Raw genomic sequence first — 137,676 nt, forward strand, 5'->3', positions numbered from 1 at the left:
TTTGAGATGAAGTCTCACTCTTGTCACCCAGGCTGGAGTGCAGTGGTGTGATTTCTGCTCATTGCAACTTCTGTCTCCCAGGTTCAAGCGATTCTCCTGCCTCAGCCTCCCAAGTAGCTGGGACTACAGGCCCCCAGCCACCATGCCCGGCTAATTTTTGTACATATATATATATATATATATATATATATTTTTTTTTTTTTTTTGAGACGGAGTCTCGCTCTTGTTACCCAGGCTGGAGTGCATTGGCGCGATCTCGGCTCACCGCAACCTCCGCCTCCTGGGTTCAGGCAATTCTCCTGCCTCAGCCTCCCGAGTAGCTGGGATTACAGGCACGCGCCACCATGCCCAGCTAATTTTTTGTATTTTTAGTAGAGACGGGGTTTCACCATGTTGACCAGGATGGTCTCGATCTCTTGACCTCGTGATCCACCCGCCTCAGCCTCCCAAAGTGCTGGGATTACAGGCTTGAGCCACCGTGCCCGGCCTTTTTTTTTTTTTTTGAGACGGAGTCTCGCTCTTGTTACCCAGGCTGGAGTGCAATGGCGCGATCTCGGCTCACCGCAACCTCCGCCTCCTGGGGTCAGGCAATTCTCCTGCTTCAGCCTCCTGAGTAGCTGGGATTACAGGCACGCGCCACCACGCCCAGCTAGTTTTATTGTATTTTTAGTAGAGACGGGGTTTCACCATGTTGACCAGGATGGTCTTGATCTTTCGACCTCGTGATCCACCCGCCTCGGCCTCCCAAAGTGCTGGGATTACAGGCTTGAGCCACCGCGCCCGGCCGAATTTTTGTATTTTTAGTAGAGATGGGGTTTCACCATGTTGGCCAGGCTATCTGGAACTCCTGAACTCAGGTGATCCACCCTCCCTTGGCCTCCCAAAATTCTGGGACTACAGTTGTGAGCCACCGCGCCCTGCCCCCCTGTCCTCTATCTTCACCTCTCTCATCTGAGGCCCAGCACAGCCCTCCTTTCCCCATCTGTTCGGCAGGTATTTCACTGAGCACCTACTATGTGCCTGGCCCTGGGCTCTCAGGATTCAAAGCTGAACCCCTTCCAGTCCCCACTCCAAAGAACTCATGGTTGGGGTGGAATCTGACCATGACCGCGTTAAGCAGATGATGATGGCTCTAAGGGAAGCCATGAGAAAGCGCTGTGGAGGGCTGGCAACTAGTTGTATGAGTAAATGAGGTGGGTCGTGAAGGGTAGGCAGAGAATCACCTGGCTTTCCAGCATGGGCGGAAGCTCTGGAATGAGAAGGCCGGGGCTGGGGAATCATGTTCAGGGAATGTGGGGGGAAAGATGGGGATGAGGCTAGGAAGCCCACAGGACCTGGATCACGGCGGGTCTCCCTGGGCCGAGCACAGGGCTTGGACATCGTTGTATGGGAGGAGGCTGGGGAGCCAGGGTTAGAGGGAGGGCGAGTACTGAGGCCAGATTTGGGCTGTAGAGAAGATCACTGTGGCAGAGAATTGAGGGTGGGTTGGAGGGGTGCTCACCTTTCACTCAGGAACATGGTGGAGGAAGGGGTGAGGGGCGTGCTGGGTGTTTGTCACAGGGACCTCCTTCTCTACCTGGCCATCCGCCTTCTGAAACTGCTGGCACCAAAGAGGGAGGAAGATTTGGACCAGGAGTGACTCACATCTGGAGGCCAGGCCAGCAAATCCACCCTGCCCAACCCTGCCTTCCCACCCCCAGGAGCACCTTCCTCCAGATGCTCAAAGCCCACCCTGGGCCGGGCGTGGTGGCTCAAGCTTGTAATCCCAGCACTTTGGGAAGCCAAGGCGGGTGGATCACGAGGTCAAGAGATTGAGACCATCCTGGTCAACATGGTGAAACCCCGTCTCTACTAAAAAAATACAAAAAATTAGCTCGGCATGGTGGCGCGTGCCTGTAATCCCAGCTACTTAGGAGGCTGAGGCAGGAGAATTGCCTGAACCCAGGAGGCGGAGGTTGCGGTGAGCTGAGATCGCGCCATTGCACTCCAGCCTGGGTAACAAGAGCGAAACTCTGTCTCAAAAAAAAAAAAAAAAAAAAAAAAAAAAAAAAAAAAGCCCACCCTGGTACAGGATGAGAGGGGAGTTCGTAGGGCCACAAGGTGGACCCAGAGAGGGGATGGGGTGTACCCCCCTGAGTGCCTTGCCCTTCCTTCCAGACCAAGTGGCTGCCTAGAAACCAACCACAGCAGCTTCATTTTTTCCTCCAGGCCTCCCTAAAACCTCAACCATAGGAAGAGCTGGGTGAAGCCCGGCCCAGCTCCACTGCCCCTCTCCCGTGCCTCCCCTCTCTGCCAGATCAAGGAATGGAGCATCTCAGGTAGAGTCCTAGAACGAGGGCCAGAGGTGCTTCAGGTGTGGTCCTCGCAGGGCTGGGGGCAGGTGGGTGTGGCCGCTTTTCCAGCCCAGTAGTTGGGTTCTGGTGGCCTCAGGAGCTGCTCCTAAGGCCTCCTCCGCCCTGGAAAATGAGCCCAGCGCCGGGAAGTGTTTGCTGTTGGATGGAGGGACTGTTCACTTCTCTACAGGGTCTGACATGAGTAGGGAGGCAGTGTGGCATGGTGAAGAGGTCCCCAGAGAGGCCTATTTGGGAGTGTAGAGACTCGGGTGCTGGCCCTGCTTGCTATATCCCCCGAGAGCCTCCTGGCAAGCTGCTTCTCCCCAGCTGCCTCTGTTAAAACGCACGCTCTGAATGAAGAGACCCCCAGCAGGCTTTGTGTGAGCAACATGGCTATTTATTCATCAGGGTGCAGGCAGGCTGGGGCTGAAAATGGAGTCAGCAAAGGGAGGTGGGATATGAGTTGGTTTTATAGGTTTGGGGTGAACGGTGGAAAAAGTTACAGAATTTACAGTTGGCAGTCTCTTGCAAGCTGGGAGGGGGTCCTAGTGGGTGGAGTCACGAGGTTGGCCAAGGTCAGTTACAAGGTCCAATGGCCTTGTCAGCTGAGGCCGAAACAAGAAACAATAGAAGGTCTCAGGTTAGTTAGGTGCTGCAGGGGTTGATCCTTCTTCCTTCCAGCTACTTGAGGTTTTCTAATTCTGGAAGGCCCTCCAGAGATGTACGAGTGATTCATGGGGTCGCCATACCTTACAGCCTCAGTCTCCCTGTCTGTAAACTGGGGAGATGAAATCCTGCTTTCCCTGCACAAGGTGAATACAGGCTGGAACTGAGGCCTGTTGTACTAAACAGATGATTCATTGCTTCATGGAGGCTCAGAATGTTTTCACTTCCTTCTTGTCTCTTTTCTCAGGCTCTTACCTTCCCCGGGTCTTTGCAGCATCTCTGGGAGGTCCACCTGTCACCCCCGCTCCCCCGACTGGTCCCCAACGGTCTCCTCTTGCCTAGGTTGGGGCAAGAAGTCTCTCCAGATTCCAGCGTCCTCTGTGATGGGAGCTGTGGTTTTCCTGGCCAGGAGGGAAGGCAGGGACACAGGGGCATTGTGGGCCTCTTCCCCCAAGTCCTCAGGGCCTCCTAGTGGCAGTGCCCACTTATCTGGCCAGGCCCTGTGCCTGGCGCCTTGGTTTCATTATCTCCCCTCTCCCTTACTTTGCGTCTGCCAACTCGGTTGAATTTCTGCACAGTGAAGTGAAGCTGCAGTTAGAATCAGAAGAGCCAGGCACAGTGGCTCACACCTGTAATCCCAGCACTTTAGGAGGCTGAGCTGGGTGGATCAGGAGTTCGAGGTCAGGAGTTCGAAACCAGCCTGGCCAACATGGCGAAACCCCGTCTCTACTAAAAATACAAAAATTAGCCAAGCGCAGTAGTGGGTGCCTGTAATCCCAGCTACTCAGGAGGCTGAGGCAGGGAGAATTTCTTGAACAAAGGAGGTGAAGGTTGCAGTGAGCCAAGATCGAGCCGCTGCACTCCAGCCTGGGCGACATGGCAAGACTCCATCTCAAAAAAAAAAAAAAAAAAAAAAGAGAGAGAAGTGAGTTCTGATTTGGGGACTGAATGGCTGCGACTGTACCTGAGGTCCTGGGCTTCTCTGAACCTGTTTCTAGGCCTGATAGGTGGGAATAAGGCTGCTGTTTGGAAGATTATAGGAGTGATATGTAAGGAGGGGCTGGATGTTAGTGCTCCCTCCTATGCCCCCCAAGGCCAAGGCCACCACTCCAGGGATTCTCCTCCCTACTAACTGTCCTGAAATAGAGACAGCCAGTTCTCCGGAATTCCTTCGTCCTAGGCTGGATCTTGGCTGTTGCATGAGAGATGAGCTCAGCTTGGTCCAGACAGGTCATCCAGGCCAGCGCGGCCCTTCCCGCCCTGCCAGGAACATGGGGTGGAGATGGGGAAAGGGAGGCCGTACCTCCTTCAGCCCGCGGTGTTGAGAAGGGCAGCCCACAGAGGCACCATCCACACCCACAGCCAACCTAGCTGCTGCAGCCAGGGAAGGTGGGGGGGGGGTCAGAGCCAGCTCCTGAGTTCTAGAAGTCAGAGCGGGGAGGAACCCTGAGACACCGTGCCTGACCTGCTCCTCATCTAATGATGCAGTGTAATGTCGGGGAAACCACCTAGACAGGGTGGCCACTGGACCAAGGTCACACAGGGAGCTAGGGCCAACCCACTTTCATCTGCCGAGCCAACGATACCTGGGCTTGAAAAGCTGTTATTTTCCCTCCTGCTCTATGAAGGTGGGGGATGTCCCTGGCAACCTAGGCCATTTTCCAGCCAAGCGGCACTGCAGCCCACCCCTTCAACCCTGCTCATCCATCCTTGCCTCCCAGCCTTTGTCTGGACAGCCCCTTCCACACCTGCCTTTGGCCTTCCCACTCCTTGTCTGTACCTCTTCTGGCTGCAGGCCCCAACCCTCCGTTAGGGCTCCGCCCTCCTCTCAGGTAAGGTTTAGGTGGGGGCCAGTCCCTTTCATTAGCCCACCCCCCCGCAGGCTCAGGCCTGAACTGTCACAATGCTTTTAGGATCTTATTTTATATTTATTTTATGATTTTACTTTTGATACAGGGTCTCACTCTGTCACCCAGGCTGGAGTGGATTATAGCTCACTGTAACCTCATATTCCTGGGCTCAAGCAATCCTCCTGACTCAGCCTCCTGAGGAGTTTGGACTGACTACAGGTACGCACCACTGCGCTTGACTAATTTATTTTTACTTTCGGAGACACAGGGTCTTGTTATGCTGCTCAGGCTGATCTTGAACTCCTGGCCTCAAGCAATCCTCCCATCTTGGCTTCCCAAAGTGCTGGGATTACAGGTTTGAGGCACTGTGCTCAGTGAGCATTTTCTTTTCAAAATAATTATAGACACACAGGAAACTTAAAAGCTTTTCAAGAGTTTAGAAAATATCTGGCCAGGCGTGGTGGCTCAGGCCTGTAATCCCAGTACTCTGGGAGGCCAAGGTGGGGAGACGATCACTTGAGGCCAGGGGTTCGTCTCGAACTGGTGGGCCCAACTGTAATCCCAGCTACTCCGAGGCTGAGGTGGGAGAATCACTTGAACCTGGGATGCGGAGGTTGCAGTGAGCTGAGATGTGAGCTGAGAAGTGAGCTGAGATGGCAGCACTGCACTCCAGCTGGGGTGACAGAGTGAGACTGAGACTGTCTCAAAGAAAAAAAAAAAAAAAAGCTTAGAAAATATTTGAGATCTGAAGAAAAAAATAGATTGGCTCCAAAATACTAAAACCGTCAAGCTGAACTTAATAAATGTTTTTTTTTTTTTTTTTTTTTTGAGACGGAGTTTAGCTCTTGTTACCCAGGCTGGAGTGCAATGGCACGATCTCGGCTCACCGCAACCTCCGCCTCCTGGGTTCAGGCAATTCTCCTGCCTCAGCCTCCTGAGTAGCTGGGATTACAGGCACGCGCCACCACGCCCAGCTAATTTTTGTATTTTTAGTAGAGACGGGGTTTCACCATGTTGACCAGGAGGGTCTCGATCTCTTGACCTCGTGATCCACCCGCCTCGGCCTCCCAAAGTGCTGGGATTACAGGCTTGAGCCACCGCGCCCGGCAATAAATTTTTATTGTACTCAAACAATATTAACTTGGGTAGTCAGAAAAATTTAATTACACTTGAAAACAACTTTGTGGCTTGGGTCTTCCTACTTCCAAAGCCTTTCCAAGTATTCCTAGAGGTTAGTCCATCCTAAATTAGGTCCTGGTTGCCAAATAATCCCTCAAAGAAAAGTATAAACATACTTCAAAAAATATATATTTAATGTGGGATGTGAGTGGATTTTAATGTTTTTGAATGATGTATCAGGAAAGTTTTTGGCTGCAAGTAACCGAAAAGTCAATAGAAATTGCTTTAAAATTAAGGAAAACCTTTTCATAAGAAGTCTAGGCCAGGCACAGTAGCTCATCCTGTAATCCCAGCACTTTGGGAGGCTGAGGTGGGCGGGCTGCTCACTTGAGCTCAGGAGTTTGAGACCAGTCTGGGCAACGTGGTGAAACCCCGTCTCTACTAAAAATACAAAAATTAGCCAGGCGTCATTGTGCATGCCTGTAGGCCCAGCTACTTGGGTGCTGAGATGGGAGGATTGCTTGAGCCTGGAAGGCACAGGTTGCAGTGAGCTGTGATCGCACCACTGCACTCTAGCTTGGGCAATGATGCAAAACCTTGTCTTTTTTTTTTTTTTTTTTTTGGAGACAGAGTTTCCCTCTTAATGCCCAGGCTGGAGTGCAATGGCACAATCTTGGCTCATCGTAACCTCTACCTTCCAGGTTCAAGCAATTCTCCTGCCTCAGCGTCCCAAGTAGCTAGGATTACAGGTATGTGCCACCATGCCAGGCTAATTTTGTATTTTTAGTAGAGACAGAGTTTCTCCATATTGGTCATGCTGGTCTCGAACTCCCGACCTCAAGTGATCTGCCTGCCTCCGCCTCCCAAAGTGCTGGGAGTACAGGCAGCAGCCACCCACCTGGCTAAGACCCTGTCTTAAAAACAAAACAAAAACAACAACAAAGAAGTCTGCAGTCGGGAGTTTCTATAGCAGATTTTATATAGCAGTAGTTCAATAAAATCATCAAACATCTAGGTTCTTGTGTAACCCTGGACTGTGGCTGTATAGGCCGTCCTTGTGCTTAGGTTATACAAGCTGAAGAATTTTCGGTGAACTGTGTTAGCATCTGTAACATACTCTCAAATGGTTCCGTAAACAAGCTGGGCACAGTGACTCATGCCTGTAATCTCAGTGCTTTGGAAGGTTGAGGCAGGAAGACTGCTGAGCCCGGGAGACGTGGGCTGTAGTGCGCTAAGATTGGCATCAATATGATGACCTCTTGGGGAAGGCAACCACTAGGTTGCCTGAGGAGGAGCGAACTGGCCCAGGCTGGAAACAGAGCATGTCAGAACTCCCACAATGATCAGTAGTGGGATCCTTCCTGTGAACAGCCAGTGAGCTTCAGCCTGGGCAACATAGTGAGACCCTGTCTCTATAACAAAACAAAACAAAACAAAACAAAACAAAAAGGAGACCCCATCTCTACGAAAAAAAAGTTTTAAAAATTAGCTGGGTGTGGTTGAATGTGCCTGTGCTAGCTACTCGGGAAGCTGAGGCAGGAGGATCACTTGAACCCAGCAGTTAGAGGCTGCAGCGAGCTGTGGCCACGCCACTACACTCTACACTCAGCGAGAGTGAGACCATCTCTAAAACAGCAACAAAAGGTAAACATATATAAAGCAATTAAGCAAACTGGGCAAATACTAACAACTGGTAAATTTAGGTGAAGGATGTAGGGGTATTCATTGTGTTATACTTGCACCTTTTCTATTAATTTTAAACTTTTCTAAATTACAAGTTGGGGAAAAACAAACCCAACAAGTTCTTCCAGTCTTTCTGCTCTGCTACGTGAAGCAGGGTCACCTGTAAATGCCTGGCCAGACCTCCTGATCACAGAAAGGCTGCAACAGCTCCCAGCACCACACCCAAAGCCAAGAGTGACTCCTTCCGCTATGTCCTTTACAAGTGAGGCAAACATTCCCAGAACTCCCTTCATGTTTCATTGGTCAGAAGAGTAGCCAATCACTGACCCAGAAGAATCAAATTACTGTGATTGGTTCACACTCAAGCTTTAAACTCATTAGGACTTAGTGCTCAGAGGCCAAGGACAGTGGCTTACACCTGTAATCCCAGCACTTTGGGAGGCCAAACACTTGAGGTCAGGAGTTTGAGACTAGCCTGGCCAACATGGTGAAACCCCACCTCTACTCAAAATACAAAAATTAACCAGGTGTGATGGCAGGTGCCTGTCATCCCACCTACTTGGGAGGCTGAGGCAGGAGAATCACTTGAACCCAGAGGTGGAGGTTACAGTGAGCCAAGATCGCACCACTATACTCTCTTGCTCTGTCTCAAAAAAAAGAAAGAAAAAAAAAAGGCCGGATGTGGTGGCTCACACCTGTAATCCCAGCACTTTGGGAGGCCAAGGCAGGTGGATCGATAGGTCAGGAGTTTGAGACCAGCCTGGCCAATATGGTGAAACCCTGTCTCTACTAAAAATACAAAAAATTAGCCAGGTATGGTGGCGCGTGCCTGTAATCCCAGGTACTCAGAACGCTGAGGCAGGAGAATCACCTCAGGAGGCGGAGGTTGCAGTGAGCGGAGATCATGCCATTGCACTCCAGCCTGGGCAACAGTGCAAGACTCAGTCTCAAAAAAAAAAAGGGAGCATCTCCCCTGAGCTTCCTGAGGTTGAGACCCCATCTTCCATCTTCCTGTCTCCCTCAGTGTCTCCAACGTCCTACAGTCAGCCAACACACGTTCAAATCCTGCAGAAGGCGAGCACCGTCCAGCTGTGCACTCTCTGTAAGTTAACATCGCACTTCCGACCCCCGATTTCCTGTTGTAAAGGAATTAATTCAAACATGCCAGGTTTTCCAAAGCACTGCAGTCAGTCAGTACGCAAAGACTCAACAACGTATAAAGCACTCTTGACTCAAGGTATCACCATACACAGAAGACACTCTGGAATGGGAATGGGTTGTTTGATGCAGGGAAGAATGTGGCCGGCGGGCTCCAGGGAGAGCAGGTTCCGGCAGGGGGTCTGCCTCCCTCCCTAAGCACAGACTCAAACGAATGTGAACGCTCCCACTCGCACTTTATTAAGTACGGGAGGACAGGTCACAACAGGGGCGGGGGTGGTGGGGAAGGCCCAGCCCCCACCCACCATCACTGGCACACAGTAATAAATAAATAGCCGGGAGGGGGCAGGGGAGAGAGGTGGTACTGCAAACACTGACCTCAAGAAGGGACACAAAAGCCCCTATTCCGAGCTGCGGCCATCAACACTGGACAGGTGCCATGACCAGGAAAGGGCGGGTCTCGGCCACAGAAGCCCCAGAGCATCAGTCTTTGTGGAGGAGGGGTGTCTTCAGGACGTGGACCACTCTTATTTACTGACTGAAACCTGGACCCCTGGCTGGTCCTGTCAGACCCAGATTATCAAGGGGCCACTGTCTCGCAGCCTTCTGGATTGTTCTGTTGAGGATCTAAAAGACCACTCACTGGATCACTATTATTTGGGGTCCCAATGGGTCCGCCCAGGGACCTAGGACGTGCGAGGGTCACTGTCACTTAGGCTTCAGATTGGTCCACTTGGGCTCCAGGACATGAAAGGGTCACGTTACTTAAGAGCCTAAATTGGTACCCTACAGGACCCAACATCAACGAGTCACTATCACTTCGCCTTTGGATTGGTCCACTCAGGACAATAAGGGTTGTCCCAGACCTAGACCTCTGGTTGACAAGGACCCAAGGCCAGGACCTGAGGGGCGGGGAGCGCTCTAGAAGCCCCCGGGAAGTGGGAGGAGACTAAATGCTCAGGGCTGGAGGAAATCTTCAGGGGGCACCAGAGCCCAGATTTCAAGGAGGGGAGGTGACAGGGCAGGAAATAAGGCCACCTGGCTGGATCAGGCCAAGATGAACCCATAGGGGACCAGCTTCTGGGACAGCAAAGAGTGCCCAGCCACTGCTGGGAGGGGACTGCAAGGGCTCTCAAACCTTCCCTGGGTCCCAGGCCCACCCTGGTGCAGAACTGGGTGAAGGAGCCGGTGGTGCCTGACATGGCTTGTGACCCATCGCCTCCACCTACAGGATCAGGGAGTGGGGAGAGGTGGGCCTGTGGCTGCAGGTGCAGTGGGCTCAGTCCTCCAACCCCTCCATCAAGTCTGCGATGCTCTCCACATAGTAATGGGGCACGAGGTCTTGCTGGCCGGCCGCCAGGTAGGCCTGGGCCTCTTCTAGGCGGGAGACTCCTGTGAGCGTGAGCACGGTGGTCATGCCGCAGCGGTGGCCGAAGAGGATGTCGGTCTCCAGGCGGTCACCCACCATGAGCGTGCGTGCGGGGTCCATGCTGAAGTTCTCCGTGATGCACTCGAACATGTAGGGGCTGGGCTTGCCCACCACCAGGGCCTGGCGTCCCGAGGCCGTCTCCACCGCAGCAGCCAGGCTCCCGGTGCCTGTAGGGAGATGGAGACGCAGTCAGCCGGAGAGCAGCAGGGGCAGCATCAGGCCCTGAAACTGAAGTCCAGGGAGGCAGATTGGCACCAGGGCAAAATCAGCTGCAGACATGAGCCAGAGAGCCCACTTCCAAGTCTTAATATAGTGGCTAAGGGTAGAGGCAGCAGCCAGATGCCTGTGTCTGGACTCCATCTCCACCTTTCTGGGCAGGCTAGTTCAATGCTCCGTGCCTCAGTTTCCCCATCTCTAACACGGCGATGTCCATGGCACTTATCTCATTCGGGTATTTGAGGACGGGTGGAGCTACTGCAGGTCAACAGGGCCTGGCTCGGTCAGTCCTGCCTGAGACTCTCGAGTTCACTCTACAGCTGTGGGCCTTTAGGCAAACCACTCAACCACCCACAGAGTTTCTCTGGACTCCTGTGAAAGCGGAATCCAAGGAGCCCCCAAAGGGGCACTGGGCATCACAGGGGCAAGTGCTTTGTAAATGGAACAGCACTGAAACAGCAGTTGTGGTTCCTGCTGCAAAATTCATGCGCCCGGCGTCAGAAACTGGCAGGGCCCCTCTGGAACACAGCAGGGCACAGAAATATTTGCACCTCTGACCCAGTCCGCCTCCCCTCGGGACAGTGATCACAAGAAGAGAATTCCAACTGGAGACAAAAAGCTGCAGGCTAGAAGATGTCTGGGGCCGAAGTAACTAATTTTCTTTCTTTCTTTTTTTTTCAGTAACTAATAAGCCAAACTGTGGAACACGCCCAAGCGTCAGACAATGGGAGGACTGTTGAGGACTAAAAGCAGTTCTGTCTCCCAGCCCAGTACCATCCTGCCTCACACTGTAAGTCCACTGTGCCTGCCTCACAGACGTGTCTTTGTGCCAGAACATTCTGCCTTCACGATAATGTCCCTGAACACATGATGATGATAATCACCATTTACTAAGCACATTCTAAACTGCCTGGCCTGTGCTGGGTGTTTATGGAAGCCCATTTTAGAGATAAGAACGCCAGCCGGGCGCGGTGGCTCAAGCCTGTAATTCCCAGCACTTTGGGAGGCCGAGGTGGGTGGATCACAAGGTCAAGAGATCGAGACCAACCTTGGTCAACAAGGTGAAACCCCGTCTCTACTAAAAATACAAAAAATTAGCTGGGCATGGTGGTGCGTGCCTGTAATCCCAGCTACTCGGGAGGCTGAGACAGGAGAATTGCCTGAACCCAGGAGGCGGAGGTTGCGGTGAGCCGAGATCGCGCCATTGCACTCCAGCCTGGGTAACAAGAGCAAAATTCCGTCTAAAAAAAAAAAAAAAAAAAAAAAAGAACGCCAAGGCTCAGGGACATTAAGTAAACTGCCTAGGGTTGCACAGCTTCCTAAGTGGTAGCAAAAAGATTTGCATTCAGGTGGGTCCAACCCAGCTCTGACCTGCGGGTAAGACTGTTTCGTTGCAGGACTTCTGTGAGTTGGCTGTCAAAGAAAGGTACTATTAAAAGTCAACTTCTGGCTGGGTACAGTGGCCCATGCCTGTAATCCCAACACTTTAGGAAGCACAAGTAGGAAGACTGCTTGAGCCCAGTTCAAGCAATTCAGGTTTCAAGACCAGCCTGGGCAACATAGAAAGACTCCATCTCTACTTAAATAAATATACATATACATATATATATATATATATATATATATATATATATATATATATTTTAAGTTGGTGGGGTGCAGTGGCTCACACCTGTAGTCCCAGCACTTTGGGAGGCTGAGGTGGGCAGACCAGCCTGACCAGCATGGTGAAACCCCATCTCTACTAAAAATACAAAATTAGCTGGGTGTGGTGGCACATGCTTGTAATCCCAGCTACTCCAAAGGCTGAGACAGGAGAATTGCTTGAACCTGGAAGGTGGAGGTTGCAGTGAGCTGTAACTGTGCCATGGTACTCCAGCCTGGGCCACACGAGTGAAACTCTGACTCAATAAAAACAAAAAATTAAAAAAAAAAAAAAGGGCTGGGGGGGTGGTAAAAAAAAAGTCAACGTACAAACTTACAAGTAAATGATAATGTTTATTTTTAATATTTATTTATTTATTTAGAGACGGAGTCTCGCTCTGTCACCCTGGCTAGAGCACAATGGAGCGATCTTGGCTCACTGCAATCTCCGCCTCCTGAGTTCAAGTGATTCTCTTGCTTCAGCATCCCAAGTAGCTGGGATTACCGGTACCTGCCACCATACCCGGTTAATTTTTGTATTTTTAGTACAGATGGAGTTTCAGCATGTTGGCCAGGCTAGTCTCGAACTCCTGATCTCAAGTGATCCTCCCGCCTCAGCCTCCCAAATGGCTGGGATTACAGGCATGAGCCACCGTGCGTGGCCTAAATGATAATGTTTAAAACTCCTAAGGTATTAAGTCCTCAACTCATCACTTTTTTTCTGTTTTTTTTTTTGAGACGGAGTTTCGCTCTTGTTCCCCAGGCTGGAGTGCAATGGCGCGATCTCGGCTCACCGCAACCTCCGCCTCCTGGGTTCAGGCAATTCTCCTGCCTCAGCCTCCTGAGTAGCTGGGATTACAGGCACGCGCCACCATGCCCAGCTGATTTTTTGTATTTTTAGTAGAGACGGGGTTTCACCATGTTGACCAGGATGGTCTCGATCTCTCGACCTCGTGATCCACCTGCCTCGGCCTCCCAAAGTGCTGGGATTACAGGCTTGAGCCACCGCGCCCGGCATCACTTCTTAATTACTGATCCACACTAGACTCTGCCCTCTGCTCCTGAGGTTCTACCATTCCTTGCGATGGTAAAAATCTCATGTGAAGGTGTGTGCTAATGCACATCTCTTGCAACCCCACGCTCAGGGACCGATTTCATGTTGGTAGCTCAAGATCGGCCATACTGAGAATATTTACAGCACAGAAGCCAGCAAATGGTATAATCAAGGCTTTCCCTGCTATTGAACATTTCTCTGTGCACCACGGGCATGACCCCAAATGCTCCAGGCCTCCTATCTCCCTTCCCACAGCCAAACTGCCCTCGGTTAAGCCAAAGGCAAAGACAGGGAAGGGATGGGGAAGGGGAACAAAGGGGAAAACACGTGGGGAGAGCAAGAATCCTCAGCCCTGCTGCCCCCAGCTGAGGAGGAGGAACTTCCCAGAGTCATAGGGTCAAGGCCAAGGTGGGCCAGAACTCATGCTTTCAGGCTGGCCCATGGCAACACCCCTGGGAGTTCTCCCTGCATCTCACATCTTGTGACCTGCCTGGCTTTTTGTTTTGTTTTTTAAGATGGGAGTTTTTTTGCAATAGCGAGATCTCGGCTCACTGCAACCTGTACCTCGTGGGTTCAAGTGGTTCTCCTGCCTCAGCCTCCCAAGTAGCTGGGATTGCAGGCATGCACCACCGCGCCCGGCTAATTTTATATTTTTAGGAGAGACAGGATTTCGCCATGTTAGGCAGGCTGGTCTTGAACTCCTTACTTCAGGAGATCCACCAGACTCGGCCTCCCAAAGTGCCAGGATTACAGGTGTGAGCCAATACACCCAGCCAGTGACCTGCCTGTTTTAAGAACTTGGTAGGGAATAAAAATTGGCTGGGTGTGGTGGTGTGCGCCTGTAATTCCAGCTACTTAGGCAGCTGAGGCAGGACACTCGCTTGAACCCAGGAGGCAGAGGTTGCAGTGAGCTGAGATAGAGATCACACCATTGTACTCCAGCCTGGGCAACAGTCTCAAAACAACAACAACAGAAACCTGCCGGGCGTAATCCCAGCACTTTGGAAGGGCAAGGCGGATGGATCACGAGGTCAGGAGATCAAGAACACCCTGGCTAACACGGTGAAACTAAAAATACAAAAAAATTAGCCGGGCATGGTGGCATGCGCCTATAGTCCCAGCTACTTAGGAGACTGAGGCAGGAGAATCACTTGAACCCTGGAGGCGGATGAAGGTTGCAGTAAGCTGAGATCGTGCCACTGCACTCCAGCCTGGCCGACAGAGAGAGACTCCGTCTTCAAAAAAAAAAAAAAAAAAAAAAAAAGGCTGGACGCGGTGGCTCACGCCTGTAATCCCAGCACTTTGGGAGGCCAAGGCAGGTGGATCACGAGGTCAAGAGATCGAGACCATCCTGGTCAACATGGTGAAACCCCGTCTCTACTAAAAATAAAAAAAATTAGCTGGGCATGGTGGCGCGTGCCTGTAATCCCAGCCACTGAGGAGGCTGAGGCAGGAGAAGTGCTTGAACCCAGGAGGCGGAGGTTGCGGTTAGCCGAGATCGCGCCATTTGCACTCCAGCCTGGGTAACAAGAGTGAAACTCCGTCTCAAAAAAAAAAAAAAAAAAAATCCTGAGATGTTTAATCGGTGTTAGAAGAAAAAAGAAAAATAAAAAAGAGAGAGAGAGAGAATAAAAGCTACGTGCTTCTCTGGTGAGCGATTCCTTCTGGGATGGAAAGGGCTTCCACTGAGTCATCCCAAAACGTTCTTCTGAGCTCAAGAATGGCCCCAACTCTGTCCTTCCCTACCAGGAGGCAGCTGATCACCTTTGGGCCCTGTGTCCCACTTCCTTCATTCAGCTAGTATTTACTAAGGTCCAATTACATGCAGATTCGGGTTAGAGCAGTCAACACTACAAAGACCCCTGACCCCAGGGGAGCGAGCCTCCCAGCAGGGGCGTCTGGGAACATCACAGGTCACCATCATCCCACTCCCCTCCACTCTGTAGTGCTGCCCGGCTGGCTGCACGCCATGCTGACGATATATTCCTAAGGCAGCAGGCTTTTCTATTTGTCAGCTCAAGTGGCTGCCATGACAAGATAAACACACGACTGAGAAGGTCCCTTGGGGGGATCGGGGGTGGGATATTTGCATTATTTCAGAGATATGCATAATGGAGGCTTAGGAATATTTTCACACCACACCGTTTCAAAGACGCATCAAGTTGTGCACAAACAAGACTGCAGCGCTGTATCTGTTAAGCCTCTGCCTCCCCCTCCAGGCTATAGGAGTGACGGCAGCCTGGGTGGGTGGGCACAGCCGGGTGGCTACTGAGACCGCAGGGGTCTGGATTCCACAGAGGCCGGAAAGGCAGGCAGGAGCAGGGTCCGGTTTCTCCCTAGCTCCCTGACAACCAGCCTTCCAGAGCCCTGCCCTGGGGAACCTGTTAACCCAACAGCCTTCACCTGAGCCTTAAGGCCTCCAGGGAAAAACTTTTCAGAGCCATGGCCTAGGGTAGGCAAGAGGTGCTGCAGCTGAGAGCCCTGACCAAAGAACCCTCAACACAGATTTATGGGGAAACTGAGGCTGAGGTGAGACCACATACCAGGAAGTGTGCAGCACAGCCAGGAGACTACAGAATCCCTCTCTGCCACACTGTAACACTGGGTTTACATCTCCTGGCATATTATCACTCTGCCTTGCATCATGCCTCCTCCAGGAAGTCTTCCCATATACCCTTGGCTCTAGGCCCTCCTCACCACCCCACCATAATCCTGACGGTCCGGGTCAGGGGCCAGCAAGCAGAGAGGGAGTGACAGAGATGTGTCCACGCCCCCAGTCTACTGACTGGGTTATTAACCTGTCCACACACACGCTGACCACTACCAATAGCCTCTGCTGCCACCTGCCCTTGTCTAACTGGAACCCTTCACAATACAATAGAGGGGCCTCCTTTTGCTTCTGCCTCCCCTGCAGGACTGAATTTGCAAGATGACAGCAGTAAAGTGTCCTGGACCGGGAGGTTGGTGTCACAAAGGCCAAACTCAGGTTCCCACACTCTATCACTCTACCAGGGAGTTGCTGACAGAATTCTGCCCCACCCATCATAGGGGTGATGTTGGAGGGGAAGCCTGGGAGGACTATTTCCATGTGTCAGAGCTAAAACACCAATTCCCAGAGGCAGGATGGAGGCAGGTATGTGGAGACACAGGAGTGGAGAGGCTCGCTATATATGTTCTTGAGCAGCTCACTTCCTTTCTTTCTTTTTTTTTTTTTTGAGACGGAGTTTCGCTCTTGTTACCCAGGCTGGAGTGCAATGGCGCGATCTCGGCTCACCGCAACCTCCGCCTCCTGGGTTCAGGCAATTCTCCTGCCTCAGCCTCCTGAGTAGCTGGGATTACAGGCACGCGCCACCATGCCCAGCTAATTTTTTTGTATTTTTAGTAGAGACGGGGTTTCACCATGTTGACCAGGATGGTCTCGATCTCTTGACCTCGTGATCCACCCGCCTCGGCCTCCCAAAGTGCTGGGATTACAGGCTTGAGCCACCGCGCCCGGCCTTCCTCTTTTGTTTTTTTTTTTTTAAGACGGAGTTCTTGTTGCCCAGGCTGGAGTGTTGTGGTGAGATCTCGGCTCATTGGAACCTCTTCCAAGCGATTCTCCTGCCTCACATTCCGAGTAGCTGGGATTACAGGCATGTGCCATGATGCCCAGCTAAATTTTATATTTTTAGTAGAGACAGGGTTTTGCCATGTTGGACAGGCTGGTCTCAAACTCCTGACCTCAGGTGATCTGCCTGCATCGGCCTCCCCAAATGCTGGGATTACAGGCATGAGCCACCACAGCCCGCTTTTCCTCTTCTTTTAGAGATGAGGTCTCATATGTTGCCCGTGCTGAAGTACAGTGGCTTTTCACAGATGCAATGATAGCACGCTACAGCCTTGACCTCCTGAGCGCCAGTGATCCTCCAGCCTCAGCCTCTTGAGTACTGGAACTACAGACCGTTGCCACTGCACCCGGCTGCCTCAGTTGCTTTAATTGAGAAAGCGGACAATAACTCCCATCTCCAGAGTAATTTGGAAATCAAAGAACACACACCAAGCGGTTTCATTAAGCTCTCTGTACCATGGGGAACTCTGGCTACAACTTACATCATCTGAACACCTACTACGTGCCAAGTACTCACCCTGATCATCGCCACCTGAATGAAACTGGCACAGTGGGCACTGCCATTTTTCACCCAGAGATGCTTGGAGGTTACGTAACTGAACATGATTACACAGCTGTGGAGCTGAAGATGGACCTGGAACTGAGATCGAACTTCATCGCCTTTGCTCCCCACACACCTGCCTACACCCTGCCTCTGGGAATGGTGTTTCAGCCTTCACACAGGGGACAATCCTCCCAGGCTCCATCTCCAACCCCACCCCGATGGTGGGTGGGGCAGAATTCCGCCCAACTCCCTGAGCTACGGTGGGTCTCAGTTTCCTCATCTGTCCAACAGAGACCCCACTGCGGCCCCTCACAGGATGGCAGATACAGGAATTACCCCCCCCCCGCCACACACACACACCAAAGCACCCTGGGCCTCCCTCGCACTCTCCGGTTCCCCACCTGCCACCTGGAGACGCTCCTTTCCCATCCCTCACTCCCAGGCGGGGAGACGAATGCGCAGGTGGTCCCATCTGTTTCCCCGCCAACCCCGTGCTCACCAGGGGTCCGGCTGCCGTCGCTCAGCGGGTGCCATGGGTCACGGTCGGTGGCCACGAGCAGGCAGTCGGGGTCGCGCAGGTGCGCGCACGCCTCGCTCAGCTTGGCGAAGGAGAAGTGCTCGTCGTAGCCCACGAGCACGGCGCGCACGCGCGGGGCCTCGCCGTCCCCAGCGCCCAGGTCGTCGCCGGTGTCCCCGGCCAGGCGCAGCCCCGCAGCGCGCAGTTCGGCGCGCAGCCCTTCGCCACCCAGCACGAACACGGCGCCCGGCGCGTCCGGAGGCCCAGGCAGGCGCTGCCGCAGCAGGCGCGCAGCGCACAGCGCGGAGCTGAAGAGCTGCTCGGCGCGCAGCCCCCCGAAGCCAAGGCGCGCGAAGCGCAGGGCCAGCTCGGGCCGCGCGCGCCGGCTGTTGTTGCTCACGAACAGCGCCGCCTTGCCGGCCCGCGCCAGCCGTTCCAGCAGCTCTGGGGCGCCCGGCACGGCGCGCTCACCGTTCCACAGCACCCCGTCACAGTCGAACAGGACCCCCTGCGCCCGGCCTAGCACGTCGCGCAAGGCCGCGCCGCGCAGCCTCTCGCAGCGCGCCATGCAGCCAGCTGGCCGCCAGCCTCCCGCGCGGCGCGCTCTCCGCGGGCACGGCGCGCTCGTCCTGGCACGTTCCCCTCAGCAGCCAATCGGCGCGCCGGAAGGACCTGGGGGGCGGGGCGACGGCCTGGCCTGCGGCCAATGGGGGCGGGAGTCTGGGAGAGGAGCGAGGCCGCGAGCTAACGGAACTTGGAGAAAGGGGCGGACTCTTGGCCACCACCGGGGGTAAGGGACCAATGAAGTGCTAGCTTGATCTTTCTCCCCGCCCCTGACTTTGCTGAGCCAGTCGCCGCCGAGTTTCAACATCGATTACTGCCTCATAGGGGGTGGGAGACGGACGCTCTTCTTAACCAATGAGAATCTACAAACAGAAAACGCGAGGCGAAAGGCTTCGCGCTCTCCAGCCAATCAGAAGCTTAGGAGAGCTGGTTGCTAGGAGAAAAACAGATGCCAAATAAACGGTCTTTGGGTCAATTTTCATTGTCCTCTGAATCGTGGACGCTCCAGTTCTGAGCGAAGTCCCAAGAAACGTGTGGGTATGATAAGGTAGGAGGCACATGGTGTCTTCTTGGGCGCTGGGACCCTTGGTCTAGACCAGTGGTTCCTCACACTGCATTACAGTCCCCTGGGAACTTATTTTCAGGTATCATTTACACACAGTAAAATGCATAGATCTGAAATGTACAGTTCAATGTCTTTTGACAAATGCTTTTAAAATCACCGATGTGTAGCAGGACAGATTCTCATGTAATTGTTCTGGGTGAGGACTGGGCATTTTTTGGTTGGTTGGTTGAATTATAGGGGTTCTCCTGTGAGGCTAGCTAGCGTAGGGAAGCGCTGGACTAGAGGCAGGGAGGCTGTTACCTGAGCACGCCTCGGGAGGGCCGGAGCCAGAGTGGCCGGGGTTGATTGCCCAGGATGGTGATGGGGCGACCCAGGCTGGCTGGGGTCCCATTTTAGGGAGTGGGGGGGCTTGTGATCTGGAGGCAACCGCAGGTCTTGGGGCCTTTGAGGAGCCACTGGTCTGCGGTGTGGGGATGAATGAATTGTGAGCCGTGGTGTCACAGTTTTGAAGTTGTCTGCCAACTTCAGAGGAGGCTGTGACCCCAAGGAGCACTGGAGCTCTAAAGATTTGGGAAAAATCGTACCTTGTAACCCAGCGTTTGAGGCTTAACTACCTCCTATTCCCCAATGCCCCCAGCCTTTTTGCTCCTGGCCTTTGGATAGGTAGTCTTCTTGGCCCGAACGTTCCTTTTTCCTTTAAAAATTTCACCTTCAGGTCAGTTCCTGAAAGACTTCCCTTAAATATCACCTCCTTCAAGAAGCCTTCCTTAACCACCCACCCCATACACACGAGTCTAGGTTATATGGCCAACCCCTCACTTGGCTAATATGGGCTCCCAGTGCAATGACACTTGATTTTTTTTTTTGAGATGGAGTTTTGCTTTTGTTGCCCAGGCTGGAGTGCAATGGCGCGATCTCAGCTCACCACAACCTCCACCTCCTGGGTTCAGGCAATTCTCCTGCCTCAGCCTCCTGAGTAGCTGGGATTACAGGCACACACCACCATGCCCAGCTGATTTTTTGTATTTTTAGTAGAGACGGGGTTTCACCGTGTTGACCAGGATGGTCTCCATCTCTTGACCTCGTGATCCACCCGCCTCAGCCTCCCAAAGTGCTGGGATTACAGGTGTGAGCCACCACACCCGGCCAAGACAGGGTCTTACATTGTCACCCAGGCTGGAGTGGAGTGACATGATCACTGCTCACTGCAGCCTCAAAACTCCTGGGCTCAAGCGATCGTCCTGCCTCAGCCCCTTCCTAGTTGCTGGGATTATAGGCACATGCCACTACACCCAGTTAATTTTATGAAAAAAAATTGTTTTTTTAGAGACAGGGGTCTCACTGTGTTGCCCAGGCTGGTGTAGAACTCCTGGACTCAAGCAATTTTCTTACCTTGGCCTTCCAAAGTGTTGGGATTACAGGCGTGAGCCACTGTGCCTGACCAGACACTTGATTCTAATTGTCACTCCTGCCTGTCTGTTCAGGAACTCCTTGGGTGCAGAGTTAAGTCTGGGAGCTAGCTCAGGGCCTGGCACAGACATTTAGGGAAAGTTTGAGGACAGATCCATCCCTGCTCCTTGGGGAGCCTTCCCAGCCTCCTCCCGGAAGGAGAGTGAGGGGTCCGGGAAACAGTGGGAACGGTAGGCACTTCTGTGGGCCAGGGGTGGTGCTTCGGTTTTCACAGGAGAGCAGTGCTTCTGTGGTGGGAATTTGGGATATTCCCAAATGAGGAAAAGGGATACCAGGAAGTTAAGTCAATTGCTCAGAATGTGAGGGACGAGCCAGGCTTTCAAGTCAGAGCTAGGTCCCGATCCCAGGCCCCTGCTGACCGCCGTGGGACCTTGGCGCGTCACTTCTGCCTGAGCCTTGGTGTCCTCACTGGAGACAGGTAACAGTGTTTACTGTACTAGGAGATCAGGTGGAAATCATCCACAGAAAAGCAGCGTGTAGCGCAGAGAAAGCTCTAAAAATGTTTGCTGTGATCTCATTTCAGACAGGGAAGAAAGGAGGCAAAGAATATGTAATTTTCCCCCTTTATAAAATTGGCTTCTTTATTTCGAGGACAGAAAGGAAAGCTATCATTTGGGCAGCTGTTCCGGTTTTGTCCAAAATAATTTATTTACCAGCCTTACAAAAAAATCTGTTGGCAAAGAATAAAAGTCCTGGAGGAGCCGGCAAGCCTCTCCTTCCTCCCGGTGGCTCCCCTAGGATCTGCCGGAGAGTGGAGAGTCCGGTTCGGGCCCCCAAGCCCAGGGTGGATGAGGAAAAGGTCAGGAAGCGGACTGTCCTGAGCCCTCCTGGCCATGGGGGCCGGCCCAATGGGCACAAAGGCACTTGCGGACAAAGGCTGGAGCCCCACACCCCTTGGGAGGCGTGAGAGATGTTTTGGGAGGGCCAGGTAGGGAGGGAGGGGATGCTGACGGTGGCTCAGGGGGAAACTGGCCACTCAGTTGGTCTCTGAGGCAAGACTCCTGGGGCGGGGCTGAGGGGGGATAACTGGGGGAGTGTGGACCCCACCCACAGCCTCAGGGGCTCCTCCCTCTGCTGTGGGAGCCCCCAAGTCTGCCTGTGCTGGGGTGGTCAGAGAGGCTGGGCTGGGGGAGGCTGGACCCGGGGAGGCTGAGCCGGGGGAGGCTGGTGAACGCCGGCTTTGGCGCCGGGCAGGCTGAGGAGGGGTGGGGGGCAACGGCGGTGGCACTGTGGGGGCCCGGAGGCTGCTGCCAACCAGACGTCGGGGCAGGGCTTGGGGGGTCCCAGGGCTTCCAGAGCCAGAGGGCAGGGGTGGAGCTGGAGGGGAGGAGCGGGTGCCGGAGACCTGGGGGGGTGGCATGGTGGGCCGGGCCGGTGCTGGGCGCTTGGCTGTGGAGAAAGGAAAGGGGGAGGGAGGTTGAGCGTCCAGGTGGCCTGTGGTGACGCCACCAAGCTCTGTGCCCCTCACAACCTTTGCATCGCCGTTCCCCCGGCCGGGAACACTGTTTCCGAGGCTGGCTCCTTATCTAGACCTCTCCTTATGCCCGTCGCCCCCTCGGAGGCCCCCCCGAGCACCCTAGCTACAGCAGCACCCCATGCCCACCCCAGCTGCTCCATCACATTTTCCAGTTTCATTTTCTATTTCTTTTTTTTTTTTTTTTTTGAGACGGAGTTTCGCTCTTGTTACCCAGGCTGGAGTGCAATGGCGCGATCTCAGCTCACCGCAACCTCCGCCTCCTGGGTTCAGGCAATTCTCCTGCCTCGGCCTCCTGAGTAGCTGGGATTACAGGCACGTGCCACCATGCCCAGCTAATTTTTTGTATTTTTAGTAGAGACGGGGTTTCACCATGTTGACCAGGATGGTCTCGATCTCTTGACCTCGTGATCCACCCGCCTCAGCCTCCCAAAGTGCTGGGATTACAGGCTTGAGCCACCGCGCCCGGCTCCAGTTTCATTTTCTTTGCGAGACTTTTTGTCCTCTGAAATTATCTTGTCCATTTAATTTTTATTTATTTTTTGGAAATGGAGACTCACTCTGTCACCCAGGCTGGAGTGCAGTGGCGCCATCTCGGCTCACTGTACCCTCCGCCTCCCAGGTTCAAGCAATTCTCCTGCCTCAGCCTCTTGAGTAGCTGGGGCTACAGGCATGTGCCACCACGCCCAGCTAATTTTTGTATTTTTAGTAGACACGTGGCTTCACTCCAGTGCCCCAGCGCTCACGCCGGCTCCCCTTTAGTGGGCACTTGCTATGTGCCAGGACCAGGCACTTTCTGTAGCACCACTGAAGGCTCCATGCAGCCCCATAAGATGAGTGCAGTTATTGTCCCATTACACAGAGGAGGAAGGTGAGGCTCAGACAGGTGAACTCACCTGCCCAAAGTCAAAGAGCTCAAATTTAAACTCAACTGGGGCTTTTTAATCACCTCGATTCCTGCCTCCCTGGCTGCCTAAAGAGGTCGGAGGACCTGGGACTGCCTGTCCCCTCTCCCTACCCACCCTCTGTCCCCTCCCACAGCCAACTCACTCCTCCGAGCCACGTCCTCCACTGGGGCAGCTGTCTCCGGGGGGCTCCTGGTGACCTTGGGGGAGGCTGGTCTGGGCGGCACCTCAGACTCTGTCCTGCAGAGGGAAGGACAGCATGGGGCAGACTTGGCCACCTCCCAGAAGCCTCATGGAATCCTGGTGAGGCTCCAGCTGCCAGGTGGAGTCTGGGTCCTCCCAGCACCCACCCTCTGCCACCTTGTGGCTGCTCCTGGGATCTGTCCCCAGGCCCCACACTCCTGCCAGAAGACGCTTCTGGCATTGGTTAGGGGTCTGTGTCCACTGAGCTCCCTGCTGCTCTGTGACCCTGTGATGGAGTCCATGTTCCTCCAGGGACTAGGAGGGAGCCCCACCTGCCTGGGTGGTAGGGCCAGGATGGGAGGTAGGACACAGGCCCTGACCTCTGCCTCAGCTCAGGGCCTCCACCTGCTTTTTCTGGGGGGGATGGAGTCTTGTACTGTCATCCAGGCTGGAGTGCAATGGCACAATCCTGGCTCACTGCAATCTCCGCCTCCCAGGTTCATGTGATTCTCCTGCCTCAGCCTCCCAAGTAGCTGGGATTATAGGTGTGCACCACCACCCCTGGCTATTTTTTGGTATTTTTAGTAGACACAAGGTTTCACTATGTTGGCCAGACTAGTCTGGAACTCCTGACCTCCTGATCTGCCCGCCTTGGGCTCCCAACGTGCTGGGATTACAGGCGTGAGCCACTGTGGCCGGCCAGTTGTTTTTTTGAGACAATTCTTGCTGTTGCCCAGGCTGGAGTGCAGTGGCATGAACCCACCCTCTCCAAGCTGGGAGATCTGGTCTTTGGGATGAAAATACTAATCAGGCGGGTGTGGTGGCCCACGCCTATAATCCCAGCACTTTGGGAGGCCAAGGTGGGTGGATCACCTGAGGTCAGGCATTCAAGACTAGCCTGGCCAACATGGTAAAACCCCGCCTCTACTAAAAATAAAAAAACTTAGCCAGGCATGCTGGCAGGTACCTGTAATGCCAGCTACTAAAGAGGCTGGGGCAGGAGAATTGCTTGAACCCGGGAGGTGGAGGTTGCAGTGAGCCTAGATTGTGCCACTGTACTCCAGCCCGAGCCACAGAGTAAGACCTTGTCTCAAAAAAAAAAAAAAAAAAAAAGACTAATCATTACATTTCAAAAATTCAGCTTCTGGTTCTGAGACATGGTGCCTCAGGCAGGCTGTCTGTGGGACTACCACAGGAGCCAGCCATTCATACTGCTCAGACCTCACCTTTCCTTGGTAGCCGCTGAGGCCAAGGCTGGGGCTGGACCCAGAGCTGGAGCCGGAGCCAGGGTGGTGGCTGAGGTGGGCACAGTGGTGGGCAGAAGCTCATCAGAGGTCAGCCTGTCACTGACTGTGTCCTGGAGGGTGACGGCTGAGAAGAGGCCTGACACGTTGAAGTTGATGTCTGGGGACAGGAGCAGATGGCTCTGAGAGACTGCGCCAGGCTCTGCCTCCACTGGCTGGGCCGTTTTTCCTTCCCCTGAACCCATCTGGACCATGGTCAGCTTCCCGGCTCCCATGCAGCCCCATCACAACCCCACAAAGCAGGCAGACCTTCTCCATTGTAGAAATGAGAAACTGAGGCTCAGAGAGGAGACGCAACTTCCTCCCAGCCTCAGGGTGAGTTTGTGGGGCTGCTGGGGAGGGAGCAGGGCAGAGGGAGGGCACCCAGCAGGGCATCCGCACAGACGGGAGCTTCACCTCCAGGGAAGAGGGTGTCTGCGCTCTGGATCAGCGCCTCGACCACGCCCACCACCTGGATGGAAGACACGGAGGCTGCATCCAGCTGGGCCTGGTCCCTGGGACAAAGAGATACATCCATTTAGCGAAGCATTTGTGACCCCAGCTCTCTGTCTGGCCCTGTGCTGGGCACTGGAGACATGAGGACCCATCATGTTAAGTCCTTGTCCTCAAAAAGCCCACAAACCACCAGTGTCACGCACATGCCAGATGTCCCCCTTCCTTCCCCCTGACAGACATGACTCATTAATCGAGGACCCCTCTTCCTCATGGTTGTGATCTAGGCTGCCTCCACCAAGCAAATGCGATCAGCATGTGGAAGGACATCTCCGTGGCCAGGTAAATAACGAAGACGCCTCGCAGAGCACTACCCTTTGCACTTGAATTTTATTATTTCTTTTTCTTTCATTTTTGAGACAGAGTCTTGCTCTGTTGCCCACGCTGGAGTGCAGTGGTGTGATCCTGGCTCACTGCAATCTCTGCCTCCCGGGTTCAAGCGATTCTCCTGCCTCAGCCTCCCAAGTAGCTGGGATTACAAGCGCTTGCCACCATGCCTCGCTAATTTTTTGTATTTTTAGTAGAGATGGGGTTTCACAGTGTTGGCCAGGTTGGTATTGAACTCCCGACCTCGGGTGATCGACCTGCCTTGGCCTCCCAAAGTGCTGGGATTACAGGCATGAGCCACTGCACCTAGCCTATTCATTTTTAGAGACAGGGTCTCCTTCTGTCACCCAGGCTGGAGTGCAGTGGCACCATCATGGGTCACTGCAGCCTTGACTCCCTGGGATCAAGCTGTCCTCCCACCTCAGCCTTCTCAGTAGCTGGGACTTGAGGTACAGGTGACCATGACTGGCTAATCTTTTTAATTTTTTTTATAGAGACAGGGTCTCATTAAGTTGCCCAGGCTGGCTTCAAACTTCTGGGCTCAAGTGATCTTCCCACCTTGGCCTCCCAAAGTGCTAGGCTGACAGGCATAAGCCACTGTACTTGGCTTACACTTTATAGTTCATAAAACATTTCCCAGCCGAGTGCGGTGGCTCACACCTGTAATCCCAGCACTTTGGGAGGCCAAGGCAGGCAGATATCACCTGAGGTCGGGAGTTTAAGACCAGCCTGACCAACATGGAGAAACCCCGTCTTTACTAAAAACATAAAATTAGCCAGCCAAGGCCGGGCGCGGTGGCTCAAGCCTGTAATCCCAGCACTTTGGGAGGCCGAGGTGGGTGGATCACAGGGTCAAGAGAACGAGACCATCCTGGTCAACATGGTGAAACCCCGTCTCTACTAAAAATACAAAAAAGTAGCTGGGCATGGTGGCACATGCCTGTAATCCGAGCTACTCAGGAGGCTGAGGCAGGAGAATTGCCTGAACCCAGGAGGCGGAGGTTGCGGTGAGCTGAGATCGCACCATTGCACTCCAGCCTGGGTAACAAGAGCGAAACTCCGTCTCAAAAAAAAAAAAAAATTAGCCAGCCATGGTGGTGCATGCCTGTAACTCCAACTACTCGGAAGGCTGAGGCAGGAGAATCGCTTGAACCTGGGAGGCGGAGGTTGTGGTGAGCCGAGATCTCGTCACTACACTCCAGCCTGGGCAACAAGAGCAAAATTCCATCTCAAACACATAAACACACACACACACACACACACACACACACACACACCCCATTTCCCAATTCATCATCTCACCCAATTCCCAAAGCAAAAGCCCTCAAAGTTTGTATAACATCCCCCTAATTTACAGGTGAGGAAACGGAGGTTCTGAGGGTGACTTCCTCAGGCCCATCTCTGGAAGGTGGAGGTGTGGAGCTATTCATAGAACCCGATCTCCCAGCTCCCACTGCCCAGAATCCCACTGCCCAGAATCCTATCTCCATAGCCCTGTGGCCCGCATGGCCCTTCAGCCTGTTGCTCCAGGCAGCCTCAGAAATGAGCTGCTCAACCCACTCGACAGTGGGGACATCAAGACCCAGGGGAAAAATGGGCAAAAAGATGGCTGGGGTGGGATCTGCCTTTCGCCTGCCGCCTCCCGCAACCCGAGGCCCCTCACCCTTCTTTCTCAGGTGGCCACAGCAGGTTGGGTCCCAGGACGATGGCGATGTTGCTGGGTGTCATCTTGTTCACCTCCTGCTCCTCAGCCAGCCGTGCCAGGAACTTCATCAAGTACCTAAGGGTGGAGGGGGGCTTGGGCCAGGGCAGAATGCACCCGGCCCTGCTAATTCTCCAGCCTACGGTTTCCAGAGTGTGTAAGACGATGCCCAGAATGGTCTAACATTGTCACAGTTAAATCAGCTCATCCACTGAGCGCCAAGCCTGTGGTGGGCACTGAGCCAAGTCTTTGCGGCCCAACTACAGGGTGGGGACTGTGACAATCTGCATTTTCCAGATGATGACACGGAGCTGCCTGCCCAGAGATGGCATGTGAAGCCAGGCAGTATGGTTTCAAAAGTTCAAGGTCTTATTTATTTCAATGCCTCGAATAAAAACATACAACTAATCCAGTTAGGCGCAGTGGCTCATGCCTTTAATTTGGCACTTTCAAAGGCCGAAGCAGGTAGATCATGAGGTCAGGAGTTTGAGACTAGCCTGGCCAACATAGTGAAACCACGTGTCCACTAAAAATAGAAAAATTAACTGCGTGTGGTGGTGGGCGCCTGTAGTACCAGCTACTTGGGAGGCTGAGGCACAAGAATTGCTTGAACCCGTGAGGTGGAGGTTGCAGTGAGCAGAGACTGAGTCATTGCATTCCAGCCTGGGTGACACAGTGAGACTCCGTCTCAAAAAAAAATATTAACAGGCATGAGCCACTCGGGCACAGTGGCACATGCCTGTAATCCCAGCATTTTGGGAGGCCAAGGCAGGTGGATCACCTGAGGTCAGGAGTTTGAGACCAGCCTGACCAACATGGTAAAACCCCGTCTCTACTAAAAATACAAAAATTAGCCAGGCATGGTGGCACGTGCCTGTAATCCCAACTACTTGGGAGGCTGAGGCAGAAGAATCGCTTGAACCTAGAAGGCGAAGGTTACAGTGAGTGAGATCATTACACTGCACTCCAGCTTAGGTGACAGTGAGATCCTGTCTCAAAAAAAAAAATTAAAGGTTGGGAGCAGTGGCTCACGCCTGTAATCCCAGCACTTTGGGAGGCCGAGGCGGGCGGATCACAAGGTCAAGAGATCGAGGCCATCCTGGCCAACATGGTGAAACCCCATCTCTATATTTTAATATTAAAAATACATATATAGGCCAGGCGCAGTGGCTCATGTCTGTAATCCTAGCACTCTGGGAGGCCGAGGTGGGCGGATCACCTGAGGTCGGGAGTTCAAGACCAGCCTGACCAACATGGTGAAAGCCCGTCTTTAAAAAAAAAAATTGGGCCGGGCGCGGTGGCTCCAGCCTGTAATCCCAGCACTTTGGGAGGCCGAGGCGGGTGGATCACAAGGTCGAGAGATCGAGACCATCCTGGTCAACGTGGTGAAACCCCGTCTCTACTAAAAATACAAAAAATTAGCTGGGCATGGTGGTGCGTGCCTGTAATCCCAGCTACTCGGGAGGCTGAGGCAGGAGAATTGCCTGAGCCCAGGAGGCGGAGGTTGCGGTGAGCCGAGATCGTGCCATTGCACTCCAGCCTGGGTAACAAGAGCGAAACTCCGTCTCAAAAAAAAAAAAAAAATTTAAAAAATTAAAAAAATATATATATATACCCATATATATGTATATATAAAAAATATATATGACTAATTCATCAAAGCTGCATTTTCAGAAATATTTCTTAGGATACAGCGGCAGGGCCAGGCTTAAGCCCAGGCCCCTGACCCAGGCTGGGCTGTGGCTCTGTGGCAGGTTGGGGAGGTGGGCTCGGGCTCACCTGAGGTTGCTGAGGTTCTCGGGGGGCAGGTGGCTGCACACTTCTTGGAGAGCCTGCAGCCGGGCCCCTGGCTCCTTCAGGCTGATGGGGGAGTGGAGAGAGCTGGTCAGCCGATGCAGGCCACACCTTTGTATCCTCCTCCCCCGCCACCCCAACATCCTCACCTGGCTGCTCTCATCCAGTCGTCATAGAGGTCGAAGGTCATCAAGGGCTCTGGCAGCTCCCGAAGGTAGGACTTGAGGGCGCCTGAAGCAGGAGCAGGGGAGGGTCACAGGCAGTCCGTACCCCACTCTCCCGCTCTCCCTGCAGAAGGAACCTCTGGCTCTTGTTCACACTAACACGTCTAGGTCTGATAGTTTCTTTGGGCTCCAAGCCCTTTTAAGAAATTGAAGGCTAGCGATCTTGTCCCCTGAAAAATGGACAAACATTTTGCGGGGTGGCTCACGATGGACCCTAAGTGTCCTCAGTCTCCTCAACAGAATATCAAGTCTTAAAGCCAGGCTATCTTGGGATCATTCAAGCAGCGGCACCCCTTCGCCCCAGCCTCCTGCCCAGGGCTCCCGGGATGAGGCACCTGCCACGGCGTGCGGGTCAGAGCAGAACTCCTCCAGGCTGTGAGGGTCCGAGGCCATCGTCTGCTTGAGGCGTTTCAGCACAGAGGCCCCAGCAGCCAGACGGAAGAGCCCCTGGGTTGGAGAGGGAGCAGGCGGGGGTCACAGAGGGGTGGGCAGGGCAGGACAGCCTGGCTCCCCTGTAGCTGGGCTGTGCCAGTGGCCCTCGTGGGGCCTGTGTTCCCACTGGTCTGGCCAGCAAAATGGGTACCACAGTGTCCATGGACTTCAACTCTCGAGGTCTAGAATTCTGAGCAAAGGGTGGGGCTGGGAAGTCTGGGAGGAGCTGGGAAAAGTCCTGGGGAAATCGGAGCCCAGTTAGAAGTGGAAGGGAGGTCACGCACGGTGGCTCACGCCTGTAATCCCAGCACTTTGAGAAGCCCAGGCAGGCAGATCACCTGAGGCCAGGAGTCTGAGACCAGCCTGGCCAACACGGTGAAATCCCATCTCTACTAAAAATACAAAAAAATTAGCTGGGCATGGGGGCGAGCACCTGTAATCTTAGCTAACGGGGATGCTGAGGCAGGAAAATCGCTTGAACCTGGGAGGTGGAGGTTGCAGTGAGCCAGGATTGCGCCACTGCACTACAGCCTGGGTGACAGAGCCAGATCCTGTCTCAAAAACAAACAAACAGACAAACAAAAGGGCTGGGCGCATGGCTCATGCCTGTAATCCCAACATTTTGGGAGGTCAAGGCGGGCAGATCACCTGAGGTTAGGAGTTCAAGACCAGTCTGGCTAACATATAGTGAAATCTCATCTCTACTAAAAAATAAAAACTTAGCTGGGCCTGGTGGCAGGGGCCTGTAGTCCCAGCTACTCAAGAAGCGGAGGCAGGAGAATTGCTTGAACCCAGGAGGCAGAGGTTGCAGTGAGCCAAGATTACGCCACTGCACTCCAGCCTGGGTGACAGAGCAAGACTCCATCTCTCTCTTAAAGAGATAGACGTGTAAGGGAGAAAGGAGGCCCCAGGGGGATTGCTGGGCAGCTCAAGCCTGTTTTGGGGTATCTGCCACCTCTACGGTATAGCTTCAGGACAGGGGACAATGTATTCACAGCAGATCCAGACCCAGCCACTGTGGGCAGTGGAGCATCTGGTTTCAGAAGCACCTTCTCTCATGACTCTGGGCATGGCTACCTTTCCACCTGTCTCCCTCTTGTGAAATGGAGCCAATAAGGGCTTCCTCCAAGTGTTACTGTGATAAGCAAATGAAGCAAGGCTTTTAGCACAGGGCCTGGTGCACGTGAGCATCGACACACAGGAGGAAGTGTGGATGCTGCAGGAGGCAGCCGTGCCTTCTTCCAGGGACCTGGGCTCAAATGCGGGAATCACAGGCACCGGGGCAGGGCAGCATGTGGGGGGTTTGGGACAGAATGAGGGCCCCAGTGTTGCTTCCCCACCTGTCCCAAGGGGCCCCACCTCTTCCTTCATGCCCTCAGAGAGCAGCATCATGACGCAGGCCTCGATGGGCAGGGCAATCTCCCGGCCCAGCTCTCGAAGGTGGGTTGCCAGCGACACCCCATACACCCTGGAGAAGGGGGCTGTCATCGAGGGGCAGTGGTCTGCAGGGATGAGACAGATCAGCGGCCCAGGGCCTTCCCACCCCGGGCAGTCAGGCAGGGCACCCCCAATGTCTTCAAGGTGGTACCACCTGCTACTGACTGTCCAGGCACACATCTGAAATCATCCATCACATCTGTGGACTTGGCCTGCCTCCACTGCCTCTGCCCTAGGCCTGACAGGCCTGGCTCTAGTCCTGTCCCCTTCATTCCACCCTCCACAGGGCACCCAGAGCAGCCTCTCCATCACAGACCAAATCCAGCTCTTGGAACCCATCCATAGCTCCCTGGTGCCTTTCAGACGAAGTGCCAGCTTCTCAATAAGCCCCGGGCAGGGCGGGGCCAGGGATGTGGCATCACCAGGGCTATGTCCCCACCTGCTTGGCCATGGTTCTCCCTCAGCTCAGCCAGGGCTGTGTCCAGTGAGCTCAGTGACCTGCGATGGTAATCGGCCTGAATCTCCAGGAGCTGTGGGGACGAAGGGACACCCTGAGTGGCAATGAGGGAAGCCGAGCCTTCCCCAGGGTCCTTGAGAGCAGGCGTCCTTTCCACCGTCTCACAGGGTCCCAATGGCCCCTAGCTCTGGCATTCAGCCCCCGAGTTCTGGATGGCGGGGGCCCCATCTTGGACTCACGTGAATGAAGTAGTTAGCATAGGAGTCCTCCTTGGTAACAAAGTGGTACAGGTCAGCCAAGTACTCGTCCTTGGGGACACAGAGAGGAGAGTTTATATCGAGTGAGGCTAGGGGGGGTCTAGAGGGGAAGCGGAGGCTTCCAGGCCACACAACTGCAGGTGGAAGGTCCCAGCCAGGCTCCTCTCTCTGCCGAGTTTGGTGCTTGGGGCCAGCCCATGGGAACCCCCTCAAACTCTTCTGGCTTCTCAGCCCCCTCTCTGTGTGCCCATTGCCTTAGCACAGTGGCCTGTTACTCCCCATCCAGCCATTCGTTCACTCACTCACTCACTCAGCAAACACATGGCGACTCAGGGAACAGACCAAGTCTCCGCCTCCCCGTGTTATGCTAGAGTGCAGACAGAAAAGGCTACCCGGGAATGACAGAGCTCTGCTGCCTCCTGGCCACGTGGCCGAGGCAAATCATGTCACCTCTCTGATCTTCAGCTTCCTGGCCTGTGAGATGGGGCCGGCACCCACCCCTGCCAGCCCTGCACATCCAGGGAACCCACGTGGCCCTCACCCTGCACTGCTCCACCTTCCTCTTCAGCTCCTCCTCCTCCTCCTTCAGCGTCTCCACCTTGTTGGCCATGGTCAGGTGGCTGTGACTACCCGGGCCACCTCCCAGGCCTTGACCGCTGCCTGAATTCTTGGCTGCCTGACTGAGCCTGGGGATGATCCCAAGGTGAGCTGTCACCTGCCCTGTTGCATGTCCAGAGCCAAGTGTGCCCTCCATAGAGCAGACCACAAGGGATTCTAGGATTTAGAAGCTGCAAATCTGAGAGCTCCACTGGCCCGGGCCTCTGCCCAGCCTGGGCCATGAGTGCTCTGGGTCGCCCCCTGGTGGCGAGTTTGGTGATCACAGACACCCAGCAGAGTGGAGAATGGGGGAGCCACATCAGCATCTTGCAGGACTGTTTATGGCCATCTGAGGCTTTGGGGTGACCCCAGCACCAGCTGTGAGATGCAGGGTTACACCCCCACAGATACCCTCACCGCCTGTGTTCCTAGGGACCAGGCATGCACAAGCACATACAATGTACTCAGCGGACCCCCTGGCATCCTGGTGCCGCCATCCCTGTGGGCTGACCCAGAGATGAGTCCCCTGAGTGGCTAGGGCTCCCACCTGCTCTTGAGCGTGTTCCAGTCGGATACGAGCTTCTGGAGGCTTTTCTTGTGCTTGAGGATGGCTGGCAGCTCCTCCTGGGGACAGGCATGGCAGGGGAGTCAGCGTGGTGGAGTGGAGGGAGCCGGAAGCTGGGGAAGCTGGGGGCTGGGAGCAGGGCACAGGCTCACCTCACTCAGCCTGCTGAGCGGCTGCAGGACGTCCCTCTCCAGGGTCATCTCAAACTCGGCCAGGATGCGGGCCAGCTGGTTCTGGATGGCACAGCTCATTTCCAAGGCTTTCCTGTGGACACAGTGGCCCATGGGCCCAGGCTCCCGCCGCCCTCACCTCCACTGCAAACTCTTGCCTCTCCTCCCTCACTTCTGGCCCCTCCTAGATACTCTCCCAGGCCTGGCCACCTTCACTGACCTGGGCACTGTCCCCAGCCTGGTCATTCTTCTGATGTGGATGCCCTCACCACCTGCACCCTCTCCTAGCCGAGATTGCATCTTGGTATCCCCAGGTGAGGGCTGGGCCCCGTCTGTGCTCACCCCATGCTGGAATCGGGGTCCAGCTCCTTGAAGCTCTCCGCCATTGTGGTAGACAGAGCCATGAGGGGAAGCTTCTTCTGCAGGGAGGGCGGGGCCATCGGTGAATGTCCATGCCTCCCTCCACCCTGCCTGAGCACCAGGCCAGCCCCTTGGGGCAGGGGAGGAGGGAACCCAGGAGGGCCATAGTCACAGATAGAGTGGAAATGAGATGACAAGGCATGGTGGGGGTGACTTTCCCTGAGACCATGTACACAGCCCCTACCCATCTGGGGGCTCCTTTGCCTCTTTCCAGAAGCCACTTGACCACGTCCCAGTGGAGACTGGGAAAGTAAGATACAGGGAGAGCAGGGAGCTTGCCCCAGGTCACACGGGCGGAGGGAGAACGGGAGGGGAGCTGGCCTGGGCGTGGGGGCTCTTTCCCCTGTCCCAGGACCTATGCGGCTGACCTGCTGAATTCAAACTCTCTATGCCTCCCCATTTCCTTGCCTTGGCCACACTGAATTGTCAACTGGTTCCAAAACATGCCCGCCCCCCACTCCCACTCCATCTGGAGAACACCAGCTCTGGGATCAGAGACCAGGGTTCAAACCTCAGTTCTGCCACTTACTAGCTATGTGACCTTAGGCAAGTGACTTTACCTGTAAGCCTCCAATTCCTGATCTATAAAACAGTGCCTTCCCCTAGGATGTTACCCGTGTTCCCTGAGACAATGTGCTAACATGTCAGCACAGGCTGGCAGTCATCAGCCACCTCTTGATTAATATATGAGTATCCCACAAAAGCCAGCTCAATTGCCACCTCCTTCAGGAAGCCCTCAGAGGCTGCCCAATGGAGAGCCTGCTCTGCGTGCTGACTGGACAGAAGTTCAGGGGCTGTCAGAGGCCTGGCCTTGGCTTACGTGGACTGGGCACAGGGAAGTGGGGTAGACGTGAAGAGAAAGGTACAGGGCCATTGGAGTGCAGTGCCAGAGGTGCCTTGGAACAGAGCAGCCTCCATGCCCTTGTGCCAGATACTCAGACTGGCAAGGAAAGCCCAGCCCCAGCCTTGCTTCCCCATTGGACAGGCCCCTCCTTCCTGGGACCCCCGCTCACCACCCGCTTGTCCATGTCTGCCCCGCTCTGGCCCTGCAGACAGGCCTGCAGGCGCTTGTGGACGTTGTGGGCTGCTCGCTTGGCTGGCTCCAGCCGCTGTTCCACCTGGGAAGGAGGTGTGATTAAGGATCAAGAGAGGCTGTCTCCCACTGAGCAGGAAAAACTCTCCTGTCCCCTGGGGACCCCATGGCCAACAGCTTAAGGAATGACTCAACGGGGCCCCTACCTGGTGTCCCCGCCCCAGCCCTCTGCTCCGGCAGCCTGCACAGGCCTGCCCTCCCATCCGCCGGGCCCGGGCACGTACCTGCAGCAGGTCCTCGCCCAGGAACTCAGCGGTCTCCGGGGTGCTGCGGGAGCGGGGAGAGCGCTTCTGCTGAGCCTGCCTGGGTTAGGATGCCCCCTGCTCCCCCAACCCCCGCAGCAGGCCACCTGGACCCCAGTCCTTCCAATGTCCCTCCCAGGTGCGGCCCGCCCTGGGTGGCCCAGTTGCTTCATCCCAGTCGGAGCACATTCCATGGGGGTGGGAATAGGATACTTGGGTTTTTCCTCCTCCACCCAAGGCCCCGTCCTGAGAGCGGGCGGGCAGACAAAACTGCAGAGGAGGCTGGGAGACCCGCCCAGGGCTCAGCTTTGGGACACAGAAGCCTCTCTTCTGCTCACCCCCAAATCGTCAGCCCACCCCGGGAAGAGGAGGATTAGCTGGCCCCAAGAACGGGAAGTCGGGGAGCTCAGACTCGTGGGCACAGTCAGTCACACAGCACTCTGGACTACGGCCGTGGGCAGGGGTGCACGGGGTCTTGGCCTCCCCACCTGGGGACACACGGGGCATGCCGAGGCCCACGGCAAGATGGCCTGACTGCCCAGGCTACATAGGGATCTGGGCCAGTGTGAGACTAGAACCAGGTCTCTGGACACTCAGCCCCCTCCCCGGGGCCCAGAGAATGGGGAACTCCTGAGGCTGGGGGAAGAGGAGCAGAGAAGACAGGCCCTCAGAGGCTCCCCAAACTTCCGGCCCCCGGGCCACCAGCTCAAAGGCTGGGTGGGGGTGGGAGTTGGGAGACCTGGGGACGTTTCCACCTGAGTCTGGGAAAAGCAGAAACGAGACAGAGAAGCAGGAGGCCCCAGGACTGGGGGGAGGGGAAGGGACGCGGCAGGCCGCGGGCCAGGACCCCACTCCTTCCCCCACCCCTGGTCTGCGGCCCCAATCGACCCTCCTCCCTCCCGAGCCCAGCAAGCAGAGATGGTGAACTGGCCCATTGTCCAGAGGGGACAAGTGAGGCCAGGAGGACCATCCACTCAGAGACTCATGGAGGGAGGCAGAGAAGTCCCAGCGTCCTAGGGCAGAGCGCATTCTTCCGCCTGAAGCCCCCATCCAATCCGATAAAGGGGGTGGGCACCCCTCCCCCCAGAGGCCACCCCTGCTCCTCCAGCTCTGCCCGAGACGGGGACGCCGTTCGGAAGGGAGGAAGAGAAGGCGGGACTCTGGCCGCTCACGGGGGGCTGCCCAGCTGTCCCCAGCCTCCCCCACCCCCGTCTCCCCCCACCCTTTTACGCCCCCTCAGGTCCTGCGGGGTAAGAGTGGGGGCTGGAAGGGGTGACACTCACCGTCCCAAGCTGCCCGTCTGGGCCAGCTGCCGCATGCGGTGCAGCTGCCTCTTCATCATCTTGGGGGCGGGCTGGGGGCCGCGGGGTCACGGCGGGGGGTCGCAGGCCCGGGCAGCCCCCGGCCCAGCCTGCCTCTCCCGCGCCGCGGCTCTCGCCCCGGATGGGTGGGCGGCGCTCTCGCTTCCTGGGCCGCCGCGCGGATCTCGCTGGCGGCCGGCTCTCTCCTCCCCCGCTCACGACTCCGCCCCCGGCCCCCAGGTCACTCCTCTCTCCAAGTTGGTTTCCGCGCTCTCCCCCGGCTTCCGGGCCCCCGGCGACCCCCGGCCGGGCCCCCGCCGCGGACTGTCCGCCGGCCGCGGGCAGTCCACAGGTGGCGCCCGGCTCCTCCTCCCCGCGGTGCCCCGCCCCGCCGCGGTGGCGGGAAGCAGGTAAGCCCGCTCCTGCCCCCGCGCCCGCAGCCCGCCCCAAGCGGGGTGCCTGCCCCGCCCGCAGCCAGCCGGCCCCGGGTATAAACAACCTTTGCACCCCTCGTAGAGAAAGACGGTGCCGCGCGAAGGAGGGGTAGGCCTTTCTGACCTGTCTAGTCCCTCTGGGCCTGCAGGGGATGCCGCCTGCCCTCCCTCCCGCACAGTTCTTCTGGCCCCCCAAGAACTAACCCCCCAGCCGCTGGATGACTGACTTGGAGCTTTGGCTTCCTGGGGCCACGGGCTGTTGTGTGGCCGCGGACAAGTCCCTGGAACTCCGGACTCGCTATCTGCAATAGTCTGATGGGCCAGCTGCCCTGGGCCTGCCCATCCAGCAGAATGGACAAGACACCTCTGCCTGCTCCCTTTAAGGGAGGTGCGTGCCACCGTCCAGCCACTAGGAACCGTCCCAGATCAGTTCCCTGACACCCTGTTCTCCACATCTGGCGGCAGTTCGCTCTGTTGGTGAAGCTCATCACCTCTCATTCCTCCTGGCAAACAGCCTCAGTGCCCCTTCCTTCTTGGAGGGCAATGATGTGGGTGCTGCTCTGACCCCCCCAAACTCACTAGTTCTCTTTGGTCAACACAGAGTTAGGCATACAATAGGTGCTCCATAACTGCTGGTTATACAAGACCTGAGAGCCTTTGGGAAACAGTAGGCTCTCCTTACCCTGCACCCCTGTGGCATCAGGAGCCGCAGGGGTGGGGAAGAGGGGAGGGTGTGCCGCAGACTCCCGCCACACCCGCTGCACTTTGCTTTGTTAGTTTCAGTTTAGTTTGCGACTACTTGAGCAACCACCGCGTGCTGACAGGGCGCCCGCAGACCTCAGAGGCAGGACCTTGGCCCCAGACATCTCCACACTCCCTGTGCCCAGCTCAGGGCCTGGCACACTCACTGGCTGCTTCTCTCCTCCCTAATGGGCAGGCCTCACTGAGGGTGGGAGGAGCCTCATAACAGCTGCCTGCTATGGCCAGAGCCTCCCAGCTGGGAGCCCACCTGAGCGTGGAATCCTGGTGGGAAGTTGGGAGGCTCCAGGATCCAAGTTCAGGCCAGGAGGAGATGCCAGGCAAGGTTCCCTCCCCCATCTCCCTTTTCCCAACATGGCCAGTGACTATGGGTGGCATGGTAAGGGAACCTCAGGTACCACCCTTTCAGTCCCTCAGAAAGTCTCTGGACTATGTGGTGCCCCTGCTCTGTTCCAGTCAAGCCTCCAGCCCAGAACACACTGGGCTCTGGGCTTGTCTGGTTCTCTAACTCGTCCAAAGGTCCTTGAGGGCAAGGCTTGGCTTGTACCTCTGTCCCTTCTAGATTTGCCCAGTCCTGAGGCCCAGCTCTGTCCTGGGGAGGGGTCAGTACATGTGGGTTGTAACAGCAGCTGTGGTGGAAACTACCAGAGCCTTATCATCAGGCTCAGCTGTTGTCCCCATCCCTGTCCTGGTCTCCAGAATCCCCTCCAGCCAGACCCAAGGGTCCTTCCTGGGCAAGAGGTGCCCAGTTTGAGTTGGATTCAGGCCGGGCTGCTGTGCCTCCTAGCTGGGTGATGGGTAGATTTTAGGCCCTCCCTTGACACACCTGGATGTTGAATCACAGAAGGATGGACTCTCCAAAGGCTCGGTTAGGGTTACGTACGGGCTGCTTCTTAGAAGGGTGTTGTAATCAGACTTACGGACTCAGAAGTGTTCATCCGTGGGTGTTGGAATCATGGCCTTTCTAAACTGCAGACACAGAAGGGGGATCGCAGAGGTCCCCAGCCAACCCCTCCTGGGGCCCTTCCCCAATACAGGGGCCTGTTGACCCGGGTGGTTATCAGGCTGGTTTTAGCTGGCTCCTGCTGAATCTTTGGTTTGGGGGTGGGGCGAGGGGGAGCGGGCAGCAGTGTGTCTGTCACAGGGTCTCAGACAGCAGGAAAAGAGACAGTTTGAGGGTGTGGAGGCAGCCAGCTGGCCAGGCTCTGGCTCTCACTAGCTGGGTGACCTCAGCTGGGACACTTCACCTCTCTGAGTCTCAGCATCCATCCTCGGTGAATTGGAAACAACAGTACCTACCTCATAGAAGGGTTAAGTGAATTAATATATGACAGATGCTTAGAAAAGTGCCTTGCGCTGTTTCTTGTCACCATCATTATTCGGCTTGCCAAGTCAAGAATGGAAAGACCCCCTACCCCCATTCCTGCCCCAGTGACCCCTGTATGTGTCTAGCTGCTCCGGGACAATGAGGCTTTTTGTCATGTGCTATAGCATATCCTCCAGAGAGGCTGGTATCACTGTCCCCATTTTACAGGTGAACAGCCTGAGGCTTCTGGCCCCAGGTCCCCAGCTGGGAAAGTAGTAGAGGCCAAGCCAGGAAGCGGATCTGCCAGTCTCCTAAGCCCACGTGGGCTCTCCTGGTGTGCCAGACCCAGACAGCATTGCATGGGAGCTCCAGAAATGCTTGGAGCAACCCTGCGGTTGCTTTGAGGGGTCTGGCAGCCTCTGAGCAGATTTGTCTGTGAAAGCTGTCCGGGCAGCTTGTGCTGGTGAGGCTTGAGCAGGATGTGGGCAGGGAGGTCAGCGGCTGGGTGGTGGTGGATAGCAGGGGTCAGTAGCAGGGGCTGCAGGAGCAAAACCATCCCATTTGAGACTGACAAATCGCTTCTCTAAAAGCATTCAGCAGTGCTGCTGTGTGTGTGGACTTCCACCCAGTCCACCCAGAGCACCCGGGGCCACAATGAGACCTCAGGGGCTCTAAAAACTAGCCGCCCCCCGCCCCCTCCCCGCCCCCCCCGCCCCCTCCCCGCCCCCCCCCACCCGCCAAGCCCAAAGGACTTTCCAGGAAATCCTGGGGTGGTGCCGAGGTCTGAGGATTCCATGTTAATCCTGATAGCCCTGGAGGAGTGTGGATTGAGCCCAGCCCCCAGAGGACAGCCTGACAGAGGCTGGGGGGAGGGCTTGGGAGGTACGGGCAATGTCCCTTCTGGTAGACATCTCAAGACTGCAGGCCCAGACTCGGCGCCTAATGTGCGACTTGAAGCCTCACTTCCCATTTCACAGGGCAGTTAAGAGGCTTAAGGGGGAGAATGCAGGCTTCAGGTCTACCGTGGTACCAAGTCTAGGGGCTCCTCTAGCCTGCCTTGCGGGGCTGGTGCCCCGGTTGGGAGGCCCAAAGAGACTCGGGGAGGGGGCGTGTTGAGAGACCAGGCAGGTGGATCGCTTGGGCCCAGGAGTTCCAGACCAGCCTGGGCAACCTGGCAAAACCCCGTCTCTATAAAAAATATTAGCTGGGCGTGGTGGCACATGCCTGTGGTCCCAGCTACTGAGGAGGCTGAGGGGTTAGGACTGCCTGAGCCCAGGACGTCCGGGGTGCAGGGAGCTGTGTTCACAACACTGCCCTCCAGCCTGGGTGACAGAGAGACCTTGCCTCCAACAGACAAAAACCAAAAACCCGACTAGGCAGGGGCAGGCTCCCAGGCTCTCGCCACTTCTCCTGGCTGCCCAAACAGATGAGCAGTGTGCTGCGGTTGCCGAAAACCAAAATTAACTGCTGCCTCAGCCGAAGCAACAGAAATGGAAGTGTGGCTTTGAGGGCTGGGAAGTCCCACTGCTCTTGGCATGGCACTGGGCGGGGGTCACCCTTCAAGACATCACTGAATGCGCCCCCCAGTGCACCGCAGCCCGAGACTGCAGAGTGCAGCGGTCCGGACTGTGTGCGGCAACACGGTATGTAGGGAAGGCCCCCGCAGGGAGTGAGGCCCAGGGGCCTCTCCTCTGGTTAGACCCGCACCCAGACTCTCAGGCAGACGTAGGGCTCCTGTGGTACCCCATGTCTTTGCTTTCAGCGTGCCACACTGGCTCACACGTCCTTGCCAGCTTGTGAACTCTTGGGATGGGGCTGCTCAAGAAGCACTGGCATGACTGAGGGGACGGGCGGGTTAAGGATAAGGCCAGGGAGGAGGCGCGGCCCGGAAGAGGGGCCCCTTGCTTGCGGATGAGTGTTAGAGGGCGCACAGGCTGGGGGGCAGGCGTGCCAGGCGATTCTCCAGCTGTGTCAACTGTATCTAAGGAGAAGGGTTCAGCTGCCAACTTCTTACTGGGAAACACTAGACAAAGTGAAAACGGCTTCTTAAATGAGGGACTTCCCAGGGTCTTTATGGGCTCATCAGCTCGCTCAGGAGAAACTGTGGGCAGCCTCCCCCCACTCAACTGAGCAAGGACTGCTTTTTGCAGGGCAGGCCTTGCACACAACGGGGCCCATCTGCCTGGACCAGTGCCCCCTTGCCAGAGGGCTCTCTCAGCTGTGTGGCCTCAAGGCCACACCCGAGCCTGGACCCCAGCCTCCTGGTTGGAGAAAACTCTGATAGTCCTACGTGGGGTGGTAGAGCTGCCGCTGGGAGGGGAAGGGGGCCCAGCTCCAGGTCCCTGGGTCTGCATGGAAAAACTCAGGGCTTCCTGGGACCATCTGGGGAGAGGGAGAAGCTGGGCTCTGACCTCCCTCCAGGGAGCTGCAGCGTCGAGCTTGTGTGGAGGGCTGAGCACAGCAGGAGGAAGTTGTAAGCAGCCAGGGGCCTCCCCCTCAGCATCTGCAGCAGCTGGGGCTCCTGCCAGGCCCTGGCGCTCCCTCGCTTCCAGCTGGGACGGCCCTGGCCCGCCACAGCCCAGGGCCCTCTGTGGTGACTCAGCACTGGCCACAGGCCCCTTTGCAGGGCCTCTTCCTGTGTAGGGCCCAGGGATGGTGGGGAGGGGGCCCACGGCCTGACCTCCAAAGACGGAAGCAGAGAGCTCTACAGGGCGGCCCCAGGGACCCTGAACTCGACCCCTCCTGACTCCCTTAACCTCTGAAGGGCCACGACAGCAGCTAGTCCAGGAAAAACAAAGTTTTATTTTCATAAATACTCCTGCTCTCACTCACATACTGCCCCTACTTCTGACCACGGACAGATGGATGGACAGATGTGAGACGCCCGTAGGGGGCCCCAGCAGAGGCCAATGAATGAATGAAGGAGACACACTGAGAACTCTAGGACCCAGATCCCCTTGCTGGGACCACGAGCCACTGGCATTACCCTTGGGCCCCCATAATCTTTTAGGGGGCCCAATGGCAAAGTGAGACCCCCAGGAGGAGTAGGGGCCGGGTGGGGATCCCCCAGCCTGGCCCCCTGAGGCTGTGCCACCGGGCCAACCTGGAAGAAAAGCAGAGTCAAACCACACACCAGAGTGCAAACAGCTGGGGGTGTAGGCGTCACCCCTGTCACCGGGTTCCGATGGAGGAGGCCTGAGCTGGTCCCCAGCTCCAGCATGGCCCCCGAATTATGGCTGGGCCTTCCCATAAGGCATAAGAGACAGGCGGGGAAGAACCCGCCCCAACTGAGGTCCTGGCCCTTCCCCGACGGCCGTGCTTCTTCCCCGTGACCCCAAGTTCTTCCAAGGCCACGTGGCCGCTCCCTCTCCAGGTCCCAGGGATGGAGACCCCAGCAGCGCAAACCCAGGCCCAGCCTCCTACTGGGTTTGGCTTAGCAGGGGTGGGGGGGCGGAACAGAAGGGGGAAGAGTCACTTGAGGGCTACAGAGGTGTGGGGAGAAGCACCAGGCCTGGGGGTGAATGACCATGGGCAGCAAAGGGTGGCCCTGGCCACCACTGCCTCCCTCCAGGCTGACAGTGACCGGTCCCTCTGCCTCTTCCTCTCCCCAGCCCCTCTCTGTTCTAGAGGCTCCCCCAGGTTTCGGGTGGGGGGAACTGGTCCACATCCCCCATCTCATTGTAGGTCTGGTCGCCCATGGTGAAGGTGAGCTTGTAGCGGAGGCGAACCTTCTCCTGGGGCAGAGATGTCGAGGCAGAGGGGTCAGAGCAGGAGGAGCGGCCACCCCCACCCTACAGCACCACCCTGGGGGTCCCTCACCTTCTGGGGGTTGGCAAGCAGCAGGACCTGGGTGATAGCTGAAGGGTGGACGATGGGGTTAAATGCCGGCAGCTCTGTGCCAGAGGGTGGCTGTAGCTTCACCTTCATAACCTGTGGGCAGAGGGCAGGATGGGCACAGCTAGCCCTGGCCACTTCTGCTGCTCTGAGGAACCAGCCCAGCCTGCCAGCTCCCCTCTGGGGGTCCTGGGGCTCAGTCCTTTGGGTCCCTTCCACCCCTGGACCACCCAGCAAGGGAGGGAGACCTGCCCCTGCCAGTGGCTCCCCACCCAGCCCCAAGTCAGCCTGCCTTGAGAGAAGGGAGGCATGCCCTGTCTGCCTGGCTTGTCACCTTGGGGACAGCTGACTGGAACACAATGTTTCGGATGGGTTGGGGTGCGGTGCTCAGCATGGAAACCACCACCACCAGCACATCGGACCGCCCTGGCAGTGGGTCGCGGGCGAAGTGGAAGAGGACACGGAAGCCGTGCTGGTCATATACAGTCACAGGCAGGATGCTGCCTGCGGGAGAAGGTGGGAGGGCAATGGGACAGCAAGCCGGAGCGCAGCCGCTCAGCCCCCACCCAGCTCGCCTCAGGCGCTGGCTGCCACCGTGCCTGCAAGAGCGAAGGCCTCCCTCAGGGCTTTACCTGGACCCTGGGTGGTGCTGCAGGCAGGGCACAGAGCGGTGCCCAGAGAGGGCAGATGAACCCCCAGTCTGACAGTGGAGGCAGGACACCCACCCCAGAGCTGAGTCACAGCCCACGTTCCCCTGGTGCTGTGTGGCTGCTTCCTGGACTGCTGGGGCAAGGGACTCTGGGTGAGGGTGAAGCTCACCCCCAGTCACTCGGCTTCTCTGAGCTCAGGTGAGAGGTAGAGCTCTACCCACTATTGGGGGATAGTCAGGGGGTGACAACTTTGGTCACAGGGAACTCAAAGAGGGCAATGCTGAGAGGACCACCAGACCTCATGTGTCTGCTCAGGCCGGGGGCTGGACCATGGTCTCCCTATCGCTCCTGGGCTGGAAAAGCCCAGCCTCGGATCTGGGTCTTTATTCTGTAATTTGGGAGAAACTCCAAACCCTGGGGAGGAAGAGGCCCAGGGTACACTCCCTAAGAGGTTGTCTTGCTTGTGTAAGCCTGGAGTTTATACAGCAGTCCTGGGATTGCTCCGGGGCAGATAAGGAGTGACTCCTGGGGAGGGGAGGGCCTTGCTCAGAGCTCCCCACGGATTGGCCTGTGGCAGAGCCAGGGGAGGCCCCACCTTCCCACCAGCTTCCCCAGGCAGAGCTCCAGACCGGCAGCGAGCTGACACGGCTGCCCCAGCCCTACTCACTGGGCTTGATGGACTCCAGGGGCACAGTGATGCTGGCCAGTGAGAGCTCGGTTGGTGTGGGCTGCTGCGTAGGCCCAGGGCGCTCTGGGGACACGGTGTGGAGAAGGCTGCTGGCACTGGAGCTGGGGGAGCTGCAGCTGGTGCTCTTATTCTGCAGGTCCCGGAGTGTGAGCCGGGGGGCTGGCTGCTGCTTCTCCCTTAATCGGGGGACACTGCATTAAGAAGGGATTCTTGGCCAGGTGTGGTGGCTCATGCCTGTCATCCCAGCACTTTAGGAGGCTGAGGTGGGCGGATCGCTTGCGCTCAGGAGGTTGAGACCAGCCTGGGCAACATGGCGAAACCCCGTCTCTATAAGAAAAAAAAAAAAAAAAATAGCTGGGCATGGTAGTGCACATCTCTGGTCCCAGCTATTCAGGAGGCTGAAGTTGAAGGATTGCTTGAGTTTGGGAGGTGGAGGTTGCAATGAGCCGGGATCACGCCACTGCACTCCAGCCTGGGTGACAGGGTGACAGGGTGACAGAGACTCCCTCTCAAAAAAAGAAAAAGAAGTGATTCTTTGGTGATTAAGAGATAGGGGCACAGGAAGGGCTGGGCTCCCTGGCTCCGTCCCTGACGCACGGCTGTCTCTCTGGCCTTGGGTCTTCTCACGTTTAGAAGGAGCAGCTCGTTCTCCCTCCACCCTGCACCCCGCCTGCTCACTCCAGCCCAGTGTCCTCCCTGCTGCTGGCCCTTTGGGCCTTTGGCCTTTCTCTAGGGAGTTGGGAATGCCTGGGCGAGGCCAGGCCAGTGGGCCCAGGTCTCTCTGTCTCATAAACTCTGTGCTCTGTGAGAGGGGCGCCGGGCTGCCTTGGGCACTGCTGTGTTTCCAGAGGCAGGTGTAGTGCTTGGAATCTGCTGCTTCTAGAACAAGCTAGCAACAAGCCTCTCCCTGCTGGGCCCGGACAAGCCCAGGAGAAGCTGCTGGTTTGTGGGAACAGGGAGTGCTCCCCACCCCATGCGGCCATGGTGGGCCCTCACCACCGCACTTGCTGGGACTCCGGGGGCAGAGACTGCTGCAGGAGGGTCTTCCCCAGGAGGTCTAGGTCATCCAGACCGCTGCTTGCTGGCAGGGATGTCTGCGCTGGGGGTCGGCTTTCCATGCTGGGGGCCTGGGCCAGAGCGGAGGCTGGGGGCTCAGCAGCATCCGACGACTGTGGGGCAAAGGATGCAGGTGGGCGGGGCTGTCTAGAGGCGTCGGGGCCACCTGAACCTGCCTTGAGGCTCAGTGTCCGCACTTGCAGATGACATCTGGGAAAGCAGCCACAGAGGCGGGGACCCCAGACCACCCGTGTCCATGATGCAGGGTGGCTGGGTCTGGTTGGGGGTTCTACATTCCAGGGACCTCTGTCACCCTCAAGAAGAGACGGATCACCCATCTCAATCCCAAAGGCTGGGCTGTAGCCCTGAGGCTGAGACTTGGAGAAGACACAGCTGGAAGTAAGGAGAGGCCCTCTTCCCTGGGTGGGTGTCTCCAGGCCCCTGGGCCACCTCCTGGCAGAGCCCATCCATGCTTTCAGTTTCCCCAGGCCGCCTGTCCCAGCTGCCCTGACCCTGGGACTTCAACAGACTAGCCAGGCTAGTTTGTGGTCCCCTACCTGGAAGCTGTTCCATCCGGTACCATCCAGGCTTGGGCCTGAAGCAGGTGTGGGATCACTGAGGCCTGTGGGGAAAGCAGGAGAGAGGTGAAGGAACTGGGCTGACCCTGCAGAGGCCAGAGTGCCAAGGGGCATGTGTGCTGGCGTGGGGCTCCCTGCCCCCTTTCTGAGGCTCCGCACGGAGGGGAGAAACCCACGACTTCAGAAGCAACCAGCAGTGGAGCAGAACTAGAAACCAAGATCCCGGCGGCCCCTGGAGCTGACCCCACACATGCTTCCCCTCTTCCCAACCAGGCCGCTTTGAAGCTGTGCACACAGACAACAGACATCAGGACTTTCATCTTCACTTGCTGGCTGGCAGCAGAGAGCAGCTCTGTGCCCGCCTGAGGCTAACTGGCCACTGGAGGGACGCTTGCTGCGTGACCGTGGGCTAGACACCATGCTGGCTGAGCCACAGTGTCCCCGAGTACAAGGACAGGGCTCAACTGGGTGCAATGCTAAAGGTCCTGTCGGCCTTGGCATGTGCCAACGAGGCTGACTGGTACCACAGAGGGCTGGGGGATCCTGTGGATGGCCCTGGAACTAGCTGCGGATGGGAAGGAGGCAGCAGGTCCCCAGCCAGCCTGACCTCTGCCTGCCCTGGAATACTGTCAGCCAAGTGCACCCCAGATCTGACCTAGAGAAGATAAGTGATCTTGTCTCTAGCAAATCCTGAAAAAGTGAGGTCCAAAATGAAGCGCTAACTGACAGGCAAAGGCAAAAGTACCAGGAAGCCGGGCAGCTGGGTCTCTTCCAGCTGTGCCTCTTAGAGGCCGGAGATCAAGTGCACTGATGACGCCCTGGATGTGTCAGGCCCTGTAGATGCTTTGAAGGTTGGTTGATTAATCCTCAAACAACCTTCAAAGGGAAGGGCAAGGTTCTCAGCCCTCTTTTAGGATAAGAAAATGGACTCAGAGGCGTTAAATAACCTGCTCAAGGTCACACAGCTGGAAAGTGGCAGAGTCTGGACTTGGACTGAACATGGCCCGACTGCCAGCATCTGCGCACAACTCTGACACTTGGTGTGTGATCTTGGCAGGGGGGTGGGGGGGAGTGACAGCCTCATCTGCAAAATGGAGACAGCAGCCAGGTGCAGTGGCGAACATCTGTAACCCCAGCTATTTGGGAGGCTGAAGCTGGAGTTTGAGATAAGCTCAGGCAACATTAGCCAGTGCCTGTGGCCCCATCTACTTGGGAGGCTGAGATGGGAGGATTAGTCAAAGACAGAAGTTTGAGATCAGCTTGAGCAATATAGTGAGACCCCATCTCAAAACCAAAGAGAGGTGGGTGGGCGCAGTGGTTCAAGCCTGTCATCCCAGCACTTTAGGAGGCCGAGGCGGCCAGATCACTTGAGGCCAGGAGTTCAATACCAACCCGGCCAACACGGGGGAAACCCTGTGTCTTTAAGAAACAAATTAACCGTATGTGGTGGCACACACCTGATTGCTTGAGATGGGGGAGGTCGAGGCTACGTGAACACCCTCTTTGACAGACAGGAACCCTGTCCCACCCCTGCCACGGAGAGCAGTGAGGACCAGCCCTCTCTGTGGCCCCAGGGTCTGCTCTACTCCCCAGGCCCAGGCTGCAGGCTGCCCTGGCACTTCTGGCTCCTGCGCCCCCACACTTTGCCTCTGAGAGGAAAAGGAAACCAGAAGGAAGCTGGTGGCTCAGGGCTCTGCCAACGCGACTCGGGGACAGGAAGAGCAGCGCGCACCTTGCTTCTCCCGTGGCGGTGGCACGGCAGCTGCCTGCGGGGGGTCTGCTGGTCCCGCAGCGCTTCCCTGCTCACCAACTGCAGCTCAGGCAGCTGCCGCCCACGGCTGGCTCCACAGGGGAGGGTAAACCTTGTGCAGGCGTTTGTTGCCCATCCTTTACCTCTGCAGAATGGGGTAAAGGTCTTCTCCCTGAGGCCACCCTCGGCTCTGAATGAAGAGGGCAGCTGTGTGGGGCTCGTAAGCGGCTTCAGGGAGGGTGCTGGCTGGTGCGTTCACAAGGGGGCTCACAAGCAGGCCTCCTTCCCTCAGCTCTCCCTCCACAGCCCAGGCCGCTTCCCTTTATCTGCTTATGGACAGTGAGTCAGAGCGGCAGAGCCTAGCTCAAGTCCTGGAGCCCTTTCCGCACAAGTCACACAGTCTTTTTCTTTTGAGATGGAGGCTTGCTCTGTGACCCAGGCTGGAGTGCAACGGCGTGATCTCGGCTCACTGCAACCTCTGCCTCCCCAGTTCAAGTGATTCTCCTGCCTCAGCCTCCCCAGGAGCTGGGACTACAGGCATGCCTGACCACGCCCAGCTGATTTTTGTACTTTTAGTAGAGACGGGGTTTCACCATGTTGGCCAGGCTGGTCTCAAACTCCTGACCTCAGGTGATCTGCCTGCCTCGGCCTCCCAAAGTGCTGGGATGACAGGCGTGAGCCACTGCGCCTTTCTACGCTGCCATCTCCTCATCGTACAGTGGGGCTATTCACGGCCTGTGCCCACTGGACAGAGTGCAGCAGTGGGCACTGCACCTAAGGAAGCCCTCCTGGAACCCAGGCAGACCCCGCCCAGGGCAGCCGGGGCTCCCATTGCTTCTTCAAGGCCTTCAGGCCTGGTTTTTGCTTCAGAACTGGCTCAGGAGACCACAGTCTGAATCCTGGCTTCCAGTACATCCCTGAGGAGTCCTTTGATCGGGCCTAACATCTCTACCCTTCATCCCTTCAGCGGCTCTGAGGAGGAGGCTCTTCTGCAGCTCAGCTAGCGAATGGGGCTGCTGCCCTGAAGCCAGCTGGGACCACTCTGCTTCTTCCCCGGGGTTAGCCTGGTCCCTGCTGAGCTCTGGAGCCTAAGCCTGCCAGGAGTAACAGCAGGCCTGGCCCTGGACCAGCTTGGATCACCGAGTCCCTTGTGCCTGGGCCTCAGCTCCTCTGGAGTCTCTGGGTGCTGTGGAGCCCAGAGCCTTTCTCTCTTCTTGGTGGATAAAGAAACTGCTGAACTTTTGCCCAGAAAGTTCCAAACTGTAGGCTCTAACCTGTTGCAGGGAAATCCCCTGGCTCCCCCCAGCTGCCAGAGCCTGAACACTGGCTTAGAGGCTGCCAGCCTCACCCTCTGGCCGTGTGGCCTTGCACAAGCTCCCTACCTTCCCCGAGCCTTAGTTGTGAAATGGGCCTAACGCCCATCCACGTGGCCCACAGGATTCAAGCCTGCGGTACATGGTGCTGGCGTTCCAGCTGTGAGTGCGTCCTGGGATCATGCCCCACTTGCTGCCGAGCCCGCCCTCCTCCAGGCCTGGCCCCTTCCTCACCCAGAGACATGAGCTCATCATCAAGCAGGGAAACTGAGGCACTGGGCTGCTCGGGGCTGGCCTGCTCGCCAGGGCGGGTGGGCATGGCTGGGTAGGTGGTGCCCGCAGGCAGGAGATCCAGACCTGAGAGATCCAGCAGGGCCGAGGTACTCCCTGGGGTGGGAAAGAAGAGGCTGGCAAGTCCTGGGTGTACACGTGTCTCTCGGAGTCCACACGGTTGTGGGGAGCAACACCCAACCCTCATGCTTTACCACTGGCCTCCTGCTTCCCCGTCCTTGGCCGCCCAGCCCCTGCCTGGAAGCTGCTCAACAGGACCTGTCTTTGGCATATGCTGGTACTTCTGTCCGGAGTGTACTTCCTTCTGAGCTCTACTGGGCACATTGCTCCCCATCCTTCATCCTAAAGGCCCTGCTCAAACTTGGCTGCTTGTGCGCGGCGCCTCCATCCCCACTTCTCCCCAACAGAACCAATTCTAAGTCCTTCCGTGGCCTCCAAGGCTGTCATCTTACCCTTATTAGAACTGGGTCTGTAATGAGTGCTCCCTACCCCCTCCCACTCTCAGCCTTGGGGCTGTTGCCCAGCACTATACAACAGGGGCCAGATTTGCTGAGTGAAAGAAAGCCTTCCTTCTACCCCTTCCACCGCCTGTCCTCACCAAACCCTCAGCTCCCCCGCTCTCCCACACCCAGACTGCTTCCCCACAGCTGCGTGCTTGGCACAGACTTCACCCAAGCTTCCTCCCTGGGGCCTTCCCCATCTTAAGGGGCCAGGGTCACCCTGGCAGTCAGTCCTGCAGCTCAGAGACCAGCACAACAACACCCTGCACTCTTGGTGCCCCTCCAGCCTGATGGGTGCCCTCCAAGCTCTTCTGCCGCCACCTCACCAGGGATGGAGCTGGCTGTGGCGTCACCGTTGACCTCCTCGCCCCGCACCAGCTGCTTATACAGGTTGATCACTTGGGTGAGGTTGTCATTGGCCTGCAGGATCTCAGCTGGAACAGACAGAAGGGGAGAGGCCAGGCTGAAGGACTGGGGGCCTCTGGGTGGCAGGAGATGAGCACCCCACATCCATCATGCCTGTGTGTGAGGGGAAGGGACGGGGCAGGGGAACATCCCATCTCTCCGCTGAGACTCTGGCCTTCCGCTACCTCCCTGGTCTCACCTCCCACCCGCCCCTCGTTCACTCCCTGCCATACTGCCTGGCTTGTCTCTGAATACGCGGGCTGCTCGGGCTGCTCGCGCCTCCAGGCCTCCGCTCCAGCTCTGTTCTCTGCCTGGCTTCATCCCTTACTGCCTTCAGGTCTTAACCCAAGGGTCATCTCAGGAGGCCTGTGCTAAACCCCTCCTGTGCTACCTCATCCTGTCCCTTATCTTCTTCCATGCCGCTTACCACAGTGACAAACTGTGATGATCATGGACTTGGTTACTGTCTGCCTCCTTGCACTAAACTACCATGAGGAAGCTTCTGTCAATCTTTTTTTTTTTTTTTTTTTTAAATATAAATATGTCTGTAATAGAGATGAGGCCTCACTATGTTGCCCAGGCTGGTCTTGAACTCCTGGCCTAAAGCAATCCTCCCACCTCTGCCTCCCAAAGTGCTGGGATTATAGGTGTGAACCACTGTGCCCAGCCTTCTGCCAACTTTGATCACTGCCAGATCCCTGAGGGCCTAGAACAGTGCCTGGTACCAATCAGGCCCTTGGCAACACTGCTTCTCCGGATGTCAGGACGTGGGGCAATCTGGGCAGCAAGCCTTGTGGGTGGATCTCCTGCTTAACGAGGGAGTGGAGGGTACCCAGACCGCGGCCCAAGTGGCCCGGACTCACATGTGGGCAGAGATCAAGGAAAAGAACCTGGTATGTGGTCTTGGCATAAGCCTTCAGGCTCAGGTCTGGAACTGCCCGGGCTGTGGGACGCACTCCTAACTTCCATTCTCCCTCACCAGGGAGGAAGGTCTGGGGCAGATGGCCCTCCGTCTCCCTAGCTTTGCCACGCTTCTGCTCTGTGATCTGGGCAAGTTATTTCCCTCCCTTATCCCCAGTTGTGAAAGGGGACGGTTCTGCCTCCTATGCAGCTGCTGGCAGTAAATGAGATGCTGTGAAGGGGCCTGGCCCACACGGCCTCTCAACAGCAGGCGGCCCCTGCTCTGTATCCTCAGAGTGGAGAAACCCAAGGTCGGTGCTGGAGAAGAGGGCCCCCTGGTGGTGGCTCCTTCCAACTGCAGCTACTTAGCGGGGCCTGGGGGAGGTGGGGGTAGGAGGGGGAGGGAGAGTAGGGGACCTGACCTCAGCATCTGTCCCGGGCTCACCTAAGGCCTCGTCATTGTCCTCTGTGTCGCTGGCCAGTCGAAAGAGTGTGGGCCGCATCCGCTCACAGCGCTGGTACAGTTCCTGAGGGCAGCAGGGCAGGTGGGTCAGGGCCCGAGTGGACTGTGGAGTGGACAGGGAGTGGGGGAGGCAGGCGCACCTTCATGAGGTCCTCGCTGCTACCGGCTGCTGCGCCGCCCTGGCTGTGGCTCATCACCATCTCTGTGAGCAGTTTCACGTTGTTGTTCACCTCCTCGATGGCATTCACCCGCTTCGAGATCTTCTCCATCCGCTTCTGGTCCTGGGGACACATCAGCCAAGGGCCCCTGAGAACCTGTGCCCTGCTCGGCCTAGACGAGGCACTGCCCCCGCCACTCTAGAGAGTGCGTGCTGGGATCCGGGGGATGGCTGGCTGACTGGGGGATGAGACTCTCGGTGGGGCTTCAGCAGGCCCTGCCAGCAGCCCCTCATGCCCAGGAAGGGCACACTCACATCCCAGGTGTCTGCACAGGCTCATCAGGATCTCCAGGGATGGCTCAGGAACCTGGCTTTCCAGCCCCCTCACCAGGTTCGTCTGAAGGCCCAGGGTCCTAGACCTCCACTGTGGTTCTCAGTGACTCTTGCCCTCCTTGTGTTTGCCCTTTCAAAGGTGGTTCCTGTATTGTATAGTGAAAGGGGACCTCTGTGGTCACCAGGTGCAGCCTAGAAATGAGCATGAAGACCCTTCGAGTGTCCGTTGGTGCCTGGCAGATGGGGGAGACTGTACCTTTAAAGGCTGCTGTTGGGAGCAGCCCCCCTCTCCCCTGCCCCTCCACTTACTGGGCATGCCCCTCCCTTGCAGAGTGAAAGGTGGCCTCACACAGTCCTCCCACTTTGGCCTCCAAAGTGCTGGGATTACAGGCATGAGCCACCACATCCGGCTTTGAAACTTTTTTTTTTCAGCACTTTGGGAGGCCGAGGTAGAAGGGTCATTGAGTCCAGGGGTTCAAGACCAGCCTGGGCAACAAAGGGAGACCCTGTCTCTACAAAAAATAAAATAGGTTGGGTGTTGTAGCATGTGCCTTTGGTCCCAGCTACTCAGGAGGCTGAAGGGGGAGGATCACTTGAGCCCAGGAGGTCGAGGTTGCAATGAGCCATGATCATGCCACTGCACTCCAGAATGAGACCTTGTCTCAATGGAAAAAAAAAAAAAAAAAAACACCACACACACAGTTTCAGCAGGCACCCACAAAACATATGCATATTTACTTTAAAATTAAACATTTGGCCAGGCAGTGGCTCCTGCCTGTAATTCCAGCACTTTGGGAGGCTGAGGTAGGCAGATCGCCTGAGTCCAGAAGTCCCAGACCAGCCTGGGCAACATGGCAAAACCCTTTCTCCACAGAAAACCCAAAAGTTAGGCGGTGGCTCACGCCTGTAATCCCAGCACTCTGGGAGGCTGAGGCAGGTGGATCACCTGAGGTTGGGAGTTCGAGACAGCCTGACCAACATGGAGAAACCCGGTCTCTACTAAAACTACAAAATTTGCTGGGCATGGTGGCACATGCCTGTAATCCCAGCTACTCAGGAGGCTGAGGCAGGAGAATTGCTTAAATCCAGGAGGCAGAGATTGCAGTGAGCTGAGACTGCGCTATTGCACTCCAGCCTGGAAAACGAGAGCAAAATTCCACCTCAAAAAAAAAAAACAAAAACAGAAACAAAAACAGAAACAATTAGATAGGTGTGGTGGCTCACATATCGAGTGCCAGTGGCCTGGGAGGTTGAGGGGGGAAGATGGCTTGAGAGGTCGAGGCTGCATGATCATGCCACTATACTCCTGCCTGGGCAAGAGGCTGAGTCCCTGTCTCAGGGTCTCAAAAAAAACCTCCTCATATACATACACATATACACAATTATGTTACTTAGATATTTTTAAACATATACTGAGGCCTAATTCATTTCTAACTTTTGAGGAAGAGGTAGCCAGCCTCCCAAAGGCCCATCCAGGGCAAGTCACCCAGGCTGCCGGGAGTTCTTCCCTGCACACGGCGGTCCCCAGCATCAGTCAGCTTCTCTCCTGTGACAGCCCTGGGTCAATGCGGGGCTCCCTGCATGTGCCGACACACACAGCCCCATGTCGGCGGCCCCGCTCAACACCCCCATCCTGCCTCCTCCCCGTACTGTGTGCTCAGTCGTTACCTCCTGCACCATCTCTTTGATGAGCTTATTGGCTGCGCGGAGGTCTTCGGGGTGGGAGCTCTTCAGCAGGCGGGCCAGCATCTGCAGAGACAGAGGGGTGTGACCGTGAGGGCAGCACCTGGGCCAGGGGTCAGAAGGCTGGAGTCACATTATGGCTCCCCACTTCCTGCCTGTGAGACCTGAGAAAGTTACTTAAGCTCTCTGTGAAATGGTGAGAATTTACTGACACCTGAGAGGGTGGCCACAGGCCAGCGGAGACGCTGCACATAATGTGCACACCACAGTCCCAGGCAGAAATAGGTAATCAACAAGTGGGACTTCTTCTATCCCCATGGTTTTCTGAGAATGAGAACCTTAACAGCAGGTGCCATCTGGGGCTAGGGCTGGGACTAGGGAGAGGGAAGCTTTTACTTTAACCTCTTTGTTTTAATCTTACCTCCCCCTGTGCTGTTTAAATTTTTCACCCACAAGTTTTATTAACCGTAACAAAAAATTCAGTAAAATTCTTATTGAAAAGGTCAAAATACATAGAGACATGTAAACTCCTGATCAACATATGAAATGCCCTCAGACGAACTCCAGGGACACCAGACACGCTCCTGCGTGTGGGGGTGCTGTATGGGACATACTCAGCACATATTAAGTACCTAGTAAACAGCACCAATCACCCACAACGGTGCCTGGGCTCAGTGTGCCCCGCTGTTCCAAAGGCTGAGGCCAGGGCAGCCAGGGCAGCCAGGGGTCAGAACCCTCGGACCCACACCTGGGCTCAGAGTCCCCATCTGTGCCTCCCTGGAGTCTCACCTTGGATTTCTCCTCATCTTCAAAGATCACATTCTTGGGCCGTGGAGGAGGAAGGGGAAAGGTGGTGTCATCTGGAAGCTTGGGGTCGGACTTCACAATCCCTGGATGAGATGAGTGTCAGAAAGGCTGTCAATATGTCCCGGGCCAGGAGGAGGAGGTGACATGGGATGGGGGCAGGCAAGGGTAGGACAGAAAAGGAAGGTCAGTCTTTCACCAGCATGCTGGCTCTGGACTCTGGGTGGCCTGGGCCTGCTCCTGACTGCATCAACTGGCCTGGGGGAGATGGTTTGGGGGACAGGTATTTTGAGGCCACTCCCTGGAAACCACTCTTTGAGGGTAAGCTTGATTCGAACCCACCTTCTTTCCACCCAATCTAGCCTCAGGCAGAGCACAGAAGGCCCCACTAGCTGTATGTTCTAGTTAAAGGAGTTAAAGGACAGACCCATGACCTTGCTGGCTCAGAAGACCCCGAAGCTGTTAGAGCCCCAGCTCATGGTGGCGGAGAGGGGGCAGGCCCTGATCACCCCCACCTTCTATGTGCCTGACTCACCCTGCTTTTTTAGCATCTGGTAAGCCTCTGCGATTTTCACCTCCTCGGGCAGGCCCACTGTCCAGCTGTAGAGGAGCTCCAAGATCTTGTTCTTCACCTTCTCTGATGTCCGAGAGCCCAGATACTTCAGGGACACAGTGGGGAGGCTCACTTCAGCCTCAAGCCCTGTCCACACCTTACTGCCTCCCCAGGACTCCCTGGGAAGCCCTCTGGCCTATGGGGTCCTCACTGCCCCACCCAAGCAGCCTGGGATAGACTGAGTTCACCTGCCACCCCTGCCACTTAGCTGTGTCAGCCCTCAGTATGTTTCCCCACCTGTTGGGTGGCACTCTGGCGAGGATGCAGAACTGACATGAGAGACAGGCCTGCTCGCAGTCAACTCTGGGGACTGAGCTTTGACATCCCAGGAAGGAGGAGCCAGAGGGCTCCAGGCTGCCCAGGGAGGGACAAGTGTGGGACTAGGAGGCCCTGGGCCCACTCCCCATCTCCCAGCAGCAAACTGAGCTGGGGAAAGTGGCTCTCACACCAGAGTCCCCTCTTGGGAGGAGAACGGGAGGCCATCTGGGTCATTCAGTAGCTCTGGTTAAAGGATGGGTCTGGGAAAGGAAGGGCTAAGGGCGTGGGCCGACACTCAAAGAGCTTAAGAAATCATGGTTGGCTGGGTGGGGTGGCTCATGCCTTTGGGAGGCTGCACTTAATCCCAGTACTCTGGGAGGCTGAGGTGGGCTGATCACCTGAGGTCAGGAGTTCGAGACCAGCCTGGCCAACATGGTGAAACTCCGTCTCTAAAAATACAAAAAATTAGCCGAGCATGGTGGTACATGCCTGTAATCCAAGCTACTCAGGAGGCTGAGGCAGGAGAATTGCTTGATCCCAGGAGGCAGAAGTTGCGGTCAGCAGAGATTATGCCATTGCACTCCAGCCTGAGTGACAGAGCAAGACTCTGGACTCTGTCTCAAAAAAAAAAAAAAAGTCCACAGTCTATAGAAAAACTCCTCAGGCCGAAGACCAGAGCTGGGGATGGGCCATCCGGAGCCAGCAGGCTCCATCACTCGGGTCTGTGGCCTTGGATGCCAAGGCCCAAAGAGGCTGCTCTTGCATGGTGGGAACAGGGAAACCTGCCAGAGACCTGGTAGGGTGCTGCGGCCAGGTCCACAGCGAATGATCTCAGGCCAGGGATCACTGACACATCCAGCCATCTGTCAGCTGCATGAATTCCCTGGAATCATTTTTCCCTAAGCACTGGGCAGTTCCACGGCTGCCCTACCCCTGGCCAGCCTGAAAACACTCCTCCCTGAGACCCCAGGCTGGCCCAGAATGGGTATGAGGGGACTGTGAGGAGGGAGCTGTTTGTGCTGGGTTTGAGTTCTAGTGGGGGGCTGAAGGGGCACCGCAGCAGGAGGTTCCCTAGAAAGCGGCAGTCGCTCCATGCCCTCTTTCCTCTCCCCATGTCCGACAAGGCAGGTCTGAGCTCGGACTGGGAGCACCAACCTTGGGAGACACGACCTTGATGAGCTCATTGAGAAAGCGGAACTTGCCCACTTCGTCGTGGAACCGCTTGCCACAGCTCTTCATGCAGGTCTCCAGCACCTGTGCAGGGAGGGGTGGGAGGGGACACCCAGGAAGCATCAGAGGCGGCGGCCTCCCTCCCACGCCTTGGCCAGGGCCCAGAAGCCCATGGTGGACATTTAGAAGGCAGAGAATGGCCTGTGAGGATGGAAGATTCCGAGTCACAGAGGCCTCTGGGGCTGGTCATCACTCCCTGGGGGACAGGGTCAGGCCCTACAGTGCACAGCAATGCCCAACCTGTAGGAATGCTCTAGGCCCCTCCATAGCTTAGGCCCCGCATCTGAGTACCAGCTGCACTTTATTTTCTTACTGTCTTTCCTTTTTTTTTTTAAAAAAAAAAAAAACATATATAGGCCAGGCACGGTGGCTCACACCTGTAATCCCAGCACTTTGGGAGGCTCAAGTGGGTGGAACATGAGGTCAGGAGATGGAGTTAGTTTAGTTTCACTAACTAACGTGGTGAAACCCGGTCTCTACTAAAAATACAAAAAAAAAAAAAACCCAAAAAACAAAACCATTAGCTGGGCATGGTGGTACTCGCCTGTAGTCCCAGCTACTTGGGAGGCTGAGGCAGAAGAATCGCTTGAACCCAGGAGGTAGAGGCTGCAGTGAGCCAAGATCGCACCACTGCAATCCAGCCTAGGCGACAGAGAGAGACTCTGTCTCAAAAAAAAGAAAAAAAAAATATATAGACAACATCTACCTTGGCCGTATCCTAAGCTGTATCTATGAAATCACAGACTCATTATACTCGAGAAAAAAATGTGAAAACAAATATATAATAATAGGCTGAGTGCAGTGGCTCATGCCTGTAATCCCAGTACTTTGGGAGGCTGAGGCAGGTGGATCACCTGAGGTCAGGAGTTCGAGACCAGCCTGGCCAATGTGGTGAAACTGTATCTCTACTAAAAATACAAAATTAGCTGGGCATGGAGGCAGGTGCCTGTAATCACAGCTACTTGGGAGGCTGAGGCAGGAAAATCACTTGAACCCGAGTGGCAGAGGTTGCAGTGGGCCAAGACTGTGCCATTGCACTCCAGTCTGGGTGACAGAGCGAAGACTCCATCTAATAAAACATGTAATAATAATAATGATGGGCCGGGCGCAGTGGCTCAAGCCTGTAATCTCAGCACTTTGGGAGGCCGAGGCGGGTGGATCACGAGGTCAAGAGATCGAGATCATCCTGGTCAACATGGTGAAACCCCGTCTCTACTTAAAAAAAATACAAAACATTATCTGGGCATGGTGGCGCGTGCCTGTAATCCCACCTACTCAGGAGGTTGAGGCAGGAGAATTGCCTGAACCCAGGAGGCGGAGGTTGCGGTGAGCCGAGATCGCGCCATTGCACTCCAGCCTGGGTAACAAGAGCGAAACTCCGTCTCAAAAAAATAAAAGACAGGGCTCACTCTTGTCTGGGCCAGAGTGCAGTGGCACAATCACAGCTCATGCAGCCTTGAACTCCTTGCCTCAAGTGAGCCTCCCCACCTTGGTCTCCCAAAGTGCTGAAATTACAGGTATAAGCCACTGCACCCAGCTAAATACCTAAATATTAAAAGAGAAACTGTTTCTCTGCCACTACTTAAAATCAGCTTTGCTCTTGGTGGGTTTGTATGTGGCCCATGTTGGGGCCACAGACAGTACACCCTTCTCCTCTGCTATTGAACAGATGCAAAGCCTCAGGCCTAAGCCCAGGCACCATCCCTCCGTTCTTTAAACATGCAGATCCTGCATGCGGTACTCCAGGAGTGTAGCCTCGGCAGGTCTGGGCAGGGCCCCGATTCAGTGTGTTGAACATGTTTCCTGCTCGCAGCCAATGTGCAGCTGGGGCAAGGACCCCCCTGGACCAGGACGACCCTGGGGCCTTCCCCCAGCAAGAGGCCTACGTGTATGGATGCTGGGGTGGGAGGCCAGCCCGCTGGCTGTGGTGGGACCCTTAGGGCAGGTCTGGACCTCCGTCCTGGGCCATCTTAGCACAGTTCTCTTGGGCTCTGAAGAGCCTTATGGACCCCAAGAACCTCCGTCTTGGGCTCCCTTGCTGTCATCACATGGCAGGGGACGGAGAGCAGCCTCTCCCCTTCTTACCGTCAGGGCCTGGATTGCCTCCCACTCCTGTGGGGACTGGATCTTGTGGGCCAACAGCCGGGTGGCGAGCGGAGGCCTGGGTGGGAGAACAACACGGAGTCACCGTGGAGTCCCAGTCACCCTAGGGGAGGGCCACCACCCCCAGCCCACAGAACTGCAGCCCTCCAAGGCTTCTGTGGGCATATGCAAAGGCCCAGCTCCCTCTCAAATCAGATGCGGCCTGGGATTGTGGCAGGGCAGGGCCAGGCAGCGAGTGCAGGCAGGGACCTTCAAAAGGTGTGAGCTCAGCCCCTGGGCTGGCTTGACTACAAACTCCGATGTGTCACGTCCTTGGCTTGGCATGCCATAGAGACAGCTACAATATGCCACGAGAGACGGGCAGACACAGTTCCCTGGAACTCAAGGTGGCAAAGAATGTTCTGCTGTGGCAAATCAGAGCAGCTTCATGGTGGAGATGGTGATATCATCTACCAAACTGTAAAAGGCCCGTCACCAGTGACAGTAACAGCTCACACATGCTGAACACTGGTCACGTGTGAGGAGCCGCCTGGGCACTTTCCTGCCCAAGCTGCATAAGGCAGGCAGCACCACCATTCCTGCTTCACCGTGGGAAGTTCCTTCAACTGAGAAGAATCTGAGGCTCAGAGCAACCACTTACCTAAGGTTACTCAGCTTAAGAGAGTGGATGGGACCCGCACCCAAGCAGCATGACTCCAAAGCACACACACCACTGTCTGTGGTTCCCAAACTTTAGTATCACCTGGGGAGCCCACTAAGAATGTCTACTCCTGGCTGGGTGCAGTGGCTCACACCTGTAATCCCAGCACTTTGGGAGGCTGTGGCGGGCGGATCGCCTGAGGTCAGGACCATGCCTCTAGTGAAAATACAAAAATGAGCCAGGTGTGGTGGTGGGTGCTTGTAATCCCAGCTATTTGGGAGGCTGAGGCAGGAGAATTGCTGTACCTGGGAGGTGGAGGTTGCAATGAGCCAAGATTGTGCCAATGTACTCCAGCCTGGGCAACAGAGTGAGACTACATCTCAAAAAACAAAAACCAAAACAGAATGTACATTCCTGACAAGCATTCTAGGTGATTCTTTGTTTTGTTTTGATGAAGTCTCACTCTGTTTCCCAGACTGAAGGGCAGTGGCCCAAATCTCGGCTCACTGCAATCTCTGCTTCTTGGGTTCAAGGAATTCTCCTGCCTCAGCCTCTCGAGTAGCTGGGACTACAGGCACATGCCATCATACCCAGCTAATTTTTTTTTTCTTTTCTGAGACAGAGTCTAGCTCTGTCGCCCAGGATGGAGTGCAGTGGCGCGATCTCAGCTCACCGCAACCTCCGCCTTCTGGGTTCAAGTGATTTTCCTGCCTCAGCCTCCCGAGTATCTGGGACTACAGGTGCCGCCATGCCTGCTGATTTTTTGTATTTGTAGTAGAGACATGGTTTCACTGTGTTGGCCAGGACGGTCTCCCATCTCCTGACCTCATGATCTGCCCTCCTCGGCCTCCCGAAGTGCTGGGATTACAGGCGTGAGCCACTGAGCCTGGTCTGTGCCCAGCTAATTTTTGCATTTTTAGTACAGGGTGTCACCACACTGGCCAGGCTGGTTTCAAACTCCTGACCTCTGGTAATCCGCCGCCTCAACCTCCCAAAGTGCTGGGATGACAGGCATGAGCCACTGTGCCCAGCCAACATTCTAGGTGATTCTAACACAGGTAGCTCTGGTTCTTCCTGGAGCAAAGGGCGCTAGCCTCCTCCCGGTTGGGGAACACGTGGGTCTCCCTCTGGGTGGTCCTTCCCCACAAGGCACTGGCTGCGGTCTGGCAGGTCTGGGTTTTATCAAGCTCAGGACTAGCATTTTCTCTCTGTGAGATTTGGGGGCAGATCTGAGTCCCCTGAGCCTTGACTTCTTTACCTGTTAAATGAATCCAGCAAGGCCCACCACGCCAGACAGCGACACACAAGCAGTATTCAGTACCAAGTCCCCAGTCCTCCGCTTTGTGACTATGCTAAGAATGAAAACTGGGTCTCCACCCACCCAGGCCACGCTGTACCCGAGACTGGGGTCTGGAGAGTGCCCAGCAGGTGCAAACAAGTGGGGCTGGCCACCTACCCCTCCAAGTCCTCATTGAGCTGCTCACAGAAGCCGTTGATGCTGGCCCAGTCGAGCTCCTTGTTCAGAGGGTTCGTGGCTCTGTCTGGAAAAGGAGAGCGGGGGTCACTGTGGCCCAGCAGTGGGATCCCCGCTTTTCCACTCCTGACTCTGGCAGAGGTGTGGTCAGGAGTGGGAGAGGAGTGTGACTGAGCACGCAGGAAAGCTCTCCCCTTGCCTTCGTGCCCCGACAGCCTCAAGACCTGAGCGTGGGTGTGAACGAACAGAGCAGCTGCCCTCCAAACACTTTACAGACTACAGTCGGGGTCCTTCCCTTCCTCTCCACTCCCCCACCCCTGCAGCTGGACCCCGCATGCCAGCCCCACCTCCTCTGATTTGGTTGAGTACAGTGTCCCCACCATTCTCATGGAATTGGAATTTATGCTCAGAGGAGATCCAGAAGTAAGGGAGAAAACATCATGGTCCTGCGCTAAAGGAACTGTGGGGACCCACGGGAAGCTAGGTGACAAGTGTGACAGAGGGACGCCAAGGAGCTGTGGAAACCGGGAGGAGGGGACTCAGTTCAGTTTGGGGCCAGGGAGGCTGCCTGGAAGAGGCAACACGCAAGCAGGGACCAGGAGGACTCACTCAAGCTGGAGCTGGTCCACCTGTGACCCCGCTCGTGGCTGCATGGCCAGGAAAGATGCGGCTAACCGCAGAAGGCAGAGCATGAGGGGACTCAGTAAGGACTGAGTTTTACCTCCTGCCAGGTTCAAAAAGCCCTCGTTCCCTTGGAAGTGTCCCTTTCCCTAATCCTCTCCTCCTGCCCAGGGTAGCAGTGCCGGTCAGTTCTCTCTTCTGTGTCCCCCAGCTGGCTATGACACTGAACCGCAGCCACTCCTGTCCAAACCTGTCTCCCCTCGGCAAATGAATGAATGCATGAGCAGTCTGCTGCAGGCAGGCAGGGGTGAGGTTCTGGGGAAGTCTGAATCCAGAAATGGGCAGTGGCCAAAAAAAGAGGGCAGACATGGCCGGGCGCGGTGGCTCAAGCCTGTAATCCCAGCACTTTGGGAGGCCGAGGCGGGTGGATCACGAGGTCAAGAGATCGAGACCATCCTGGCCAACATGGTGAAACCCCGTCTCCACCAAAAATACCAAAAATTAGCTGGGCATGGTGGCGCGTGCCTGTAATCCCAGCTACTCACGAGGCTGAGGCAGGAGAATTGCCTGAACCCAGGAGGCGGAGGTTGCGGTGAGCCGAGATCGTGCCATTGCACTCCAGCCTGGGTAACAAGAGCGAAACTCCATCTCAAAAAAAAAAAAAAAAAAAAAAAAAAAAAGAGCTCCAAGAAGTGGGTGGTAAACATGACCAGACAGTTACCCCTTTAGCCCCCAATACTGGTTAAACGACAATCTAGGTTACATGCTTCCCTTAACCTCTATTTCCCCAACTTGTAAAGCTGAAGTGAAATATGTTGGCGTTTCAGGCTGGTCACAAACTCCTGACCTCAAATATCTTCCCACCTCAGCCTCCCAAAGTGCTGGGAATACAGGTATGAGCGACCGCGTCCAACTGAAATGTAGATTTTGGATGACAAAATACTTTTTGCATGGGAAGGCCACGGGGGCAGCCAGAGCCCCATCTTCATTTCTCCACAGCTGGCCTCTCAGCGTCACCCCTTCCCAGCCAGTTCCACCCAAGCCTGAGCACCGAGCTGAGGGTGTGGAAGGACCCAGTCCAGGCGGTAGAACAGAGAAGGATCTGTGGACAGGAGGCTGGGGACTGACTCAGCCTGTGGTGCCTTCCCTGGACCATACGTCGTGGCAGGGGCCCAAAGCCCTGGAATTCCAGTGGCTGGCGGCCATTCATCCAACTCAGATTTAAGTATTCTGGGTGCTGGGGCTCCAGCAGCGAACAAAGTCCCAGCCCTCCTGAAGCTCACTGCCCAGCAAGAGAAACAATGAATATTCGAATTAACAAACCCAGTGTACTGCAGCAGGTTTCGAAATGTTACAGAGCAAAGAAGACAGGAGAAGTGCAGAAAGCCTGGGGGTGGGGGGCTGCTCTCTGGGAAGGCTTTCAGAGCCCTGGGGAGACGCTCTGTGGGAGGGCTCCCAGAGGTAATGCTGAGATCAGAAGGACAAATGTTCTCTCTGGGTCTAGATCTCTATTACAGGAGCCCCAGAAGACTCTCCAGTCCCTCAGAGAAATGAAGCCCCTGTTGACCTCCTGGGATACCATGAATATGACCCTTCCCACCCCAGGGGTAAGGGTAACTGTCTACTCTGCCTCCGAGTCCCCAAACAAAGCCTGGGGAACACCAGCCTAAAGTGAGAATCACTGCCCATTCAATGACATCCAGCTGGAAGACCCTAAAACAGGAAGTCCCTTCAAGTGTCAAAGACAGGTGAGTCACGGTGAGGTCAGAGCAGCTGATTCTGGACCGATCCTGGGTCAGAGACACCAGTGAAGAGGAAGCGCGTGCATCATGAGACATCATGTTTCTCTCCCTGCATCTGGCTTAAAGCCAGGGCCTCCAGGTCCAAGATCTGACTGACCTCCTTGGCCCTTGGCCCCTGACCCTCAGCCTTCTTAATTCTACCAGAGGGATATGCTTTCTAGCAGGCAGCTGGGGAGAACACTGAGAGAGGGAGGGAGGTGTTTCACAACAGGGTAAGACTCCATCCTGTCACTCCACAGTGCTGGCAATAACAGCAGTTACCTCAACAGCCCGGACGCCTGTAAACTTAGCACTTTGGGAGGCCAACATGGGCAGATCACCTGAGGTCAGGAGTTAAGGATCAGCCTGGCCACCATGGTGAAACCCCGTCTCTAATAAAAATACAAAAATTAGCTGGGTGTGGTGGCGCGTGCCTGTAATCCCAGCTACTCAGGAGGCTGAGGCAGGAGGATTGCTTGAACCTGGGAGGTGGAGGTCGCAGTGAGCCGAGATCGTGCCATTGCACTCCAGCCTGGGTAACAAGAGCGAAACTGTGTCTCAAAAGAAAAAAAAAAAAAAGAAAAAGAAGCTACCCTTTACCTCCACCCTCCGCAAAGGAAGAGGGAAGATCTTAAAATTCTGCAAGTACACACAGGGGAAGGAAAAGAGAAAACCCCAGCCCCAATGTATCAGGGCCCAGCCAAACCCACGTGTCTCTAACTTCTGCCTGCTTTTAGACTCTCTGGACTCTCAGAAAACCGCCACTGGTGCTAAACCTGAGAATGTTTTTTACAACCCACAGCTCAAGTCTTGTGTCCGAGATCAGTCAGCCCCAGTTGCTGCTGAGACCCAGGTGGACACTTGGGGCGTTCACGACAGTCCAGGGCTGCTGAGTGCCCCTTTTCCACCCCCTTCCCCTCTGCTGGCCAGAATGACTCTCAAACAGCCCTGGAGATGATGTGGTTCTGGGGCCAACCTCATGGTTCAACTCTGCTCAAGCCTGGCTTAAAAGGGGCCAGCCATGACCTCAAACCACGCTGCTGGTGTGCCCGGGTCCAAGAAGCTTCTCTGAGGCCCTGGCAACGACGGGGCTCTAACAGCAGTTAAAACCTTGGGAAGAGCCTACACTAGACCAGGGAGAAGCCAGCCACGGTTTTCAGGGGCAGGGTCCAGGAGCAGGGCTGTGAGAGCGGAGGATCATCAGGGCTGTGGGTTAAGGAGCTCAAGTGGAGGGTTTGGGGCTAGGAAGCCTAAGCAATACGAAGCTGTGTCTGAGGAGAAATAAGAAAAAAAAAAAAAAAAAAAAAAAAAAGGGATGCAGAGGCCTTTGAAGGAAGTTCAGCAAGAGCTGGGAAAGGCATCTTGGAGGCCGAGGGTAGTGACAGGGTGCTTGGAATTAATAACACTTCTGGAGTGTAAGACCAGACCTTCCCAAGCCTGTAGGGTGCGGGGGTTTCTCACTGTGTGGCCAGAGACCGGGAGCGGGTGGCGGGAGCAATCATATGGGGCAGTGGGTCTTCCCTTCCTGGACGGGGTCATGAGCAGATGTGAGTAGCTGTGGGCACCAGGAACGCCCTGCAGGGCCAGAGAGTGGAGGATTCCGGGCCTGAGAATAGCAGGGTCCCTCCCTCCCGGGTATGAGATGCTACCCCGGGGGCCGCTACTCCGTGGAGCAACGTGAGCCTGGGGGGTTGGCGGCTGCTCTCTCCTTCCCGGGGGTTCCTAACGCAGCTCACTCCCCCTCCCAGGGGTCACGGCCCAGGGACGGGATGGGTGGGCGGCGCCAGCTCCCACCGCCGGGCCGCGCAACAGCAGGGGTCCTCCATAGCTACAGGGTCTGAGGGGCCGACTCAGGACACCGCCCCTCCCGGGCCGGGGGCGGGGCGTGAGGAGGGGGCGCCCCGTACCCCGCCCCCGCCGGGAAGGGGACCGCCTAGTGCCCCCGGTTCCGGTTCCGGTCCGGCCCGCGCCCCTCCCGGACACTCACTGATTCGCGCCTCCAGAGTCTCCGGCTCCATCGCGGGCTCCATCCGCCACGGGCCCCCAGCCTCGGCACCGCCCCCCCGCCCCCTGCAGCTCTCGCGGGACCTCCTGGGCACCGCCCTCCGCCGATTAAAGGGGCAACGTCGGCCCCGACGCGCGGAAGCCGCGCCCGGGCGCGCTCGGCACCATGGAGACGTCGACGAGCTCGCCTAGAGCGTCACCTACTTGCCCAACCCCTCCCTCAAGCGGAGTCTACGTCGCAGCCGGGACCGGCCGCCTGCCTTCTCGTTCCCGGCGCTCAGGCGGTAGAGGAAGTGGAGAGACTGGAGGCTAAGGGCAGCACCATGGAAACCCCAAGGGACGCTCTAACTCGTTCTGCGTCACGGAGTTGTCTGTGACCGCCTCCGGAAGAGAGCTTTGCGGCCATGTTGCTGAGGGGCTCTGAGGTCAGTTCCGGAGCCTTGAGCGGGTACTTCCGCTTACAGGCGAACGTGGGAGAATCCCTTAAAAGGGCGATAAGGTGCATTGGTCGCTGTGAAAATGACGAAAATAAGTCCGTTTCTTTTCTTTTCTTTCTTTCTTTCTTTTTTTTTTTGAGATGGAGCCTTGCTCTGCCACCCAGGCTGTAGTGCAATGGCGCGATCTGGGCTCACTGCAACCTCTGCCTCCCAGGTTCAGGCGATTCTCTGCTTGAGCCTCCTGAGTAGATGGGATTACAGACGCCCACCACCACGCCCGGCTAAGTCGGTTTCTTGAGTGCTTACAGTATTCTGTGCGTTGTCCTAAGCACTATTGGCAGTTAATCCGTTTACTCTTGTCTCCTTACAACAAACCCACCAGGTAATTAGTCAGCCTGAGGCCGCTCAAGTGGCATATCCTGAACCCTGTACTGACCGTTTCTTCCATTCGTTAATGAACTCTTTGCATTTGCTTTGCTCTGTAATGGGCACAGGAGGAGAAAGACAAGACCAGATATTTATTACAGTGTGATAGGGGAAGCCCGCCAGGTAGTGGGAGCACAGGAGAGGCTTCCTCCTCCAAACTGGAGTGGGGTGGGTGGGGGTGTTGTCAGGGGAGGAGTCGTGTCAGGGGAGGTTTCACAGAAAGTGATACTGTCTGGCTGAAAGTCAGTTGGATTTCTCCGCGTAGAGCTTGTGCGAAAAGATATTCAGGGAGGAAAGGAAGGATGAGTCCAGGGAATTTGAAGTATTTCAATGCGGCTCCCGGAGGGTATTTGCAGGAGATGCCTTGGAATTAGGCTGGGGCAAGATCACCAGGTCAATGTTTATTTTCTTTTTTCTTGTAAGCTGCGTTGGAGGTGTCATTACAGTTTAACGGATGGTAGCAAAGTCAGGCTTTTGTTGCAGAAAAGTCCCGGCAGCAGTGGGAAGATGATACCGGTGAGCGCCAGACCGTAATCGGGGAGGACAGTACAAACAGACCTCCTAAGCTGGGCACTTTTTCTCCTATATCTTCCTCCATCCAAGACGTCCCTCACCCTGTGACGTCACGACCTGGCGACGCCGGGTCCCCGACTCACCTGGGTCGATCGCGCTCCGTCCGTCGCCCCCTCGCGGCCGGCTGGGAAACCGGCCCGTGGCGAGCTCCTGCGGTCCTGTGCTTGGGAGGGTTAAAGCTCGGCTGAGACTAGGGAATCTGGCGAATCCGGTTCTGCCTTGGCGAGTGACCTCGACTCACCTTGCAGAACCGCAGTAATCTCATCCGGGAGATGAGGAGGATGTGCTGGGTCAGTTTTTCCCCTAAACTCAGCCATTCAGCGACTGGGATGCTTTTCTAAATTCTCTCCCGCGGGCCATTGAGGTTATACAGGAAAGTGATATGTACATTTATTGCATTCCTCGACAAAAGCTGAAACACAGTGTATACTTATAGCTTTTTGTGTCTTTTATTACTGAAATGTTTCGTGAACCTTCTACAATCCCCCTCCAAGAAAGGATTGCGTGTTCTGCCCGTATCTCTCCTCCAAGTTTGCAAGTACGCCTACCTCCCAGCTCCTCTTCCCCAACCCCAGCCCTCCCTCACCAACGTTTCCAGTATTGGGGGAGTTTCCTAGGTAAGAGCTGAGGTGTTGAATCCTTAGAGGTCAGCATGGCTCAGTTGATTGTAGCTGAGCTTTACCTGCCCTTCTCAGGGGTTCCTCAAGTCTCTCAGGCCTGAAGCCGTAAGTGGGGAGCTGGGGTCAAGTTCTGCTTTATTTCTAAGGTGCTGCAGGCTCTGCCGTGCTGGTTTTCTCTGGGTGACCACATATGTCAAAGTCCCTTAGAGAGGCTGGGCACGGGGGACTCACAGCTGTAATCGCAACACTTTGGGAGGCTGAGTCAGGAGGATCACTTGAACCCAGGAGTTTGAGATCAGCCTGGGCAACCAGAAAAAAAAAAAAAAAAAAAAAAAAAAATGGCGCTGAGCATGGTGGTACGCACCTATAGTCCCAGCTACTCCATATGGTGGGAGGATCACTTGAGCCCCGGAGATCAAGGCTGCAGTTGGCCAGCCCAGGAATGTCTGCCCAAAGTTAGAGAACCTTAACCTCTGCTGAGTCCACCCCATGCTCCCCAAGCCAACAGTTCCTGTCCGCTCTGGCTCCCCAAGGACGTTAGATTTGAGATGAGCTTATGTAGACTCACTTCAAGATCTAACTACATGGTATGGACCATCTCTGCTGCACAGTGGGACTCTGGTCCTTAGGTTCCTCTGCCCCAGCTCTTCATAATATTAGCCTCTCCCTACTCTAGGTGTTCAAGTATACCAGGCGGGGTCATGTTTGCCAATGACTGAATTGTGTGTCAGCCCAGTGGGGGACAGATAGGGCTGGGGAATGATGAGTCCGAGCAACTCCCTTTTCCCCGCCCCCAGTGCCTTTTCATTGGGTAGGAAGATGTAAATTACAGGGGTGTGGACACTGAGGCCGATGCTATGCCCTTACCCCACTGGCCAGAAGGAAAATAGACATCCTGGATTTCACCAATGGGAAGGCAATATGCAAATACTGCCGTGGGTTAGTTGGCTGGTGGCCCGTTGCTGCTTTTCATTCTTGTGCTCTAGCACTCGGAGTATACAGCATGACTTTGAGGTCGAGGTTACGTAAGAAAGCAATTAATGATTCAGTGCCCACCTTGTGCTGAGTCCTGTGGCAGGAGAGGAGAGGACGTTGTGAGAAATAAGAGAAGCAAGGCCCTCCCCTGGTAGAATTTACATTCAGGTAAACTACTCAGCCCGTAAATGAACAATATATTTTCAGATCGGATGGTGCCACAGAGACAATCAGCCGAGAAGCTGTTGTCTGGCAGGGCTGGCATAAGTACTGTGTGGGTTTATTCAAAGTGCTGCAGAGGAGGGTGAGAGACCCAATTACCCTACAGGTGGCTGAATGAGGGTAAGACTAGAAGGGGCAGTGAATGGAAAATGAGGAGGAATTGCCTCCCAAAGGTGGCTGGGGGGAGATGGTGTTTGCTAAATCAAATCTTTTTATTTATTGTTGAGATGGAGTCTCATTCTGTCCCAGGCTGGAGTGCAGTGGCATGATCTTGTCTCACTGCAACCTCTGCCTCCCAGCTTCAAGCAATTCTCCTGCCTCAGCCTCCCAAATAGCTAGAACTACAGGCACACGCCACCATGCCCAGCTAATTTTGCTTGTTTGTTTATTTATTTATTTTTGAGATGCAATCTCGCTCTTTCACCCAGGCTGGAGTGCAGTGGCACAATCTTGGCTCACTGCAACCTCCACTTCCTGGGTTCCAGCGATTCTCCTGCCTCAGCCTCTCGAGTAGCTGGGATTACAAGCATGCACTACCATGCCCAGCTAACTTTTGTATTTTTAGTAGAGACAAGGTTTCACCGTGTTGCCCAGGCTGGTCTCGAACTCTTGACCTCTGGTGATCCACACACCTGGGACTCTCAAATGGCTGGGATTACAGGCGTGAGCCACCATAGTGTCACTGCTAAATAAAGTCTTTAGAACAGAGGGGAGGATGGCAAGGCTGGAGGGAAGGAAGTGCAGGGCAGGATAGTGCAGCGCTGTGTGACTTTGGGTGAGTCACTTCACCTCCCCAGCCTCGGTTGCTGGAGGGTTAGTAATAACATGTACGCCGGGCGCGGTGGCTCAAGCCTGTAATCCCAGCACTTTGGGAGACCGAGGCGAGTGGATCACGAGGTCAAGAGATGGAGACCGTCCTGGTCAACATGGTGAAACCCCGTCTCTACTAAAAATACAAAAAAAAAATTAGCTGGGCATGGTGGCGCGTGCCTGTAATCCCAACTACTCAGGAGGCTGAGGAAGGAGAATTCCCGGAACCCAGGAGGCGGAGGTTGTGGTGAGCCGAGATCGTGCCATTGCACTCCAGCCTGGGTAACGAGAGAGAAACTCGGTCTCAAAAAAAAAAAAAAAACAACAAAAAAAACCCAAACAAACAAAAAAGAAATAACATGTAGATTACCTAGCACATGGTAGGCACTCTATCAATTCTAAATAGAGAAGCCTCCACCAGTCTGGGCAATATGGTGAGACCCTGTCTCCATATAAAATTTAAAAATTAGTCCAGCATGGTGGTCCCCAGTACTTGAGAGGCGAGGTAGGAAGATGGCTGGACTCAGCAGGTTGAGGCTACAGTGAGCTGTGATTACGCTGCTGCACTCCAGCCTGGGCGACAGAGACAGGCGCTGTCTCAAAAAGAAAAAAAAAAGGCTCCAAATGGTGGCTGCTATTGGTCTATTGGGAGAGGCCCTCAGGTTCATTCCCTCGGTTTAGGGCTTTGGTCTTACCCTTTTGCTTCCCTTCCCCCAAAGCATATACCTTCAAAGCACCTGTCTTCACCTCTCCCCGCCTTGTCCTCCCTGCAGCCTGCACACTGGCACTTTGTCTCCCTGCCTTTCTGCAGGACAAAGACTTCAAGAACAGCAGGAAAGACTTGGATCAGCTCCAAGGAAGGACTTCCTTGTCTTTCAGAGTTGCAGCTGCTGGGGGGAGGGGATCAGAATGCAGTGCTCACAGAGTTAGAGAATTCTGGAGTGGGAAGAAATCTTGGAGATCATCTATCTAGTCCACAGCGTTTTCATCTTTTATGGTAGATACCCAATTTAAGAAATACATTTACATCAGGATGGGATGAATTCAGGTTTTGTGGAGCCTGAAACTTGTAAAAAATTGTGGAACTTCTGAGAAAAAAGGATATAAAATGACTAATGCAAAATTATGTATTTATTTAGAGTGAGAAATAAATTACAGACTTTAAAATGTTGGCAAATACCATAATCATTAAATCAGAACGATAAGATATTTTTACTTAAGCATCTGACATGCCTCTGTGATAGATTTTCTCTACAATCTTGGGCTACATGCTTGTTATGTAGCAATGATTTTATTTTACATTCTATTTCTATTTTTAATTTTTTGAGATAGAGTCTCACTGTGTCACCCAGGCTGGAGTGCAGTGGCATTGACCTCAGCTCACTGCAACCTCTGGTTCCTGGGTTCAAGTGATTCTCCTGCCTCAGCCACCCAAGTAGCTGGAACTATAGGCATGTGCCACCATGCCTGGCTAATTTTTGCATTTTTGGTAGAGGTGGGGGTTTCACCATGTTGGCCTGGCTGGTCTCGAACTCTTGACCTTGGGTGATCCACCCACCTCAGCCTTCCAAAGTGCTGAGATTTAAGGCATGAGTCACCACACCCAGCCCTGTTTTTTTGTATTTTTAGGAGAGACCAGGTTTCACCATGTTGGCCAGGCTGGTTTCGAACTCCTGGCCTCAAGTTATCTGCCCGCCCTGGCCTCCCAAAGTGCTGGAATTACAGGATGACCCACCATACCTGGACTCTATTTTTATTTTTTTAGAGATGGGTTCTTACTTTGTCATCCAGGCTGGAGTACAGTGTCATGATCATAGTTCACTGCAGCCTTGAACTTCTTGGCCCAAGGAATCCTCCTGCCTCAGCCTCCCCAGTAGCTGGGACTGCAGACATGTACCACCATTCCCAGCTTATATTTTCTTTCTTTCTTTCTTTTTTTTAAGAGGGAGTCTGGCTCCATCGCCCAGGCTGGAGTGCAGTGGCACAATGTAGACTCACTGCAACCTCCATCTCCCAGGTTCAGGCGATTCTCCTGCCTCACACTCCTGAGTAGCTTGTATTACAGGTGTGTGCCACCATACCTGGGTATATATTTTCTTTTTTTTGAGATAGAGTCTCTGTCGCCCAGGCTGGAGTGCATCTGTTTGACCTCGGCTTTCTATAACCTCTACCTCCTGGGTTCAAGCGATTCTGCCTCAGCCTCCAGAGTAGCTGGGATTACAGGCATGCACCACCATGCCTGGCTAACTTTTGTATTTTTAGTAGAGATGTGGTTTCACCACGTTGGCCAGGCTCAGGTGATCCGCCTGCCTCAGGCTCCGAAAGTGCTGGGATTCCAGGCGTGAGCCACCGCGCTCAGCCTCTAGCTTATCTTTTCTATAAAGGGAAAGAAAAGTCAGCTTTCTGGCATGGTTGCTCGAAAAATGTTTTTTACTTTTTTATTTTGGGGAAGTTTTTCTCAGTGTCATCTTGTGTTGTTGGTAATGTGTTGCATGCCAAGACACAGCCCCGTGTATCACGTCGTGTGTGCCATGCAAATCATGAGGTGTAGAACGTTTGCTGTTTGCAGCACTGCTTCAGGTTTGTGCTGTACAACAAAGGTATTCTGATTAATTTGACAGCCTGTGATTGCTAACAAAAAACCAAATCTTGTGTGGTACACTTGTAATTACATATGCAACGTTATTAACTATATTCCCCATAGGCAGGAATTCTGTTCTAATCAAGTATCAATGGGAACTGAATCATCCATTTATAATTTAATGCATCTGATCATTAGAAGAATTTTCTTTTTTTCTTTTTTTTAGACGGAGTCTTGCTCTGTCACCAGGCTGGAGTGCAGTGGCGCAATCTCGGCTCATTGCAACCTCTGCCTCCCAGGTTCAAGCGATTCTCCTGCTTCAGCCTCCCAAGTAGCTGGGACTACAGGTGCACACCACCATGCCCGGCTAATTTTTGTATTTTTAGTAGAGATGGGGTTTCACCATGTTGGCCAGGATCGTCCCAATCTCTTGACCTTGTGATCCGGCTGCCTTAGCCTCCCAAAGTGTTGGGACTACAGGCGTGAGCCCACGCCTGGCCAATTGGAAGAATTTTCTACAAACTAGCTTCTGCTTCTCTACTAATGCAAAATTATGTATTTATTTAGAGTGAGAAATAAATAAATGCAGATCTTGTTTCTCCTCCCTGGACCACATTCTTTGCATGTCAGGCATCTAGAATATAAACTGTGGTCACAGAGTGACTCCTCTCCCTGCACATTTAGGTCAGGATGAGTGTTTCTGGAAGCCATTCCTACTCTAGGACCACTAGCAATCATGTAGCTATCATATAAGTGACTGTGAACCGTAAAACTATAACTCACTGATTTCAATTTTTTTTTTTTTTTTTTTTGAGGAGGGATCTCATTCTGTTGCCCAGGCTGGAGTGCAGTGGGGTGATCTTGGCTCACTGCAACCTCCACCTGCTGGACTCCAGTGATTCTTCTGCTTCAACCTCTTGAGTAGCTGCAATTACTGGTGCACACCACCAGGCCTGGCTCTTTTTTTTTAAAAATATATTTTTAGTACAGACGGGGTTTTACTATATGTTGGCCAGGCTGGTGTCAAACTCCTGACCTCAAGTGACCCACCCACCTCAGCCTCCCAAAGTGCTGGGATTATAGGCATGACTCACCATGCCTGGCCAATTTCAAATTAAGTGTATGCTCAACTCAACCTGCCATTAGTGGGGTCTCAAAATGCCTTGGCCACCTCAGTATCCCCTTCATCAGGGGAAGTGTCGTATCCTGGGAATTCCCAGTAGTGCTGGGTTGTGTATCTTTTCTTTTTTTTTTGAGACGGAGTCTCGCTCTGTTGCCCAGGATGAAGTGCAGTGGCGAGATCTCAGCTTACTGCAACCTCCGCCTCCCAGGTTCAAGCACAAAGTCAGTGCTCAGTTATCCCCTGAAAATCATGACACACTTGCACAGAGGGCCACGTTCACAGATGATCATGCAGCTTTGCTCGCAAAAGTCAAAGATTAGAAACACCTAAATGTCCACCAGCAGGCGACTGGGTGAAAATGTCTAAGGTGGAATACGTCCCAGCCTTTAGAAAGAGAAAAGTGTGCCGGGCACGGTAGCTCACGCCTGTAATTCCAGCACTTCAGGAGGCTGAGGCAGGAGGGTCACCTAAGTCAGGAGTTCAAAACCAGGCTGGCCAACCTGGTGGAATCCCTGTCTTTACTAAAAACATAAAAACTTAGCTGGATGTGGTGGTTTATGCCTGTAATCCTAGCTATTCACAAGGCTGAGGCAGGAGAAAAACCTGGGAGGTGAAGGTTGCAGTGAGCCAAGATCTCACCACTGCACTCCAGCCTGGGCAACAGAGTGAAACTCTGTCTCAAAAAAAATTAAAAAAAAAAAAAGAAAAGTGGTTCATTGATATGGAACAATTTCCAAGATACGCTGTTAGCATGGTGGCTCATGCCTATAATCCTAGCACTTTGGGAGGCCAAGGCAGGAGGATTGCTTAAGCCCAGGAGTTCAAGACCAGCCTGGGCAACATGGCAAGATCCTGTCTCTATAAAAAGTGTAAAAATTAGCCAGATGTGTTGGCAGGTACCTGTAGTCCCAGCTACCTGGGGTAGGGGGGTGGCTGAGGCAGGAGAATCACTTGAGCTTTGGGGGTTGAGGCTGCAGGGAGCCATATTCGAGTCCCTGCTCTCCATCCTCGGGTGACAGAGTGATACCCTGTCTGGAAGAAAAAAAAAAAAGCAGTGTGTCTGGCATGTTTTCACCTGCATGGCACACAGAGTATCCCTGGAAAGAAGCATGAGAAAGATATTGGCTGTGGCGGATTGAGAAAAAAAGGAGACTTGCTTTTCCCTGTAAAACTCTTTTGAGCTGTGTGAAGTTTTAATCACATGCTTGTCTTAATTTGTCATTTTTTTTTAAGGTAGAGAGGTTCAGCAATTGGCAAGCGGTTTTTCTTCCCAATTTAGATTATTCTTTTAGTGACCAGCAGGGGGAGGCAAATGCTTTCTCTCTTCAAACATCTAAATCTTGACAACCACCTAAAAAAGTGGTGGCTGTTGGGGCCGGGCGCGGTGGCTCAGCCTGTAATCCCAGCATTTTGGGAGGCCGAGGCGGGTGGATCACGAGGTTAAGAGATCGAGACCATCCTGGTCAACATGGTGAAACCCCATCTCTACTAAAAATACAGAAAATTAGCTGGGTATGGTGGCGCGTGCCTGTAATCCCAGCTACTCAGGAGGCTGAGGCAGGAGAATTGCCTGAACCCAGGAGGCGGAGGTTGTGGTGAGCCGAGATCGCGCCATTGCACTCCAGCCTGGGTAACAAGAGGGAAACTCCGTCTCAAAAAAAAAAAAAGTGGCTGTAATCACTCCTCCAGAGGCAGGAGAATCGCTTGAACCAGGAGGCAGAGGTTGCAGTGAGCTGATACTGCACCACTGCACTCCAGCCTGGGCGACAAAGCAGGACTCTGTCTCAAAAAAGAAAAAAATAAATAAAAAAATAAAGTGGTGGCTGTACTTCGTGGCAGGGGTGTGGAACTCACCTTATAAATTGGGGCTTTAGGCTGGGTGTGGTGGCTCATGCCTGTAATCCTAGCACTTTGGGAGCCTGAGGTCAGGATTTTGAGATTAGCCCCATTTCTACTAAAAATACAAAAATCAGCTGGGCATGGTGGCAGGTGCCTGTAGTTCTAGTTACTTGGGAGGGTGAGGCAGGAGAATCGATTGAACCTGGGAGGCGGAGGAGATCGCTCCATTGTGCTCCTGGGTGACCGGAGCAAGACTCCATCTCAAAAAAAAAGTTGGGGCCTTGAAAGGCAGTGAAAATAAGTTGCTATTATGAACTCCAGGGAAACCACGATTTAAAAAAATTGCTTTATTGAAATAACTCACACACCATACAATTCGCCCACTTAAAGTGTGAAAAAGTGTTGGTATATTACATTATAAAGGCTGGGCAAGGTGGCTCATGCCTGTAATCCCAGAATTTAGTGAGGCCGAGGCAGGTGGATCACTTGAGTTCAGGAGTATGAGACCAGTCTTGGCAACCTGGCAAAACCCAGGCTCTATCAAAAATATAAAAATTGTGGTGGTATGCGCCTGTGGTCCTAGCTACTTGGGGTCCTGAGGTGGGAGTATGACTCGAGCCCCAGAGGGTGAAACTGCAGTGAGCCGTGGTCATGCCACTGCACTCCAGCCTGGGTGACAAAGTGAGACCTTGTTAAAAAAAAAAAACAAAAAACCACCACTATTAATTTTTAAAAATTGTGGCAAAATATATATAACAAAATTATTCAATCATAACCAACTTTTTTGAGTTGGGGTCTCACTCTGTCATTCAGGCTAGAATGCGGTGGCACAATCAAAACTCATTGCAGCCTCAAACTCTGGAGCTCATGCAGTCCTCACACCTCAGCTCCCTGAGTAGCTGGAACTACAGTCTCACACCACCATGCCTGCCTCCATTTTAACCATCTTTTTTTTTTTTTTTTTTTTTGGAGACAGAGTCTCCCTCTGTCTCCAGGCTGGAGTGCAGTGGCACGGCCTCAGCTCACTGCATCCTCTGCCTCCTGGTTCAAGCAATTCTCGTGCCTCAGCCTCCTGAGTTAGCTGGGACTATAGGCATGCGCCACCACACTCAGCTGATTTTTGAATTTTTAGTAGAGGGAGTTTCATCATGTTGGCCAGCCTGGTCTCGAACTCCTGACCTCAAGTGATCTACCTGCTTCAGCCTCTCAAAAGTGCTGGGATTACAGGCATGAATCACCACACCTGGCCAATTTTAACCATCTTTAAATATGTGATTTGGTGGCATTAATTACATTTATAATGTTGTGCAACCATCACCACCGTCCATTCCTAAAACTTTTTCATCACCCCAAACAGAAGCTCTACACCCATTAAACAATAACTCTACGGTTCTTCCATCCCCTCAGCCCCTGGTAACTTCTAATCTACTTTCTGTCTCTATAAATTATCTATTGTAAATATTTCATATAAGTAGAATCAAATAATATTTGTCTTTTTGCGTTTGGCTTCTTTCATTGAGCCAAATGTTTTCAAGTTTCATCTATACTGTAGCATATAGCATGTATCAGCACCTCACTCCTTTTTGTGACTGTATAATATTCCGTTGTCTGTATACGCCATATTTTGTTTATCCTCTTTTTTTTTTGAGATGGAGTCTCACTCTGTCACTCGGGCTGGAGTGCAGTGGTGTGATCTCAGCTCACTGCAACCTCTGCCTCTTGGGTTCAAGCGATTCTTTTTTTTTTTTTTTGAGATGGAGTTTCACTCGTTAACCAGGCTGGAGTGTGCAATGGCGCGATCTCGGCTCACCGCAACCTCTGCCTCCTGGGTTCAGGCAATTCTCCTGCCTCAGCCTCCTGAGTAGCTGGGATTACAGGCACGCGCCACCATGCCCAGCTAATTTTTGTATTTTTAGTAGAGACGGGGTTTCACCATGTTGACCAAGATGGTCTCGATCTCTTGACCTCATGATCCACCTGCCCCTGTCTCCCAAAGTTCTGGGATTACAGGCTTGAGCCACCACGCCTGGCCCAAGTGATTCTTCTGCCTCAGCCTCCCAAGTAGCTGGGATTACAGGCACGTACCACCATGCCTGGCTAATTTTTGTGTTTTTAGTAGAGACAAGGTTTCACTATATTGGCCAGGCTGGTCTTGAACTCCTGACCTCATGATCTGCCCGCCTTGGCCTCCCAAAGTGCTGGGATTACAGGTGTGAGCCACTGTGCCCAGCTAGTCTTTTTTTTTGAGACAAGGTCTTGCTCTGTTGCCCAGGCTGGGGCATGGTAGTATAATCACAGCTCACTGCAGCCTCAGTTTCTTAGGCTTAAATGATTCTCCCACCTCAGCTTCCCAAGTAGCTGGAACTACAGGTGTGTGCCACCACACCTGGCTAATTAATTTTTTTTTTTTTTTTTTTTTTTTTGAGATGGAGTTTCGCTCTTGTTACCCAAGGCTGGAGTGTAATGGCGTGATATAGGCTCACTGCAACCTCCTCCTCCTGGGTTTAAGCAATTCTCCTGCCTCAGCCTCCCGAGTAGCTGGGACTACAGCACGTGCCACCATGTCCAGCTAATTTTTTTTGTATTTTTAGTAGAGACGGGATTTCACCGTGTTGACCAGGATGATCTCAATCTCTTGACCTCGTGATCCACCCGCCTTGGCTTCCCCAAGTGCTGGGATTATAGGCATGAGCCACCGCGCCCGGCCTAATTTTTTTTTTATAGACAAGGTCTCACGATGTTGTTTATGCTGGTCTCGAACTTCTGGATTCAATAAGTCCTCCTGCCTCGCCCTCCCGTAGTGTTGGGATTACAGGTGTGAGCCACCATGGCCAGCTTCTTTCATCTGTTGGTAGATGCTTGGGTTTTTCCCCCTTTGGTCTGGTAGATAGCGTTGCTATGAACATCGGTTTACAAATATTAGTCTGAGTTCCTGCTTTCAATTCCTTTGGGGATGTACATAATTGGGAGTGGAGTTGCTAGATCATATGGTAATTCTATGTTTAGCTTTTTGAGGAACTGCCAAACTATTTATCATAGCAGCTGCAACATTTTATATTCCCACTAGCAGCATACTATACAAGAATTGAAACTTTTTTTTTTTTTTTTTTTTGAGATGGAGTCTTGCTCTGTCTCCCAGGCTGGAATGTAGCGGCTCAATCTTGGCTCACCGCAACCTCCTCTTCCCAGGTTCAAATGATTCTTGTTGCCTTAGCCTGCTGAGTAGCTGGGATTACAGGCAGGAGCCACTATGCCCCACTAATTTTTGTATTTTTAGTACAGACGGGGCTTCACCGTGTTTGGCCAGGCTGGTCGAAAACTCCTGATCGCAGGTGATCTGCCTGCCTCGGCCTTCCACAGTACTGGGATTACAGGTGTGGGCCACGGCGCCTGGCCAAGAGTTGAAACCTTAACTTATAAAGCCAAACACGTGTCGGTGGCCTGCTAGGAAATGGAGGACCAGTGCTGAGGTCTCTTAACCTCTTGGCAAATTGACTCCTGTGCTGGGCTGAGGATGTGCAGTGTGAAGGCCAGAGAGGGAAGGCCTGGAGGACTCTGGAATTCTGCCAGGAATGACGGCAGGCCAGTGAAACCCTCAGCTTGGGAGGTGGGTGGTAGGGGCAGGAGGAGGTGGCCGAGGGAAAGACTGAGACCCAGAGATCCTTAGACATCGAGCTCGAGGACACCATGCCCAACCTCTTCTGCTGCAGCTGGGAAACGAGGGTTGGGGCTGTCACTGTCACGTGTGCAGAGGAGCGAATGCCGGCTCCGGGCAGGTCCCAGTGAGCACCTCATTAGTAAGCTCACGACGCAGGCGAGAGGCCTCGAAGTGGCCCAGTGTGTGTGTGGAATGCTCAGTAACTGCCAGACAACTAGCGATTAAACACAGAGTAATAATAGTTGAGTACCTACTCTGTGCCATGTTCTGTATGCCAAGCCCATTACATACATTCGCTGGGAAACTGAGGCTACCTGGCCTGCCCAAGGTCACACAGCCGGTAAGAGGCAGAGAGGACTGGAGGCTGGTGTCTTCCACGAAGGTGCCTGAGTCGGCGGCAGCTCTGGACACCCAGCCACAGTCTCATCTGCTCTCCTGCGGCCTGTGGTCTCCCCAGGGGCTCTGGGCATTAGGTCAGGATTCATGACTGGTCTGTTCGGTGGGTCTCTAGGGTTTTGAACTTGCCCTGCAAGGGTATGATGGGGCCCGGGTCCTGCTCCCATCCTAAAAAGAAAGGGTCAGCTTCTGAAATGGACCTTTCCCTGAAGGCCTGCACCTGTTGATTTTAGGGGCCCCTGGAATCCTTCAGATTCTGATTCCAGGAGGTGAGGCCCTGGGGTCTTCTGGCTGCTTTTCCTGGCGGATGGAGGCTTACGTAGGTAGCGGGTACTGCGGGGGTGGCAGGAGCCCAGATGGTCCTGAGACTGCAGCCGTCAGGAGAGCAGTGTTGCAGCAGGGCAGAGCCAGGGCCAACTGTGAGAGGGACAGGATTGTCCTCAGGGACAGACTGCAAGAAGAGGGGAGTTTCCAGTGGCCTTGGGTGCTCAGCGTGGACCAGAAGCCTTGGGAGTGAGTGTGCTCCTGAGACGAGCGCCGAACTTGGCGGAGGACCTCCTCTGGTTGTTTACCACAGTAGAGGCAGTTACGTGCCCCTCTCCCGGCTTGGCAGACACAAAGATGGAGGCGGATGTAGTCCTGCCCTTGGCAGATGTAATCCTGCCAGACGCTGGGGGCAGGTGGGAATGCTGGGGTGAGCAGCGCTGCCTCGTTGCTTCTGCTGTTTTACTCTCTCCTCACCATTCCCAGGTATCCGCCCGCGTGGACAGCTGGGACTGGGCAGTTAAGCTGTAGAAGGCTCAGGCTGGGCATGCTGGCTCACACCTGTAATCCCAGCACTTTGGGAGGCTGAGGCAGGTGGATCACCTGAGGTCAGATGTTCAAGACCAGCCTGGCCAACATGGTGAAATCCTGTCTCTACTACAAATACAAAAATTAGCCCGGTATGATGGCAGGTGCCTGTAATCCCAGCTACTTGAGAGGCTCAGGCAGGAGAATCACTTGAACCTGGGAGGCAGAGGTTGCTGTGAGCCAAGATCGCACCACTGCACCCCAGCCTGGGCAACAGAGTGAAACTCCATTTGAAAAAAAAAAAGGCTCCATTGTCCATGGAAAGACAGCGTGGCCTGGGCCAGGGAGAAGGGATTGCACTCACTGTGCTCAGGACTCAGGCCTCCCTCTCTGAGGAAGAGCACTGAAGGACCACCCAAGTCACAGGAGCGGCTCGGTTTACCTCTTCAATTTCTAAAGACACAGAGATGAAGAATCTTCTTGTCACTTACAAGAAGCTACACACAGAACATGATGATCTTTTCCGCAGATCCATCCAGCACCGCATGTGCGTAAGTCGGTGTGGCCCTGAGAAGGAGCCTTCCTGGTTCAAAAGGCTGAGATAATACACCGGGGAGGGGACAAGAGGGAGGGAGGGAGGGGCTGTGCCTCAATGGATCGGAGCCCCTTTGGGGCTCTATGATGAGTACTTCCAGCTGCCCGTCCGCCGTCCACCCGTCCACCCCTCCCCCTACCTCCTCACCCATCCACCCAATTAGTCATGTACCTTTCTTTTTTTTTTGAGATAGAGTATCACTCTGTCATCCAGGCTGGAGTACAATGGTGCAATCTCAGCTCACTGCAGCCTTCTGGGTTCAAGTGATTCTCCTTCCTGAGCCTCCCTAGTTACTGGGATTACAGGCACCTACCATCATGCTCAGCTAATTTTTGTATTTTTAGTAGAGACGGGACTTCATCATGTTGGCCAGGCTGGTCTTGAACTCCTGACCTCAGGTGATCCATCTCAAAGTGCTGGGATTTACAGGTGTGAGCCATTGCGCCAGACACCATTCACCTTTTCATCCGCTCATGTAACCATTCATCTATCCATCCATCCGTCTGGACTTCAAGTGCGGATCCCACAACCCCTCTTGGGGTTCGGTTAATTTGCTAGAGTAGCTCACAGAACTCAGGGAAACACTTAGGTTTACTGGTCTACTATAAAGGATGTTTAAAAACATACAGATGAAAAGATGCGTAGGGCAGGTTACAGGGAAGGGACGTGGCACTTCCCCCACCTCTCACCTGGGGGTCCCATCCCTCAGAAACCACCATGTGTTCAGCTATCTCAGAAGCTGCCCAAACTCTATCCCCCTGGGCCTTTTTGGGGGACTTCGTTGTGCCGGCATGATTGACCTCTGAGTAGAACTGTGAATGGGGAAAAAGATCTGATTGAATATTAATGGACTAGTGTGGAACCCCAACAAGGCCTGTGTGTTCAGATTCTTCTTGGCCTCTCTGTGCAGCACTTCTTACTCCAAGGGTGGGGCAGGACCCCTTCTGAAATGAGGGTCTTATGACCCATAATCAGACAAAGTAGCTCAGAGCATTCCTTCAAGGAAGAATTTCTGTTCTTTTTGGTTTCTTTAGACAGAGTCTCACTCTTGTCACCCAGGTGGGAGTGCAATGGCATGACCTCAGCTCACTGCAACCTCCGCCTCCCGGGTTCAAGTGGTTCTCCTGCCTCAGCCTCCTGAGTAGCTGGGATTACAGGTGCCCACCACGATGCTCGGTTAACATTTTTGTATTTTTAGTAGAGCCAGGGTTTCGCCATGTTGGCCAGGCTGGTCTCGAACTCCCGACCTCAAGTGATCTGCCTGCCTCAGCCTCCCAAAGTACCGGGACTACAGGTATGAGCCACCATACCTGGCCAGAATTTCTGTTCTAAGACAGAAAGGCAGGGGAAAATTCCTACCCTGAGGAGAGAGAGGAGCAGGTGAAGGAAGAGCAGGCGAAGAGAGTCTGTTTTCTGAGCCTGTTCCTGAGGCCAAAAGCACCCCAACATTATAACAAGACACTAACAAAGGCTGTGAGTTATGAGCCAGAAACCATGGGCAAAAACCTATTTTATGTATATATAGAATAGTATCACAGCACCCAACTGTCCTTCCATCCACCCACCTTTGAGTTAAAACTGACATGATGAAAAGCTCAGTCCAGCCAAGAGCTGCAGAAGAGTCCCAGGTGGAGGGAACAGGACAGAAGGACAGAATGAGCCTGGTGGATTCAAGGATGTCATCGTGGCCAGGGAGCCAGTGGGGTGAGATGGGGCTACAGGACAGTACCCGATCTCGTGGGGCTGGTCAGCTGAGAGGGGAGTTTAGATTTTGTTCTAAGTACAAGGAGAAACCTGGAGGGTTTTTTTTTTTTTTTTTTTTTTTTTTTTTGAGACGGAGTTTCGCTCTTTTTACCCAGGCTGGAGTGCAATGGCACGATCTCGGCTCACCGCAACCTCCGCCTCCTGGGCTCAGGCAATTCTCCTGCCTCAGCCTCCCGAGTAGCTGGGATTCCAGGCACGCGCCACCATGCCCAGCTAATTCTTTTTTGTATTTTTAGTAGAGACGGGGTTTCACCATGTGGACCAGGATGCTCTCGATCTCTTGACCTCGTGATCCACCCGCCTTGGCCTCCCAAAGTGCTGGGATTACAGGTTTGAGCCACCGTGCCCGGCCTACCTGGAGGGTTTAAAGCAGGAGAATGGGATGTTGTCATTTACATTTTTTTTTTTTTTTTGAGATGGAGTCTCGCTCTGTGTCCCAGGCTGGAGTGCAGTGGCGCGATCTTCGGTCACTGCAACCTCTGCATCCCAAGTTCAAGTGATTCTCCTGCCTCAGCCTCCCAAGCAGCTGGGACTACAGGCTCACGCCACCATGCCCGGCTAATCTTTTGTATTTTGAGTAGAGACGAAGTTTCACTGTGTTAGCCCGGGTGGTCTCGATCTCTTGACCTGCGATCCGACCGCCTCGGCCTCCCAAAGTGCTGGGATTACAGGCGTGAGCCACCGCGCCCGGCCAAGAAATTTCTTATACAATCAGAAAAAAAAAAAAAAGCTTTAGGTTAAAGAAAAAAAAATATATAAAATATATATATATATATAAAAATATAAATATTTTAGACCAGGGTCTTACTCTGTCACCCAGACTGTGGTGCAGTGGCATGACCAGGGCTAACTGCAGCCTTGACCTCCTGGGCTCAAGTGATCCTCCCACCTCAGCCTCCCCAGTAGCTGGGACTACAGGTGTGCTCCACCGTGCCCAGCAAATTTTCGAATATCTTTTGTAGCTAGGCATCGGGGCTCACTCCTGTAATCCCAGCACTTTGGGAGGCCAAGGCAGGTGGGTCACCTGAGGTCAGGAGTTTGAGACCAGCCTGGCCAACATGGTGAACCCCGTCTCTACTAAAAATACAAAAATTGGGGCCGGACGCGGTGGCTCACGCCTGTAATCCCAGCACTTTGGGAGGCCGAGGCAGGTGGATCACGAGGTCAAGAGATTGAGACCATCTTGGCCAACATGGTGAAACCCCGTCTCTACTAAAAATGCAAAAAATTAGCCAGACGTGGTGGCACATGCCTGTAATCCCAGCTACTTGGGAGGCTGAGACAGGAGAATTGCTTGAACCCAGGAGAGGCGGAGGTTGCAGTGAGCCGAGAATGTGCCATTGCACTCCAGCCTGGGCAACAAGAGCGAAAACTCTGTCACAAAAAAAAAAAAAAAAAAAAAAATTAGCTGGGCGTGGTGGCATGCTCCTGTAATACCAGATACTCGGGAGGCTGAGGCAGGAGAATCATTGAACCCAAGAGATGGAGATTGCAGTGAGGCAGGATGGTGCCACTGCACTCCAGCCTGGGTGACAAGAGCAAAACTCCATCTCAAAATAAAAATAGCAACATATTATCTTTGTAGAGATTAGGTCTTGCCAGGTTGCCCAGGTTGGTCTTGAACTCCTAGGCTCAAGCGATCTGCCTGCCTTGGCCTCTTCAAGTTTTAAGATGACAGGAGTGAGCCCTGTACCTGGCTCCCAAATTTTTAGTATATGAATATGTTCGTTTGATGAAGCTGTAAGATAGAGTTACATATGTGTGCACATATATTTATGTATATCAAGTTCCTATGCATATGTGTGCAGGAAGGGGCTCGTGGAGGTGGAAGTGTGTCAGGGACACGGAAGTCATAATGGGGCCCTGGGGGCCTGTAAGCAGAACGTTCCCACAGTCCCTAGGGCTGAAACACAGCTGCCAGGTGGAGGTGACTGCTTCCTCCATAGCTGATACAGGTGGGGCACTGTGCTCCTGACGATAATAATAAATAGTGTCCATTAAGTATTAACAAAGGGCTGGGCTTTAGCTCTCTTCATCCTCATAACACTCAGTGTTCTCATTTCACACCCGAGGAACCTGAATTCAGAGGTCACCTGACTTGGCTCAAGGTCACACAGCTAGGAAGAGGTGGAGCCAAGAGTTGAGCCCTGTATCAGCTGCCAAGTGACTTTTTTTTTTTTTTTTTTTTTTGAGATGGAGTCTCACTGTCGCCCAGGCTGAAGTGCAGTGGCACGATCTTGGCTCACTGCAACCTCTGCCTCCCGGGATCAACTGATTCTCCTGCCTCAGCCTCCTAAGTAGCTGGGACTACAGGCACGTGCCACCATGCCTTGCTAATTTTTGTATTTTTAGTAGAGACAGGGTTTCATCATGTTGGCCAGGCTGATCTTGAACTCCTGACCTCAGGTAATCGGCCCACCTCAGCCTCTCAAAGTGCTGGGATTATAGGCGTGAGCCACGGCACCTGGCCTGTAGCATCATTTATTATTACTTAGCCAATCCTGTATTACTGACATTTCACATTCGAACTCCTCCCGGATGGTGATGGTAAGGATGACTGCTATTCAGTTAATCAGTCAGTAAATATTTATTGAGCACTCTTACTGAAGGCCGAGAACAACTTGCTGACCATCTGGCTTAATTCAAGGGTAACATTTACAGTATTGAGTGGAACACCTCAAAACCTGTGAGAAATGGCAAAGCAGCGGCCAGAAGAAAATTTAGAGCCTTCAGTATATTTACTAGTAAACAAAGAAGACGAAGAACGAGTGAGTGGGACCAGGCTCGGTGGCTCACGCCTGTAATCCCAGCACTTTGGGAGGCTGAGGCAGGTGAATCACCAGAGATCAGGAGTTTGAAACCAGCCTGGCCAACATGGTGAAACCTCATATCTACTAAAACTGCAAAAAAAATTATTCAGGCACAGTGGCAGGTGCCTGTAATCCCAGCTACTCAGGAGGCAGAGGCAGGAGAATCGCTTGAACCCAGGAGGCAGAGGTTGCAGTGAGCTGAGATTGCGCCATTGCACTCCAGCCTGGGAGATAAGAGTGAGACTCCACTCAAAAAAAAAAAAAAAAAAATCAGTGTAGTATTATAAAATGTCTGTGGACATGTATGGACCAAACATTCTTTTTTTTCTTTTTTCTTTTTGAGACAGAGCCTCACTCTGTTGCCGAGGCTGGAGTGCAGTTGGTGTGATTTCAGCTTACTGCAACCTCCACCCTCCAGGTTCAAGTTTAACCTCCACCCCTCCCTTCAAGTTCCCCTGCCTCAGCCTCCTGAGTAGCTGGGATTATAGGTGGCAATCACCACACTCGACTAATTTTTGTACTTTTAGTAGCGTTTGCCATCTTGGCCAGGCTGGTCTTCAACTCCTGACCTCGTGATCCACCTGCCTTGGCCTCCCACAGTGCTGGGATTACAGGCGTGAGCCACCATGCCCAGCCGAAGATTCTTTGGTCAGGAGGGAGGCCTTCATGAATATCATTTCTCCTACCAACCTTCCAATTACAATTGCTTGCCAAAGCATATTAGTTATCTATCACTGTGTAATAAATTAACCCAAAAGGTAGGGACCTAAAATTAGAAACACGTTTCTCATGGTTTCTTTGGGGCAGGAATGTAGGTGGGCTTTACCTGGGAGCCTCTGGCTCCGGCTCACGCAAGGCTGTGGTCAGGTGTCAGCTGCATGAGTGGTCTCCAGGCTGGTGTGCGGTAAGATCCAATGCTAAGTTTACTCACGTGGCTGTTGGGAGGTCCTGGTCTTTATCGGTGGTTGGCTGGAAACATCATTTCCTTGGCACATGAGCCTCTTCATAGAGCTCCTCACAGCGGGGTTTCATTGCTTCTTCCCCAGCGCAAGAGCAGAGCAGAGAGCGAGAGAGACACTTGAGGCCACGGTGTTTTTGTAACCTAACCTTGGAAGTGACATCTTATGACTTTTGCCATATTCTAGTATTCTTTTTTCTTTTTTATTTCATTTATTTTTTTTATTTTTAAAGATGGGGTTTTGCCACGTTAGCCAGGCTGGTCTTGAACTCCTGACCTCAGGTGATCTTCCGACCTCGGCCTCCCAAAGTGCTGGGATTACAGGCGTGAGCCACCATGTTCAGCCTCTTTTTTTTTTTTTTTTTTTTTTTTGAGACAGATTCTTGCACTGTCACCCAGGCTGGAGTGCAGTGGCACTATCTCAGCTCAGTGCAACCTCTTCCTCCCAGGTTCAAGCAATTCTCCTGCCTCAGCCTCCCAAGTAGCTGGGACTACAGGTGCGTACCACCACGTCCGCTAATTTTTGTATTTTTAGTAGAGACGGGGTTTTACCATATTGGTCAGGCTGGTCTCCAACTCCAGACCTTGTGATCCACCTGCCTCTGCCTCCCAAAGTGCTGGGATTACAGGTGTGAGCCACTGCACCCGGCTAGTATTCTTTTAGTTAGAAGCAAGTTACCATGTCCAGCCATGCTCAAGGGAGCCGAGTATGCAAGGGTGTGATTACCAGGAGCTGGCGATCGCTGGTGCCATCTCAGGAGCGGCCACCACACAGAGGGCTCAAGGTCACACTGGAGGTCAAATGTTCTTTTCGCTTAGTGAGGGCAGTGCCACACGCCTTGGCAGGCGTCTGAGCAGGGTTGGTTGTCAGACAGCAAACTCTGCTACTTTCTCATTGTGTGAGTCCTGGGATCCTTAATTCCCTACATGAAAAATGGGGTGAGAACAGAGGTTCCCTTCAGAACTGACAGTGAGTTTATAATGATAAGGGCTGGAGAAAGTGGTTTGGAAAGTGCAAAGAGTAGCCATTCAGAAAGTAACACCTGCAGGAAGTAGCCATTGTTAAGGGGACAAGGTTGCAGATGTGAGTATCGGGATTTCTTTTCTTTCTTTCTTTTTTTGAGACGGAGTTTCGCTCTTGTTACCCAGGCTGGAGTGCAATGGCGCGATCTCGGCTCACCGCAACCTCCGCCTCCCGGGTTCAGGCAATTCTCCTGCCTCAGCCTCCTGAGTAGCTGGGATTACAGGCACGCGCCACCATGCCCAGCTAATTTTTTGTATTTTTAGTAGAGACGGGGTTTCACCATGTTGACCAGGATGGTCTCGATCTCTTGACCTCATGATCCACCCGCCTCGGCCTCCCAAAGTGCTGGGATTACAGGCGTGAGCCACTGCAACCGGCCCTCTTTCTTTCTTTCTTTTTTTTTCTTTGAGACAGGATCAGTCACCATCACCCAGGCTGCAGTACAGTGGCACAATCATGGCTTACTGCAGCCTGGGCCTCCAGGGCTCAAGTGACTCTCCTACTTCATTGAGTAGCTGGGACTACTGATGTGTGCCACCATGCCTGGCTAATCTAAAATATATTTTTAAAAAACCGCATAGAGACAGGGTCTCACTATGTGGCTCAGGCTGGTCTCGAACTCCTGGACTCAAGTGATCCACCCACCTCGGCCTCCCAAAGTGCAGGGATTACAGGGGTGAGCCACCACACCCAGCCATTTTTTTTTCTTTTTCTTTTTCTTTTTTGAGATGGAGTCTGGCCGTGACACCCACACTGGGGTGCAATGGTGCTATCTCAGCTCACTGCAACCTCTGCCTCCCGGGTTCAAGCAATTCTGTCTCAGCCTCCCCAGTAACTGGGATTACCAGCGCTCACCACCACACCTGGCTAATTTATTGTATCTTTAGTAGAGATGGGTTTCACCCTGTTGGCTAGGCTGGTCTCGCACTCCTGAATGCATGATCTGCCCTCCTTGGCCTCAAAAAACACTCTTTTTCTTCTTTTTGAGATGGAGTTTTGCTCTGGTTGCCCAGGATGAAGTGCAATGGCACGATCTCGGCTCACCGAAACCCTCACCTCCCAGATTCAAGCGATTCTCCTTCCTCAGCCTCCTGAATAGCTGGGATTATAGGCATGCACTACCACGCCCGGCTAATTTTGTAGTTTTAGTAGAGATGGGTTTCTCCATGTTGGTCATGCTGCGACCTTAGGCCATCCGCCTGCCTTGGCCTCCCAGAGTGCTGGGATTACAGGCATGAGCCACCGAGACTAGCCTTTTTTCTTTCGTTTCAATCTCTCACTGGTATAAAATCTATACACAGCAAAGTACTTCAATCATACCTGTGGTCATGTTCCCCTGCCTTTGAACATTCTTTTAAAACAAGTGAACTTTAAACTCCTTTTACTTTGTGTACTTTCTGAAACCTCCTCTAGTGAGCTAATATTATTCTAATCAGAAAAATGCCACCTCTAAAAGATATAGTTGCTGTCAATTCGTTTCCGTGGAGAAAGCGATTTAAAATTCCTTATCTTGCTGAGGCTTTACCGTACCCCTGGGAGAAAGGCGGAGAGGGGATTAATTTCCCTGTGGGCAGAAAGAGGAAGTCACTCCCCACTTGGAGCTGGCCGGGGACTGAAGGTGGTGTCCTATGTGGGCACTGGGCAGTAAGCCACCTGCAGGCTTCTGGCACGGAAGGCCCTCAGCAAGGCCAGCTCCCCACACCCTGCCCGGGGTGGCCGCCGCCAACTCTTGATGGAAAATGTTCTGGCTCGCCAAATTCTGAGCTCTAGAAAAGTTCTCCTTCTGCGAATCTGCCCTACATACGTTGTCACGATGTAGCCGAACTTTATGTCCAAATAAATTTAATGCAGCATTAATGTGAGTGTTTTGCAGAAGGAAATTCGCTAAATAAATTCAGTTGATGAAAGGTAGAGTGTTTCACAGGCATTGAAGTATGGTTCTGAAATATAGATTTGTGGTCTTTAATGTTTCCCAAATGAAGAAAGATAAACAATTGCATGGACAGAGAGTATTTGTGATATAAATGTGTGGAAAACCGCCTGGAAGGAAATGTGCCAAAAGAGGAAGCCGGTCCCTAGTGGCGGTGGGATTATGAGTGATTCCTCTTCTTTAATACCTCTAATTGTCTATTGTAAGCATGCCACTTACATAAGTCAAGAGCAAAGCGTTTTCGTCCTCCGTGTCCCCCATTCAGCCCTCCCACTCCTCCTCCACTTTTATTTATTTTTTTCTTTGAGTCGGAGTCTCACTCTGTCACCCAGGCCAGAATGCAGTGGCACAATCTCGGCTCACTGCAACCTCTGCCTCCTGGGTTCTACTGATTCTCCTGCCTCAGCCTCCCGAGCAGCTGGGACTAATAGGCACCCGCCACCATGCCCAGCTAATTTTTGTATTTTTAGTAGAGACGGGGGGGTTTCACCATGTTGGCCAGGCTGGTCTCGAACTCCTGACCTCAAGTGATTCACCCACTTTGGCCTCCCAAAGTGCTGGGATTACAGGCGTTAAGCCACCGAACCCGGCCCTTCTCCGTTTTTGACCATTTGTTGTAAATACTCTGAGATCTTTTCTTTGACTCCATGGATTGGTTTTGAAACCTGCATGTCTGATCTGATAAATAATAGGGTGAGGGAAGAAGAAAACATAGTATTCTCTGAAAATGAATCATGACATCACAGAAAATTAGAGGTTAGGCTTTTTTTTTTTTTTTTTTTTTTGCGAAGCAAATCTTTTTACAGACAGGGAAGCTGGGCTCAGTGAGGGAGGCCGGGAGCGCTGTCAAGCGGCCGCATTGCGGTTTGTTGCGGAGCAGAGCCGGGGCCGCCTCGCCTCTCCGGCTCTTGGAGTGCTGAGGATGGGGAGGCTGGGCTGGAGAGGGGCCAGGAGGATGCTCGGGGCGGGCTGGGGTGGAGCTGGCTGAGGAGTCTTCTGCCTGTTTGTTCCAGGTACTGGGAGATGCAGGCGGGGAGACACTGGGTAGAAAGGGCAAAGTCCTCATTTATGGCCTTGGGGGAGTTAATGTGTAATATTCTAGGATATAAGCTTGACCACGGGTTGAGACCCTGAGCACAGAGCTCCAGGAGCCGCTGGGAGCTGCCGCCAGGAGCTGTCGCCACGATGGTGAGGACGCCAGCCCCCGACTGCCTGCCCCACTGCGTTCATCTATGTCTTTGCCTGGGTGGGGGCTTTTAGGGAAAACCATTGCTGTCCCTCTCTGGGCCTCAGTTTCCCCATCTGTGCAGCAAAGAAGTTGGACAGGGGTCTTTTTTATTTTTATTTTTTGAGATGGAGTTTCGCTCTTGTTACCCAGGCTGGAGTGCAATGGCGCGATCTCGGCTCACCGCAACCTCCGCCTCCTGGGTTCAGGCAATTCTCCTGCCTCAGCCTCCTGAGTAGCTGGGATTACAGGCACGCGCCACCATGCCCAGCTAATTTTTTGTATTTTTTAGTAGAGACGGGGTTTCACCATGTTGACCAGGATGGTCTCGATCGCTCGACCTCGTGATCCACCCGCCTCGGCCTCCCAAAGTGCTGGGATTACAGGCTTGAGCCACCGCGCCCGGCTGGACAGGGGTCTTTAAACAGTGTCTTGCTCTGTCGCCAGGTGGAGTACAGTGCTGGTGATCACAGCTCACTGTAGACTTGACCTCCTTGGCTCAAATGATCCTCTCACCTCAGTGTCTTGAGTACTTAGGACCCCAGGCATGCAGCACCACACTGCCTAATTTTGTTTCTTTTTTTTTTTTTTTGAGATGGGGTCTTGCTCTGTTGCCCAGGCTGGAGTGCAGTGGCACCATCTTGGCTCACTGAAACCTCTGCCACCTGGGTTCAAGCAATTCTCCAGCCTCTGCCTCCCAAATATCTGGGATTACAGGCACGTGCCACCATACTTGGCTAATTTGTGTGTGTGTGTGTGTGTGTGTGTGTGTGTGTGTGTGTTTTGAGATGGAGATTCGCTCTTGTTACCCAGGCTGGAGTGCAATGGTGCGATCTCAGCTCACCGCACCGCAACCTCCGCCTCCTGGGTTTAGGCAATTCTCCTGCCTCAGCCTTCTGAGTAGCTGGGATTACAGGCACGCGCCACCATGCCCAGCTAATTTTTTTTTTTTTTGTATTTTTAGTAGAGACAGGGTTTTACCATGTTGACCAGGCCGGTCTCGATCTCTTGACCTCGTGATCCACCCGCCTCGGCCTCCCAAAGTTCTGGGATTACAGGCTTGAGCCACCGTGCCCGGCCTATTTTTTGTGTTTTTAAAGTAGAGACAGTTTCATAAAGTTGGCCAGGCTGGTCTTGAACTCCTGACCTCAAGTGATCCTCCCACCTTGGCCTCCCAAAGTGCTAGGATTACAGGCATGAGCCACTGCATCAGCCTATTTCTTATTTTTTGTAGAGATGAGGTCTCACTATGTTGCTCAGGCTGATCTCACTGGGCTCAAGTGATCCTCCCGTCTTGGCCTCCCAAAGTGCTGAGATTCCAAGTGTGAGCTACTGTGCCTGGCCTCCATTGATCTTTATGGAGATAAAAAATCTCAGCTTGGGCAATATAGTGAGATTTTGTCTGCTATAGGTGCATGGCACTATGCCCGCCTTAAAAAATATGCCCCTCCCAAGTAGCTGGGCATAGCGGCATGCTCCTGTCGTCCCAGCTACTTCGGAGGCTGAGGTGGGAAGATCACTTGAGACCAGGAGGTTGAGGCTGCAGTGAGCCATAATTGCACCATTGTATTCCAGCCTGGGTGACAGAGTGAGACCTTGTCTCATACGCACGCACGCACGCACGCACGCACTCCAAAGCTTGGAGAGTAAATTGCCCAAGGCCACAAGCTGCAAATTGCAAGGGGCTGAGTAGATCCCCACTGACGTCCCTGATTCTTTGATTCTATACCTGTCCCTGCCATAGCTTACTGTGTGGCCTTGGCCAAGTCACTAACCCTCTCTGAGCCCCAGGTTTCCCCCACATCTGTGGAATGGGCTGACAGGCAGCATCTTCTGAGGATTAGACGGTATAGTCATTGCTTAAGGTCGCAGTAACAAGTTACCATCAAATTGTGGGTGGCTTCACACAATAGACGTTGATTGTCTCTAAACAACGTCTAAAGCCTGGAACCAAGGGGCTACAGGGCTACACTCCTGCTGAAGGTGCTGGGGAGGGTCCTTTCTGGCCTTTTCAGCATGTGGTGGCTCCTGGCATTCCTTGGCTTGTGGACTCTAATCTCGGCCTCCGACTTCACATGGCTTCCTCTGTGTGTCTCTGTCTTTGTGTCCATATTTCTCTCCTCTTTTTTTTTTTTTTTTGAGATGGATTTTCACTCTGTCACCCAGGCCGGAATGCAGTGGCACAATCTTGGCTCACTGTAACCTCTGCCTCCTGGGTTCAAGTGATTCTTCTGCTTAGCCTCCCGAGTAGCTGAGATTACAGGCGTGTGCTACCACGTCCAGCCGATTTTTGTATTTTTAGTAGAGACGGGGTTTCACCATATTGGCCAGGATGGTCTCGAACTCGGGACCTCGTGGTCTGCCCACCTCAGCCTCCCAAAGTGCTGGGATTACAGGCGTGAGCCACTGCACCCGGCCCGTATTTCTCTCCTCTTATGAGAACATCAGTTATGTTGGATTGACGACCAACCCTAAACCAGTATGACCTCTGACCTCTTAACTCGATCACATTGGCAAAGGCCCTATATATATATATATTTTTTTTTTTTTGAGATGGAGTTTCGCTCTTGTTACCCAGGCTGGAGTGCAATGGCGCGATCTCGGCTCACCGCAACCTCCGCCTCCCGGGTTCAGGCAATTCTCCTGCCTCAGACTCCCGAGTAGCTGGGATTACAGGCACTCGCCACCATGCCCAGCTAATTTTTTTGTATTTTTAGTAGAGACGGGGTTTCACCATGTTGACCGGGATGGTCTCGATCTCTTGACCTCGTGATCCACCCGCCTCGGCCTCCCAAAGTGCTGGGATTACAGGCGTGAGCCACCACGCCCGGCCGCAAAGGCCCTATTTTAAAGCAGGTCACATTGAAGCCAGGTGCGGTGGTTCACACCTGCAGTCCTAGCACTTTGGGAGGCCATAGGCGGCAGATCACCTGAGGTCAGGAGTTCAAGACCAGCCTAGCCAACATGGTGAAACCCCGTCCCTACTAAAAACACACAAAAAATAAAAAAATTAGCCAGACGTGGTGGCAAGCACCTGTAATCCCAGCTGCTTGGGAGACTGAGGCAGGAGAATCGTTAGACATGTGTGTGTAGGGTGCATGTCTGTGAGTGCATGTGTGCAAGCACCTGTAATCCCAGCTGCTTGGGAGACTGAGGCAGGAGAATCGTTAGACGTGTGTGTATAGGGTGCATGTCTGCTGTGTGGTGGCCACCCTTGTGTTCTGCTTCTTGTTTGGGCCACTTTGGGACTGTCCTCACTGGGTAACCTCCTATCCTGGAGATAATGCTGTTTGCCAGTGAGAGACTGATTTTAATCCCATCTGCCTGGCCCCGAAATCTGGACCCTGCTATTATGGTAAGTGCAGACTTGGGGGGTTAGGCATCCAGCCTCCAAACCCCACTTTCTCTAAAGCAAGGAGGTTTTGCCCCCCAGGGGACATTTGACCCTGTCTGGAGACATTTTTGGTTATCACAGCTCAGGGGAGGGTGTTACTGGCATGCAGTGGGTAGAGGCCAGGGATGCCGCTCAATGTCCTAATGGCACAGGCCAGCCCCAACAAAGAGATGCCTGGGCTGGGCGCGGTGGCTCACGCCTGTAATCCCAGCAATTTGGGAAGCCGAGGTGGGCGGATCACCCAAGGTGGGGAGTTTGAGACCAGCCTGACCAACATGGAGAAACCCCGTCTCTACTAAAACTACAAATATTAGCTGGGTGCGGTGGCGCATGCCTGTAATCCCAGCTGCTCGGGAAGCTGAGGGAGGAGGACTGCTTGAACCTGGGAGGCGGAGGTTGCAGTGAGTCAAGATCGCACCATTGTATTCCAGCCTGGTTAACAAGAGCGCAAAGAAATAGCAACTGTGCCGGGCGCGGTGGCTCAAGCCTGTAATCCCAGCACTTTGGGAGGCCGAGGCGGGTGGATCACGAGGTCGAGAGATCGAGACCATCCTGGTCAACGTGGTGAAACCCCGTCTCTACTAAAAATACAAAAAATTAGCTGGGCATGGTAGCGCGTGCCTGTAGTCCCAGCTACTCAGGAGGCTGAGGCAGGAGAATTGCTTGAACCCAGGAGGCGGAGGTTGCGGTGAGCCGAGATCGCGCCATTGCACTCCAGCCTGGGTAACAAGAGCGAAACTCTGTCTCAAAAAAAAAAAAAAAAAAAAAAAAGCAACTGTCTGACATGCCGCTGTCACAGCCCACTGTCCCGTGTCCTGGTTAAGCACTGCTGCCTCTTCTAGATGGGCTGAGACCTCGTGCCTCTGATAAAGTCATTTTCCATCGCACATTTTTGTGTCTGCGGTTCTGCTGAGGGCAGTGTGATCTCATCACTTGAACACTTTGTGAAACTGTGAGGTGGGCAGGAAGCACCCTGCCATTTCACAGATGGGCACACTGAGCCTCCCCAAACTGGGCCCTGTGCCTCGGGCTGGGGTGGATAAGAGCAAAACAGGGCAGGGCGTGGGGAGCTTCAGGAGGCCGTGATCGGAGCCTCCTGTGTCCTCACGTGGGCAGGGGGTTGTGAGACCTGCAACTGGGCTGGGGTGAGGTGGGTGAAGGTGCTGGGCAAGCATGGGATTGATTTTCTGTGGGGACTGTTTCTCTGTTGGCCCAGGGGGAATTTGAGGTTAAGAACATGGACATGAAGCTGGGATCGACCCTGAAGATCACAGGCAGGATTGATAATGGCGCTAATGGGTGAGCAAGGTTGCGGGGTGGGGGGTCCCCAGGCCTGGAACAGGCAGGGCGGGCGGGGCAGCCATGTGGAGTGGTCAGGCCAGAGGGACCTCGGGCCAAGGGGCCCTTTTTATTTTCTTTTCCTTTTTCCTTTTCTTTTCTTTTCTTTTTTTTTTTTGAGATGGAGTCTTGCTCTGTTGCCCAGGCTGGAGTGCAATGGTGCGATCTCAGCTCACTGCAACCTCTGCCTCCTGGGTTCAAGCACTTCCTTGTCTCGGCCTCCTGAGTAGCTGGGATTACAGGTGCACACCACCACAGCTGGCTAATTTTTGTATTTTTAGTAGAGATGGGGTTTCACTATGTTGGCCAGGCTGGTCTTGAACTCCTGACCTCGTGATCCACCTGCCTTGACTTCCCAAAGTGCTGGGATTACAGGTGTGAGCCACCACTATGGCCAAGGGGCCCTTTTTCATACCCTTCTCCCCACAGCCCTCCTGGCTACCTTTCTGTGGGGTCTGCCTTCATGCCTGAGGCCAGGTTTGGGGACCTGCAGAATTTCAGAGGTGACGCCATTGCTCTGTTCCTTGGCCCCAGCAGACATTGAAGGGGCAGGTGGAGAAGCCCCTGGAACGCTGGCCCCCTGCGGGGCGGGTACCTCTAGGGAAAGCCCAAATCCCCAGAGACACTACAGTCTTTACCCAGCGGAATGGCCACAGGCCAGTCTTCCACACGCATAAAACTGGGGCAGCTGCTGGGGGATGCTGAGTGGTCTCCCGGGCATCCTCTTGGTTAGAACCAGAGGCCTCAGACACCACCTCGGTGACTCACAGTCTAGCGAAGGGCTCTCTAGCCTGCAGAACCTTATCAGTGCATCTTGGAACTGCTCTTTATCTGCTTTTGGTTGGGGAGGGGACAGGCAGGTGCATGTCATAGGAGCCAAGAGAAGGCCAGGTGCGGTGGCTCACGCCTGTAATCCCAGGATCCTGAGAGGCCAAGGCAGGTGGATCATGAGGTCAGGTGTTCCAGACCAGCTTGGCCAACATGGTGAAACCCTGTCTTTACTAAAAATACCAAAATTAGCTGGGCGTGGTGATGGGCGCCTGAAATCCCAGCTACTTGGAAGGCTGAGGCAGGAGAATTGCCTGAACCCGGGAGGTGGCAGTTGCAGTGAGCCGAGATGGCGCCATTGCACTCCAGCCTGGGAATCAGAGGGAGACTCCATCTCAAAAAATAATAATAAGTAAAAATAAAGGAGCTAAAAATGACCTCTTTCTCCTAGGGTTCCTCACGTTTGCCAAAATGTGTGATACCCTTGGTCTGAGACTCCCGAAGGAAGGTACCCCATGACTCAGAATGCCCCACTTTCAGGAACCCTGAAGGTCTAACCCAGGCTCCTGTAGTGATCCTGCCAAGAAGTAATAATACCCCCGTTGCTTCCCTGTAGTGACGGGGAACTCACCACGTTAGGCTGGCTGTTTTCGGTTAAATTTAATAGGTCTTCAGATATCTAAGAGATAGCATTTCACTCTCCCAGGAGAGCCACCCTCAAATCCTGAAGCTGTTGCTATCAGTTACCCTCCTACCAACAGCTTTGATCCCTGCTCCAAATGGAAATGCGCCACCACAGCGCTGAGTCCGGCCCAGGTGTTAGCGCCCTTGTTTTAAGGCACAGATCTCAACTAACACGAGCTTTGATTCTTCCAGCTTGTGGTCCACAAAGATCCTCCAACCCAGGCGTCCCCAAACTACGGCCCGCCGCATGCGGCCCCCTGAGGCCATTTATCCGGCCCCCGCCGCACTTCAGGAAGGGGCGCCTCTTTCATTGGTGGTCAGTGAGAGGAGCACAGTATGTGGCGGCCCTCCAACGGTCTGAGGGACAGTGAACTGGCCCCCTGTGTAAAAAGTTTAGGGACGCCTGCTCCAACCCAAGCTGCTTTTTTTTTTTTTTTTTTTTTGAGACAGAGTTTCGCTCGTTACCCAGGCTGGAGTGCAATGGTGCGATCTCGGCTCACCGCAACCTCCGCCTCCTGGGTTCAGGCAATTCTCCTGCCTCAGCCTCCTGAGTAGCTGGGATTAGAGGCACGCGCCACCATGCCCAGCTATTTTTTTATATTTTTAGTAGAGACGGGGTTTCACCATGTTGACCAGGATGGTCTCGATCTCTTGACCTCGTGATCCACCCGCCTCGGCCTCCCAAAGTGCTGGGATTACAGGCGTGAGCCACCGCGCCCGGCCCAAGCTGCTTTATCCAGGCCTGAGCCCTGAGCCTCACCTGCTACCCCTTCCCCTGCAGCTTTGTAATTAATCTGGGCCAGAAGACAGACACGCTGAATCTGCATTTCAACCCTCGCTTCAGTGAATCCACCATTGTCTGCAACTCACTGGATGGCAACAACTGGGGACAAGAGCAACGGGAAGATCACCTGTGCTTCAGCCCAGGGTCCGAGGTCAAGGTGAGGTCAAAGGGGGAAAAGGGACTGGGGCGAGGTCAAGGGGAGGGCCCAGATGGGAGGGAGTCTGGCCAGGACACAGATGCTGGCACCGTTTGAGCCACCAGGCACTGCCCTGGCCCATTTCCGGGTCTTCCTGCCTCGACACCCTCCCTCCCCACAGCTCACGGTGACCTTTGAGAGTGACAAATTCATTTTGAAGCTGCCAGACGGGCACCAGCTGACCTTTCCCAACAGGCTGGGCCACAGCCACCTGAGCTACCTGGGTGTGAGTGGCGGGTTCACCTTATCCTCTTTCAAGTTAAAAGAATAAAATACCTCCAGCCAAGATTCCCCGTCCTGGGTTTTCTTCGGAGTCACACCAGGATCAACAGCCCTTGGGTCCTGGGTGTGTCCCCTACCGCTGTCTGCAGTTCCTGCCCCAAGGCCAAAAGCAAGCAAAACAATCCATTGAGGCTTCCTGTGGCAAGAACTGTGGTTTGTGACTCAATCTCCTGGGTCCCTCAAGTTTACAAAAACGCCAGATACCCCTGGTCTGAGGACTCCTGAGTGAAGGCACCCCATGATCCAGAATGTCCCGCTCTCAGGGATCCCACAGGTCCAGTCCAGGCTCCCGTAGTGATCCCACCACACATCCTCTGGTTGCGTACCTCTAGTGACAGGGAGCTCACCACCTTACGCTGACTATTGCTAAATGTAACAGGTTTTTTTTTTTTTTTTTTTTTTTTTTTTTTTTTTTGAGACGGAGTTTCGCTCTTGTTACCCAGGCTGGAGTGCAATGGCGCGATCTCGGCTCACCGCAACCTCCGCCTCCTGGGCTCAGGCAATTCTCCTGCCTCAGCCTCCTGAGTAGCTGGGATTACAGGCACGCACCACCATGCCCAGCTAATTTTTTGTATCTTTAGTAGAGACGGGGTTTCACCATGTTGACCAGGATGGTCTCGATCTCTCGACCTCGTGATCCACCCACCTCAGCCTCCCAAAGTGCTGGGATTACAGGCTTGAGCCACCGCACCCGGCTTGTAACAGGTCTTAAGATACCTAAGCACGGGATTTATCTTTTCCTGCATTTTAATGCTCCTGGCATTTTCATGATACAGAGGAGGAAACCAATACAGACACCTGACTGCCCTGCTGGGAGGCTGAGACATGCTCCCAACAGTCCTGTGCACGTGCTCCTGTCTACCTGCCCCCATATCACCAGAGCAAATGCCACCCTGCCCTGCGGATTATGGGGCAGACCCCAGTCCCAGGCACCTGGGCCAGCGGCTGTTCCGGAACTGCAGATAAGGGCTCCCACCTGGGCTTCTTATCTCCGGGGCATTCCAGCCTGGTTACTCATTATCCTCCCCTTGGCGCTCCCCTCCCCTCCCCTGCTGCGGGCCTCGACGGGGGGTCCGTGGCTTTCTGAACTCCCTGGACAGGGCGGGTGTGGAGCGGATGCTGTCCTCCCAGGTCCCCAAGCACCTTGCAGGACGCCTTTTATCAAAACAGCCTTATTTAATCAGGTCCCAGAGGCAAATCTGGAGTATGTAGGCAGGTGGGATTCCTCCCGAGAGGCCATACCTGACCTTCCTGGGATAAGTGGGAGGCTGGGGCAGGGAGGTTGGGGAAGTGGCCGGGGATAGAGTTGTCACAGTTGCAGCGGGGACACTCTGGGATGAGCTGGGGGCAGGCGGTCCCTTTGGGAGGTGAGACAATGGCCCTGTGTGGTACACTCCCTGCCCCCCCACCCCACACGGACAGCTTGGTCTGGCACAAAGGCCACACTGTGAGCCTGGGCCCTCCAGCTGGTGGGGGTGGCATGGGGTGGGGCCTAAGGAATAGCTGTTAGGTCCAGAGTGGCAGTGGGGGGATGTGGTCAGCCTGGCAGGCCCCTGCGAGCATCCAAGTCCCAGAGCAAGCCTGGCTGTCCCTGTCCTCCTCCCGTGTCTGTCCTACAGACGTGGGGAGGCATTTGGGGCAACTCGGCTTCTCCCCTCTCTGGTCTGGCAGGAATCAGCTGTTAGGTGAGGGGCTGGCTCTGCACCTCGGTGGGGCCTCGAGAACAGGCCCCAGCCCCTCACACCTTGACTTCATCATCCTCTTCAGCATCTGCAAATTCGAAGGTGTGTGTTTGCACTGTGCTGGGCACCGGGGTCCTGGTGCCTGCCTGGGGCGCCCTCCACTCTTCGTTCAGGCTCTCCCAGGAGGCCCGGGCCTGGGGCAGCACCTCCACTCGCTCCCGCCGCGTTTCGGGGTAGTGGGGGTTGCCACCCCAGCCTGCTCCCCAGTGCCTGCTGAGGGCTGGGTCAGCAGCTCCTCGGGGACCCCCTCCCACTGGGCTGGCCTTCCCCTCCACCACTGGGCCCAACCCGGCTGTCACCCCATTGGGACAGCGTCCACGGGGTGTGGAGCTTGCGGCAGGGGCTGGGAGGTTTGCAGTAGGAGCCGGGGAGTTTGCAGGAGCGGGTAGGGGGCTTGCAGCAGGAGCCGAGGGGTTTGCAGCAGCAGGGGCTGGGGTCTCAGCTGCAGGGGTTTCCGGGAGGCTCATGACCCCCAGCAGCTCGCTGAGGAGTGAGGGCCCAAGATCGAGGTCCAGGCGGAAGGACAAGAGCGAGTCCGAGCGGCGGAGCCCCGGCTCAGAGGGGAAGGACCCATCCTGGTCTCCGTCATGCGGCTTTTCTGAGCGGGGCAAGCGGGAGATGGTGCAGAACCCAGAGTCCAGGCCTAGAAAAGAAATGGGCGATGGGCTCAGAGCTGGAGTCCCTCGTCAGGAATTGAGGAGGGGAGACAGGACCAGTCCTGGCTTGCTGTGTGGCCTCTGGCAAGCCCCTCCCCTCTCTGGCCTCAGTTTCTCCCATCTTTCCAATGTAATATGCTCCATGCTCCCCTGTGTGATCTCCTCTCTATCCTCAACTGAAAGTCGTCGCCCTCATTTCCACTCGCAGAGGAGGAAAGTGAGGCTCAGTTTGGGATGAGGCGAACGGGCTAGCCCAAGGCCAGAGAAGTCTGACGGGGTGGAATCAAGCCTGGAGCTCAAATCTCCTGACTCTCAGTCCCAACTGCGACCTCGGCCATGGCCAGCTCCCTGCCATGACGCTGGCCAACGGCTGCAGGGGAACCCAGAGCACGAGGCTGGTTTGTGGACACGTGATGGGACCAGCAGTCGGGGTCTGGCTGCATAGAAAGGAAGGACAGACACATGCCTTCCCAAGGTCATCTAGTCCAGCTCCTGCATCCAGGACCACAGACCTGAGACGTAATCGTGTTGCTGTGGACGGGTCCTCAGTGCGTCCTGAGCAGCCAGCCGCCTGGGGCAGGAGCATTAGAGCATTTGCCCCAAAGGTGGGCGTGAAGCCGCAAGGCAGGGAGTGGCCACCAGGTGGCAGCAGAGGCCCATGGTTCCCAGGTGAGCTCTTCCCTAGCAGCCAAGGTGGCACTTCTGGCTGGGCAGGAAGGGCCGTGGCTTGCGGCCCCTGTGAGTGGGTTTCCAAATCTGTCGAGTTACAGGAAACCAAGTTCAAATAACAACAACTGCTCCAGTGTCCTGAGCACCTACTGTGTACCAGCCCCTGGGCCTCTCCTGGCACTGGATCTTAGCAATGACCCCAGAGACTCATTATCTAGGTGAGGGCTTGAACTTACAGAAGTCAGTCGACTTCCTGGAAATCAGGCAGCACTGGATTGGAATCCAGAGCCCAGGCAGCCCTTCCCCTCTCCATAATACCATTCCGACTCGTGGCTGAAGGGGGCGAGAACAGGTGGTTGACTGGTTCAGCTGAGGCCCAGAGACGGGAGGTGCTTGCCCGGGTCACAGCAAGTGAGGGGCAGCTAGAACTCAAACTCCACCCCCTTGCTCTCAACCCCGGGTGTTTCGGGGAGTCATCCTGTTCCCACCTCTGCAGCCCCTCCCCATCTATAACGTGGGGTTTGGGCCTGACCTCTGCGGTAAGACCAAGGCACCTGGGGAAAAGAGCTCATTCGGGGCTTCGGAGCTTGGAGGAGCCCCTGAGCCCCTCTGGGCCTCAGCCTCAGCCTCTGAAAAGCGGGTCAGTGACCCAGGCTCTCACCGTAGCTGGAGTGGCCGTCCGTGGAGCTGGTGGGGCTGCCGTCGAAACTGAGCTTGCCAACCACGAGGCTGTCGTAGGCGGCCTGGTTGAGCTGGGGCAGGGAGATGGCGTTCTTGATGATGGGGGAGATGGCCGGGGGAGCCGGTGAGGGCGCAGGTGGGGATGCCATCCTCCGGGGGAGCGCCCCCACCCTCCGCACCAGCTGCAGCTTCTTGGCCAGGAAGCTGCGGGGTGAGCGATGGGTGCCCCCGGAGCTGCCACCGTGGTTGCTGAGGAAGGAGGTGTCCCCAAAGACGTCCCCGCCACGGCCCACATGCATGGTGTGGCGGAAGTCCCCGAGTGGGGGGCTGATCATGTCTGCAGTCAGCCGCCTCTTTCCATGAGAACTGGAGACCCAGCCCACAGGTGAGAGCTTGCCCAGGCTCATGGTGGGGGCGCCTCCGCCCCCCTGGGGGCCGGGCATCAGCTCTGGCAGCTCGCAGCCACTAGTCCATGCCCACCAGGGGCTGGGGGAGGGAGGTGGGCTGGGCTGGGGACTGGTGCTCAGCTCCTTTGCCCTGGCAGAAGCTGTGGATGACGCTCTCCTAAGGTGAGGTCCCTGAAAGCTGAGGCTGTGGGGGCTCCATGGCTCGTCTCTCCCCGGGGCCCGGCTCCCAGCCCCTCAGAAGCAGCTGTAGATGTTGAAGTGCAGAGAAAGCACCCCGGAGGGGGTAGGCTTCTCTCCTGCCCAGGGTGGTTTCCTGGAAGGAAGACAGAAAGGGTGGTGACCGCAGGCCCGGGGCAGAGGAGGAAATCCGGGGTCCAAACATGGGCAGCTGAAGCGGACAGACAGACGATCACACCCAACCACATGGATGGAGGGGTCCGGCCAATGCAAGGCAGAAGTCAGGCACAACGGGACTCAAGTGAGTCTGTGTATAGAAAGTTCCAGAACACAGCCAGGCTGGGTGGCCCACACCGGTAATCCTAGCACTTTGGGAGGCTGAGGCATGTGGATCACTTGAGGTCGGGAGTTTGAGACCAGCCTGGCCAACATGGAGAAACCCCATCTCTACTAAAAATACCAAAATAGCCAGGTGTGGTGGCGAACGTCTGTAATCCCAGCTACTGGGGAGACTGAGGGAAGAGAATTGCTTGAACCCAGGAGGCAGAGGTTGCAGTGAGCTGAGATTGCACCACTGCACTCCAGCCTGGGCCACAGAGCAAGAGTCCGTACCAAAAGAAAAAAAAAAAAAAAAGAAAGTTAAAGAACAGGCATAACCAATCGATGCCATCAGAAATCAGAATGATCTCAGTGTCTGAGCAGGTACTGACTGAACAGGGGACAAAGAATGCATCGAGCTATACGATTAAGCTGTGTGTCAGGAAAAAACAGAAGCACTCATTCTAAGTCTGAGCAACATAATGAGACCTCGTTTCTACGAAAATATTAAAAAACAATTAGTTGGGCGTGGTGGTGTGTGCTTGTGGTCCTAGCTACTCAGGAGGCTAAGAAGGGAGGATCACTCGAGCCCGGGAGGTCACGGCTTCAGTGAACCGTGATTGTGTCACTGCACTCCAGCCTGGACGACGGAGTGGGACCATACCTCAAAGAAAAAAAAAGTGCTCGTTCTGCAGGGTGGACTTACGAAGCACTTACTAAGTGCCAGGACGTCACCTATATCATCATTTAAACCCGTACAGTACTCCTGAGGGAAGCACGATGTTAGAGGGGAAACTGAGGCACGCAGTGAAGCAACTTGCCTGAGGCTACATCATAGGAAACAAACAGGCCCTACATCCCAGAGCCCTGGAGCCCCAGGCTACACTGCCTCCTGCTGGAGTACTGAGTAAGTCACCTCCCTTCTCTGTGCATTAAAACCTCTGCCACCCAGAGACGCCAGGAGGGAGCGGACGCCTTGCCAAGGCTTTGTGAAGCTGGGTAAACAGCCAGAGCAGAGGCTCCTCTGAACCCTCCACCTTCAAGGAGCTTCCTGGAATAAGGATCCTGTGGTCAAAAGTGGCTTTTTTCAGCTGCCCCCTCCATGCGTGAGCATATTCAAGGCTCTGAGAAGGCCCGCAGGAAAAGACTTTATCACGGTTTGTCAAATTGCTGTAGGAGCCGTGTCAGGGAACAAGCTTTGGAAAAAGCTCAGCTGGTGCCAAAAGCTATTTCTTGCCCATCTCTCCCTTCCTGATTCCCCACCCCCACCACACACACACACACACACATCCTCCCCAGCTCCAGCCTCTCTAAGGATTGCTTGTTCCGACCTTTTCCTTCTAGTATCATACCAAGTCCAGGCTAGAGGACACCTGTGATCCTTCGGTCCCACCTCTGGTTTTCCTGTGGCCCAGAGAGGGCCAAGCTGGCTCAAGGTCAGATCTACAGCTAGTCAAGACTTGAACTCAAAGCCTCTGACTCACATAAGCCCTTGACTGGCTCGTGGAACCCAGTCTCGCCTTTTGAGATCAGCAACGCACTGGGAGGGTGGGGCGGCCGCCTGGATTTTCCTGCCTTCCTCCCTCGGGCACCCAGCTTGGGCTCTGCACTTAGCAAGTGCCAAATTAATGCCAGGTGAATCACAGATCTCTTCAATAACCCGAATGGCAAAACATCACCCCAACCCCTTCTGAGAGCGGGAGGGCAGGCTGGGTACCCGGTGTCCTCACACTGTGACCTTGGGCCAGTCACTTACCTACACAGACCTGGGATCTCAGCTGATAGAAGTCAATCATGATCCTTAACAAGAACACCTACAGCTGTGGCCCAGCCTGCTGCTTTTTTATAAACCACTGCTGCCTCCTCCAAGCATAAAAATCTCAATATTGCCCTTCGGATGTTATTTGAAATTCAAAATAGGTTAAATAACAAGATAAGAACAAAGAAGGCAATAGGACAAAGCTTGCTTTGTTTTCGGACTGCATTCTCTGCCCTTCCCACCATCTGATCCTCCCTCCCCCAACCCTAACTCCTCCCCCTGGATGGGGGGGGGGTGGCTTCTGAATCATCCTTTTCCCTCCCTGGCACCCCCGGCACCACGAAGTCCTCATGGAATGTTTGCTGAAGTTCTGAAGCGCTCCACAGTTGGCCAACTATTACATGATGTCATCTGATTCTCCAACAACCCCACAAAGCTGCAGGGTGGCCCATCTGACAGGGAGCGCTGAGGTTCGGAGGGAAGGAGGAACTGTCCAGGGTTAAGTGACAGATTCGTGGCAGGGCCAAGTTCCCCTGCCCAGTAGGGTTTAAGGATGTGTCTCTGGGGGAAGGAATGGGGGTGGGGTGGGTGTTCCTGGGCTGTAAAGTGTCATACAGAAGGGTCTGCCATGTGGCCTCACCCACTTGCCCCCACCCCAGCTCCCTGACTTTTTTCCTTTTTTTTTTTTTTTTTAAGACTGAGTTTCGGCCGGGCGCGATGGCTAACACCTGTAATCCCAGCACTTTGGGAGGCCAAGGCGGGTGGATCATGAGGTCAATAGATGGAGATCATCCTGGTAAATACAGTGAAACCCCGTCTCTACTAAAAATACAAAAAATTAGCTGGGCATGGTGGTGCGTGCCTGTAATCCCAGCTACTCAGGAGGCTGAGGCAGGAGAATTGCCTGAGCCCAGGAGGCGGAGGTTGCGGTGAGCCGAGATCGCGCCATTGCACTCCAGCCTGGGTAACAAGAGCGAAACTCCGTCTCAAAAAAAAATAAAATAAATAAAATAAAGACTGAGTTTGGCTCTTGTTGCCCAGGCTGGAGTGCAGTGGCGTGATCTTAGCTCACGGCAACTCCCACCTCCTGGGTTCAAGTGATTCTCCTGCCTCAGCCTCCCCCGTAGCTGGGATTACAGGTGTGCGCCACCATGCCCAGTTAATTTTGTATTTTTAGCAGAGATGGGGTTTCTCCATGTTGGTCATGGCTAGTCTCAAACTCCCGACCTCAGGTGATCCACCTGCCTCAGCCTCCCAAAGTGCTGGGATTATAGGCGTGAGGCACCTCAACCGGACTTTTTTTTTTTTTTTTTTTTTTTTTTTTTTTTTTTTCCTTGAGGCAGGGTTTCACTCTGCCACGCAGGCTGAGTGCAGTGGCTCCATCACAGCTAACTGCAGCCTCAAACTCCCAGGCTCAAGGGATCCTCCCACCTCAGCCTCCTGAGTAGCTGGGACTGCAGTCACACACCACCATGCTCAGCTAACTTTTTTTCCACTTTTTGTAAGGACAGGGTGTCACATTGCCCAGGTTAGTATTAAATTCCTTAACTCAAGCTATCCTCCTGCCTCAGCCTCCCAAAGTGCTGGGATTACAAGTGTGAACCACTATGCCTGGCCTCCCTGACTTCTTAAGGCAGGACCTCTTCTCCCAGCAAGAGGGGCTCCTCCTCCTTGAACCCCCATGGTCACTTTTGACTTGGGGGACCAGCTTCCTCCCCAATCTTGTGATGATCCCATCTTTCAAATGTTTCTGGGCACCCCCCAAGCTTACCTCCCTCCTCCATTCCACCCTACCTACTGTAGTGGAGAGGCCCTGTGGCACAGTGGGGCTGAGGGCAGGGCACTGCTCCTGGGACCCGTCTTCCCACATGGAAATGACAGGCAGTTCCCTCCCAGGGGAGTTGTAAGGGTAGAAATGTAATGAAACCCTCAGATGCTGGAGCAGGGCAGCCAGGGGTTCAGATCTGTCACCTTTACACTAATATCTCTCATTCCAGGGACCCCTGGTGGCAGCCACATGGCACTTGCTGTCAACCACAGGGCACTCACTGCTGGCCATCAGGTGTGCCTCACCTGGCACTGGAGTAAGCAGGGCTCCAAGTGTCGTGGTGCCAGGTTCACCTCTCCTCACCTGCCCAGGAATACCGCCCGTTGTGTTTAGAACACCCCTTTTACAGATGGGAAAAAACGAGGCTCAGAAAGGAGGCATTTACCCTCAGTCACAGACCAACATCGCTGGTAAATGCCCCAGGGTGGGGGTGAAGGTGATGGAGAATGGGGAAGGGGAGGTGGAGGGCTTGGATGCCCAGTCCTGAGCAAGGCATGGGGTGCGGTGCAGGCCTGGGAGACAGAGGAGACCCAGTTCTGCAGATTCGGTGCCTGTGACCTGGGCAAGGAGGTTACCACATAGCCTCGGTGTCCCTGGAGTCCTTATATTTACCCTGTAGATACAGTCAGGGCCTGGGCGCAGGGCCTGAGCTCACTCAGGGGTGGGAATGACACAAGGACAAGTTTTGGAGCCGGGATCGGGCCAACAGGGGCTGCTGTGGACGCACGTGTACTCCGGGGAGGCCAGGGGAGGCTTGATGGAGAACATGGGGGCGGCTGCAGCCTGGCATTCACCTGGAGGTCACCCGCAGGCCGCAGGGCTGGCCAGGGCCTCACGTTTAATCCTGGAGGCCTCTGCTCGGGTGCACACAGCCCCCTTCCTGCGGGCATCCAGCTGGGAACCACCCCCCCCCACCACCCCCCCCCCCACTAACCGCTGGACAGCGGGTGTCTGTCTTGGTTAGGGCAGCTCCGCCAAGCCTGCGCTAGCCCCTGGGCTAAGGGGTTAACCCGAGGGGCTGGCTTCTGCCCCTCAAAGTCCAGACGCTTCAAGGTGGAGAGATGGGGAAACTGAAGCCAGAACCGGGTAGCTAGTTGTCCTCAGTCGCGCTAGGGGACCCGGTCCTCCGTATTCCAAGGGGGGCATCGTGGGCCATTAGGGAGCGACAGGGACAGTGGAAAGGAGACGCGCTTCGTGCCCACCGCCCCGAGTTAGAGCCGAATCAGCCCTGGACCGCTCGAGGCGGGGCGGCGGCGGGCCGCGGCTCAGGTCCCCGCGCCACGTTTCTTGCGGCTGCGGCCTCCCGACCAGTCCCTTCTCATCTCTAAGCCTCAGTTTCCCGGTCTAGGAAAAGGGCCTCGAAAATCGCGGGTCTGGCACGGCTGGGGCGAAGGCAGAACGATCTGGAGGGCGGCCGGGATTGGAAGTCCGAGAAGGGCTCTGGCCATCCCACACTGTCTGGGGGGACGGGCTCAGGACGCGGAGGGTCGCTCCGCGGGGGAAGGGGCCAGCCGGCTGTCTTGGCCAGAGGGGAACCGGACGGGATGACCTCATCTGCGGCTCCAGCCTGGAATGCGGCGGTCGGGGAGGGGGCAGGGTGCCTGTCCACCTCCCCGAGCCCCCCACCCCCCACTTCCCGCTCTCCGCGTGGGCCTCGGCGGCGGGGAGACATTCCGCGGCGTCGCCCGCCCCCCGCCCCGGCCCTTCCTTCCCCAGCGCAGGAAGGCGCGGAGACGGCCCCGCTCGGCCCCTCGGCTCGCCCCCTCCGCGCGCAGTTTGGCCGCTCAGCCCCGTCCGTTCTTCTGCCCCGTCTGCCCGCCCGGAACGCACGACAGCCCGAAAGCTCGCAGTCTCCCCGCGCGCTCCCGGAGGCGCCTCTCCCGGGCGGGTCCCCTCCGCGTCCCGGCCTCGGGAGCCTAGGAGGGTGCAGAGCCCCCGCAGGCGCCGGGACCCACTGGCCTCCACGGAAGGCCCCCGTCTCGAGGACCCGCGCGCCGCGGCTGTTACCTGGTTCCGTGAGCCCCGGGGGCGCGGGACGAGGGCGGACTCGTCGTCGTCGGCGGCGGCGGCGGCCGCGCGTCCCGACCGGCAGCCCGGGAGAGTCGCTGGGCCGGTCTGCGCCGCCCTGGCCGCGGGCTCCGCGGGCTGGATCCGGGGGCGGGGGCGGGGTGTGGGCGCTCCCGCCTCCCGCCCCTCTCCTCCCGCCCGCGGGCGGGGCCCGGACCTCTCCCCGGACCCCTCCCCGGCACCGTACTTGCCGCCGCGAGCTGGCAAGGGGGACACGGCAGCGGGGCGGTGGGGGCCAGGCCAGGCCTCTGCTCGCCGCCCCGGCCAGGGCTAGCCGAGGAACGCGCCATCTGTCCCGAGGAGGCGACTCCGGTCCCCAGCCGCCAACCCCTCCCCCACTGGTTCCCCGAGTGGCCTTGGGGCGTCCAGGCCCTCCTGGGCCCTCCGGCCGCTCCCTGCGGGAGTTTGGGGAACCGGGAAGCTCGATCTGAGGCCTTGAATGCCTGGGCCTTTAAACTTTGAGTTTTACAAGCTTGGGACGCCCACTCCCTTCCTCCCCATTCCCATTCCCTTCCACCCGGTCCAGGCCCTGCGGCGCCAAGGAGGAAGACAGCCACACCGGGGCTCAGGCCACGCAGGCACTGGTAGAGTGAGGTGGAGTGGCTGTCAGGGCCGGGACCCTGGAGCGCGACAGCCTGGGTTCTTGTCCTGCCTCAGTCACTGCTTACATTTCTGTGCCTCAGTTTCCAGATCTGAAAGCGGGATAGATAACAGCATCACATGTGTTAAGTGTTCTCTGCTCTCAGAGCACCTAGGAGTCCTGCTCGCAGGTAAATGAGGTTGCATCTGAGACTTTACACATCCCGCCACCACCTCCATGGGGGGCAGGGAATCAGCCCTACCCGGGACCCTGTGCCATCCTCAAGGAGGGGAGATAGATCTCTGGCCCCTGCCTCCTGTTGTTGTGCCCTCTGACTACTCCCCTCTGACTATAGAGTCCTCCGGCTGTCAGGCACAGAGAGGTCTCTAACACTGCCTGGGGGGTGTCAGGGCTCAGGAAAGCTTCCTAGAAGGATGATACCTGAGTTAAGTCTTTTTTTTTTTTTTTTTTTGGAGACAGTCTCACTCTGTTACTCAGGCTGGAGTGCAGTGGCACGATCTCCACTCACTGCAAACCTCCACCTCCTCGGTTCAAGCGATTCTCCCACCTCAGCCTCCAGACTAGCTGGGATTACAGGCACCCACCCATTCCCTAGCTAATTTTTGTATTTTTGAATAAAGAGGGAGTTTAGCCATGTTGGCCAGGCTGGTCTTGAACTCCTGACCTCAGGTGGTCACCCGCCTCGGCCTCCCAAAGTGCTGGGATTACAGGCTTGAGCCACCTCGCCCGGCACGTCCTTGAAGATTTAGCTCACCGCCGTATGGTGGCTCACACCTATAATCCCAGCACTTTGGGAGGCCGAGGCGGGTGGATCACGAGGTCAAGAGATCAAGACCATCCTGGTCAACAAGGTGAAACCCCATCTCTACTAAAAATACAAAAAGTTAGCTGGGCATGGTGGCGCGTGCCTGTAATCCCAGCTACTCAGGAGGCTGAGACAGGAGAATTGCCTGAACCCAGGAGGCAGAGGTTGCGGTGAGCCGAGATGGCACTATTGCACTCCAGCCTGGGTAACAAGAGTGAAACTCCATCTCAAGAAAAAAAAAAAAAAAAAAAAAAAAATCTTCAAGGACATGTAGGCAGAGGGAGGGGCAGTGGAAATGCACAGTGCGCAGCTGGCAGAGGACAGCACAGCAAAGGCTTGGAGCTTAAGACCCCAAGGAGGAGGCAAACCCGGCTGGAGGAGACGGGCTGAGCACTGTCATGGCCAAGGGTGAGGAGCCGTATTTACCCGAAGGTGGAGACAAGGTCTTTTTTTTTTTTTTTTTTTTTTTTTTTGAGACGGAGTTTCGCTCTTGTTACCCAGGCTGGAGTGCAATGGCGCGATCTCGGCTCACCGCAACCTCCGCCTCCTGGGCTCAAGCAATTCTCCTGCCCCAGCCTCCTGAGTAGTTGGGATTACAGGCACGAGCCACCATGCCCAGCTAATTTTTTGTATTTTTAGTAGAGACGGGGTTTCACCATGTTGACCAGGATGGTCTCGATCTTTTGACCTCGTGATTCACCCGCCTCGGCCTCCCAAAGTGCTGGGATTACAGGCTTGAGCCACCGCGCCCGGCCGAGACAAGGTCTTTACTGTTCACCCAGGGCTTAGGCTCCCTGAATCCCCATGCTGGCCACCAAGGGAAGGAGTTATTTCCACAGCTGGACAAATGAGGAAACAGGCACAAAGCATTCTAGCATTTGCTCAGGTGGCACAGCAGTAGGAACGCTTTCCCTGGGGGCCAGCCCAGGAGCATTTTGTCCCATGGAGAACTGGAAAAGTGTGGAGACAGTGAGCCAGCAGGCAGCCCTGGCAGGTGTACATTTGGAAGTCTAACTGTCGGCCGGGCACAGTGGCTCACGCCTGTAATCCCAGGACTTTGGGAGGCTGAGGCAGGCAGATCATGAGGTCAGGAAATCAAGACCATCCTAGCTAACACGGTGAAACCCTGTCTTTACTAAAAATACAAAAAAAAAAAAAAAAAAAAAAATTAGCTGGGTGCAGTGGCATGCGCCTGTGGTCCAGTGGCATGCACCTGTAGTCCCAGCTACTTGGAAGGCTGAGGCAGGAGAATCACTTGAACACAGGAGGTGGAGGTTGCAGTGATCTGAGATCGTGCCACTGCACTCCAGCCTGGGCAACAGAGCGAGACTCCATCTCAATTAAAAAAAAAAAAAAAGTCTGACTGTTGCACCCAGGTGTGGTTGCTCACACAATCCCAGCACTTTGGGAGGCCAAGGCAGGCGAATCACCTGAGGCTAGGAGTTTGCGATCAGCCTGACCAATATGGTAAAAACCCCATCTCTACTAACGATACAAAAATTAGCCAGGCGTGGTGGCGGGCGCACCTGTGATCCCAGCTACTTCAGAGGCTGAGGCAGGAGAATGGCTTGAACCTGGAGATGAAGGTTGCAGTGAGCTGAGATTGCGCCACTGCACTCCAGCCTGGCGACAGTGACCCTGTCTCAAAAAAAAAAAAAAAAAAAAAAAAAGGAAAGAAAAGAAAAACCCGAATTCTGACTGTGAGTGGCGAATGCACTGGAGGGAGAGTGGAGGAGACGAAGAACTCGTACTGCTGTGGTCATTACCATTAATAGCTTCAGTGGTAACCAGCACTTATTGAGCGCCTGATGCATACCAGGTCCTGTAGCCCCTCGACATGCATGATGACATTTACTCCTTATGAGAGCCCCATAGAGAAAGTACTGCCATCATGTCCCTTTTGCCGAGAAGTGAAGTGACTTGTGTCAAGCCCCCTCCTTTGGCAGGATGGCCATACTTTCCAGTTGGCCTAGGACAGGCCCAGATTACACATACTGTTCCAAGTGTGATTATTAATAGCACTTCCTTTCATTCTCAAAGGTGACCTGGTTAGACAATCAATTACACGTCACTCTAGTCAGAGGATCCTTAGAGCAGCTGGTAAAGGAGGTAGTTTGGCGCAATGCCAAAGGCCCTGAGCTCAACTCCTGGCCCAGTGGCTGACCGTGGGCAAAGTGCTTGGCCCACCTCAGCCTCAAGCTTCACATCTTTGAAATGGGTTTGGTAGTAGTGCAGGTATTGACTAGCTGCACGCAGAGCACTGAGCACGCAGTCTTGATGGAAATGGTTACAACCTGCCCCACGCTTGCTCCATCCTCTTCACCTCTGGGCAGGGAAGGCAGGCAGGAAAGAACAAGTGAGAATCTCCCGACTGTATGCCACACACTTTGTCTTCTCCAGCTCATTGGCAGGCAACCCGTGAATCAGGGATTCTTGCCCCTTTTTACAGGTGGGTAAGCTGAGGCGGAGCGGGGCCCCCTCCCTCCTTGCAGCCCATCTCCAGATAGAAATCTATCTCCATGTAGGCTGTGCCCTTGTTCCTGGCTCCACTCCTGATTTAAGGATCTGACTCAGTTTTTCCCTCGGGAAAATGGGAGAAAGGGAGAAGTTTCAACATCCCCAAGAAGGATCCAGGGTTGGGCAGTCCCCATTGCTTATGCTTTTCCCCTCCCCCAACTTCCTGCAGAGCTCTTCCTTCCCTTCATGAGGCTGCGCCCAGGAGTGCAGGGGTTAACCTCGGCACAGCTGTAATCGCAGTACAGAATGCAGAACCGATGCCTCCCAGCTGCGACTGGGAGCTGCTGGGCGAACCCACTGACTGCCCGGAGCTCAGGATCCCCCACCTCCTGCCCTGTCTTGAAGGAGCCAGCCTTCTCAGGCTATAGTCTGAGAGCTCAGCTGCCCCCTCCACTCAGCTCAGCAGATTGGGTTGGCCAAGGCAGGGGTCCCAAGGAGGCAGTTCCGGGGCAGGGAGCAGTCTATGGAGCCAGGGGGGAGAGGGCAGGGCGCAGCTAGGGACCCAGGGATGCCAGTGGCTACTTCCAGGTTCCAGGGAGGTTTGGAATGAGAGCTCTGAACTGAGGCCACAACTACCAGCCCCTCACAGCCCCTCCATAGGGTGCATGTCCTTTTTGTACCTCAAAGTCCGGCTGAGCTTTCGGTGAGTTAATGCATCTGCTTCTTGACCAGTTGATTGGTCTTTCCCATTCTTCATCTCTTGAGTGTCCACTAGTCCATCCCTCCACTGACGCAATTGCTCATTCATCCATCTGCCCACTGCCCGCTCCCCTGCCCATCCAGCTGCCCTCCCCTCCATGCACCCATTCATCCATCTACTTCCCATCCACGTCTTGATCTGCATTCACACACATTCAATCACTCAACCACTTACCCACCCCTCCGCTAACCCCCTACCTGTCCCCCATTCATCCATCCCCTCACCCACCCATCCCGCTGCCTACCCACCCACAAATCCTTCCATCTATTGTCCATTTACCCACCTGTACACCCAGCCACCCACTTCTCCAGCATCACTTGATCCACTGCCAACACCCGTGGCCATCTACTCACCCACTGATTCCTGCCACCTCCATCCTGTAGTGCCCTGCAGTGACTCACACCTGGTCTCTGCTGACCCATAATAGGTATTTGAGCATGTCCTTATCTTTTTCACACACATGCACTTCACTCACCTCATCAGTGGGTTACCTGGAGGCAGAACACCCTTGAACACTGCTTTTTGTGTGTGTATGTGAGAGAGACACAGTCTTGCTCTGCCACCCGGTCTGGAGTGCAGTGGCATGATCTTGGCTCACTGCAACCTCTGCCTCCCAGGTTCAGGCAATTCTCTTGCCTCAGCCTCCTGAGTAGCTGGGATTACAGGCGTCCGCCACCACACCTAGCTAGTGTTTTGTTTTGTTTTGTTTTGTTTTTTTGTATTTTTAGTCGAGACAGGGTTTCACCACATTGGCCAGGCTGGTTTCGAACTCCTGACCTCAGGTGATCCACCTGCCTTGGTCTCCCAAAGCGCTGGGATTACAGGCATGAGCCACCACGCCTGGCTGAAGACTGCTTTGAAATGTCACCTCCTCCTGGAAGAACTTCAAAATGAGCCTCCTTGCCGTGACTGTTCCACCCTCCATGTTGGTATCTTTTTCCCAGTGAGATCGCCGATGAGATAGTGATGTCCGTGCGTGCTCTGTGCTCCTGGCACACTAGGAAATGAATGATCGGGACCAACCTAGGAATCCTTGTTCCTTCACTGAGCCCCACAAGGGTAGGTACCCTCCTCCTGGGACCCCTCCAGGGATACTCACCGGCTAGACCCCTGCAGGGGCTCAGATGCACCTGGACACTGCAGAGGAAGGGGGCAGCTTTGGACTCTTCAAGAGGTTTGTGCTGTGACCTAGATCACCAGAGGTGACCTCGCACCTTGGGGAAACTGACAGAGGGCCAAGGAGGCTGACCCCAAGCTCTCCCCTCTGCCATCCAGTGTGCCTTTCCAAGTCAGACAAACCTAAGTGCAAATCAGGACTTTGCCTCTCACTATCAGAGTGACGTGGATAAGTCAGTGCCTAGCACTGGTGTCAGGTCCATTATTTGTAATAAGCCATAAAGTTCAAGTTCACTGCCTGACCTGTAGTTATTATGGTCAAGGAAGGGTAGCTGTTATTATGACATTTTCTTTTCCTTTTTCCTTTCCTTCCTCCCTCCCTCCCCACCCCCCATCTCTCTCTTTCTCTCTTTCTTTCTTCCTTTCTTTTTTTTTTTTTTTTTCTTTTTTTGAGATGGAGTTTCGCTCTTGTTACCCAGGCTGGAGTGCAATGGCGCGATCTCGGCTCACCGCAACCTCCGCCTCCTGGGTTCAAGCAATTCTCCTGCCTCAGCCTCCTGAGTAGCTGGGATGACAGGCACGTGCCACCATGCCCAGCTAATGTTTTGTATTTTTAGTAGAGACGGGGTTTCACCATGTTCACCAGGATGGTCTTGATCTCTCGACCTTGTGATCCACCCGCCTCGGCCTCCCAAAGTGCTGGGATTACAGGCTTGAGCCACCGCGCCCGGCCTCTTTCTTCCTTTCTTTCTTTCTCTTGCTCTGTCACCCAGGCTGGAGTGAAATGGTGCCATTTCGGCTCACTGAAACCTTCACCTCCCAGGTTTAAGCCATCTTCCTGCCTCAGCCTCCCGAGTGGCTGGGATTACAAGCATCTGCAAACACGCCTGGCTAACTTTTGTATTTTTAGTAGTGACGAGGTTTCACCATGTTGGCCAGGCTAGTCTTGAACTCCTGACCTCAGGGATCCGCGTGCCTCGGCCTCCCAAAGCGCTGGGATTACAGGCATGAACCACTGTACCCAGCCATTTCTTTTTTTTAAGTGGAGTCTCCCTCTGTCACCCAGGCTGGAATGCAGTCGTGGCAATCAGCTCACTGCAACCTCTGCCTCCCAGGTTCAAGCGATTTTCATGCCTCAACCTCCCAAGTAGCTGGGTCTACAGGCGCCTGCCACTGCGCCCGGTTAATTTTTGTATTTTTAGTAGAGACGGGGTTTTACCATGTTCGTCAGGCTGCTCTCAAGCTCCTAGGCTCAAGAGATCTGCCCACCTCAGCCTCCCAAAGTTCTGGGATCACAGGCGTGAGCCACCTCGCCTGGCCTGTCATGACTTTATCATTTTCCCTTTACAGGTAGGCAGTTTCACTGAACACATGCTCATTGGCTATCCGCTGCAGCGGGCCCTGGGCTGGGCACCGTGTGAGGGGCGGCAGTAAGGAGCGTGCTCCATCCTCTCAAGACACTTAGCGTCTGCTGGGGAAGACAGAGCCAGGACACTGGTGGTGATGAAAGGCCAAGGCAGCGGTAGACGGGGCAGGGAGGCAGAAGATCACCTGAGGAGGGCCGGAGAGCCTTCCTGGAGAAGGTGGCATTTGACTTGGGCTTTCTGTCTTGGGGTAAGATGGTCTGTAGGTGAGGCTGGGGAGAGAACCGGCCTCAGCAGAGAGCTGGATGTGGGAATGGGCGCACCTGAGGGCGGATTGTGATCTGGTGCTGGGAGGCTGGAAGTTGCACTGGGTCTACTGTGGAGGAGCGGGCAGAGGCACTGAACGCTACACACAGGGAGGGTAGTGGTGGGTACCAGGCTGCACCACTGCCCCACCCAGAGATGGTGGCCCTCGGGGATCACAGACCTGGTGGTGGCTCAGGATCCTTGATGGGACTTCCTCATTAGCAGAGGCTGGGGCAACCCTGCCTGATGCTGTTTCTTGTTTTCCGTTTTTGTTTTTTTTTTTTTTTTTTTTTTGAGACGGAGTTTCGCTCTTGTTACCCAGGCTGGAGTGCAATGGCGCGATCTCGGCTCACCGCAACCTCCGCCTCCTGGGCTCAGGCAATTCTCCTGCCTCAGCCTCCTGAGTAGCTGGGATTACAGGCACGCGCCACCATGCCCAGCTAATTTTTTGCACTTTTAGTAGAGATGGGGTTTCACCATGTTGACCAGGATGGTCTCGATCTCTCGACCTCGTGATCCACCCGCCTCGGCCTCCCAAAGTGCTGGGATTACAGGCTTGAGCCACCGCGCCCGGCCCGTTTTTTTTTTTTTTTTTTCCGTGCAGTCCTTGACGACAGGAATGTGTTCTGCGGGAGCCAGGAGATGGAGACCCTCCTGGAAGGACGCTTTGGCTCTTTGGTACCTTCCTTCAACTCCAGATCCCCATGACGAGCCAACACTTGTTAGGGGGTGGTGTGGGGGAGGAGGCATGTTTCAGGGTTCTCAGAAGGCTCCTGGGGACCAGGAGCAGTGGCTCATGTCTGTAATCCCAGAACTCTGGGAGACCGAGGCCAGCAGATCACTTGAGGTCAGGAGTTTGAGACCAGCCTGGCCAACATGGCAAAACCCCATCTCTACTAAAAATACAAAAATTAGCCGGGCGTGGTGGCGTTTGCTGGTAATCCCAGCTACTAGGGAGGCTGGGGCAGGAGAATCGCTTGAACCCGGGAGGTGGAGGCTGCAAAGAGCCGAGATAGTGCCGCTACACTCCAGTCTGAGCGACTGAAAAAAAAAAAAAAAAGCTTCTGGGGCCACTGAGGCCCAGACAGAGTAGTGTGGAGTCCTGGGTTGCCCCATGTGCCATGGTTGGTTCCAGTGTGGGTGAGAGCATCTGCTGAGTTTGTGCCATCTCCAAGCCTAACAGGGTGAAACAGGCTCACAGACAGGTAAGGCTCAGCACTGACGTGGCAGGGCTTCCAGGAAGACTTCCTGGAGGAGGCAGGATGATCGAAGCTCTATAGATGGATGAGGCTACACAGCCTCACTGTGCACACAGTGAGAGCCAGGCTGGGAACACGAAGTGTGTGTGTCTGACACGGGTGTATGTGGCCAAGGTATCAGCTGCAGTCAGACATGCGGAGTCAGGGCCTGACCTGAGGCTAGGGGGTGGCCTGGGGGCTGGGTGATGGCAGATGTGTCCCTATCTGTGTCACCCAGCTGCTCCTGGAGGTGATGCCTGAGTGTGAAAGGATTCTTTGGAGCTGTAGGGTCAGGATGGGAGTTAATCCCAGGGGCATTTTGGAGGGCGTGGCTGTGAGGCCCAGGGGCGGGGGCATGTCTCCAGGAGACAGCTGTCAGGGCCGGAAACGCCTCTGGCATTCCAGGCTCTGGGAAAAGGGCCGGCCTGTGGGAGCGCTTTCTCAGGCGGAGCCTTCCAGACAGACCCAGCTCTGGTTTCTTATTCACTGGTCTGCAGGGAAACGGGGGTGGGGAAGCCCCCCTAACCCCTCTGGCTCCCTTTCTCCTGGAGAGCAAGAAGTTGGACGGGGGTTGAGGAAGGATGTGGGGTCAGTTCCTCCAGCCCCACCCCCAAGGAGGACAGACGGATGGATGGACTGAGGGTGGAGTGGGGGTCTAAGGCCGCTGCAGTTGCAGGGGCTGGGGGGTGGGGCAGCCGAAGGGGTCAGGACCAGGTGACCCCCGTTGTCCCTGGGTGACGGGAGTGGGCTCTCCAGACCTGGGCCAGGTGCTTGGGGCCTGGATGGAAGCGTGGTGGGGAGGGGGGTCCTCTAGGAGACCTTTGTACTCATTGTGAAGTGGGTGGGGTGGAGAGAGGAGGGGCGTGGAGGAGGACAGGAAAAGCGTTTGAGGAGCAGAAACAATGGACTATTCTCTGTGGCCCAGCCTGGCCCAAGAGATAGGCCGGTGGGCTGCAGGCCAGCCCTGACCATCTCCTGCATGGCCTCCTCCAGCCTGGCCTAGCCCTGGGGGCTTCACGTGGCCCTGCCTGGGCAGGCTGCGGGGGCCCCTTCCTCACCCCCACGGCCACTCGCGCATTCCTGGACATAGGGATCTCTCTGTTTTTTTCTAACAAAAATCCATCCACTTTGGTTAAGGAAGCCCTTCCGTGTTCATGACCTCCTTGGTGTGACAGTGACAGAAATGGATGAGGGGACCTATCTTGCCCACGGCACCTGGCTGCTCGTCAGAGAGCTGGGAGGCGGCCCTGGCGCTCCTGGCTCCGGGTCCTGCGTTCAGCCCCAACCTCCCAAGCCCTAACCTTGTCCTTAGCCCCTGGTTTCCTCCTCTCTTTTCTGGACGGATGCGAAAAAGAGCAGAAGCAGGAGCGGTAACTGAGCATCTCCTGACGGCCACGCACAGCTCAGAGCTTGACATTTCACTCGGATTTGCTGTGATCCTCACGACACCATGGAGCCGATGAGGAAACGGGGGCCGAGGAGGTAAAGTCACCTCTCATTGGACATGGTCACACTGGATTTGAGTCCAGGCCTGTCACCTCTCAGTGGCCTGCTGCCTTGAGGACGAACGCTCTGGGACCACGCACGCAGGGACTGTGATCTCTCCTGGTCTCCAGGGGCGACGAGGAACTGTCCATGCTGTACACACATCCTTCTGGGGCAGGAATTGTTGAGAAGCACCCCTGACTGAGGGCTGTTGCCTCCACTTACATCCCTTTGGTGACTGGGAGCTCACCACTTCCCCAAGAGGACAGCTGTGCCAGCCAAGAATTTCTCCCTGAAATGGAACAGAAATCAACTCCCCATAACCTCTGCTCACTGCTCCTTCTTCCACCTCTGAGAACAGAGTTCTCCAGATGCTTCCCTTTGCCAAAGAAGTCAGAAGACACGGCTCCAAGTCCTCCGCTGTGGATCTGAGCAAGTAATTTTTTTTTTTTTTTTTTTTTTTTTTTGAGACAGAGTTTCGCTCTTGTTACCCAGGCTGGAGTGCAATGGCGCGATCTCGGCTCACCGCAACCTCCGCCTCCCGGGTTCAGGCAATTCTCCTGCCTCAGCCTCCTGAGTAGCTGGGATTACAGGCACGCGCCACCATGCCCAGCTAAGTTTTTGTATTTTTAGTAGAGACGGGGTTTCACCATGTTGACCGGGATGGTCTCGATCTGTTGACCTTGTGATCCACCCGCCTCGGCCTCCCAAAGTGCTGGGATTACAGGCTTGAGCCACCGCGCCCGGCCCTTTTTTTTTTTTTTTTTTTTTTGAGACAGAGTTTCGCTCTTGTTACCCAGGCTGGAGGGCAATGGCGTGATCTTGGCTCACCGCAACCTCCGCCTCCTGGGTTCAGGCAATTCTCTTGCCTCAGCCTCCTGAGTAGCTGGGATTACAGGCACGTGCCACCATGCCCAGCTAATTTTTTTGTATTTTTAGTAGAGACGGGGTTTCACCATGTTGACCAGGATGGTCTCGATCTCTTGACCTCGTGATTCACCTGCCCCGGCCTCCCAAAGTGCTGGGATCACAGGCTTGAGCCACCGCGCCCGGCCCTGGGCAAGTTCTTTAGCCTCCCAGGACCTCCGTTTTCTCATCTGTCACATGAAGTAACAATGCCTGTGATCAAATACGTTTGTGAAAGGAGCTTTAGAAACACAGGTTGTGGTGGCTCACGCCTGTAATCTCAGCACTTTGGGAGGCCGAGGCGGGCAGATCATGAGGTCAGGAGTTCAAGACCAGTCTAGCCAACATGGTGAAACCCCATCTTTACTAAATATGCAAAAAAGTAGCTAGGCATGGTGGTACACGCCTATAGTCCCAGCTACTTGGAGGCTGAGGCAGGAGAATCGCTTGAACCTGGGAGGCGGAGGTTGCAGTGAGCCAAGATCACGTCACTGCACTCCAGCCTGGGCGACAGAGCAAGACTCTGTCTCATAAAAAAAACAACAACAAAAAACAACCAAAGAACCACAGGTTGGGGGTGTGTCGTGATCACTGCAGAGGCTCCAGCTCCTTGTACTTTTCTGTTGTTTGATGGGCTTAACTCACATCGCAGGAAACACTCATAAAGCACCAGCTCAGCACCTGGCAACGGGGCACAGCCGCTGCCTCTGTTTTTGTTTTTTTTTGTTTTTTTTGAGACGGAGTCTCACTCTGTAGCCCAAGCTGGAGTGCAGTGGCGTGATCTTGGCTCACTGCAACTTCCGCCTCCTGGGTTCAAGCAATTCTGGTACCTCAACCTCCCGAACAGCTGGTACCACACGTGTGCACCACCATGCCTACTTTTCTGTAGTAGAGATGGGGTTTCACCATGTTGCCCAGGGTGGTCTTGAACTCCTGATCTCAGGTGTTCGAGACCACCCTGGGCAACATGGTGAAACGCCCATGGACGCCTCGGCCTCCCAAAGTGCTGGGATTACAGACATGAGCCACTGGCCCGGCCCAGCCACTGCCTTTGAACTCAGAAACTCACACTCGCAGCTTGCAGAGAGGGGACGCGATGGTTTAGGGTTTTATGTGCAGAGTCACCTTTATGAATTCATAAAGACTCTGACAACATTCTTATGGGCAAGTGGAGGATCTCGCAGGCAAGGAAACCGCCCAGAGAGGTGAAGTAACCTACCTGAAGTCCCACAGCACCGTTCCATAGGGGATTGAGATTCTCATCAGGCCATTCCCGGAGCGGGTCTGCAGGGGTTAACCGGGCTGGCTGGCGCCTGCCAAGCAGGAGAGGGGACCTCGCAGAGAGTGAGTGACGGTTGGGGAATGGGCAGCCCCTCTGGGTCTCTGACTCCTCCTCAGGGGGCAGCTTGAGCCTCTGCCAGCCTCTTGTTGACTCAGCTGGCCTCTCTTCTGCCAAGGCCTGCTGGCCAGAGCTCCCACGGGGAGGGTCAGGCCACATTCTTCTCTGGCTGGAGCCTGAGGGGTGGCTGGCACCTCCTGGTGGAGTCTGTGTGCTGGAGAGCTCATCTGGTTTGTGGGCGCTGGGACAGATGCTGGGGTGAGGCAGGAAATGTGTTTTTGGGGGGGTCAAGGATGGTTTCCCAAAGGACCACCTCGGAGCTAATGAATTAGCCTGGGAACTGGGCGGCTTGGCTGCATGGATCAGCTTTTTTTTTTTTTTTTTTTTTTTTTTTTGAGACAGGGTCTTGCTGTATTGCCCAGGCTGGAGTACAGTGGCATGAACATAGCTTACTGCAGCCTCGACCTCCCGGGCTCAAGTGATTCTCCCACTTCAGCTTCCTGAGTAGCTAGGACTGCAGGCACATGACACCATGCTCGGCTTGGCTAATTTTTTTTTTTTTTTTTTTTTGGAGATGGAGTGTTACTCTGTCGCCCAGGCTGGAGTGCAGTGGAGCGATCTCATCAAGCGATTCTCCAGCCTCAGCCTCCTGATCGGCTAAATTTTAAATTTTGGTAGAGAAGGGGTCTTGCTATGTTGCCCAGGCTGGTCTCAAACTCCTGGGCTCAAGTGATTCTCCCGTCTGAGCCTCCCAAAGTTCTGGGATTACAGGTATGAGCCACTGCACCCGGCCAGCTTGGCCAGGAATGAGCTGGGTGATCTTAGTGAGACACTCGCATCATCCTGTGCCCCACCTCAGTTTCCCCATCCATCAAATGGGTATATGTGATAAAACACTCTGCCTGCCTTTCCCCACAGCTGTTGGGAGGATCAAAGACAAAAACCAGTTGAGCTGGAGGGAACGCCCTTTGTAGGGCAAAGGCCCAGCCTGGTGTTCTTTTTTTTGAGACAGAATCTCGCTCTGTTGCCCAGGCTGGAGTGCAGGGGTGCGATCTGATCTCAGCTCACTGCAACCACTTCTCGGGTTCAAACAGTTTTCCTGCTTCAGCCTCTCAAGAAGCTGGGACCGTAGGTGTGTGCCACCATGCCCGGCTAATTTTTTGTATTTTTAGCAGAGACAGGGTTTCACCATGTTAGCCAGGATGGTCTCGATTTCCTGACCTCGCGATCTGCCTGCCTCGGCCTCCCAAAGTGCTGGGATTACAGGCGTGAGCCACCGCGCCCGGCAACCTGGGGTTCTTTAGGGGAGCAAGTGAAGGGAAGGGGACGTAGAGGAAGTTCTCAGCTGTGACCTGATCTGCCCGACATCCCTGCCTCTCCCCGCCTGGCATAGTGACACTGATAGTCAGGGCACCTCCTGCCAGGCACGCAGTCCTCGAAGATTTACAAAGTCCTTCCATTCCCCTACCGGTCACCTGCTGCCTCAGGGCCTTCGTGCTGCCCTTCGTTCTGCAGAGAATACTCTTCTCCCAGATAAGTGAAAGGCTATTTTCTGCTCAGCTGAAATGTCCCCTCCGGGGGGGACCTACAGGACCGGGGGCCTAAGTTGAATTCTTGGCTGGGCACGGTGGCTCACGCCTGTAACCCCAACACTTTGGGAGGCCAAGGGGGGGTTGGATCATCTGAGGTCAGGAATTCCAGACTAGGCTGGTCAACGTGGTGAAACCCCGTCGGTACTACAAATACAAAAATGAGCCAGGCGTGGTGGCACATGCCTGTGATTCCAGCGACTCGGGAGGCCGAGGCAGGAGAACCTCTTGAACCCAGGAGGTGAATGTTGCAGTGAACAGAGATTGCGCCATTGCATTCCAGCCTGGGCAAAAAGAATGAAACTCCATCTCAAAAAAACAAAACAAGCCAGGTGCGGGAGCTCACACCTGTAATCCCAACACTTTGGGAGGCCAAGGCAGGTGGATCACTTGAGGTCAAGGAGTTCAAGACCAGCCTGGCCAATATGGTGAAACCTCACCTTTACTAAAAAATACAAAGATATTAGCCGGGTGTGGTGGTGCACACCTGTAATCTCAGCTACTCAGGAGGCTGAGGCAGGAGAATCGCTTGAACCCGCTAGGCAGAGGTTGCAGTGAGCCAAGATTTCGCCACTGCACTCCAGCCTGGGTGACAGCAAGACTCCATCTTTTTTTTTTTTTTTTTTGAGACGGAGTTTCGCTCTTGTTACCCAGGCTGGAGTGCAATGGCACGATCTCGGCTCACCGCAACCTCCGCCTCCCGGGTTCAGGCAATTCTCCTGCCTCAGCCTCCTGAGTAGCTGGGATTACAGGCAAGTGCCACCACGCCCAGCTAATTTTTTTTTTGTATTTTTAGTAGAGATGGGGTTTCACCATGTTGACCAGGATGGTCTCGATCTCTTGACCTCGTGATCCACCCGCCTCGGCCTCCCAAAGTGCTGGGATTACTGGCTTGAGCCACTGCGCCCAGCCGACTCCATCTTTTTTTTTTTGAGACGGAGTTTCGCTCTTGTTGCCCAGGCTGGAGTGCAATGGCGCGATCTCGGCTCACCGCAACCTCCGCCTCCTGGGTTCAGGCAATTCTCCTGCCTCAGCCTCCTGAGTAGCTGGGATTACAGGCACGCGCCACCATGCCCAGCTGATTTTTTGTATTTTTAGTAGAGACGGGGTTTCACCATGTTGACCAGGATGGTCTCGATCTCTTGACCTCGTGATCCACCCGCCTCGGTCTCCCAAAGTGCTGGGATTACAGGCGTGAGCCACCGCGCCCGGCCGACTCCATCTTAAAAGAAGAAAAAAACTAAAACACATTAACTTCTTTCCCTCCCCTGCCCCCCCAGCACCCTCCCTTCCCTGCTGTTCCTCTGTGTCTCTAGTGACTGCCATGACCTTGCTCAGGGGACCATCTTCCCCTAGGACATCAAGCTCTGTGAGGGCAGGCATGGTGATCGCCTGGCTCATGGTAGTGTCTAGTGACAGACCGCAGCCTTCCGAGGGAACTGCTATTGTCTTCCTTTGCAGAGAAGCTGAGAGAGCCCTAATGACTTGCCCAAGTCCGCACAGCTGAAGGGATGGAGCCAGGACTGGCCAGGCCTCTTAGAGTCCAGTCCGTGCCTCTTTCAAGAAATGCCCCACACAGCCACGCCTGTGTCCTCTGTAGGCCCTACCTCCCTGGAACACAGAGAGCGCGTCTTATCCCTTTGTCACCCCCTCCCCAAGTCCAGCCCGCACCTCCTCCTGACACGTAGTGGGTGCTGTGCACGCATTTATTTGGAGGTCATGGGAAGAAGCTGCTGTATTCAACAGGCAAGGGCCGGCTGTGGCCGCCACCCTTGCGGGCCTCTGTGCCTTCACCAAGGGACTAAGGACTAATGCCTCTGGCCCACAGTGGGGCATTCCAGGGGCCTCCTCAGCCCGCTCAGGCAGGCCGGCTGGCCCAGCAGCTGTGGGGTGGCCGGATGCCCCACCCCTGGCGCCTTTGGGCCCTGAGCCCAGGCCACAGGCTGAGCTGTTGACTGGCACTGCTCCTTAGGTTTGGGGCAAGAACACCGCAGGGATTTTAAAAATAAAGGGGCCTTGAGACAGTGGCCTGGCCCAGGCTGCCATGGGGCGGGGCGGGGCCCAGACAGGGACGGCGGAGGAATGCTGAGCCCAGGGCAGGCTGCAAGGCCCAGGTGGCCCCCTTTTCTCCTCCCAAAGCAGTACCGCTCTTCCAGGAACACCTCCTCCCCGGCCTATTCCAAACAGGAGTCTCCAGTATTTCCTGAGCACCTACTATGTGCCAGGCCTCAGTGGCAGAGGGGTGGATCCTCCGGAGGCTGTTCCCTGTAACCGTGTGGCTCTCCTCAGTGGGGCCCCTCCCTTCTTACTGAACCTTAGGCCACAGACTATTTATTGAGCACCTACTGTGTGCCAAGCGGGCAGTCTGACCCTTCACTCTCCCTTCGGCTCTCTCCCACTCTGCTCGCATTCCCTCGGGCACCTCCCCTGTTTGGCCCATGTCAGTCCCCTTGTTTCTTAACTGGCTCAGCTAACAGGAAACGCAGCCGGGGAGGTCAACAGCCCCCCGGCCTCCAGAGCCCCGCGCAGCACAACAGGGCCTGTCGACATGGGGCAGCGGGCAGGGGGGGCTTCCTGTTTACGAGAGTCACAAGGACCCTCGGGTGGCGCTTGGACAGGCCTCCAGGGCAGCCCCTCTAGTCTAGATCCAATCCCTCCCTAGGAGGGGCCACCCAGCACCCCCACAGGCCCCAGGCGGCTGGTTCAGACCCAGGCCACTACCACCCGCCCCCACAGCATGGGGTGGGCAGAGAGAAGAGGAGCAGCGAGGAGTCTCGGGAACAGCCTGGAATGTGGGGGTGGAAGGTCCGCAGGAAGCATCCCTGGCTCCAGGCCCCCTCCAAGTCTGGATGCCCCGACCCCGTCCTCTCCTCCCACCCCGGGGCCTCCCCAGCTCTGACGGGGGCGGGGCTGACGGAGCCGGGAAGGAGGAGACCGGATTCCTTCCCGTCCCGCTGGGGCGCGGGGCTGCAGCTCCGGCGTGACCAGGCTCCGGCGGACTCAGTCTCTCCATTCCTAGGGCGGAGCGTGGAGCCAGTTCCCGGGTCAGCCCCCCTCCGCTGCTGCCTCCCTCTCCCCCCCCCCCCTGCTGCCTCCACAATCCCAGAGACTGGGACCAGCAGGGGAGGCCTCCACGGAGGGGTGGGGCCGGCCAAAGGTGCCCCTGGGGAAGCAAACAGTCCTGCCAACCTCCCGCTCCAGGCAGCCCCAGCCAATCAGTCCTGTGGTTGCCCAACCGTATTGACCGAGGGCCTGAGGGTCACGGCCGCTGGGCCAGAAGAGGCCGGGCAGAGGGAGACCGCCCCATCCCCCACCGCTCCCTCGCCTAACCCCAAAGGAGGTAGGTGACCCCTGCCCTCTGTCTCCCCTCTCCAACCCCAGCCTCTTAGGGCACAAAATGATCAATGCTTGAGGCAGCCATCCCCCAGAGGTTGTGGGGGCACATTGGAGTTAGCTAGTTCAGAGGAAGCAGTCAGGGAAGGCTTCCTGGAGGAGGCCACCCTCTCAATATAGAAGCCTAAAAGTGGGAAAGAGTGTGCCTGGCCCAGGAAACAACCTGGCTAAAGGCATGGCACTTCTAGGGAAATGCTAGTGACATGATAGGGTTGGAGAAAGGCACAGGTGAGGGAAGGCGGGGAGGTTTTAGGGAGCTGAGGGCTGGGGTGGAAGGATGAGGTCATTCGTCCCGGTGGACTTTCTGTGGCTCTGGAGCGCCCTCTTTTGCCCCAGGCAGGAAGGCAGAGGGAAGCCGGGTAAAGGAACCACCGCACTTGGCGAGGGGATGGGCCCGGGCACTGGGACCAGGACTCCAGCCTCTAGCTCTGTGAAGCCACCCTACTGCCCTGAGAAGACCCCAGGTTTTCAGCCCTGTGAGACCTGCTGGCGCTTGACTGGGGCACTGGGGCAGCTCTCAGAGGCTGTTCTGTGGTGGGGAAGAGAGTCCTGGCTCTTTCACGTTTCAAAATGTGTGACCTTGGGTGAGTTAGGAATGGGCCTCAGTCCCTGGCCTCAGTTTCCCCCTCTGGAAGATGGAGCTAAAACTAATTGCCCCAGAGGGCTATTGATGGATGAAATTAATTTACATTTTAGAAACCACCTGGCACTAGTGAGCGCCCAATTCCAGTTAGGAAGCATTATTGTTAATGGGAAGTAGAGAAAGTTGGCTTTACCGCCAGGACGTGTTGGCAGGTGGCCGGAAGGCGTTTCACCTGAAGAGTCTTCAGAGAAGGACCCGATACTCAGCCTCTAGGATTCCCAGACTTGCCTGATCCAAGAAACTCCCTGGGGCTGTGGTTCAAAATGTCAGCTTCTGGCCCAGGACAGTGGCTCACGCCCGTTAATTCCAGCACTTTGAGAGGCCAAGGCAGGTGGATCACCTGAGGTCAGGAGTTCGAGACCCGCCTGGGCAACATGGTGAAACCTCATCTATACTTAAAAAAAAAAAAAAAAAAAAAAAAAATCCAGGTGTGGCGGCGTGCCTGTAATCCCAGCTACTTAGGAGGCTGAGGCGGGAGACTCTTGAACTTGGAGGCAGAGTTTGCAGTGAGCTCATATCGCACCACTGCCCTCCAGCCTGGGCGACAGAGCAAGTCTCCATCCCCCCTGCAAAAAAGGCCGGGCATGGTGGATCACCTGAGGATCACGCCTGTAATCCCCGCACTTTGAGAGGCTGAGGTGGGTGGATCACCTGTGGTCAGGAGTTTGAGACCAGCCTGACAACAAGGTGAAACCCGTCTCTACTTGAGTAATACAGATTAAATACAAAATTAGCCGGGCCTGGTGGCAAATGCCTGTAATCCCACCTACTCCAGAGGCTGAGGCAGGAGAGTCACTTGAACTTGGGAGACAGAGGTTGCGGTGAGCCGAGATCTTGCCATTGCGCTCCAGCTGGGCAGCAAGAGCGAAACCCCTTCTCAAAAAAAAAAAAAAAAAAGAAACCCAAAATATCAGCTTTCCTCCTCTAAGTCTGACAGGGCAGGTATGTGTGGGACAGGTCTTGGGATTTTTTTTTTTTTTTGAGACGGAGTTTTCGCTCTTGTTACCCAGGCTGGAGTGCAATGGCGCGATCTCGGCTCACTGCAACCTCCGCCTCCCGGGTTCAGGCAATTCTCCTGCCTCAGCCTCCTGAGTAGCTGGGATTACAGGCACACGCCACCACGCCCAGCTGATTTTTTGTATTTTTAGTAGAGACGGGGTTTCACCATGTTGACCAGGATGGTCTCAATCTCTTTACCTTGTGATCCACCCGCGTGAGCCACCGCGCCCGGCAGGTCTTGGGATTTCTAAGGAGGCCCCAGGCCTGAGCCTTCTACCAGGCAGGAGTGGAGAACATTCCTGTCTGATGACAAGGACTCACTCCAAATGATTCCTCCTTAGGAAGTGAATCCTTCAAAATACTTTTAAAAAAACCCCTGCTGTTTATTGAGCATGTATTGCCTGCCTGGCGCTGCTCTGAATCTCATCCGAGTTGATTCCTCTCGTCCTCACCACAATCCTGTGTTGAGGATTGGTACTTAGGTTTGTACTTAGATTTGCTCCCATTTCACTGATGGGGAAACTGAGGCCTATAGAAACTAAGAAACTTGCCCAAGGTCACAAAACCCTGTGACTTGTGAGGCGTCCACTTGAGATCTGAGCCTGGACACCGGCTACCGATTGGTTCGCAGTTTGCAGCCTGCCTCAGAATCCCTGAGCACTTGATGAAATTCCTCCAGGAGTCTTGGGTAGGGGCTGGGATCCTTGCTTTTCGCTCTTTTGCCCTCTAAGTTTGTGATGCTTGAATCAAGAAATGGCCGAATGCTTGAGGCTCAGAGTTCGAGACCAGCCTGGGCAACACAGTGAGACTCCATCTCTTAATAAAATAAATAAAGAAAATAAGCTAAATGAGCTGGGCGTGGTGGTGCTACTCAGGAGGCTGAGGCAGGAGGATCACTTGAGCCCAGGAGTTTGAGGCTGCAGTGAGCTGTGATTGTGCCACTGCACTCCAGCCTGGGCCCCAGGGCCATTCCCAGTCTCTGCTTTAAATCCCACTGGGGAGGCAGAAGACTGGGGTTCGCCTTCCTAGCCCCTACTTACTTTCTTTGGGGTGGTCTTGGGTAGTTCCCTCGCCCCCAGCTTTGGTTTCTGTATCTCTAAAATGGGGATACAGCACCTCCCTGGATACCACCCCTGAGTTCCCTGAGACGGGACTTGGGAAGGGGGTTTGCGAACCCCCTTCAGGCTGTGGGTTCCTTGGGACCCAGGGGTGGTGGGCCCAGGGTTAGGAGAGTGGACAGTCCAGGAGTTGCTCAAGCTTGTCTGTCCCCAGAGCTAGGCTCTTTCCTAGCTAGTGCCACCAAGACTCCAGTGGCTCGGGAGGTCACACCGCGACGGCAGAGTTAGGGGGTGGCAGGAGCAGTAGGAAGTCTGGCTGCGCGCCTGCCTTTTCCAGTCCCCCCCCCGCCTGACACCCAGCACGCCCTGGCTGGCGGCTGCTAGTGATTCACCAGCTTTAAGCCCTGGTTTCATTTGTAATCAGGAAACGGGCCACTAGAGAGCCCGGGGCAGTTTCTGGTGAGCCCAGATACCCTCCCAGAAACCTAGGGGGGAGAGGGAAAGCGTAGGGCCTGGTCCAGAGAATTTGCATAATTTGTTCTTTGAGGAGGGTGAGAAATCCCCAGGGCCCGATTTCCCTGGAAACCTTTTGCTCATGAGCTCATTCATTCTCGTTTATGAAACCCCTGCGCTGTGCCAGTTACCAGGGACCTGGGCAAGTACAGTGAAGTTTTCCGGGAGCTTCCGGGACGGGGGGACCACCGTGTGATCGGGGCAGCCTTGCACAGCACAGCGAGGGAAAATTTGGAATCAATGTGTTTACAAACTTTGGAATCCACGAGGAGAGGATGGTGGATTTGGGCTTGGTGTGGTTAAGGGGAGGTTCAGCAATTCTGAGGCCCCAGGGGGGGTCACAGTGCAGGCTGGGTTCGGCTCCTTGTCACTTCGGAACGGTTCTTCACCCATCTGGACCTCGGTTTCCCATCTGTGAGCTGGACCCAGGAATGGTGCCTTTTTCCTGGGGTTCTTATGAGAATTCAAGGGGTTAACACATGCTGGGCGCGGTGGCTCACGCCTGTAATCCCAGCACTTTGGGAGGCTGAGGTGGAAGGATCATGAGGTCAGGAGTTCGAGACCAGCCTGACCAACATGGTGAAACCCTGTCTCTACTAAAAATACAAAAATCAGCTGGGCTTGGTGGTGCGTGCCTGTCATCCCACCGACTCAGGAGGCTGAGGCAGGAGAATCGCTTGAACCTGGGTGGCCGAGATCGCGCCATTGTACTCAAGCCTCGCTTTGAGACAGAAAACAAACTGCTGACACGTGTTACGAGTAAGTGCTTTAACACCATACACGAGGCTGATCATGCAGCACCTGGTATACGGTCAGCTTTGTGATGTTTTAGCTGATGCCATTGCTGAGTGGTGGGTGCTATGGAAGGGGCTGCCCAGGACCTGGATTGGAGCATGCCTGGCAGGCAGGGAAGGGGTGCACCGGGTGAAGGCTACAGCCTATGCCAGGGCCCGGAGGTGTGTGGCACGTGCATGTGTTGGACACTGGTGGGGTGAGAGGTGGAAGGAGCATCTGAAGATACTATCATTCCCTTTGATCATTCGCCTCAGGGCAGCAGGGAGCCATGGAAGGCTCTTGAGCAGAGGAGTGACATGATAGAGCTGAACTCCAGGGCTACAGAGTGGTGGTGATGGACTGGAGCGGCCAGACAGGGACAGAGGGAGCAGTGGGAAGGTGGCACAAGAAGCCTGGTGAGCGATGGGGGGTCTGAACGAGGGCATTAGCTCTGGGGATGGAGAGGCCAGGAGAGGACTAGTGTAGCTGAGCTGACAGTGATGGAACAAGGAGTGAGAAACACATCGGGCTGAGGGAAGTGGAGGAGTGCGGGTGTCCTGGAAGGACCACCATGCCTGGCTAATTCGCATGGGGCGGGTGTCTCACTGTCCTGCCAGGCTGATCTTGAACCCCTGGGCTCAAGCCATTCTTATACCTTAGCCTCCCAAAGTGCTAGGTGTGAGCCAACTCACCTAGTCTTTTTTTTTTTTTTTTTAGATGGAGTCTTGCTGTGTTGTCCAGGCTGGAGTGCGGTGGCAAGATCTCGGCTCACTGCAACCTCCGCCTGCCGGGTTCAAGCAATTCTCCAGCCTCAGCCTCCCGAGGATCTGGGATTATAGGCATGCATCACCCGCCTGGCTAATTTTTGTGTTATTAGTAGAGATGGGATTTCGCCATGTGGCCAGGTTGGTCTCAAACTCCTGACCTCAAGTGATCTGCCCGCCTTGACCTCCCAAAGGGCTGGCATTACAGGCGTGAGCCACGATGCCCAGCTTACCCAGTCTTCAGTCACCTCTTTAAAGACTTTATCTCCAAATATGGTCACATCCTGAGATACTGGGGGTTAGGACATCAACATACGGATTTTTGGGGAACGCATGTCAGTCCATGGCAGAGAAGCAGGGGTACAGTTTTGATTGAAATGTTATATACATGAAGAATTGTATGCAGAGTAAGCACAAGTACACTGATATTTTTAGGAGAGGATGTTGAAGGGAGACTTTTTTTTTTGAGACAGAGTCTCGCTCTGTTGCCCAGGCTGGAGTGCAATGGCGCGATCTTGGCTCACTAACCTCCGCCTCCCAGGTTCAAGCGATTCTCCTGCCTCAGCCTCCTGAGTAGCTGGGATTACAGGCATGTGCCACCACGCCCGGCTAATTTGTATTTTTAGTAAAGACAGGGTTTCTCTATGTTGGTCAGGCTGTTCTGGAACTCCCGACCTCAGGTGATCTGCCCACCTCAGCCTCCCAAAGTGCTGGGATGACAGGCGTGAGCCACCGCTTGAAGGAGGACTTTGAAGTGTCTTATGAGAGTTGTCCAGGGGATCAGCAAGGGAAGGGCATCCCAGACAGAGAGCCCCCAAAGCAAGAGTGCAGAGGTGTCAAAGACCCTGTGTGTTTGGAGAGCAGTGGACGTGGTGGAGTTTGGGTTTGGGGGAAGGTGGGAGGGCCAAGATTTGGGCCCTTGGGCACCATCCTGTAGGCTATGGGTAGTGGGGTCAGCGAACCGAGTGGCAGGAAGAGAATTTAAACATTTCTGTTAAGTTTCCTGTGGCAGCTGTAACAAACGACCACAACCTTGGTGGCTTAAAACAACATAAATCGGCCAGGCACAGTGGCTCATGCCTGGAATCTCAGCACTTCGGGGGGCCGAGGTTGGCGGATCACGAGGTCAGGAGTTCGAGACCATCCTGGCCCACATGGCAGGACTGAAACCCCATCTCTATTAAAATAAAAAAATTAGCCTGTGGTCCCAGCTACTGGGAAGGCTGAGGCAGGGGAATCACTTGAACCTGGGAGGCGGAGGTTATAGTGAGCCGAGATCACGTCACTGTACTCCAGCCTGGTGACACAGCAAGACTCCATCTTAAAAATAACCCACCACCACCACCACCATCACCACCAACAACAAATTTACTCTGTCCATGCCAGGTGCAGGGCTCTTGCCTGTGGTCCCAGCACTTTGGGAGGCTGAGGCAGGAGGATTGCCTGAGCCCAGTAGTTGGAGACCAGCTTGGGTAACATAGTGTGACCCTCATCTCTACAAAAAACTTTTAAAAATTAGCTGGATATGGTGGTGGGTGTGCGCTGGGAGTCTCAGGTACTTGGGAGGCTGAGGTGGGAGAATCACTTGAGCCCAGCAGGTGAAGGCTGCAGTGAGCTATGATCACATCAGTGTACTCCAGCCAGGGCAATAGAGCGAGACCCTGTCTCTAAAAAAAAAAAAAAAAATTAAAAAAACAAACTGGTTAGTTCTGGAATCCAGAAGTCTGAAATCAAGGCGTTGGAGGTGACCCACCCCGCTCCCTCTGAAGGGCCAGGGGCAAATCCTTCCCAGCCTCTTCCCGCTCTGGCGGCTCCAGGTGTCCTTGTCTGTGACAGCCTCACTCCTGCCTCTGCCACCGTTTCTGGGTAGCTCCCTCTGTGTCAGCTGCGTCTCTTCTTTTTCGCTCTTGTCACCAGGCTGGAGTGCTGTGGCGCCATCTCCGCTCCCTGCAACCTCCGCCTCCCGGGTTCAAGCGATTCTCCTGCCTCAGTCTCCCAAGTGGCTGGGATTACAGGCACCTACCACTATCCCTGGGTAATTTTTTTTAATTTACATTTTTAGTAGAGATTGGGTTTTGCTGTGTTGGCCAGGCTGGTCTCAAATTCCTGACCTCAGGTGATCCGCCACAGCCTCGGCTTCCCAAAGTGCTGGAATTACAGGCGTGGGCCACCGGCGCCCAGGAGATCCGTATCTTCATTACATCCGCGAAGACTCTTCTCCAAATAAGGCCACATTCCCAGGTTCCAGGAGAAAGTGTCTTTTACAGGAGGGTCACCGGTCAACCCGCTGCAAAATCCCCAGGCAGCGCTCTCCGGCACGTTCCTCTCCTCCTCGGGGCCCCCCGCCCCTCCGGTCCAGCCTCCTTGAGTAGGAACTGTGTGATCCCCATTCACCTTTCCACCCCCAGGGCCCAGAGGGGTCAATCTGTTTGCAGATAGAACTTCCTCTCTTCTTCCCTCCCTCCGGTAACTGAGGCCACCAGAGGCCTGAACTGGCTGCACCGACGGGACGAGGGCGCCACCGTGTGTCCAGCTTGGAGCAGTGCGGTCGCAGGCTTGAGCCCAGCCCCTGCCCTGCTGACAGCCACTTACAGAACGCCAGTCACTCCACACACATCAGTCCCCTTCCTCAGGGCCGCGAGATAAAGAGGGAATTACTCTCCAGCTTTTCAGATGCGGAGACTGAGCTCAGACCCTGCCAAGGTCACCCAGCCTTCAGCCGCCGCCCACCCGAAAGCCACACCCACGCCGTGCTGCGGACAGACAAAACCCAGACGACCTCTGCTTGGCTCTGGGTGTGAATCTTCAGACTGCTCGGGGTGTCCTGTTTCCTCTTCTGTAAAGTGGGGATGGAGCCAATGACCTCCCCTTGCCAGGTAGTTCCTTCCCCGTCTCTGGCCCGGAGAGAAACCTGTAGACCCCTGAGGATTTGGCTGAGGTGTCCTGTGGGTCTTGGGGGGAATGAATTGTGGGGGAACACCGTTCTGAGTACTTTCCAAACATTGGTCTTTTTGAATGTTTTGGTGGTGTTTTTCTCTAAACATTTACATAGGTGTGAACTATTTAGTGATTTTAAAAATATGCTTACGGGGTTAAAACTTTACGGAGGGCTGGGTGCAGTGGCTCATGCTTGTAATCCCAACCCTTTGGGAGGCCATGGTGGGTGGATCACTTGAGTTCAGGAGTTCGAGACCAGGTAGGCCAGCATGGTGAAACCCTGTCTATACTAAAAATACAAAAAGTAGCCAGGCACGGTGGGGCATGCCAATAATCCCAGCTACTCAGGAGGCTAAGGCAGGAGAATCGCTTGAACCTGGGAAGTGGAGGTTGCAGTGAGCTGAGATCGTGCCACTGTACTCCAGCCTGGGCGACAGAGCGAGACTCTGTCTCAAAAAACAAAATGAAACTAATTTTATGTAGTACTCCAGTTCCCCTCTAAAAGACGACAGCTGGCTGAGCACAGTGGCTCACGCCTATAATCCCAGCACTTTGGGGAAGCCAAGGCAGGAGGTTCACTTGAGGCCAGGTCTTTGAGACCAGCCTAGGCAACATGGTGAGACCCTATCTCTATTAAAAAAAAAAAAAAGTCTGGGTGTCGTGGCTCACGCCTGTAATCCCAACACTTCAGGAGGCTGAGGTGGGGCGGATCACCTGAAGTCAGGAGTTTGAGACCAGCCTGGCCACACAGTGAAACCCCTACTAAAAGTAGAAAAATTAGCTGGGTCTGGTGGGAGGCACCTGTAATCCCAGCTACTCCAGAGGCTGAGGCAGGGAGAAGTGCTTGAACCGGGAGGCAGAGGTTGTGGTGAGCCGAGATCGCACCACGGCACTCCAGCCTGGCCAACAGAGTGAGACTCCATCTCAAAAAAAATAAAAGTAATAAATGAAAACCAACAGCTAATGGCAGTTTCCTCCGTATTCTCCCAGAGATGATCTGGGATGATTTATATATGCATATGTGTGTATGTGTGTATAAGTAAAGATTGTGTGCAGATACACACACCACACACACATTCCCCTATGTCTTTTCTAAAACAAATGGTGGCACGTGGCATACACTTCTGTACTTTCTTTTGCCACCTAATGACATTTTTGCATTTATTTTGCATATGATTACCTACAGTTGACCTTTGAGGGTTGTATTAGTTTGGGCTGCCTTAACAACCTACTGCAGACCTCAGGGCTGAAGCGGCAGAAATTGATTTCTTCACAGTCTGGAGGTTGGAAGTTCAAGATCAAGGGATGACCTCTCTCCTTGGCTTTCGGATGGCCGCCCTCCTGTCATCTTTCCTCTGTATACTTCTGTGTCCAAATCTCCTCTTCCTGTAAGAAGCGAGGGTACAATTTTGATCGACAGTATATATATGAAATAAGTGTATACAGAGTGAGCTCGGCATGTAGCCAGCAACCAAATAAAGACCTAAAACATACTGGATTAGGGTTTGTCCTAAAGACCTCATTTTGACTTTTTTTTTTGAGACAGGGTGTCACTCTGTTGCCCTGGCTGGAGTGCAGTGGTGAGATCTTGGCTCACTGCAACCTCCGTCTCCCAATTCAAGTGATTCTCCTGACTCAGCCTCTTGAGTAGCTGGGATTCCAGGCATGCCCTTCCACGCCCAGCTAATTTTTGTATTTTTAGTAGAGACAAAGTTTCACCTGTTGGTCAGGCTGGTCTCGAACTCCCGTCCTTAAGTGCTCTCTCAGCCTCCCAAAGTGCTGGGATTACAGGTGTGAGCCACTGCACCCATCCTCTCCTTTTGACTTAGTCACCTCTTTCTGTTTTGTTTTTGTTTTTAGAGACAGTCTCGCTCTGTTGCCCTGGCTGGAGTGCAGTGGCACAATCACAGCTCACTGTAGTCTTGACCTCCTGGACTCAAGCCGTCCTCCTGCCTCAGCCTCCAGGTTAGCTGGACATACCACCACCACACCTGGTTAATTTGTATTGGGGGGGGTCTCACTATGGTGCCAGGCTGGCTCGAACTCCTGGGCTCAAGCCATCCTTATACTTCAGCCTCCTAAAGTGCTAGGGTTACAGTGCCAGTCTTTTTTTTTTGTTGACACAGAGTCTTGCTTATTTGCCCAGGCTAGAGTGGAATGGCTCAGTATCAACTCACTGCAACCTCTGCCTCCTGGGTTCAAGCAATTCTTCTGCTTCAGCCTCCTGAGTAGCTGGGATTACAGGCATGCACCAACACACCCAGCTAATTTTTGTGGTTTTTTTTTTTTTTTTTTTTTTTTTTTTAGACGGAGTTTCGCTCTTGTTACCCAGGCTGGAGTGCAATGGCGCGATCTCAGCTCACCGCAACCTCCGCCTCCTGGGTTCAGGCAATTCTCCTGCCTCAGCCTCCTGAGTAGCTGGGATTACAGGCACGCGCCACCACGCCCAGCTAATTTTTTTTTTTGTATTTTTAGTAGAGACGGGGTTTCACCATGTTGACCAGGATGGTCTTGATCTCTCGACCTCGTGATCCACCCGCCTCGGCCTCCCAAAGTGCTGGGATTACAGGCTTGAGCCACTGCCCCTGGCAGAACTTTCTTTCTTTCTATGTGGCTGAATGATATGTTTATCCACTCACCCATTTATGTGCATTTGGGTCATTTACGCTTTTTTTCTATTATGAATAATGCTGCTGTGAACATTGTGTGTGAGTGTCTATGTGGGCATGTATTTTCAATTCTCTTGGGTACGTTATACCTAGGAGTGAAGCGGCTGGGTCATATGGTAACTCTATATTTAACTTTTTGAGGAACTGCTAAGCCGTTTCCCAAAGCGACCGAGCCATTGCGCATTCCCACCAACAATGTGTGAGGAGCTCGTTTCCCTGCATTCTGGTGAGCGCTTGCTTTGTTTGTCTTTTTGATGCCGACCGTCTTAGTGGGCGCGAGGTGGTATCGCATTGTGGTTTGGATCTGCGTTTCCGAGTTACTCATATGTAATAACGTTCTGTGGTTTTCAGTGTACGGATCTCACACATCTTTTGTTTGGTGCCTAAGAAGTTGATGTTTGATGCTTCCATAAATGGCTTCATTTTAAAAATAGACATTCTTTAGTTTTTAGAGCAGTTTTAGGTTCGTAGTAAAATTCAGCTGAAAGTATAGAGATTTCCCATATAACACCCACCCCCACCAACTTGGAATTCTCTGTGAACATCACACACCAGAGTGGCACATTCGCTGTAATGAGTGAAGGTACACAGATAGAGCCATCTTTACCACCCAAAGCTCATAGCTGACAAAGGCTTCATTGTAAACCCTTGATGTACATTCTGTGAAACTGACAAATTATAATGACATGTGTCCACCGTTACAGTATCATAGTCAAGAGTTTCACTGCCTAAAAATCCTCCGTCTTCCGCCTAATCATCCCTCCCTCCCCGGGGCCCCTGGCAAACACTCATCCTTTGACTGTCTCCTTGTTTTGCCTTTTCTGGAATATCATATACTTGAAATCACGCAGTATGTAGCCTGCTCACACTGGTTTCTGTCATTTAGGAATATGCAGTTAAGCTTCCTCCATGTCTTTTCATGGCCTGATAACTCGTTAGGGAGTCTCGCTCTGTCACCCAGGCTGGAGTGCAGTGGTGCTATCTCGGTTCATGGCAATCTCCACCTCTCCGGTTCAAGTGATTCTCCTGCCTCAGCCTCCTGAGCAGCTGGGACTATGGGCGTGTGCCACTACGCCCACCTAGTTTTTCTATTTTTAATAGAGACGGGGTTTCACCATGTTGGCCAGGATGGTCTTGATCTCTTGACCTCGTGATCCACCCACCTCGGCCTCCCAAAGTGCTGGGATTACAGGCATGAACTGTTTATTTTCTTATTGTTGAGTTTTAAAGGTTTCATCTATTTGGGCCAACATTCTTTTATCAGATATGTCTTTTGCAAATATTTTCTCCTGGTCTTACCTTTTTATTCTCTTGACGGTGTCTTTCTCAGAGCACAGGGTTTAAATTTTAATGAAGCCCAACTCATCAATTATTTCTTTTATGGATTATGACTTTGCAGGTGTATCTGAAAAGTCATTCCCTCTTTCTGAGCCCGTGACAAATCAAAAGGAAAGCAATAAAGAGAAAAATAAGACTGGCTGTAGTGGCTTACATGTGTAATCCCAGCACATTGGGAGGCCAAGGTGGGAGGGTTGCTTGAGCCCAGAAGGTCGAGTCTGCAGTGAACCGTGATTGTGCCGCTGCACTCCAGCCTGGTGACAGTGCAAGACCCTGTCTCCAAAAACAAAAGAAAAAGAAAAAGAAAAAGTCATTGCCAAACCCACGGTCATCTAGATTTTCTTCTACGTCATCTGCTAGGAGTTTAGTGGGTTCATTTAAACATTGTTTATATTTGTGGCTAGCAGACAGAGATATAGTGGACTTTATATGTTGACCCATGTCTAGTGACTGCTAAATTCCCGTAAGTTTTTTAGAGATATTTATTCAAGTCTCTTTCCATGACGAGATTTGCCCATTTCTCCTGTTAGTTCCATTAGACTTTGCTTGTATTTTGAGGCTCTGCTATTGGCTGTATACAGATTTGGGATTCTGATACCTTCCTAACTAAAATAAAGTTTCTGCTAATGCTTCTTACTTAAATTCTACTCTTTTTCTTTTTTTTTTTTTTTGAGACGGAGTTTCGCTCTTGTTACCCAGGCTGGAGTGCAATGGCGCGATCTCGGCTCACCACAACCTCCGCCTCCTGGGTTCAGGCAATTCTCCTGCCTCAGCCTCCTGAGTAGCTGGGACTACAGACATGCGCCACCATGCCCAGCTAATTTTTTGTATTTTTAATAGAGATGGGGTTTCACCGTGTTAACCAGGATGGTCTCGATCTCTTGACCTCATGATCCACCCGCCTCGGCCTCCCAAAGTGCTGGGATTATAGGCATGAGCCACCACGCCCGGCCAATTCCACTCTTTAACACTGGGACAGGTACAGCAGATTTTTTGTGGTTATTGTTTGGGTGGTACATCTCTTTCTATCTTTTAATTTACAGCAGATTTTTTTTGTGATTATTGTTTAGGTGGTATATCTCTATCTTCTAATTTGCAGCCTTTCTGTGTTCTTATATTTAAATCATATCTCTTGTAAGTAGCATATTGTGGGGTTTGTTACTTTTATTCAGCCTGACAGTCTTATCTTTTATTTGGAATAATTTAAAAAAACGACGTGTTTCAATTTAATCAGTATTAATTGATCCTTTATAATAAAGGTGAAGGCTCTTTTACATTTTTCCCTATTTCCACTCCTACTATTTTTTTTTTTTTTTTTTTTTTTTTTGAGACAGAGTCTCCCTCTGTTGCCAGGCTCCAGGCTGGAGTGCAGTGGCGTGATCTTGGCTCACTGCAACCTCTGCCTCCCAGGTTTAAGCAATCCTCCTGCCTCAGCCTCCCGAGTAGCTGGGACTACAGGCGCGTGCCACCACGCCCAGCTAATTTTTGTATTTTTAGTAAAGACGGGGTTTCACCATGTTGACCAGGATGGTCTTGATCTCTTGATCTTGTGATCCACCCACCTTGGCTTCCCAAAGTGCTGGGATTACAGGTGTGAGCCACCATGCCCAGCTATTTTTTCTTTTTTTGAGACAGGGTCTCACTGTGTCATCAGCCTGGAGTGCAGTGGCACCATCTTGGCTCACTGTAAG

General features: G+C 54.3%; 4 protein-coding genes and 1 long non-coding RNA gene across 13 annotated transcripts; 2 read left to right on the forward strand and 3 right to left on the reverse strand.

The window, feature by feature from the left end:
- Positions 1-9,028: 9,028 nt before the first annotated feature.
- On the reverse strand, positions 9,029-36,165 carry PDXP (pyridoxal phosphatase). Of its 3 annotated transcripts, none has more exons than XM_074390917.1 (18): positions 35,778-36,163; positions 34,477-34,519; positions 34,173-34,277; positions 33,082-33,158; positions 32,722-32,833; positions 32,552-32,628; positions 31,949-32,093; positions 31,390-31,458; positions 31,133-31,223; positions 30,616-30,758; positions 29,160-29,271; positions 28,750-28,831; positions 28,586-28,666; positions 26,768-26,884; positions 24,682-24,779; positions 24,208-24,385; positions 22,944-23,038; positions 9,029-10,405 (listed from the first exon to the last, which is right to left on the reverse strand). In XM_074390917.1, exons 1-18 carry the CDS (start codon positions 35,834-35,836, stop codon positions 10,089-10,091), a joined length of 2,001 nt encoding a protein of 666 aa, XP_074247018.1. In that variant the 5' UTR covers positions 35,837-36,163; the 3' UTR covers positions 9,029-10,088. The 3 variants fall into 3 exon arrangements, with proteins under 3 accessions (XP_074247018.1, XP_003932931.1, XP_003932930.3); XM_003932881.4 differs by lacking the exon at positions 9,029-10,405 and adding an exon at positions 21,049-21,808 and having other exon boundaries at positions 35,778-36,165; XM_003932882.4 differs by lacking the exons at positions 22,944-23,038; positions 24,208-24,385; positions 24,682-24,779; ... (12 more) ...; positions 34,477-34,519; positions 35,778-36,163 and adding an exon at positions 17,803-18,448.
- Positions 36,166-36,435: 270 nt separating this feature from the next.
- On the reverse strand, positions 36,436-64,479 carry GGA1 (golgi associated, gamma adaptin ear containing, ARF binding protein 1). 3 transcript variants are annotated; one of them, XM_074390918.1, is made up of 17 exons: positions 64,407-64,479; positions 60,000-60,084; positions 57,886-57,961; positions 55,726-55,824; positions 54,235-54,358; positions 53,685-53,785; positions 52,881-52,961; positions 50,863-51,003; positions 50,705-50,786; positions 49,281-49,388; positions 48,398-48,550; positions 45,080-45,144; positions 44,463-44,635; positions 43,446-43,657; positions 42,463-42,632; positions 42,114-42,224; positions 36,436-37,957 (listed from the first exon to the last, which is right to left on the reverse strand). In XM_074390918.1, the coding sequence occupies exons 1-17, from the start codon at positions 64,447-64,449 to the stop codon at positions 37,913-37,915; spliced, it is 1,869 nt and encodes a 622-aa protein (XP_074247019.1). In that variant the 5' UTR covers positions 64,450-64,479; the 3' UTR covers positions 36,436-37,912. The 3 variants fall into 3 exon arrangements, with proteins under 3 accessions (XP_074247019.1, XP_003932932.1, XP_010341789.1); XM_003932883.4 differs by lacking the exon at positions 36,436-37,957 and adding an exon at positions 41,077-42,028 and having other exon boundaries at positions 43,446-43,642; XM_010343487.3 differs by lacking the exon at positions 36,436-37,957 and adding an exon at positions 41,077-42,028.
- Positions 64,480-64,764: 285 nt separating this feature from the next.
- Positions 64,765-96,631, forward strand: LGALS2 (galectin 2). Of its 3 annotated transcripts, none has more exons than XM_039463029.2 (4): positions 64,765-64,848; positions 93,792-93,874; positions 96,147-96,306; positions 96,467-96,631. In XM_039463029.2, exons 1-4 carry the CDS (start codon positions 64,828-64,830, stop codon positions 96,614-96,616), a joined length of 414 nt encoding a protein of 137 aa, XP_039318963.2. In that variant the 5' UTR covers positions 64,765-64,827; the 3' UTR covers positions 96,617-96,631. The 3 variants fall into 3 exon arrangements, with proteins under 3 accessions (XP_039318963.2, XP_074247020.1, XP_039318965.2); XM_074390919.1 differs by lacking the exon at positions 64,765-64,848 and adding an exon at positions 65,477-67,622; XM_039463031.2 differs by lacking the exon at positions 64,765-64,848 and adding an exon at positions 88,956-89,144.
- Positions 95,327-107,018, reverse strand: CDC42EP1 (CDC42 effector protein 1). Of its 3 annotated transcripts, none has more exons than XM_039463192.2 (3): positions 106,872-107,018; positions 100,356-101,095; positions 95,327-99,012 (listed from the first exon to the last, which is right to left on the reverse strand). In XM_039463192.2, exons 2-3 carry the CDS (start codon positions 100,816-100,818, stop codon positions 98,366-98,368), a joined length of 1,110 nt encoding a protein of 369 aa, XP_039319126.1. In that variant the 5' UTR covers positions 100,819-101,095; positions 106,872-107,018; the 3' UTR covers positions 95,327-98,365. The 3 variants fall into 3 exon arrangements, with proteins under 3 accessions (XP_039319126.1, XP_010341792.1, XP_010341790.1); XM_010343490.3 differs by lacking the exon at positions 106,872-107,018 and adding an exon at positions 105,110-105,765; XM_010343488.3 differs by lacking the exon at positions 106,872-107,018 and adding an exon at positions 103,034-103,895.
- A 23,950-nt stretch (positions 107,019-130,968) lies between these two features.
- Positions 130,969-135,080, forward strand: LOC141582607 (uncharacterized). Its single transcript, XR_012515478.1, has 4 exons — positions 130,969-131,076; positions 131,707-131,917; positions 133,839-133,943; positions 134,789-135,080. It is a non-coding gene; the product is annotated as an uncharacterized LOC141582607 (long non-coding RNA).
- The last annotated feature ends 2,596 nt before the right edge of the window (positions 135,081-137,676 follow it).

The sequence above is a fragment of the Saimiri boliviensis genome, chromosome 21 (assembly GCF_048565385.1).
Source record: "Saimiri boliviensis isolate mSaiBol1 chromosome 21, mSaiBol1.pri, whole genome shotgun sequence".
Lineage (NCBI taxonomy): Eukaryota > Metazoa > Chordata > Mammalia > Primates > Cebidae > Saimiri > Saimiri boliviensis.

What these genes read in the sequence shown, in the direction of transcription:
- PDXP (XM_003932881.4), bottom strand. Translation starts at nt 35,836, where the DNA reads ATGATGAAGAGGCAGCTGCACCGCATGCGGCAGCTGGCCCAGACGGGC. An exon ending in GGAAGGTGGAGCAGTGCAGG is followed by an intron (nt 31,459 to 31,948) that starts GTGAGGGCCACG and finishes TGTGTCCCCAAG; the next exon opens with GACGAGTACTTGGCTGACCT. An exon ending in TGGCCACCTGAGAAAGAAGG is followed by an intron (nt 24,780 to 26,767) that starts GTGAGGGGCCTC and finishes TCTTTGTCCCAG; the next exon opens with GGACCAGGCCCAGCTGGATG.
- GGA1 (XM_010343487.3), bottom strand. Translation starts at nt 64,449, where the DNA reads ATGGAGCCCGCGATGGAGCCGGAGACTCTGGAGGCGCGAATCA. An exon ending in CACAGCCAGCTCCATCCCTG is followed by an intron (nt 48,551 to 49,280) that starts GTGAGGTGGCGG and finishes TTCCCACCCCAG; the next exon opens with GGAGTACCTCGGCCCTGCTG. An exon ending in CCTGGAGTCCATCAAGCCCA is followed by an intron (nt 42,633 to 43,445) that starts GTGAGTAGGGCT and finishes CTTCTCCCGCAG; the next exon opens with GCAGCATCCTGCCTGTGACT.
- LGALS2 (XM_039463029.2), top strand. Translation starts at nt 64,828, where the DNA reads ATGTTGCTGAGGGGCTCTGAG. An exon ending in TGTTGCTGAGGGGCTCTGAG is followed by an intron (nt 64,849 to 93,791) that starts GTCAGTTCCGGA and finishes CTGTTGGCCCAG; the next exon opens with GGGGAATTTGAGGTTAAGAA. An exon ending in GCCCAGGGTCCGAGGTCAAG is followed by an intron (nt 96,307 to 96,466) that starts GTGAGGTCAAAG and finishes CCCTCCCCACAG; the next exon opens with CTCACGGTGACCTTTGAGAG.
- CDC42EP1 (XM_039463192.2), bottom strand. Translation starts at nt 100,818, where the DNA reads ATGCCCGGCCCCCAGGGGGGCGGAGGCGCCCCCACCATGAGCCTGGGC. An exon ending in GGACGGCCACTCCAGCTACG is followed by an intron (nt 99,013 to 100,355) that starts GTGAGAGCCTGG and finishes TTTCTTTTCTAG; the next exon opens with GCCTGGACTCTGGGTTCTGC.